The 137,975-nt window shown below is 39.2% G+C and overlaps 5 protein-coding genes across 12 annotated transcripts; 2 read left to right on the plus strand and 3 right to left on the minus strand.

The window, feature by feature from the left end:
• Nucleotides 1–9,604: 9,604 nt before the first annotated feature.
• ppp1r3da (protein phosphatase 1, regulatory subunit 3Da) lies at nucleotides 9,605–14,019 on the minus strand. Of its 4 annotated transcripts, none has more exons than XM_010891803.3 (2): nucleotides 13,945–14,019; nucleotides 9,605–11,635 (listed from the first exon to the last, which is right to left on the minus strand). In XM_010891803.3, the coding sequence occupies exons 1-2, from the start codon at nucleotides 13,980–13,982 to the stop codon at nucleotides 10,702–10,704; spliced, it is 972 nt and encodes a 323-aa protein (XP_010890105.2). In that variant the 5' UTR covers nucleotides 13,983–14,019; the 3' UTR covers nucleotides 9,605–10,701. The 4 variants fall into 4 exon arrangements, with proteins under 4 accessions (XP_010890105.2, XP_019907513.1, XP_019907514.1 ...); XM_020051954.2 differs by lacking the exon at nucleotides 13,945–14,019 and adding an exon at nucleotides 13,520–13,626; XM_020051955.2 differs by lacking the exon at nucleotides 13,945–14,019 and adding an exon at nucleotides 12,946–13,454.
• Nucleotides 13,835–22,943, plus strand: fam217b (family with sequence similarity 217 member B). The gene is made up of 4 exons (XM_010891807.4): nucleotides 13,835–14,133; nucleotides 18,852–18,951; nucleotides 19,388–19,452; nucleotides 19,529–22,943. Exons 1-4 carry the CDS (start codon nucleotides 14,027–14,029, stop codon nucleotides 20,895–20,897), a joined length of 1,641 nt encoding a protein of 546 aa, XP_010890109.2. The 5' UTR covers nucleotides 13,835–14,026; the 3' UTR covers nucleotides 20,898–22,943.
• A 482-nt stretch (nucleotides 22,944–23,425) lies between these two features.
• Nucleotides 23,426–36,547, minus strand: ttll9 (tubulin tyrosine ligase-like family, member 9). 2 transcript variants are annotated; one of them, XM_010891802.4, is made up of 14 exons: nucleotides 36,460–36,547; nucleotides 36,127–36,176; nucleotides 34,928–35,020; nucleotides 34,109–34,220; nucleotides 33,509–33,694; nucleotides 32,511–32,579; nucleotides 31,517–31,607; nucleotides 31,373–31,413; nucleotides 31,079–31,166; nucleotides 30,395–30,453; nucleotides 29,588–29,784; nucleotides 26,875–26,988; nucleotides 25,787–25,908; nucleotides 23,426–23,553 (listed from the first exon to the last, which is right to left on the minus strand). In XM_010891802.4, exons 1-14 carry the CDS (start codon nucleotides 36,487–36,489, stop codon nucleotides 23,483–23,485), a joined length of 1,323 nt encoding a protein of 440 aa, XP_010890104.3. In that variant the 5' UTR covers nucleotides 36,490–36,547; the 3' UTR covers nucleotides 23,426–23,482. The 2 variants fall into 2 exon arrangements, with proteins under 2 accessions (XP_010890104.3, XP_019907512.2); XM_020051953.2 differs by lacking the exon at nucleotides 34,109–34,220 and having other exon boundaries at nucleotides 33,509–33,590.
• A 2,648-nt stretch (nucleotides 36,548–39,195) lies between these two features.
• Nucleotides 39,196–93,424, plus strand: si:dkey-178k16.1 (protein 4.1). 4 transcript variants are annotated; one of them, XM_020051413.2, is made up of 22 exons: nucleotides 39,196–39,437; nucleotides 52,208–52,297; nucleotides 54,045–54,209; nucleotides 60,500–60,604; nucleotides 63,609–63,651; nucleotides 63,744–63,819; nucleotides 65,715–65,933; nucleotides 69,696–69,783; nucleotides 70,271–70,423; nucleotides 72,002–72,099; nucleotides 72,815–72,990; nucleotides 74,797–74,996; nucleotides 77,905–77,943; nucleotides 79,540–79,698; nucleotides 83,800–83,850; nucleotides 84,826–85,191; nucleotides 85,746–86,069; nucleotides 86,665–86,730; nucleotides 86,990–87,079; nucleotides 87,223–87,303; nucleotides 90,976–91,092; nucleotides 91,230–93,424. In XM_020051413.2, the coding sequence occupies exons 2-21, from the start codon at nucleotides 52,226–52,228 to the stop codon at nucleotides 91,090–91,092; spliced, it is 2,688 nt and encodes an 895-aa protein (XP_019906972.2). In that variant the 5' UTR covers nucleotides 39,196–39,437; nucleotides 52,208–52,225; the 3' UTR covers nucleotides 91,230–93,424. The 4 variants fall into 4 exon arrangements, with proteins under 4 accessions (XP_019906972.2, XP_010890100.2, XP_010890101.2 ...); XM_010891798.3 differs by having other exon boundaries at nucleotides 79,543–79,698; XM_010891799.3 differs by lacking the exon at nucleotides 77,905–77,943.
• A 10,763-nt stretch (nucleotides 93,425–104,187) lies between these two features.
• LOC105022979 (neural cell adhesion molecule L1-like protein) lies at nucleotides 104,188–133,245 on the minus strand. Its single transcript, XM_034295839.1, has 30 exons — nucleotides 132,890–133,245; nucleotides 131,600–131,800; nucleotides 130,170–130,278; nucleotides 128,880–129,067; nucleotides 128,626–128,748; nucleotides 127,001–127,171; nucleotides 126,307–126,345; nucleotides 126,006–126,117; nucleotides 125,723–125,904; nucleotides 125,121–125,255; nucleotides 124,761–124,898; nucleotides 123,747–123,858; nucleotides 122,243–122,409; nucleotides 121,815–121,977; nucleotides 121,454–121,578; nucleotides 120,560–120,661; nucleotides 118,251–118,448; nucleotides 117,997–118,067; nucleotides 117,644–117,866; nucleotides 114,886–114,896; nucleotides 114,657–114,740; nucleotides 113,833–114,040; nucleotides 113,446–113,568; nucleotides 112,669–112,848; nucleotides 111,094–111,156; nucleotides 110,601–110,714; nucleotides 110,128–110,289; nucleotides 108,547–108,678; nucleotides 108,242–108,311; nucleotides 104,188–104,841 (listed from the first exon to the last, which is right to left on the minus strand). Exons 2-30 carry the CDS (start codon nucleotides 131,679–131,681, stop codon nucleotides 104,652–104,654), a joined length of 3,777 nt encoding a protein of 1,258 aa, XP_034151730.1. The 5' UTR covers nucleotides 131,682–131,800; nucleotides 132,890–133,245; the 3' UTR covers nucleotides 104,188–104,651.
• Nucleotides 133,246–137,975: the final 4,730 nt, after the last annotated feature.

Raw genomic sequence — 137,975 nt, forward strand, 5'->3', positions numbered from 1 at the left:
TTTGGATACAAATGTTTTAAAATGTTGCCCACCTGTTGTCCTTCCCTCAAGACAGCGGTAAAACGTATGCTGCTGCTGTGGGCACACATTGTTGCATTCACCTAACAGATTGGAGGGGATTATCAATGTTTGATTTGATTTTAAATTCATTGCAGGTCGGTGTAATCTCAAGAAAATGTGTGTCCCTAATCTGGTCATACATTTTGCAAGGGTTTAGAAGTAACTTCATTATGCAGATAAAATGTTTGGTTTGGCGTTTGTTTTGTAATGAATATGCTATTTGGGTAGTTTTCTTCAATGACCATCTAATGTGCTTCATGAATGTAAAATCTGTACCGCCAATGCATAGTAGGCTTTTAGTGTACTACTGAAGTGTTTCAGAAACATGAAACTACCTAATAGGGAGTAGTAAACTTTTACAACTTTTGTTTGGAATAAAAATTGTAGTGTTAATTTAATACATTATATAAAATACAAAGTCATTAATATTTAAATAATTGCATTCATTTCAGCCTCAGCAGGCCAAAAGTTTATTTAATATGAAAATTAATTCATCTCATTTAAGAGGTTGGATGTAGTAGAAAATTGTAATTGAAATTAAAACGGACTACTAGATACTGACATGAGAACATTTTCTAAATTGATTGAACAAAGTCTCAGAGTCTCAGCACATGAGAGAACACCACTCCTCTTTTGAGATGAGATCCTCCAGTCCAGCTATTGCAGCTGCCAGATCACGGTGACACGTCAACCTTTTCCCTCTGGATAAACCTCCTTCATGATCCTATCTGCTATAGCAGACATGGATTTCCTGGCATCACATTCCAAAACGTCAGCCTTAGTGGGTTCGCTCATGTCAGTGATCTCACAATGGGTGGAGTAATATAAAAATTCTACACACCCCTGTTAAAATGCCAGCTTCTTGTGATGTAAAAGAATGAGACAAATATATTTTTAGGGGGGAATAAATTTTTTTAAACTCACAATAACCTGGTTGCATAAGTGTACACACCCTTAAACTAACACTTTTTTGAAGCACCTTTTGATTTTATTACAGCACTCAGTCTTTTTGGGTAGGAGTCTATTAGTATGGCACATCTTGACGTGGCAATATTTGCCCACTCTTCTTTGCAAAAGTTCTCCAAATCTGTCAGATTGCGAGGACATCTCCTGTGCACAGCCCTCTTCAGATCACCCCACAGATGTTCAATTGGATTCAGGTCTGGGATCTGGCTGGGCCATTCCAAAACCTTCATCTTCATCTGGTGAAGCCATGCTTTTGTGGATTTGGATGGGTGCTTTGGGTCATTGTCGTGCTGAAAGGTGAAGGTTTTGTGGCAAAATTGCCTGGTATTTGGAACTGTTCATAATTCCCTCCACCCTGACTAAGGCCCCTGTTCCAGCTGATGAAAACAGTCCCAAAGCATGATGCTGTAACCACCATGCTTCACTGTGGGTATGGCGTTCTTTGGGTGATGTGCCAAAAAGTTCAACCGTGGTTTAATCAGACGATAACACATTTTCTCACATGCTTTTGGGGGGACTTGATGTTTGTTTTTTCAAACTTCAGCCGGGCTTGGATGTTTTTCTTTGTAAGAAAAGGCTTCTGTCATGCCACCCTACCTCAAATGTAGCACACAGCCAGTACTTGCCAGAAATTACTGCAGTTCCTTTAGTGTTGCTGTAGGCACTCTTGGAGGCCTCCCCGACCATTTTTCTTTTCATCTTTTCAATTGGAGGGACGTCCAGTTCTTGGTAATGTCTCCGTTTTGCAATTCTTTTCTCTGCTTGATGATGACTGTCTTCACTCTGTTCTTTGGAAATCATTTTGTAATTATAACTTTGGAAATTATTTTGTACCCTTCTCCTGACTGATGTCTTTCAACAATGAGATCCCTCTGATGCTTTGGAAGCTCTCTGCAGACCATGGCTTTTGCTCTGAGATACAACTAAGAACATTTCAGGAAAATCCTACTAGGACAGCTGAACTTTATTTGTGATTAATCAGTCACTTTAAATGATGGCAAGAGTGTAATGACTACTATTTAACATGAGTTTGAATGTGATTGGTTAATTCTGAACACAGCCACATCCCCAGTTATAAGAGGGTGTGCACACTTATGCAACCAGGTTATTGTAAGGTTTTTATTTTTCCCCCTCAAAGATTTCAGTTTTTTTTCAACTGAATTGTTCACATTATAGGTCACATGTCTTTTACATCACAAAAACCTGGCATTTTCACAGGGACTTTTTATATCCACTGTATCTAACTGATGACATTGATTTGGAAGATATTGTTGAATTCGCTTATGATGCTGACAAAGAGGAAAGTAGCCGCTGTGGGTCTTGCGAGATCAATTGCTCACCACATCCACTGCTCTTATTGTAAATGTCGACCAGCATGATTATTATCACATTCTCTATTTGTGAATATTTTTCTGCTGACATTTGGCTAGATTTAGACAGTTCCTCATTAATGGAAACCAGAATATGGTTGAGTATTTCTTTGGTTTGAGCTGTCTTTGCTTTCGCTTGCCTTTCCATTATAAAGTAACTCCTCATCTTTGTCTTTAGGTTGAGGTAAACTGCCTTCCTAACGGCCCATATCTTCTTCTCAGATACTTCTGAAAAAAAAGCTTATCATACCATTGGAAATTGATCAAACCATTTTAAAAGCAGCTGCCATTCCATGTTTCGAGGAAATTGTAGATTTTTCTGGCGATATTTGTCTGATTGAGAGTAGAGACAGGCTTGATTTGAGAAAAGTTTTGACTGATTCATTCAGTATTTCTTCAATTTTCTTGTTGCCTTCTTCTGAAACTCTTCAAGTGATAGCTTTTGAATAATGGCAGAAGGACTAACAGCGAATCCTTCTAATCCATCCTCCGGACTAGAAGCACATTCAGCATCCAGGAGCTCCACTGAAAATTCACCACCAGATGCCAACATTTTCACTTTGAGTACAGATCTTCCTTTTCATGTTCATCCAACAGACCTTCAAAAACATTCATCACCTTTTCTATTGTAGATGTAATGCAGGGCTCAACATCTAATTGGTCCTCTGGATTTGTGCGATCATCAAAAATCCTCTGGAACATGTTAACCATCTGTTCAGTTGCCTGAGTTGCAGAGGCAACATGGGAGGACTGCTTTAAAATAGTGCATACTGAGTTGAGCTTTTCAACCACTTTTTAAAAACATAAACAGCTCAGGTGGACAAGAAGACATGAACTCATGGTCATACACGTGCTTCCGGACACTAGATAATATTTTCTTCTGACATTCCTTGGTGGACTTTCACTGAGCTCTGGAAACTTTAAACAAACAGCAGTGGATGATTAAATCAGACTGGTAAAATCTTAAAAACATTCAGTACTGCATTGGATGTCACAAAAATGCAGCTGCTAGAATGCTGTAAAATACAGTATATTTACATTTCACTGGAGAAATAATTACTTTCACTCATAACGTGGAGAACATACAGTACCTGGGTGTTCTGGACCTGAAAATATGTGCTCCGCTGCCATTCTTACGTATCTCCTTTTCCAGATACCTGACATCCCTGATGAACTCCATTCTTTTCTGCTGAACGGCAGCAAAGGGTTTTGCACTTCTGGCACTCTTGGGTGAGTCAGTCATCTCCTTTACAGCCTGTCACCCTCAGTATGCGAACCAGGGCAGGGCAGGGCAGCAGGATGTACAGAGTGATCTTAGAAATGGAAGTCCCTATGGTCTTGCACAATTTGACAAGATCGTTCAAGGTAATTTGTATTGAAGAAATGAAAGAGTGTAAGTTTGTTCATGCCGCAGTTATGTAAGGTTTTCTAGATTGTAACCAATAGCTGTCTGTGACTTGATACTACATACAGTTAGGTCTGGAAATATTTGGATAATTTTGGCTCTGTATGCCACCACAATGGATTTGAAATGAAACAACTGAGATGCATTTGAAGTGCAGACTTTCAGCTTTAATTCGATGGGTTGAACAAAAATATAATGAAACGTTTAGGAATTACAACCATTTTCATACACAATCCCCTTATTTTAGGGGCTCAAATGAAAATTGATAAATTAATATAATCATGAATTAAATATGCATAATTAATACACTGTTGAGAATCCTTTGCAAGCAATGCTTGAAGTCTGGAACACATGGACATCACCAAACACTGGATTTCCTCCTTTGTGACGCTTTGCCAGGCCTTTACTGCCACTGTCTTCAGTTATTTTTGTTCATGGGTCATTCTGCCTTAAGTTTCATCTTCAGCTAGTGAAATGCATGCTCGATCGGGTTGAGATCAGGTGACTGACTCAGCCATTGCAGAATATTCCACTTCTTTGCCTTAAAAAACTCCTGGGTTGCTTTCACAGTATGTTTTGGGTCATTGTCCATCTGTAAAGTGAAGCGCCATCCAATCCACTTCGCTGAATTTGTCTGAATCTGAGCAGACAATATATCCCTATCAATCAATCAATCAATCAAATGTATTTATAAAGCACTTTATATCAGCAGATGTCACAAAGTGCTTTTACAAAACACCTGGCCTTAAACCCCAAGGATCAAACAATAGTAGTGTTGAATTTCAGAATTCACATCATCAATAAACACAAGTGACCCAGTGCCACTGGAAGCCATGACTGCCCATGCCATCCCACTGCCTCCACCGTGTTTTACAGATTATGTTGTATACTATTGATCATGAGCCATTCTAAGCCTTCTCCATACCCTTTTCTTCCCATCATTCTGGTACAGATTGATCTTAGTTTCATTTGTCCAAAAAACGCTGTTCCAGAAATGGGCTGGCTTTTTTTGTTTTTTGGCCAAATCTGGCATTTCTATTCTTGAGGCTTATGAATGGTTTGCACCTTGTGGTGAACCCTCCAGATTTGTTCTGTGAAGTCTTCTCTTTATGGTAGACTTGGATAATGATATTCCTACCTCCTGGAGAGTTTTCTTCACTTGGCTGGATGTACTGTAGTGAAGGAGTTTATCTTTACCATGTAAAGGATCCTATGATCATCCACCATTGTTGTCTTCTGTGGATGTCCAGGCCTTTATTGTGCTTCAGAGCTCACCAGTGTGTAATTTCTTTCTCAGAATGTACCCAACTGTTGATTTGGCCACACCTAATGTTCCTGCTATCTCTCTGATGGATTTTTTTTTTTTGCAGCCTGAGGATGACTTGTGTCAGTGTCCAATTATTTCCGGGCCAAACTGTATTAATTAATGAGACTATTTAGTCGATCTACACAGGGTACTTGACTTCCTTACCCCTAGGGTCCTAGTACCCCTGGTTGGTTACTACTCTTTAAATAAGAGATAATCGGTCTGAATTTAAGACTAATACCCCCACAAGGTCAAAATGCAAAGAGAAAACTTACTGGGCTTTTTAATGCTTTACAGAGTGCCTGCCTAGGGATTAAAATAAACATGTTTGACTTATAGATCAGTGTTTACTGCTGCATTGAATTTGAGAAATGTTGTTAGATGCCAAGAAAAATATTTTACATACTCATCAGTGAGATTTCACAGGAATGACTTGAGGATTGGGTAGCAGTAGCCGGTCTCATCATTGTTTCCTGGGCCCAAGGAAGAGAGCCAAGTTTGTTTTTCCAGGTGTTTAATCGCAAATTTCCTGTCTAAAAGTTTATACATGGGTACTAAGGATGAATGTGATTGACATGGGTGTCATAAGGTAGAAGAAAATTGTAAATGCATTTATATTTTCTCTAGCAAGATCCTCCAACGGTCTAATGAAATAGAATGTAACCATTCTTACTTACAGCAATATCTGACAAGTAAATATAGACATGAACATCACAGATACAGAGAACCAATGCTATTAGGCTATATCCCTAAACTGCGTCATGGTCCGTGACCTGCTCGCCTGACTTCTTGGCGCTACTTTTCCTTCTTATGATGGCCTCCAGTTGGTCCTCAACATCCTCCTCCTCCCCCCTCTGTAAATCATCTGTACATTCTGAAGGACATGTCATTAATTATTCCATTAGGTCAATGCCAGATTAGATGTAAAGGACATCATTAGAGATACAGCCACATCAGCACTAAATTGGTGATTTGGATTGACTTTATAGAGAGAATGGCCTGGAACTGTTCGTCAGTCTAGATTTGTTGATAAAAGCTAATGTCCATCTTTACTTTTTTAAATTGTACATTAGTCATTTCGCTTATCCTTTCTTCCTACATAATATTGGGCGCTGAATTTGAAAAACCATGCAGTCGTCTGCATTTAAAAAGTGTTGGGTTCATTTAAGTCAAATTGCAATTGAGGGCAGAATTTGCTGCTATATTTCACTGAAAGTTAGTTCTATGACATGGACCATTATGACATGCTGTTCTGATGACAAAGTGTGGTCCTACTCCTTATTAAGTCCTGAATATTTCTATATTGTTTGGTGGTTCCATTATTTTGTTCACCCCTCAACTTTTCATGTCTGTTGGTTCTCAAAACCGCATAACCCTAACCCTTTGAATAACTTTTGGAGTTTCTCGCATTGTTATAACGTTCCAGAATGGCACACAATGAACCAAATTTAATTCACAATTATCTTAAAAAACCCATAAATGACGACAACTGGCTGGAGGAATTGGTTGGTTCTTTATTTGTTCACAGCTGTCAACACAAGCTTCTGGAAAACTCTGGTGTCATGAGAAAACCCCTTTTCTTTTTTCCAAAGGAGTGGATCATTTTTAATGATGTGGGAGAACACATGGCGAGGGATCATCTAAGCAGAATCTCCAAATCTTTCAGAGTTCATGGTCCACACTTGTGGACCTCTGCCCACCCCACAGATGTGTGGGATTTAAGTTAGTGGACGGTGATGGCCATTGCAAAAGATTGAGATGTGGTCAGTATGTTTGGGTGGAACTGGAGGAATTATTTGGATCATTGTCCTGCTGGAAGATTCCATTTTACCTGCTGGCAGAGACAGATTTGACTGAGTCCATCATACCCATCAATCAATCAATCAAATTTATTTATAAAGCCATTTTTACAACAGCAATTGTCACAAAATGCTTTACAGAGACACCTGGCCTTAAACCCCAAGGAGCAAAACACAGTAGTGTTGAACAGTGGCTAGGAAAAACTCCCTAAGAAGGCCGAATTTTAGGAAGAAACCTAGAGAGGACCCAGGCTCAGAGGGGTGACCAGTCCTCTTCTGGCTGCGCTGGGTGAGATATTAAGAGTCCAATTGGAATAATTAATAAATTTCTCTGGGCTAAATCCAGAGTTTTTGATTTTAGACTAGGTCAAAAGTATGACCAGGTGGACAAGGACAGCAACGGGCCCCCCAAACCAGGTACTCCGCAGGTGTGGACCAGGACCTCATCTCCTCCTAAAATATAAAACTGGAGGAGACTGAGAAAAGTTAGAAGTGCATTCCTCATATCCCCCAGCACAATAATATAGCAGCGTAACACCTTGGAACTGAGACGGGGGGGTCCGGCAACACTGTAGCCCTACCCGGGGGAGGCCCCGGACAAGGCCCAACAGGCAGGAAATCAATCCACCCACATTGCCAGGCATCAACCAAAGGGACACCCACCAACCGCAACCCCCCTGAATGAGGGCCGAGTATTGCCAGCAGCGTACAGCCCAATTGCACAAGTGCACAACAGAGAGTCAACAACAACAGCCAGTGACTCTTCCCCCGAAAGGCATTGGAGGGAGGGCATCCCAGTGGCGACGAGAGCCCATCTGGCAAGACAGCAAGGGTGGACAGTATCAAGCCTACTGGTCACCTTCACGCCCCCAGGCCAGGCTACACCTAATTATAAACCGTGCTGTAGAGATGAGTTTTTAGTAGACACTTGAAAGTTTGCACTGAGTTTGCATTTCTAACCTTAATTGGCAGATCATTCCACATTAGTGGAGCTCTATGAGAAAAGGCCCTGCCGCCAGCTGTTTGTTTAGAAATTCTAGGTACAATTAATACCAGGGCCTTTTGGGAGCCAAACATCCCCACAACATAACATACGCCACACTATATTTCACAATGTGAAGTAGGTATTTTTCTGCATTACCATTTATAATTGACTCTAATCCCCCCTCACGTGTCAGTGCCCAAAAGTCTGTATTTTTGTCTCATCTCACCATAGAAGTTGCAATGAAAATTCTGATGACTTTGCGAAATCCAGGCACTTACTTCAAGTTTTTATTAGAGTAGACTTTCTTCTAGATGTCCAAATGGCCTGTTTTAGTTTGTGGTTCTAACCATTAGGTCCCAAACAATTAGTTTGTTTTGTAACAACAAAACTTCTGAAAAAATACCAATACCAAACTTATCCTGCAATGTTTTTGAAAAAAAACATGACATTACATTTTTGTCAATATAATGCAGTTAGCGAGAAGGCAAACATCATTAATGTTCTTGTCAATACTTCAATGAAAAAACATTGCAGTAAATGAAAAGGTTAAAATACAGAATCAGTCACCTCAATTCAGTCATTGAGAATGAAAAACATAATGGTTTTGATATTTTTTTCAGTGCATTGATATCAGTAAAATGTCACAGCACTGACACTTTCAAAATGCATTGCAGAAAATATAGATCACTGCATAAAAAGGCCTGTTTCAGTTTCGAGAAGTGCTGTAATGATAAGTGAAAAGGTCCTCAGGTATCACCCTGCTTGGTCTTTTCCACATTTTATTGTGTTACAACATCAAAATGGATTTAAATCAAGAGTTTTAGCCACTGAACAACAAAAAAATAGGCAATAAGGTGAAAGTCAAAAAATTAAATCTGCATTTTCTTCCAAGTGAATAACACGGATAACTGATTGCATAAGTATTCACCACTTTGCTATGACATCCCTGAATGAGATGTGTGTCTAAAAGTCACATAATTAGTTGAATGGAGTCTATTGTGTGCAATTAAGATGTTTCATGATTTCGGGTTGAATCCCACATTTGTTTAGTACATTTTCTTACAAAAACTATGTAACGGTAAAAAAGTGGCAAAAAGAAAGCCAAACTTGAAAATAAAATACTAATCTCAGTTCCCCAGAAGGAAAGTGGCGGTATGAAATCCAAGGGCTGCCTATCAAGCTCAATGCGCAAAATTGGTGCTGGTATAGTAGGTAAAAAAAAGTTTTTGTAACAATGTGCACATTTGCTATTTACCCCTTACTTGGCAATTTTCAACATATTGCATGATTTTACTTATGATATCGGAACATACATGTAATACACTGCAAAAAAAAAAAAAAGAAAGAGCACATAAATCACACTTTGGGTCACGATGAATGAAATATATTAAAGATCAAAATCATTACTATACATTGTGTAATTTTTTGAGAACAAAATAATGTAAAAACGGTCAATGGAAACCAAAATCACCAACAGACTACATAAAAATTGTACTATTAAAATCACAGGCTGTTCCAACTTCCAAATTCCACAACAGCAACTCATAATGTGACTCAGTAGTGTGTGTGCCTGTATGCACGCCCAACAACATCTGTGCATGATCCCACAGGAGATGGCAATGGTGTCCCGTGGGATCTCCTCCCAGAACTGGATCAGGGTATCAGTGAGCTCCTGGACAGTCTGTGGCGCTACTTGGCGGTGTCGGATGCACCAATACATAACATCCCAGAGGTAATCAATTGGATTCAGGTCTGGGGAAGGAGAGGGCCAGTCAATGGCATCAATGACTTCGTCATCCAGGAACTGTCTAGACATGAGGCTACACATTGTTCTTCACCAGGAGGAACCCAGGGCCCACTGCACTAGCGTAAGCGCTGATGATGGGTCTGAGGATTTCATCCCGGTTCCTAACAGCAGTCAGAGTACTGTAGGCTAGCCCGTGGAGGTCTGTGCCTCTCCAGACCATCACTGACCCACCGCCAAACCGGTCATGCTGGATGTTGCAGGCAGCAAAATGTTCACCATGGCATCTCCATACTCTTCACGTCTGTGAACCAGCTCTCATTTGTGAAGAGAATGGGGTGCCCAGCGGACCTGCCAATTCTGGCATTCTCTAGCAAATGCCAATGAGCTGCACAATGCTGGACTGTGAGCACAGGTCCCACTAGTTGGGCACTCATGCCACCCTCATGGAGTCTGTTTCTGACAGTTTGGTCACGAACAAGCACACCAGTAGCCTGCTGGAGTTCATTTTGTAGGGCTCTAGCATTGCTCCTCTTGTTCAACCTCGCACAAAGGAGCAGATACCGGTACTGCCCTTCTACAGCCCTGTCCAGCTCTCCTTGTGTAATGGCCGGTGTCCTGGTATCTCCTCCATGCTCGAGACTGCTGGGAGACACAGCAAACTTTCTTGCGACAGTACATACGGATGTGCAATTCTGACAGTGCAACCTGAATTGGCTGCAGGTACCGCCTCATGCTACCAGTAGTGACAAGGACACTTACAAAACGCAAAACTAGAGAAGAATCAGTCAGGAAGGATAAGGAGTAAGCAATTGTCTGTGGCCACCACCTGGAGAACTAGACCAGTGGGCTTCTTAAAGGAGAATAGTTATAGTACATTGCTTTATAAAAAATAAAAAAGCAACACCAGCTGAAACCAATTTAATTATTTAAATAATAAAAATGCTGCAATTTTTATAGTGTAAATACATGTTATATTTGCTTTTAGTGCATCATCATATACTAAAAAAATATACAAATCTCGAGGAGCATCTCTGGCTTTTCTTCACAAGTGCAACCAGTTTGCTCAAATAAAGTGCACCATGCTATCCTCACACTCCTTGGGCACGGTCAGCTTGTAGCTGTGACAGACCAACTTGTAGTTTTGCCCCTCATTGTTATCCCAGTACTCTTTCCCTGACACCTTGTATAGGATGGCAAATTCCAAAGCAGCTCCAGGTTGCAGGAAGGGAGGAACCGGTAGATGAAAACGAAAAGTGTCACAATTGAGATGCTTCTGTGTACTGTCCCAGGACTCGCAGGTGGTGGAAACCCAGGAGGCCACGGTTTCTGAGCTGCTTCTCCAGTCTGTGAAAGAGTAGCGCACACAAACCTCTTTTTCAAAGTGGAGGTTGAGAACCTGAGTAATGCCAATGATGCCCATCTCAAAACACAAAACCCTCTCCAGACAAACCTTCTGCTGGTGGAGGCGGCTGAGAAATTCAGGTCGGTCCCCTGGTTGCTGAGGGAACACCGGCTTCAGATACGGCAATGAGATTTCCAAGTTCTTTCCTCCAGCCATCTCTGCACTCATCAAAAGCTTGAAGGAGACATGTTGTGGCACAAAGGGGTCCTCTCCGGTTTTGAAAACTTTCACATCCTCTAAGTCCAGACCCAGACAGTCTACAAAACGAACCCCGACATTACGAGTGTTCCTTTTCCTCTCTGTTGAGGAGGGCAGAGAGCGCGCACGTCTTCGGATAATGGGCTTGGGCATGGGCTCACAGCAAAGTCCTGGATTGAACTCTAGTACCCTGTGCTGAGAGGCCTTTGGACTGGGTGGGCGGATAGGCACACGCTTCCTTTCAACATCAGCTTTTGATTTAAGTATTTCGTTCAGGTGAATAGTTAGGATTGGTCCAGAGGCATTGCTTGAGGCCTTAGGTAGTTCAGTCTTACTTCGGGGAATTCTCTCCAGTCCAATAGTCCAATCCATGCTTAATATCACAGGTCCTACACACCTTGTAAGAAAAGTTAAGAGTGCATTATGTTTAATCAGTGCAAAACATATTTTAGGATATAGAAAAAGGTTTTCAGTGTCATTTACAAGTAAATAAACCATAATGTCTACCAAATGTTACCCTAATTTGTAAACCTAACCTTAAATTAGGACCAAATGCAGATATAAAAAATTATAATATGAGTTTGTGGTTATATGAGCTAGTTACGATTTATTGTTCCTGCTTGCTTTAGAAAATGGTCAAAGGTACAAAGCAGAGGCAGAAAGAGAGTGAACATGTGCAAATATAGGTTGTCCATCAAATTACATGTATTGGTGTGTATCTCAAAATAATGTGTAATGTGGGAAAAAAAGCTAATGTAGAGCTCTGTGGTTGTATTTTTTGCAAGAAACAAGCGTCCTCCTAAATTAGAAAATCTAGGTGCAAACAAATACATTTAGAAACACAATTAAATTGTTGATGTAGTGTTAATTGTCTTTTGTGTTGACAATTAACCACAACAAGGACAATAACAGACAAGCTGAAGACATAATATTCATGTCTCCTACATGGGTCTCTGTACTTATTATTATTATTTTTTTACATATTCCTTTAAGATATAACTCTCATTTATAATGAAAACAAACCAAGCCAAAAGCATAAAGCATGTAACTAAGTTACAAATGGATACATTCAATATTTTTGAATATTTTGAAGGAGTAAGCAGAGACATGTAAATCAATCAGTCGCTAGCTGTCGTTTTGATACTCTCGAACATGGCCACTGGGACATTATTTGTTGTGAAATGTGATCGTAAATTACTCCGTCGCCTGCAATTGTAGCCTTTTTATGCACTCGAACACAACTGTTTTAAGTCCAAGCAATTCGTCACTAGTTTGATTCATTTGCTAAAATTAGCTCAATAATATTGATTACAAAGCTTTATTACATCGCTAATATTTAACGTAAGATTTCATCTTAAGTTATATATAAAAATATAAAAAATAACACAAATGGTGAGACTAGCTAGTGTCCTTGATAAGAAACCGCGGATTCTAGCAATGGTTTAGATGAAAAGTGTTAACATCGGTGCAGAGACTTAACTTGGACCCGTTGTAACAATTTGCTGATTTTCGAAACTTTAATTCAGATTTGGGTAGGCTACTTCAAGTGAGATTTCAACGAAACTATTTACTTGAACGCGGTTATAGTGCGACTCACTTCCCGAAGGAAAGGAACTGTGGGCGTATCCTCGCGTTGTCAAGAAATTTGGATTATTACCATGTTTGGTTTTTAAAATACAAATATATGGACAAAACACAACAACCTACCTTTTCAGGCTATTACGTGGATATGTTCAAGAAGCCTAGGTTACATACTGTTTAAAGCCGAAGACTGATCCTTACAGCAGTCTAGATCGTAGGTCAGTGCAATCGCATGCGTGATTACGCAGCCAGATTAATTGTCGCAACGTGGATAGATACAGCGCTTACACATATGTTGCGAAGACATACTAGCCTACTTATTTTGCCTATCCCGCATTTTGTCATGCCCAGGACAGGTATAAACTGTTAAAAAAAAATCTAAAACATTATGGGAATCCTACGGGAAATGCAGTGATGTACAAGTTGATTTAAGACAAATGTCTTTACTGGGCCTGAAACAAACATCAACGTTTGTATTGTTGGGATTAAGAAAATAATACGCAAATCATCACAGTTGCAATGACTACAATTCCGATAATGCCCCGCTCTCATTAACACAAAAGGCCGACGTTCAGCATGTTAAAGCAGTAGGCTTAGAGGGTGATGTACAATATAACCAGAACTATGCAAACAGATAGCTTATTGAGGATTAAATCTGCCTATGTTTGCTGTACAGTTGTGATCTAAACTTGGCACCTACCAAACTGAGCCAATCATTTGGGCCAACCTTGAGGTGTATTAATTCCACAAAATAAAAACTTGACGAAACGTAAAAATCGGGAGGGACTTTGAATTGAACTGCCCTCGTTTTGAGCAAACATTTATAACAGGGAACGCATCCTAGCAGTAGGCTAAGGAAACCGGACGTGACAAAGACTGCAGCAGGTAAACAAACATTCGACGTATCTGGTGTTAGGAACAGTAGGAAGAGAGGTTATTTTATCGTTTTTTCTTTGACCGGCGGCTTATAGTAGGAAGACAGTAAATCCTCCAGAAAACTGGATTGTTATTTGAGTATTAGGATTTTTGCTGTATGGGATAGAGCTATTACATCGCCCTAAAATGCGCAGGAAGCACTGCAGCACATTCGATAATATGAACGATTGTAGCCTCAACATAGAGTACCTCATACGAGATTTAGGTTGGCATCTGTAGGACATCATTCTGTGTCACTTGGCTGAAACAGCTGTGCTCAAGCTGGAGGATCATGGGACCAATAATGCAGGAACGTACAACATCCACGACGCTGAAACGCGTGGTTTCCAAAGAGAAGATACGTACGAAAAATTCAGAAAATAACGGACCGGTAATGAGGTACTAACTTTAGAATTCATGCATGCCCTATTGTTTCCTGCGTCTATAGTTCAAATAGATAATGTTTCCTCTCATCTCACTATCCCAAGTCTTTTTTTGTAATAAAAATAAATTAATCGTTATTTGTGTGGTTTTGACTCGACTTGATTTGGTCGTTATTTTTAGGTTCAGACTGTTGCGTGTTATGCGAAAGTGTTTCTTTCCTCCAGACTAAATCGGAACCGGTCATGACGTGTATGTTTGGGCCGGATCCTGTATCGGCTCCTGATTGGCTGTGTAGTAGGGGCGGTGTCAACAGACGTATTGCTTTCACGCAATTAATTATGGCGCAGATAAATAAAACTTACAGCTAGTAATTAGTGCTGTAATTGTCAAACGATTGAAATATTCGTGATTAATCGCAATTTTAGAACGTTCATATTTGGCAGTAAATATACAATAGTCTGTTTTAAATGCAGTTCATTATGTTAAATATATTCTGTGTTATATATATATATATATGTGTGTGTATATATATATATATATATATATATATATATATATATATATATATGAGCAGTGCTTTACATGGAATTAAAAAGTGCAGGAGCTGGCCTTTTCTGAGTCAGTCCACTAGTCAACGGTGTCTGGCCCTTACACTTTGTTCCTCAAATTACCACAATAATAATCTATTTGTAGCCCATCTAATAATAATAATCTATTTGTAGCCCATGTAAATCTAAATGGAATGTTGCTGGTCTTTGATCCCATAGTTCTACCATCTCTTACCATTGTGCTCTTGTTCTATGCATCAAGTACAGTAACTGCTACGTTTGGCAATTCAATATTACACATATTAGCCCCTATATCTGGAGAGCTGCTGGGTGTGTGGGCATTTGATCTGACCCTGAATCATACCTAAGCATTTTAAGGTATTGATTTTGACATTTGATAACATTGATGTTTATGGTAAAATGTGGTTAAAACTAGGCTCAGGTTGTTGCAAACAATAGCTTTCCTGATGGATCATTGGCCACAAAATTATACAAAATGATTTCCAAATTCAATTAATTGGGGATCAAATGCATTAGGTAGAAGACTGGAATAATCTGCAAAAGCATTGGGCAGGCACGGTGGCAAGATGTGTATCTACAACGTTCAGTAAGAAAACTATAATTCACTCTTTTTGAACATCTCCAAATACTGCTCTTTGGCTTATGCAGTAAGACCATGAACTGTCTTTGAAGATGGTAGAAAAGGTTAACTTTAAAACCTGGAACAGAAATGTATCAATGTATACGGCATGTACCACAATAAACAGAGGTGCGTCAATGTTGTGTTTTATTTGTGACAGAAAATGTCACATAGATAACACAATGTAATAAAAAATGTGTTCCTGGGTAGTAAGTGTTTCATTATTGCTTATGCCTAAAAAGTATAGAAAATGCCTATTATTCCCCACAAACTTAGCTTTTGTGACCAGGACGGTGATATTTTGAAATGTACCTATTTTCCAGAACAGTCCAGATAGATTCAGTGCTGAGTAAACTTGAAGTAACTTCTAGAACTTTCTAGTAATATTAATAATAAAAATACATAAGCAATTAGGAAATGACTCTTACTACTCAGGAACAAAAAAGTAGATACAAATTTGTTACACAGCGTTATCGTTATTTCACTAAGTTGCATTAGTTGGGGAGAGGAATATAACCACATGTCACTGCACTTGCTTTAGCTTGAACCTGCTCTTCCTGAGTAAGAGAATTGCATGTTGATAGTTTTTTGCCAGGGTGAATTAGGAAGTGTCAGGTAATCCTGGAGCATGTTCCTATGGCGCATGTCCTCCTAAGATACAACAGAACACCAGGGAAATTTGTGGGAGCATATCTAAGATCTAACCAGATAAGAGCACAAATTACGCCACAGAGATTGACATACCCAAGCCCCTAGGCTATTACAGAGAAGATACCGGAGTCTGAGAAGGGGAGACCACTGTGGCTCCCTCCAACCCAGGTGAGGGCCAGCCAGGGAGGAAATAGCCCCACCCGCCTTACCAAGAGTAACCACAGGCCACAAAAGCAACATCAACAGACCACCAGCTACCCTGAGACAAGGCTGAATACAGCCCACAGAATTCTCTTCCAAAAAATGAGCCAGAGGGGGCACAAAACCAGACATACTGTCATCAGTGATTCAATCCATTGACATTGAATATGACAAAAAGCCTGGCGTGACAAGATGCACCCTCTTTGAACAGCATGGAAGAACACGAATAGGCCGATGACTCAACCCCTGTAATTAGGTCAGTGGCAAAGCATACCAGTGGAGAGAAACCATAAGGAAGCATTTGACAGCCAATAACAGTTGAAAGTGCCTATGTGAGTCAAGTGATCGTCAAATATGATTTGATCTCTACATCCTGAAGTAGTATATTCAGAGCAGTCCATCATCCTTGAGGATTTATTGTGGTGGATTGCACTTCAATGTCTACATTGTATTAAATTGGATCATAAATTCAAAAGGAGTTATTAGCCCATGGAAAAAAATACAACCCTGTATTTTTTATCATTAAAAGATTCAGAGAAATTGGAGAAACCTCTGTACTCAAGGTACAAGGCCAAAAACCAATATTGGATGGCCATGATCTTCGAGCCCACAGTGCATTAAAACAACGATACTGTAGTGAACATCACTGCATGGGCTGAGGAACACTTCTGAAAACCACTGTCTGTAAACACAGTACATCGCAGCATCCACAAATGCAAGTTAAAAATATACCATGCAAAGAAGAAACAAGATATAAACAAGATCCAGGAACGCTGCCACCTTCTCTGGGCCTGAGAGGGACCATCTGGCTTGCTATCAGCGCACAGTACCAAATTCAGCATTCGTGATGGTATGGGGGTGCATTAGTGCACATGGCATGGGTGACTTGCACATCTGTGAAGGCACCATTAAAGCTGAACAATATATACAGGTTTCGGAGCAACATATGCTGCCATCCAAACAACGTCATTTTCAGGGAAGGCCTTGCTTATTTCACCAAGACAATGCCAAACCACATTCTGCATGTATTACAACAGCATGTCTCCGGAGTAAGAGTCTGTGTGCTAAACTGGCCTGCTTGCAGTCCAGGCCTGTCCCTTATTGAAAACATTTGGCACATTATGAAACGAAAAATACGACAAAGAAGACCCGAACTGTTGAGCAACTGCAATCCTGTGTCGAGCAAGAATGGGAAACATTTCACTTTCAAAATTACAGCAGTTGGTCAGGCTTAAAGAGTATTGATAATAGAAGAGGTGATGCAACACCTTGGTAAACATGCCCCTGTCCAAACATGTTGCTGGCATAAATTTAAAAAAGGGCATGTATTTTTATGTCAGTTTCCACATTAGATTTGTTTACATTTTACACAGCATCCCAATGTTTCTGGAAACAGTTGTATATTATAGAACTAAAATATGACATCATTCTGATTAAAATCCTTTTTTACTGGTTAAAATAAATAAAAAAATGCTGCATGAACGTTTAGGATCTAGGCCCTACAGCATACATACTATGAAAATGAATGTCAAAGCAACATGCCACACATAGACTGCCATAATTAAAAAAATTTAACCAGTGGTGCAATCAAGAAGGGAGCTGTGGGGAAAATGTACTGATTAGAAAAAAGCTTTGGCCCCATTTAACCTTGGCAAATGTTATTTTTACATTGACGTCTTCCAGCCGACACTGTACAGTCTGTGCAATTATCCAAGGAAAATAACTCCATGACAGTCACAGCAAGTAAATACAGTGGGGAGAACAAGTATTTGATACACTGCCGATTTTGCAGGTTCTCCCACTTACAAAGCATTATCATAGGTACTCTTCAACTGTGAATAATGGAATCTAATTGTATGATTTTTAAGTAATTAATTTGCATTTTATTGCATGACAAGTATTTGATATATCAGAAAAGCAGAACTTAATATTTGGTACAGAAACCTTTGTTTACAATTACAAAGATCATACGTTTCCTATACTTTTTGACCAGGTTTGCACACACTGCAGCAGGGATTTTGGCCCACTCTTCCAAACAGACCTTCTCCAGATCCTTCAGGTTTCTGGGCTGTCATTGAGCAATACGGACTTTCAGCTCCCTCCAAAGATTTTCTATTGGGTTCAGGTCTGGAGACTGGCTAAGTCACTCCAGGACCTTGAGATGCTTCTTACAGAGCCACTCGTTAGTTACCCTGGCTGTGTGTTTCGGGTCGTTGTCATGCTGGAAGACCCAGCCACGACCCATATTCAATGCTCTTACTGAGGGAAGGAGGTTGTTGGCCAAGAATCGCAAAGGTTTGATTCTTGATGGCAGATGCCAATCATTTATTTTCTTTTTTTTGTATCGCAGGTACAACATCGCATTGGCACAAGGCAATGCAACAAGTGTAGTGAAGCTGAAGTGCATGTTGGGACATCCTCTCTGCCAGTTTAAAGCTTTTGAAAAAGATACAATTTGATCAGAGTAAAAATACATATACTGTGTTGCAATCTTCAGATGTTTTCTCTTTCCTATGTTGAATGAATTGACCCAAAAGTGGTCTTAGTGATATAGGCTAATGCTTACTTCAATGAGAATGTAGTGTATGTGCAGTTGATTTTAATGACTGGAAGGCACGACATTTAAATGTATTTTTTCCTAATGGGTCCTCACTCCACTAAATATTTTTTTTTCTTCACATTTTTTCCAACAGTTCAAAGAAAGCAAACAAAGTTAAGAAGGCAGGAATTCAGCAAAAGAAAATCCTTCCCGGGCCTGGTCAGGACAAGGACAATGTGTCTACACTTCAGAGTGTGAGTGACTGCTGTTGATATCATTGTGCATTGGTCTGTATAGGTGTCTATATGTATCAATTAATAACTTAATTTATCATTTATTAGATTTTCGCTGTCAGTATACACTAAAAAATGACAAAGCGATAACACTTATTTCAGGTTATTTCAGCCAAATGGGACACCAGCAATTGAAGCTTGGGGTCAACTTATTATTTTCCGCACTGTGGAAATGGATTGCTGTACATTTTTGATGAATAAATGATTGCAAAGTATGGACTTTCAGTGTCATTTGAAAATTAGATTACCTTTATCTGTCAAGAGTGTTTAAGGAAAGATGACATATCCTTATGTCCAAATATATATATTTTTAAAATATCATGATTATATATGTGTTTCCTTTGGCCTACGTATTTTTCAAAAGCTTTTTTCAGTGTATGGTATATTTTCTCCACAGGGCATTCATCCAATGGGAAGCAGAATCAAATCTGGAACTGGTCGAAACACTAGCAAACTGGCAAGGTAAATAATAAGAGAAAACCTTTCTTAAAATGACTTAGTCCAGTCAAAGTCCTAACAACAGTTATACTTTCTGCAGCCCTCAAGAAGAAGGAGGCTTGAAGTCTAAATTACACCCACACTCCTCACAGAGACAGGAAGAGAAGCGAGAGGTGCAGCGAATGTCCCGATGTTGCGGTGAGATGGATCAGAACCATGGAGCCCTGGCCCAAAGTCGGAAAGCTCTCTCCCTACCCCTCTCCCCTATACTTGGGCCCCGCCAGGGGCCAATGCGTCTACACACCAGCAGTCAAGTACCCACCCTGGAGTCTCTCAGGCAGTTTGAGCAGAACGAAGATGATGCAGACAGTGCCAGTGACCTGTCGGATTCGGAGAGACTGCCTATACTCCCCTCCCCCTGTACCCCCTGCTCACCCCCCCATCTCAACCTCCGCGCTGAAGTGATCAATTCCAACGACTTCCCGCCAGCCTTCCCAGGACCACACTGGACCACGAGTGACAGCGTCAGCTACAGCTACCCAGACTTCCTGCCTCCTCCGTTTAACACCTGGAGCCTCCGCCAGCTGGCAGTGTTCCTCCACACAGAGGGCAAAGGTGCGCCTCGGCCCAAGCCTGTAGGACCCCTGGAGAAGTACCTGGAGAGACTGCTACAGCTGGAATGGCTCCAGATCCAGACTGTGCAGGAAGAGAGCTGCCGCCCGGCAGGGAGCCGTCCCAGGTCTCTGGGCTTCCCAGCTGCCTCCACCAGCACCGTCAACCCCCCTCGGCCGCACACGGCGCCCACCAGCCGCCTCAGCTCCCCTAAAGACCTGAGGCAGTGTTCGCGGACCTTTCCGTCGACCCCTCATAACAACCCCCCCTCGCTGGGAGCACAGCAGCTTCCTGTCTGCCCCCACTGTCACATCCGCTACCCCCTGTGCAACGGGAGCTGCTCCTCATATGTTTATCAGCGCCACTCGCGTCTGAGTCCTCTGCTAGAGCGCCGAGCCAGGCCCAGTGTTCCTCCAAAGAGGAGCAGCAGCGAGAGTCGGGTGACTTCCTCTGATGGCAGGGCCACAAGCCTCAACGGAGGACAGACCCCACACAGCCCCTCTGCAGGAAGAAGCCACCTCAGACACATGCAGGCGGTGGGCAATATCCGCAAACCTGCCCAGGAGCTTCCCAGTAACAGTAAAAGTCAAGTGGGCGTGAAAAAGGGCCGTGCCAGATATAATTGGGAAGCCGAGAGGGGTAAGGAGTCCTGCGTGGTGGTCAAGGCAGATGTGGGCGTGGAGAAACGCGGCACCTCCACGAGGGCTGAGAAAGACTGTCGGAGAACAGAATCAAGAGGTCAGGCATCGAAAAGTGGGATTAAAAGAACAGCAAAAGAGCCAACCTCTCTTTCCAAGGCAGCATTGTCTGCCAAGGCAAATGAAAAATCAAAGAATGTTCACTTTGTTCCAAAGTGACCATATTTAGTAAGTCGTACAGTAGCTTAAAACTATGCTAGATACATAACATTTATTTTATTTTACAGCTGTCTAAATCTCTAGTCTAGTTAGCAGCCTTTTAAAAGGTCAAGTAAAACAATCATCTCATAAATAAATAAATTCATATAGAATGCATACTTAAAAACATATTAAGCCAACGTTATATTGTAACAATCTTGCACTTTTAACAATTTTGGTTTGGAATATACACGCACACCTTTACATGGGGCTTGTACAATGACATTTGATGTTAGTATATTATGTGGGGTAATTTTCTTTGTTGGGTAATTTTTTCTCATACATATCTTTTTCTTCGAGAGCTAATCTATCTAGGCTTTTAGGCAAACTGAACACCTTGGCTCAAGGCACTTTGCACTGCACAGACATTTTTGTCAGTACAGGTTATTGACAACACATCGGCCTATGTCTTATTACTCATTAGAGCTACAGTCATTGGGCTGATCTTTGAGGATGGAATGTATTTGTTCCTTTTATTCTCTTTTTATTTGATGTTGCTTGCGATGTTTATCATGTGGTTTTGGTGCCTTATTGTTCAGTTTATTAAGAGCTAAATTGGGGTCAGATTCTGACATATAAATGTATATGTGCGGTTTTCCTATGCATGCCAATTTTATGTGCTTCTCATTAATTGGTATGCAGGCTTGCCTTATGCAGGCGTGTAATTGGCTTTAGTGCTTCCCTTGCACGTTCTGAATAAATGTAATTCAATCGCTGGAAAACACTTACTGGCCAACATAATTGTTTTATTCAATAGAGCTTTTAGTACATTTATCTAAAGCCATTCCTTTAAATACAGTGTACCTTTTTAATAAATTGTTTGCTGACAGTCTCGCTTGAATATGAAGACAACTGCTTCTGAATATTAGCAAAGAATGAAAGATAAACCCCTACTGGTGGTCAATACTTCTAGTGGCTTATATTTAAAGACGTAGTCCACGATTTTTGGCCAAAAAGAGACCCCGAAAATTGTGTACTATGTAATTTATGTGCCAGCTTGTGCTCCGTGTCATCTAAACAACTTATTTTGATGGCTAACAGATATATAATACTGATTCTACTTAGTTTATGTACATATTCCATATCTAACCTCAAATGAAAGGTTTAAATAATCACAGAAGTCTACATCTTTAACATAATTGAATTATAATCCTGGCGATGGGATACTTTAGCATCCACAGAGGTGCCATGGCTTGTTGATGGCTTATCTGACCAACAACCACTTCGAACTGTCAGGTCTGCGCAAATGTATTCAAAGTTTCATTTGGTGTAAAGAGCTGGACTAATGAAGCAATTAAGTAATGGTCTGAATACAGTGGATCTGTAGACCTCTCCCTTTTTTGATTTCCACCCCAAGAATAGATGGTTAAACATGGGTCACCTGAAGGTCAGAAAACACCTTCAGAGAAAAGTGCTTTAATGGGGAAGTTTAACTCAGGTCAGAATTGCGCCCTTGTTGAGTAAAGACACACTTTGTGTTATGCACTACTGCATTATATTATTATTATTAACCTCCAGCATTTCAACACATTTTACAGAGAATAATGTTTTATTTCAGAGTAGTTTAATTTAGTCATGAGGCTAAGAGACAAAATTGCAGTTTGAAAGCAAATTTTCAGCAAGTGTATACTCTATACACTATTTAACAATATCTACTCCATATGAAATACAATTTCACTATGTTAATACCAATTTAATATTGTTTCTCAAATTGCTCCATAAAGGGCATTCTTGTTTGAAAACTTTAATTGACCTTGTCTATTAAATATATTTTGCATTGGGCAGAGCTCTTTTTTTGTTCAAGAGAGACAGTGTAATGTTTGCTATGAATGTAAATGTGTATTTTTCAGAGATATATATATATATATATTTATGATATATTGGGTTAATAAGTGTGATTCTCATTTGTTATTGGAATTGTTGTTACAGTTTGAATATTGTTAGTAGAAAAATGATGCAAAAAATGATGAATGTATTTTTATTTTGTTAATTGTGATGTAGTTCAGTTTAATTTCAGATGTAGTCCTTAAGTCATATGTAGTCTTAAGCTGTTACAGGGAAAAAAATAGTTCAAAAAGATCAATTTGTCGCATACTTACGGAACAAACACTCCCATTTGCCTGCAAGTTATTCAGTATGTCTGCATTTGAATGGCTATCGATTTCTTGTACTTTATCTTTATCAATTGATTCGCTGAAATGCTATATACATGTAACAGTGTTGCTGTGTTAAATTGCACTTTATTTATTCAAAGTCAATGTAAAGTATCAAAGCCATAGATCAGGGAGTAGAGTTGTAAACATTCTCACATGCACGCATAAAGATTGCTTGAATGCAGTTGTTTGTAAGACATAGAAATAAATATGTTTTGCATTAATTCAATAAGGGAAATCATTGAGTGATAGTGTGACATCATATTTGAACAGACATGTTGTAGGAAAAAAACATGGAACAATAACATATGGATGGCAACTCGGTGTTGACAAGTATACTGGGTTCACATGTAGGCTGAATTCATGAAATAAAATCCACATTTTGTGTGTGTATCATATCCTCTTCTGGCCTGGAATAGGTTTTAGAAGCTGACAAAGTTGCTTCTTTCTGTCGTTTACACACCCTGTTTTGAAAATAAGTCATTAACACAACCAGATGATAAACTCTTTACAAGGTTAGAAATAAAACACATTCAATTACAAAAAAAGGCAGGTGCAGGATGGTCAAAGATCAAAATATGCTTCCCCTAAGCATAATCTGCCAAGCCCGTCCAATCCTTATCACACTACTTGATCAACCTGGAAGCCCTAGCTGTTACACATGGGCTGAGGTAACACATTAATTGAGTTTGCAGGTGCCCAACCTTAACACAAGGAGTCGCTAGAGTGCAACATGACAAGGCAAACTATTCCAACCCCCCAGGCAGCACAAGTGTCAATTTGTGCCACCCCATGATAGACCCTTGGACTTGAAAGTGTGATAACACCATGTAACACTTTTACTTTTGTGTTCCTGGGTAGTAAGTGTTATTTCCTAATTGCTTATGCCTCAGAAGTATAGAAAATTGCTATTATTCCCCACAAACTTTGCTTTTGTAATCAGGACAGTGATATTTTGAAATGTATATATTTTAATATATATAAAATTATATTTAAAAAATATTTTCCAGAACATTTCAGATAGATTCAGTGCTGAGTAAACTTGGAGTATCTTCTAGAACTTTCCAGTAATATAAATAGTAGTATAAATACAGGATTGCAACAGCATCAGGACCTTGCTGGAAGTAATGAATTATGATGAGTACAGCTGGGAGGTCATACAAGACAGTGTCTTAGTCTTACTAAAACGTTTTAGTTAGAAATTTAGGCTATTATGGTCTAATTAAAATAATTCTAAATTATTTTAGACAAAAAACAACATTAATATCCACGTAGGCCTTACACATTTAGGAGTGTATGCGCAAGTAGACGCTGAGGTGACCCCAGCGAGCATCATGGGAGACCAGCAGTGCAGTAGGCTACTAGACTAACCAGTGCAACACCTTCAGCAGCTAATGCCATACGCCGGTGCTGCCACACTAGCTCAACACAATGAAACAGAGCTACCTGTTTAATCTCCGTAAAAAAGCTGGCATTGATGATGTCAGCGGAGGTGGATTTTTCTCCATCACCCTGCCGTTTGGAAGGGAACTTACAGAGACTTTGGAGTCAAATTAAACAATTACATTATTTAATGATACGCCACGCTGTCTCGACCCTTTAAGATGTCAACTTCCACAGGTAGGCTGTCCCAGAAACGTTTCATGTAAATGTCATTTGGGGTATGCTGTGTAGATTCTTGCTTAGTTATCTATTCTAATCTATTGTAGGCCTATTTTTTATGTGATAAGCCTACGTAAAGAATGATTGCACTTTGATGCTTAAAATAACAACAACAATAAAGAATGTATTGTAGAGATAATTCGATGTGGCACACCAAGTTTTTCAGAGGCACACCCACAATCTTTTTTCTGGCTACACTACTGCTTCAAAATGGTGGCATTCCTGATGGGTCTCCAAGGCAGTTTCCCTGCTGTTTTTGCCTTTGGGACAGCAGGGACACCAAGGCACACAACCACACGTGGGACTGGCCACAGCAGACTGAGTTCTCTGTGGGGAGGAACAATGTCAAGTGGGAGCCACTGGTGGCACCACTCCACATCAAATTGGGCCTTATGAAACAATTTGTCAGAGCTCTAGATAAGAAGTCGGCAGTACCTTCAAGTACCTTCAAGACTTGTTCCCCAAGCTGTCTGAGGCAAAGGTCAAAGCTGGTGTCTTCATTGGACTACAGATAAAGAAAGTCATGCAGTACAATGAACTCCCCAAGAAGCTCACTAGTAAGAAGAAAATGGTTTGGAACAGCTTTGTTAAAGTGGTTTGGGGCTTCCTGGGAAATCACAAGGCTATGTGAAGAAAGGACCAAGGACAGTATAATGAGAACATGATGGAAGACTACATTTGGGGGCTGATTCGTGAAAGTGATTTACAGTATAATCGTAAATCTTAAAAAACGACTCTTCTAAATCTTTTGTAGTCATTTTTGAATTACTTTAGTATAAATACATGTTAATTTGGATTAATATGTTTTTTTTTCTGACTTTATTTGAATGAAAAGACACAGATTCACCCATTTTCTCATTGGAAATAGGTACATTTCAAAAATATCACCGTCCTGGTCACAAAAGCAAAGTTTGTGGGGAATAATAGCCATTTTCTATACTTTTTAGGCATAAGCAATAATGAAACACTTACTACCCAGGAACAAAAAGTAAGTTACATTGTGTAACTGACAGTAACAGTTCATGCCAGACTTACCAAGGTGTGTGTTTGCAGAGAGACAGGAGCTGCCCAGTGTCTCCAGGTCGACATCTCTGTAGACAGGTCCATCGTTCCACATAAGGTCATAGCCACCAACCCTTTTCTCTTTGCCAATCAATCTACAGAGAGCAACAAAAGTAAGTGTGAATATAAAACAATTCAAAAATGAAAGAATATTTGAATTGACATTTTTATGACACTTAAAGGTTAACCATTTATGTCAGGGTGTTGAATACCAATGGTTTGCCAGTGCTTTGATAAGATATTGTGTAAAAAAATGAAGAAGATGAATTTATCTGCAATGTACATGCATACAGCTCCGGAAAGACTGGAGTGGTCTCTTCATTTTTTCCTGAGCTGTATTTCTCTGCTTGGTAGCAAGACATTTTTAAAGACATTTTTTCAAAAAATATATTTCATGGCAACATTCCATGCAAACATTTCAAACATGAACCCTAACCCTTAATCTAGAAATCAGGATATCACTGTACTTGGTCCAAAACATAATCTAAGACCTCTACCTAAACCCATTTATGCATAAGTGCATAGATCATTAAGCTGAAAAAGCACTGAGGACTAACGTTGGATGGTCAGTTATCAAGGTCACATCACATTGACAAGGATGGGGAAAAGTTTTTCAGAAAAGTCCTAACCACCTGTTTAATACATTTGCATACATAAACATACTTACTTCTCCCAATATCTTTTCAGAAAGTTAGTATCTAAGAATATTAGAACTGTTAGATTAATTTGCAGTGTAAACTTGCATAAACAGCCCACTCAAGCCACCACCTTCCAGGGTAGTGGATGCTACTTGTTTTCGAAAGAAACAACATTTTTGTGAGGCTCAAACAAGAAAGCAATAACTGTTTCCAAAATAAATGCGTGGATTTTAGAGTGGATATTACTGTAGAGTAATATAATCCACTCATAATGGTCATGTTTTTATTGACATGTTTGGCTTTTGAGAGAAATGTGTTGCTTGTGGTTATTAAGAAAACAATAACTAATTTGGAAAAAAAACATTTTACGCCAGTAAAGTGAACATAGAAAAATGGCAGAAGTATCCTTGCCCTACTCCTTACCTTCCTTCCATGTCCACAATGTGCAATGTGTCTTCCAGTAGATGACACTTCATCTCGTAGTCCTCCTGGCTGCTGGCAGTGAGAGAGGGAGATGCATTAACCTCTATCAGCCACCTGTGGTGAAACACAAATTCAGAACAGGTAAATGAGACACAATTGTTTGTACCAGTCTTATAACAATAGTTCTGTTTTGTGAAAATTCACCAAAATGTGTACAGATGTAGGTATGGCGGCTGAACATAAATAGGTATGGTTGAAATAAATAACCTAATGGGATGTATTCACTGCATGGTTGCCTAGCAACAGCATGTTGAAACATTTGAACACAGCCCCACCATCCCATATCACCCAAAATGTTGAAACTTCTCACGAAGGCCCTATTCCTCATGGGTAAAACATTTTCCTCTGGGACCCATAAAGTCCACTATCTTGGATTATCCGGCATTTTGTATTTTGTGAAAAGCCTTAAAAAATCTACTCAAGAAATGTTGGTTCGATTGACTTTTGGGTTGGTATGCATATGGTATGAGATCAGATACTTGATCTCCATGACATTAACATGTTTTCTCCAAGTGCAGAAAACGGAATCCTGTACCAATGACACATTATGGATCAATTGCATTGTACTGTCCTGTGTAATGTGCCATTGTATTTTTCTCCAGATTTCCTGTTTCACTGCTTGTTGCTGCATAGGCTGGAACCCACGAATCGCTGCTTGCAGCTATTGTATTTTTGGCTCTGTATTGCTGCACTTTGCATTTTAAATAATACAAGGAAAATGGGGTGTAAGTGAAGATTGTCACCTTTCATTGAACGACATTCTGATTAAAATCAGATGAACAATAAAGAAGTAAACTGGTTAAACAGAAGCTAAATAAAAAGAAATTAGAGCAAGGTTTGTAAATAGTCCCTCCAATTTATGGTACTTTAAGTACTTGGACAGCTGTTTAGTTTTGGGCGGTTTTGTTTGTTTGCATTGTTAGTGTATGCATAAGAGAGCTGACAATGTCTACATTCTAGACTAGGTTTGGAGGCTGCTGCTAGTTTCTGAAATGACAGCATTTGGGTATAATAAACGTCTGTATATTAGACACGGATGAAATTAAATATGTCACTCTTGTCCAGGCCTGGACTCTACACAGACTGATGTGTGGTAGCCAGAGTTACAGTAGGCCTATAGACCATCTCCCCCTGAGTTGCAGACTAACAACCACAACAACTCAGCAGTTGTACATCTTCACATCATCCAATTGTCTCCTACTTCCTCCACTTTGTACTGTATGATGTACTGCAAATGTGTATACACCTCTTAATTTTTTTCCAGTGCTGTATAGTTCATATTAAATAATAAGATCAAATATAATATACACTGATCAGCCATAACATTATTACCACTATCAGGTGAAGGGAATAACTCTGATAATCTCATTATCATGGCACCTGTCAGTGATATATTAGGCAGCAAGTGAACATTGTGTCCTCAAAGTTGATGTGTTAGAAGCAGGAAAAATGGGGAAGCATAAGGATCTGAGCGACTTTGACAAGGGCCAAATTGTAATGGCCAAAAAGACTGGGTCAGAGGATCTCCAAAACTGCAGCACTTGTGGGGTGTTCCTGGTCTGTAGTGGTCAGTACCTATCAAAAGTGGCCAAGGCTCATTGATGCATGTGGGGAGCGAAGGCTGGCCCGTGTGGTCCGATCCAACAGACGAGCTACTGTAGCTCAAATTGCTGAAAAAGTTAATGCTGGTACTGATAGAAAGGTGTCAGAACACACAGTGAATCGCTGTTTGTTGCGTATGGGGCTGTGTAGCTGCAGACCAGTCAGGGTGCCCATGCTGACCCCTGTACTGCCGAAAGCACCTACAATGGGCACGTGAGCATCAGAAATGGACCACGGAGCAATGGAAGAAGGTGGCCTGATCTGAAGAATCACATTTTCTTTTACATCACGTGGATGGCCAGGTGCGTGTGTGTCGCTTACCTGGAGATCACATGGCACCAGGATGCACTATGGGAAGAAGGCAAGCTGGCGAAGGCAGTGTGATGAGACATTTAGGTAATGTTCTGCTGGGAAACCTTGGGTCCTGCTATTAATGTGGATGTTACTTTGACACATACCACCTACCTGAGCATTGTAGCAGACCATGTGCACCCTTTCATGGCAACGGTATTCCCTGATGGCATTGGCCTCTTTTAGCAGCATAATGCGCCCTGCCACAAAGCAAAAATGGTTCAGGAATGGTTTGAGGAACACAACAACAGGTTCTAGGTGTTGACTTGGCCTCCAAATTCCCCAGATCTCAATCCAATTAAGCATCTGTAGGATGTGCTGGACAAACAGGTCCGATCCATGGAGGCCCCACCTCACAACTTGCAGGACTTGCAGTATCTGCAGCTAATGTCTTGGTGCCAGATACTACAGCACATCTTCAGAGGTCTAGTGGAGTCCATGCCTCGACGGGTCAGGGCTGTTTTGGGGGAAAAAGGGACCCTACACAATATTAGGTAGGTGGTCATAATGTTATGGCTTATCAGTGTATAATCCAATTTGTACAATATATTAACAATTTGTTTTGCCTATGAGTGCAACTATAACTTCACTGCAATACAATATCACTAAACTGCAGATTCATAATTCATACTGATTAACGCTTTGTATTACAAATGCAGTCAGTTGGAGGGGAACGAGGAAGGAGGTGTGCGTGTCTCACGGTTTGAGGTCCTGATCCAGTAGGATGTCATAGCCATAGAGCTCAAAGCAGTGTTTGTCGTTGATGATCACTTTTTGCACACTTTGCAGGCTACGGACAAATATGTTGTCAATGTCTTTAAACAGTGCCTCCACAGTCTTTGTGCCATGTCTCGCAGTCAGGTATCTCCGAAGCTGCTGCATCTGCCATTTACAGCCCTACCCATGCAAAGGGGAATAGAGAAACATGCATGGTCAAGTACTTTAGTTTTTTAATTGCATTTAGTAGTAGACTTAAAGAAAACATACAGTCAATGTACACACAGTGGCCACTTTACGGCTGTACCCCATCCTCTTCTAGTTTTGATGTGTTGTGCATTCACAGGTACGCCTATGCACACCAATGCTAAACAGTGGTTATTTGAGTATGTGTGGCCTTTCTGTCAGCTTGAACAGGTCTGGCCATTCTCCTCTGACTTCTCTTTAACAAGATATTTCTGCCCACCGAACTGCTGCTCACTGGGATGTTTTTGTTTATCGTACCAATCTCTGTAAATTCTAGTGACTGTAGTATGTGGAAATCCCACGTCAGCTGTTTCTGATATACTGGAACCACCAGATCTGACACCAACAATCATGCCATGGTCAAGGTTTCTTAGATTTAATGTTTTCCCCATTCTAATGTTTGGGCCAACAACAACTAAACCTGTTGAATATGCCAGCACGCTATATATTTTCAGTTACACCCATATTAATATGCAGGTGTCCCTAATAAAGTGGCCACTGAATGTACTATTAGGATTGTAGGTTTGTAAGGAATTCTACACACCTTTTCTGGGTCATAGTCTGGTGCAGTTTTTTGCACTGCCACATTGGTGAGATGGACATCTTAGGAGAGGCATTAACGAAACATCTTACAATATGAAATAAACATATCAAAATAACTATCTGTTTCTGTTAAATAACTAGCAAGGTGTAATGTTATAATTTCAATACTCCTAATTTATAAGAAGTTTTCATTGATGGCGGTGTTTGGATCCAGTCTGTTTAAACAATGCACAAGCAGATTAGCTACTTAACTGCAATAGTAACGTTAGCTTTCGATTGGGACAACAGGGCTTATTGGCTAGCTTGCATAGTTAATTATCTTTCTTACCAATGTATCTAACGCATTACTTTATTTATTTCCCAAGTAAACATAGTCATTAGATTACTAAATCATTTCTAAAATAATCTGAATGACAGCTGTTTCTGGTATTTGTTTTCAGGCTGGTTCTATAATATTTTATTCAATGCAGTAGTCTCATTTGATGTATAGATGTGTTATTTAATGCATCAAATAGCGTTTCTTAAAATAACAGTATGTGTCATATAAGCTTTTAATTTGTCTGTTCAAATAACAAAAATCGATTATAGTACTGTATGTATGTATCATTGTTTGGCAGCGAAACTGTGCACAGATAAGGGATCCAACACAATAACTCAGCTTACTGGGCTGTGATAAAAAGGATACAATGGTCATCAATGCTGTTGAGAGAGAATCGTGTGCTGGAGAATCGGGCAAAACCATCTCGATATAACCATGTCCTCAATGGGATATACTAGGACAAACACAGAAATAGATTCCAGTTAACAGTGTTCAGTTTATATATTTGACAGTATTGCTTCCTTATCAATTGAAATGCCCTTATAAGTAAAATTCTAAGTATTTTAATCCTCCAGTTTTACCAGTAATAATCTACCAAAATAGTAAGATTTCATGACTTTGATTATTATTCATTTAGTGATTGAGAAGATCTAAACTTACTGATGTAACCAACACATAAACCCTCAAGTCAAATTTTCTCCCTAAGAAAATAATAGTCAGAAAAATGTTATGAGTAAGTCATTTTAATGCAGTAATAATGTACTAATTTATTTAAACAATCTATTATTTAAAACAAATACACACCACTAATAAGATATGGATTTTCAATGTAGCGCTGTGCAACATAGCTCTCGACTTGAGTCTCATCTCTCTGTTCCTCTGAGCGACTCCCATCCTGTAAAATACATATACAAACATAAATCCACACATAAACCGTGAGTGTGTGACTGTCTTTTTTCAAATGTCTTTAACAGATATGTAGTGTTTACATGATTTATCGTAGTCAATTCTACTACTCCAATCTTTATAGCATGTTTTAAATGTCAACAGTCATGACTTGAAAACATTTTTTTCGAAAGGATATCTATCTTTCAAAACATACCTTTCACACCAGAGAAAGTTATACTTACTATAGAAGTGCCTGCAGGCGTCAAACAACACTTCTTCCCAGTTAGTTTACACAGCAGTGTTCAGTGCATTCTAGATATAGTGGCTCTTAAAGGGTTTCACCCCCCTAGGAGTTTTCCACATTATTGTTACAACATTGAACCAAAATGGATTTGAACAGGAGTTATTTTTCCTGTCACAATAAAATGACATACATTTTGTAGACAAATAAAAATGTTACTTGGACTTGTACCCTTTACTGCAATAGTCATTCCAGTTGTTTTAGCTAATTCCAGGGTTGGTTGAGCTTGTCTTTGTGAGAATTCTGAATGCTTGCAATGAAATTCTGCTTTGGTTGAATACTACTAATATTCATCAAAGCAGGGTATCCCAGTAGGAAGTTTGTAGGGAACAGGTCAGTTAGATTCTAGAAAAACTACTGGGCTTTCATAACCACACTCTGAGCATATATTAGTGTTGAGTATATTAGGGTTTCATCAGTTACATAAAAAAATATATAGACAATATAAACTTGACATTTCAGTAGCAGATGAGTCATGGAATTGTCTCTGTCACAAGTAAACACAAGGTGGTTACTGTAGAACTGAATGGAAATACCAAAGCACACTGGGAAAATTTGATTAAAAGGCACGGTTTAGAGGAGGTGTGGCTTACCACATGGCGTTGTTACCTTTTTCCAGTCAGTGATGTCTTTTAGTTTTCGAAATAGGAAAATACCTTTCCCTTGAGATCTTGCAACCTGGACCAAGATTGACAGAGGGAGACTGATTTCAGATTTCAAAATTGGACATTTAAAAGAATGTTTGGTCTCCACACCTTGCTATTATTTTGAACAATGTATTATTTTAAATTGTTTATATAAAAGACATAATGAAGAAATGACATGGACACATGAATTGACAACACAAAACTAGTATTTGGTTGCATAGCCTTGTATAGCCAAGATAACTGGAAATGTACTACACGTGATATACACTCGATTGCCAGTTTAATAGGTTTTACCTTGTACATTTTTACTCTTATTCTTTTACCTTATTTAATCTCTTACAGAAACTAAGTGACACAAAGAGACACCCTACTACATATGTTTGTATTCATTAGGAATGCACCGATATAACCACCAGCAATCGGCATCAACCGGTTACAGGCAAAAAACTAATTAGAATCACTATTGGTAATTACACCGGCCGATGGTGTTAGAAGAATATTGTCTACTGGTATTGTCCAATAATTTTCTCATTGGTGCATCCATAATGGAATTCAAATGAATCCTTGGCTTGCAGCACCTTTCTAATGTTGTGCTCCCAGAGCATAACGCACTGAGTTACCTACAAGTTTTCTATGCTCAAAATACTGTTGCTACTTCAAACAATGTAGTCTTACTGCAAAGTTTATCCAATGGTCCAAAAACTGTCTCTGTTGAGGGATATGGTTCTCTTAATTTTCTAAAAAAAAATAATGAAGTTTACAAAAACGGAATTGGTTCCAAAAACAACGTGTGGAAACACAAAAACTGAATTGGTTCTGCACTTCTGACAATGTAGTAACAATGTGTGGAAACAAACAATAACATGTAACATGTTTGGAAAAGTATTTGAAATTATATCAACATGGAATAAACAATAAATACATTAAAAAAACATCTGCAGTCCTCTCTGGTCCTCTCACCGGTTTCATGATCCAGGTGCTGCCCGGGCTCCGTTTGAACTCTTCCACAAAGAGGTGGTATTCACTGGGCAGTTCAAATGTTCTGGGAAAAAAGTCACATTTTGCCGCTTCAATGCGGCCAGCTTCCCTCTCAAGTGTTTTGCGGTACCTCTTCAGGTTTTTCACCATTAGGTTCTTGCGCGTTAGCTGCATCATCAAGCAAATTAAGATAATGATATAGTAAGACACACAGTAACACCACTGTTGGGACCCTAATCATGCATCATAAAAACCTACATAACAGCCTACATAAAATATAACAAAATCCTCCATATGCAGGTGTTGATTTGTAACTGGTCTGTCAGGGCTGAGACCTGGCACCTGTGGTCCAACAAGAGCCAGGAGGGGCAGAGGACCAGCTTATGCTTACAACTATCTGATGGAAGTTCATACCAAATTTGTACATATGATCGAAACAGATAATAAAGGCTTTATGAATGCATACAGTACATAGCGTGGCCCAGATTTGTACATAAGATAGAAACAGATATAAAGGCTTTATGAATGCATACAGTACATAGTGTGGCCCAGAGAAATTAATCTGTAATTTTACCAACTGACCTCATAATGATTGCGAAAGTGGCTTATCCTCACATGTTCTTCCATATAGGAGTGGTCAAAATTCTCTCTCAGCCATCCAACATCACACCAGTTAAAATCCCATTCTCCATCACTGTGCTCACAGATAAAAAATAAATAAACATCACTCTCTCTGGATACAATAGCCACCAAAACCTAGCCAAACTGCAAAAGACCTATATCACAAATACATTTGAATATCCTTTTTGGTACTGCAACAATTATTTTGATTCAAAATCCAATTTTCCCTAACCACCTTCCTTTAACCCTACATTTAATCCCATACCCAAACCCTAAACCCAATCCTGATTGTAATTTATTTACCCTAAACCTACTCACCTACTCACTACTCACCCCTCAAAGTAGAGTTTTCCTGTTTTTTGTATCCTTGTAAATGATTTTGGTCCTCACCAGACCAGTACAAGTACACAAAAGATACACACACAGACACGTGTTTGTCTTTCTAACCCTAAAACCTAACCCAGAAAGCATGTTTTCAATTCCCTAGCCCTAAACCTTACCCTAACCATAATAACTTCTATGTCTAAACATAACGTAGCCCTAACCATAAATGTTAATGCCTAATTATTGTTTTTGCCCTAAAACTTGAAAGTACATTAGGAACATTTCGATGCAATTTGTGATCCGGGGCGATTCATAAAATATCTGGGGCTATAGCCCAAGACGCCAAGGCCTAATGACACCACTGCCAGAACGTATACACAAAGATGTGGGACACAAACACAGCTTTTTTTTTCAGACAGATTGTGGCTCATTAGGTCATCACATTTCATAACTCACTCTTTGACCTCAATCCAGCCTGGTCTTTGTCGCAAGACATCCTGAATGGTGTTTGTGAGGCCACATTTGTAGCGTACACAGCTCCTTCCCTCTCTGTGGGGTTAGAAAGTGGTTTGTTGGTTTCTTTCTTTGCCAGGCTTTGTCACAAAAGTTACAAAACCTCACAATAGATATCTCCAAAGATTTTATTTAAAAACAATACATTTAATACATCTTCTTAATGTATACAGCTCCGGGGAAAAATTAAGAGACCACTGCACCTTTTTCTTTCCTTTCCAAAAAAGTTGAAAAGGAAGGTTTTGAGTCAGGAACAGAAGGGTTAAAATAAAGAGACCACTGCAAATTGAACACTTCTGTTCGTCACTCAAAACTTTCCTTTTCAAATTTTTTGGAAAGGAAAGAAAAAGGTGCAGTGGTCTCTTAATTTTTTCCCAACAGCACTTTTCCTAATAAACGGCACTAGCTATTAACTAATGAGACAATATGAACTTCCAAGAATTGTATATTACTCTGTGTTGCATTGGGAGTTAATGAGGGTGTAGAAAATATAGTTTTGCTGGATGTAGCACACAGTGCCCCATGATATAACATTAGATTTGGAACATTACAAACTCTCCTGAGTATTTCGTACAATACATTTACTGCGACACTGAATAGTCTTTCCGCAAAAAGTATCTATTGTACATAACAATGGGTGGGGGTGGGGGTTGGATTTATATCCCAACAATAATAACATCAAAATAGGCATTATTCATATTAGAAATCTTTAGCAGCGGCAATTAATGAATAGGATCACAATTTAGCAGCTGTCATTATAATAAGTGAGAAACACTGCATATTGCTACATTTTCTTTGATTTGTAATCCTATTCAATAATCATAAAGCATGATTACATTTCATGAGTTTTTCTGTCATGTCATGTAGTGAAAATTTCATTCAGCATTACAGTCCAATGTAGAATTTGAACAAAAATGATGAATTAGTGTAATTAAAACCCAAAATATTTAACTCTGATATACATTTGCAAAAGTGTGTCGTATAAAACAATGTCTTAAAAGGATACTTTGGGATTTAAAGATTTAGGGTAGTTCCTATTTACCTACAATAAGACACATTAATACATATATTTATTTAGAGGACAATAATGGCTAGTATTGTACTGTAGCTACTAACAACCATACAGAATTTGTATAACTCACCCATCTCTTCTTTTTTGATAACCATAGGGACCCTTGTATCCAACAGAAGTCTAGTAAAACGATGAATGAGTTTAGCTAGCTAGCCATTCACAACCGCTTGAACAAGTAACAGGTTGATAAATTGATTCAAAATAAAACAATAGCTGAACACTCCAGCAGCTCCTACAGTGTAGCAAGCACGCCTAGTACAGTACTGTTTAGCTGAAGCAACCTTATGCCTTGAAGCAATAGTGACCCGAACTAAAGCTTTCAGTGACAGCAATGTAACAGAACACAGTTTTAAATGTGCAAAAGTTGCCTACACGGTATTTTCATTTAATTTAAGCTTCCTACCTTATTCTTTGCCATGTTTCGTGGTAACATTCACTACATATTACCAAGGCTCAGTTAGCTAGTTGTCTTGTAGTTAGGTCAACACGTGTTGTCAAGGCAACCTCATTCCAAAGCTGCGAAATCAAACTTTATTAACAATTCCTCTAATTACAATGAATTTCCCAGGCATGCACGGACACCCGAGAGCACACACAAGCACATACAAATATTGTAACATTCATGTTTATATGCTCCTACAAATACGATAAAAAAGCATTACATAAATATTTCCAGTCTAAAAGGTGATTAAGCAAAATGTGTGACGGTACATTCGCCTGTGGCTGTTCAGTGCTGTGCGCCTTGCCAATAGCCAGGCTGTTATAAAGACTTATCTGTAATGGAGATGGGGCCGTGTTTGCAATAACCGCAAAACATATCCGTGTGTGCGTGCGTGCGCGTTCGCTAAATGTATATTTGTCAACTGAAGGCACACCATATGCGTTTATTTGTACTGTACAAGTGTTGACCCAGTTCCCACAAAGATAATAAACCCGAAAAATCTGTACAGATTCTTTAACAGGTCTTCTCTATAAACATTTTACTTTTCTAGATTAGGGGTTAGGTTTAGGGCAGTAGCGTCGTTAGGCCTGGGTGTTCGGGGCTATAGCTTTTATTGATAAACCCGGATCTCAAATTGACCAAAAAATAAATACAAAATAGTCCCTGATCTATTCATCTATAATTCCGATCACGCATTATGTAAATGTGGCGTCTAAGCCGCTAGCATGTACATCGAAATGTTCCTCATGTACATTCAAAGCCCTGCACATTACATTTTATACACATCTGGTATTTTATACCCCAAAGTTTCAGAGTTGGAAACATTCCTAACATCAAAATGTATTCAAAGGTCGCCCTCTGCTGATGATTTGCAGAATGTGGAATAGTAGAAATAAAAAGAGGGCTGTGATCAGAGCAGAGGACCAACTGGGGGCCACACCAAATACTTCTATGGAAACAGCCCAAATGCTATCCATGCTGGAACTAAAGCGATTACTGCATAAATGATACAGAGAAGAACTCTTTATATTGACAATATATTGACAGAGAAAAAATACACATCAAATACGCTATGTTTTGAATATACATATATTTTTGCTGGTTAAGTTGACTGAAACCATTATGATTTAAGAAGGAAATAGGCTAACGATAGTTGGCACTTTTTAGAAGTGCACTGTAATGGTGCTGAACTGACTATTCAAATTGTTAACACACAGCTTGACATCCATCAATACCACACAAAATGTGCAAACCGTTCTAAATTGAGCCATGACTACGTGAAACCTTTTGACCCTTTAGGCCACCCAAGCTAATCAATATATTTTTTGTCCATCAATCAACACACAATACTCCCTAATGACAAATTGAAAACACATTTGTAAAATAGGCTTTGACTAAGCCACTCAAGGACATTCAAAGACTTGCATCTAAGCCACTCCAGCATTGTCGCTGTGGTGCTTAAGGACGAATCTGCGACCCAGTCTGAAAGTCTGGGCAGTCTGGATGTTGTTTTCTCTCTGTATTTTGCTTGGTTCATCTGTCCCTAAATCCTGACCAGTCCACCAGTCCCTGATGCTAAGAAGCATATTTTTTATGTGAAAATACTGTATGTCTGTAGAATGTTAAACATCCATTTTTTATTCTAAACAGCAGATGTCACTATTGAGTAAATATGTTTTCCAGCGTTTCAAAAAGACTTGACTAAAATGTTTCTATCCAAGGGGTGCATGTTTTTGTTTTTGCCCGAGCACTCACACACCTGATAAAGACCTGATGATAGGCTGATCACTCAAGTGTGTAAGTGGTAGGGCAACATTTAAAACAGGTGTGTGAGTCCTAGGTCAAAAACTAAAAATGTGCACCGTTTTGGGTCCCAAGGACCAGGATTGGGAAACACTCTTGGTGCTTAGGAAAGCATCGTTCTTCCCATAAGGTTTCCGTCTAGACACTTCACCATAATGAGGGAATGATGCAGGAACTGTTGTCCTTCTGGCAGTTCTTCCATCTCTGCAGAGAAACTCTGAAGCTCTGTCAGAGTGACCATTGGGTTCTTGGTTACTTCCCTGAGCAAGGCCCTTCATGTCCAATTACTTATTTTGGGGCTTGAATACTTTCCAAAGGTGCTGTGTATATATGGAAGTTATCACAATGGAGTTAATTGGAAGTCATACTGGTGTGTTTTCTTATGTTTGGGCTGCAGCTTCCAAAATAGTAGCCCAAGATATCAGCAGAACGATATCAGCACAACCACACAATCTCTGCAACCTTTTAAGCAATAATCAAAACTTTTCGGTATAGCCTAATGAAGCCTAAATGTTGCCAATACTTTCAAAATGTAAGTATTACAGTCTAAGAAAATGTTGGCATAGTGATGTAAGTAATCGCTCCATGAAATTGATATATGAAGTAGCCTAGTCAGACCCGTTATTTGAGCACATTTGTTTAGCTTTGACTATAGGTTTTATCGCTGGTAAACGTGGGCTGTTAAACTGACAAGTGACCATTGATTTCTTTGTACAGTTAAAATATTTTAGAGGTTTTAATATGATTTGTTTTTTTCTTCTTGAAACCTTCTCGAAGGCGCGAGTGCCATTTCTTACGCAAACTCATCTTTATTCAGCTGTAGGCTATGTGACCGGTATTGTATATCTCATTAAACCAGAAAAGGCTGAAGTGTAGGCTACATTCATCTATTTAGCCGCGAGCAGAAGACACATCACGCGCGTCGACGGACGGGAGTTCCCTTGTAGACCTATCTTGAAAACGCCCCTCTGTCTTTCCTCTGCACCCCTCACGCCTTCCATTCTCCGGGGCTATCTCCCTTGACGGGAAAATAAGCTGCGGGTTGACGTTGGTGTAGCCTAACGCTTTCGTTGGCCTGTGGACTTCGATGGTCCACATTTGGACTGAAGACTGACAGTTGGACCCAACCGGAGCAGGTAGCCTTTATTTAATTGTTCTATGTTCTCTGTCGGGAATATTGCTGTAAATGGGTGGCACAGGTGTAGCCTGAGCATCACTGGCTACTTTACTAGCCTGTGTAGCGTGTGAGCATTGCATGTTTCCGAATTGTAGCCGACACCGGAATGTACTGTTATCCTCGTCTTTGCTTTAAATTCTCGACACCATACTTGAATACCGCCTGCCTATGTTAATGTCACTGCCTGTGTAGTGGTGGGGTAGAAAGGGTGTTGCCAAACGCTTAATCAGTGCAATATTCTCGGTCCGCTGGTGAATACTATTCCAAATTAACATACTTCTTGATGTACAATCGTTTTTAGGTAGGCTCACGTTCTTTTTGGACCCTTGTATTCAGGTGCAACTGCAAGCGTGCCAATTACACTTTCTGACTAAAAACAGCAGACTATATGTAGGCCCATTGAAATAGGAAATTGACCCATGCAATATGAACCCATATTGTAGCTGTGGTGAGTAGCTTACTTTGCTGGTGTGCGTTTTAAATGAATCAAAATGCTTCCCAACCTCTTGACAGGAGAATGAAGCCGCAGTAGCCTATTGGTGCGGGTGTAATCCCGTCCAACAGCCGGCTCTCCTCTGTCGAACATTAGGCTACTGTATGCGCTTGGAGCGGAGTCAAGCACGCATTGAGGGTGGGTTTGGGAGTTTGGAGTCGAAATGGGGAGAGGTTGTCCGGGGGAGCAATCTGAAAATATGCGTTATATAAACCGTTTTCACTATGAACTTTATATGCCAAACTCAGAATAATTTGGTCTTTCCAATAATTATAATACTTTGATATAATGCACATTTCATACTTTTTTGTTGTGTAGCATTGTAGTCCAATCTTTACAATTTAGGTCTGTGGTCGATTGATAGAAATAATGTATAGAAATGATTATGGAGCTGTACATTCTTTTAAAAACTGCCCTTCTCACAACAACAAAAAATGTGCCCCTCTGTCAAATTACAAAATCCCAATGTGGCCCACAAGCCAAAAGGTTTGCTCACCCCTGTTAAAAATCAAGGCAGAAGAAGGAGAGACCCTCATAGTGAATCCTTACCCCCTAATTTATAAACAGTCCTACACTGTAACCAGGCTCCAGCTTACTTGCCAGCAAATCAAGTCCAAGGACAAGGTTAGTATTGAGGTACTTCTGATGCAAGTTGCTTTGACTGGACAGCTGACTGTAATTACATAATCAACCACCTTGTAAAAACTATTTATGGTAATATATCAACTTAAAAAGAAAATTATTCTATTTATTAGTAAGGCCATCCACACCAAGGAGGGCTATTTAATATATAAATAGCTGTAGACTTTAGTGTGCATATGTATAACATGTTGCCAAACATCCACACTAGAAGTCTATTGAACGTTTATCATTCTACAGTGGATTCACTCAATCAACTGATCAATACATATGACAGCTCGCTGTATAGGCCTACATTAATACCATGACCAAACATAGTTCAGTGCTTTCAAGGTGTATTCAGTGACAACTGCTAATAATAACTTACTCCACTGTGCTGAATGTAGCCTACATGTCATGAAACATTATAAGGCTATAACCTTTGAGTTTAATGCAATTCAACACACATTGTTTAGCCTGCACCTCTTTTACGGCATGCCCTTGCCTTGTTGCTTAACTATAGTGCAAGTGATTCCTATAGGCATAATGGTTTTCAATAACTTTTAGCTTAATATTTTGGCTTGCTAAAAAATATTGGGTAGGGTAATAAAAAAACGTTTCTAACTTAGGCCATTGCTGTCTTGACTGCATAATTACACACCTGGCTTCTCTGCTCCCTTTTAAGGATAACCTATTCCTCTATGATCCAGGAAAAGTTAGATTACAAATGCCATTTGGACACTCTTTTATAAGATTTTTCTTTACTAGTTTATTCAAAGGAGAGATTCCAGCTTACTATTGTTGCCTGTTATACAGGTGCTGGTCATAAAATTAGAATATCATCAAAAAGTCGATTTATTTCAGTAATTCCATTCAAAAAGTGAAACTTGTATATTATATTCATTCATTACACACAGACTGATATATTTCAAATGTTTATTTCTTTTAATTGTGATGATTATAACTAACAACTAATGAAAATCCCAAATTCAGAATCTCAGAAAATTAGAATATTACTTAAGACCAATACAAAAAAAAGATTTTTAGAAATGTTGGCCAACTGAAAAGTACGAGCATGTACAGCACTCAATACTTAGTTGGGGCTCCTTTTGCCTGAATTACTTCAGCAAAGTGGCGTGGCATGGAGTCGATCAGTCTGTGGCACTGCTCAGGTGTTATGAGAGCCCAGGTTGCTCTGATAGTGGCCTTCAGCTCTTCTGCATTGTTGGGTCTGGCGTATCGCATCTTCCTCTTCACAATACTCCATAGATTTTCTATAGGGTTAAGGTCAGGCGAGTTTGCTGGCTAATTAAGAACAGGGATACCATGGTCCTTAAACCAGGTACTGGTAGTTTTGGCACTGTGTGCAGGTGCCAAGTCCTGTTGGTAAATGAAATCTGCATCTCCATAAAGTTGGTCAGCAGCAGGAAGCATGAAGTGCTCTAAAACTTCCTGGTAGATGGCTGCGTTGACCTTGGACCTCAGAAAACACAGTGGACCAACACCAGCAGATGACATGGCACCCCAAACCATCACTGACTGTGGTAACTTTACACTGGACTTCAAGCAACGTGGATTCTGTGCCTCTCCTCTCTTCCTCCAGACTCTGGGACCTTGATTTCCAAAGGAAATGCAAAATGTACTTTCATCAGAGAACATAACTCAGCAGCAGTCCAGTCCTTTTTGTCTTTAGCCCAGGCGAGACGCTTCTGACGCTGTGTCTTGTTCAAGAGTGGCTTGACACAAGGAATGCGACAGCTGAAACCCATGTCTTGCATACGTCTGTGCGTGGTGGTTCTTGAAGCACTGAGTCCAGCTGCAGTCCACTCTTTGTGAATCTCCCCCACATTTTTGAATGGGTTTTGTTTCACAATCCTCTCCAGGGTGCGGTTATCCCTATTGCTTGTACACTTTTTTCTACCACATCTTTTCTTTCCCTTCGCCTCTCTATTAATGTGCTTGGACACAGAGCTCTGTGAACAGCCAGCCTCTTTAGCAATGACCTTTTGTGTCTTGCCCTCCTTGTGCAAGGTGTCAATGGTTGTCTTTTGGACAGCTGTCAAGTCAGCAGTCTTCCCCATGATTGTGTTGCCTACAGAACTAGACTGAGAGACCATTTAAAGGCCTTTGCAGGTGTTTTGGGTTAATTAGCTGATTAGAGTGTGGCACCAGGTGTCTTCAATATTGAACATTTTCACAATATTCAAATTTTCTGAGATACTGAATTTGGGGTTTTCATTAGTTGTTAGTTATAATCATCAAAATTAAAAGAAATAAACACTTGAAATATATCAGTCTGTGTGGAATGAATGTATACATTATACAAGTTTCACTTTTTGAATGTAATTACTGAAATAAATCAACTTTTTGATGATATTCTAATTTTATGACCAGCACCTGTATGTACAGCAGCCAAAAAATAACATGTGAAAGGACATATGTACGTCACAAATGGTGTGATCAAATCGGTGATAATACATTTGAAGGATCCAAACAAGCGAAACTTAGTTTCTGTATGACAATGTTTTAAAATGATAAAATTTCATAGGTGCTCCAATTTAATTTAATTTTATTATTATAGTAAAAAAAAAAATATATATATATATTACCACAAATGTATCTAGTCTACTCCTGTTTCATGCATATCATCCACAATTCAATATCTCATTGGGTGGCTCATTGGGAAGATTTATCTATATGGATTTCACCTATCACATAGGATTAAATGTTTAGACATATAGTGAATAGAACGGAATAGAATGGTACTTGAATGTGGAGCTTATACAACTGTTTATATTGGCATGCCTTCAATCCTACCCAATAGGCAAAAGCCTGATGGACAATGTTTGAAAGTCATGGAACAGTACTTATCCAATGTGGCAGCCACTATCCTTGTCTGAAAACTGCCTGATCACCTATTAATGCTTCTACTCAGACAGTTTAGGCTACTCACTTTTCCCATCAAAATGTTGCTATCACCTCTGGTACACAGGCAGTGCTGCAATATAGTTTTCAAATTTGTCCCACTGGGACAAAAGCTATAGGACATATACTTTTTAAGTTTCCGATTAAGCCCTATAGACTATTCAAGGAAAGAAACAGGCTTGGCCTTGTTAATTGCTGAATCTAAATCAGGCCTACAGCTTAGGCCAAATTAACTCTCTGTGAAAGAAGAGGAGAGTCTGTTGGTGCGATGTTCACTTTGGCCACTGGCCAGTGATGATAACGTTGTTACGCTTGTGTATTGCACATGGCTGCATAGGACGGATAGGATAAAAGGAGCATACAGTAGTGAAAAAGAAGAGGCTAATTAATCCACAACCATTGCAGAAATCACTTGCAAACCACTTGAGCAATGAGGCAAGATAATTACATGCTGTAAAAAAACTGCATTTGCTGGATTCAGGAATTTACAATACTATTCAAATAGTCTTATGGCACCTAAGAAATTGCTTACAGCTATTTATCCACAGGATGTGTTTGTTTGCTAGTCAAAACACTATATAACATAAAATAAATGCATACCAACATTAAACATTAAAAGTATCTAGAATGTCTTGTGTTGTCCAAAAGGCAATGGATACCTTTTGAGATGCCTAGATGAAAGGTCATAAAGAAATGTGAAGAAACTGGGCAAGTTCAACAGTAAAAGCTGTCTGGTACTTAAAAACCTCACCTCCTTAAGGGTGGTACTTAAAGGGATAGTTTGTCCAAAATTCATATTTTTCTGAAATTTCACTTACCAACAGATGTCCCAGAAGGCCCATAGAGTAATTCAAACAATCCTTTATTCAGCTCTATTCCAGTCTGTAATTGGCATTATTAGCATAATCCAAATTCATAAATGGAAACGTTGCACAGGTACATTGCATGCGGAAAACTACTCCAAATACTTCAAACTACATTCAGTAATCTGTCGCGGTAGCATAGATTTTTTAAACTGTAAACTGACGAAACAGCTGAATTCAAACTGGCACTAGCAAACGATTTCCTATAGCCACCATACACAGATTCTGTTCTTTGGCAGTGATGTCATAGAGGTGCAGAGGATCGTGACCCATGTTCACTGCAATTCCAAGTTACCCAGTTCAACCCGTGCAGACAAGACAGATTGTAAGTAATACCTCTGACTGGTATGTTATAATACATTACACATTGCCTCCGGATATTCTGGGCAAGGGTTGGGATTAACGTGTGCACTGTTGCCAAGGTGACTGTCCGAGGTGAATGTCAAAGATGAAATAGGTAACTTGCTTTCTAGCTAGCAAATTCTAACTTTCGTTTACTGTGTATATACTTACCCTTTCCGAATGAACACATGGATTGTTACAATTGTGAACAAAACTGACCGGTAAACAAAACTGACCAGTTTATTTGAAATGAGAATTATATTGTCCTTTATTTTGAGGAATACAACATTGTCATGTTTCTTGAGGTAAACAACACCACTTAGTGTGGAGTGTTTTAGAGTAGTCTTCCGCTTGCAATGCAGCTTTGCTATAGGGATATGTACGGTTTCCATTCATGAATTTGTACGATGCTAATAACACTAATTACTGACTGAGACAGAGCTGAATAATGGATTGTTTTAAAAAATTACACTATGTGCCTGAAAGACCAACTGGGAGTAAGGGGACTGTCACCGAAATATGATTTTTGGAAGAAATATCAGTTTAAAGGTAAATCATGTATCGCAATATCTTGGCCAACAACCTCCTTCCCTCAGTAAGAGCATTGAAGATGGGTCGTGGCTGGGTCTTCCAGCATGACAACGACCCGAAACACACAGCCAGGGCAACTGAGGAGTGGCTCCGTAAGAAGCATCTCAAGGTCCTGGAGTGGCCTAGCCAGTCTCCAGACCTGAACCCAATAGAAAATCTTTTGCATTTTATGTCATGCAATACAATGCTAATGAATACCTTAAAAATCATTCAATGTGATTTTTCTGGATTTTTATTTTAGATTCCGTCACTCACAGTTGAAGAGTACCTATGATTACAGAATTACAGACTTCTAAATGCTTTGTAAGTGGGAAAACCTGCATAATCAGCAATGTATCAGAGACTTGTTTTTTCCACTGCAAATGTTGGAAAGTGTCCTGCCTTCCTGTCTTTTCGTTCTTCAGTATTCTGGCATAAATGGGTGCTCTCACCTTTACTATCAGCTTAGCTCAATGAACGTCACATTTCTCAAAAGGAGGAAGGATGAAATTTACATTTCTAATGTGGCGCTGTACTGGCAAATTCTACTGGATGAGAGGATCATAAATGTATTTCACTGTAACAAACCAATACCAGTTTCACACTACAACATTCCCCAATTGGAGAATGCTGTTCTGTGTTGACCCCTGCAATGTTGCTGCAATCGCTTTGTGCGTTTGGACATTTGGCATATTGTCACTTAAAAAAATCAGTACCCAACTCATATGTTTGTAGTAAAAATATTATTTTCGGGTGTCCAGTTAAAAATATATATACACGAATAAAGGAAAAAAAACATTGATCCATTAATTTGGCAGCAACAGTTAAAACAAACCGATTCATTTTGGTAACAGCCTTCGTCAGCAGTTGGAATATAATAAACATCCACTCATATTCATAAATTGTTTTACATTTTGATAATTTTTGACAATTATTCCACGTTTTTCCATCAGAGCTTCAAAATTAATTATAAACTGAAAGAAAAAATAAGAAAATAATAATACATTCAGTGTAATAACAATAATATTCCAGTGATTATGCACCTGCTGTTTACAGGAAGCTGTACTGTAGTTCTTCATTCAGATTTATAGGTCTTTCTCTTTCCAAAGCATGGATATAATATGCTTCTCTTTGTAAGTTTTCTTTATACACTCCTCTTTTGAGTGGCTATACAACCTCTAAATCCTGAAACCTTAGTTGGCACACATCATGTCCAGTGGAATTTAAGTGTCTGGCTAACATGGACTTCTCGTTTACAAATTCTACTGTTGCTTTTATGCTCAGTAATGTTCGTTTTCAATTCACTCTTAATCTTTCAAATATAATAATAGCTTTATGGGCACTTCCATAAATAGACTACAAACTTTGTTTTAAAGGAAATTCTGCATTTAATTTAATCTATATTATGTTTTTCCTTTCGTTTTATTATTTGTTTTGAAGCTCTGGTGGGAAACAATGGAAAATGTATGTATATTGTTGTCTGAATTAATTTAAACAGCAATTGTAGAGCATTATCAAAATCTGAAGTCCTCTACAGATATGATGTCTATTATTATCAAAATGCTGATGAAACACTTTTGTCAAAGAAAAGCATCAATTTATTGTGACCGGTGCTGGCAATTTAATGGATATTACTGTAAAAGAACATGTTTGTGAGTGTATTTTTTTCTTTATTCAGCATATCCTCATAGGCCAAGCAGTGACATGATTAATCGTCCACAGTTTTGTGACATGAATTGTAGCACTCTAACAGTATCAGTTGTGCTATGGGTCTGTGCCCAACAGTGCTCAGTACCAAAGGCCTGCAGCATGTCTATGCATTTCTCCCCTTAGAAAGGACATCTCACTGCTCCATTAATATTTAATATAATACTATGCCATTCAGCATGCCCTTTTATTTAAAGTAACTTACTGTAATATGTGCATACTGGTTTATGCAGCATCTCTGCAAACAGAATTGTGTCTTTAGAACATACCTGTAATGCTTGTTCATTGTTTCTTACTCCCCTGGGTGACATTGCTGGAATGCCAAATGAGCCATACATTTGGCACTCTCTAATTTGCAACACCCAGCCCTACTACAGTGGGCAGCTCGAGCCAACCTCCACTCAGCATATATTGATGGACTGGCCATAAACCCTATTAGTATAAAAGTTTTGGAGCTTCAATAGTGTTTGGACCAGCATACTAACAAGGTATGGTTTTGTGAGGCAACTCCACACTGACCAACATTGTTTGTACTGTAAGTTGGTTGGGTTCTATAATGTACAATTTAAGGTGCATTCTCTGTTGTGCTCAACAGTTTGCATACCCTTGGAGAATTGGTAATATACAGCTCGGGAAACAATTAAGAGACCACTGACCTTTTTCTTAACTTTCCAAAAAAGTTGAAAAGGAAGGTTTTGAGTGAGGAACAGAAGCGTTAAATTTTCAGTGGTCTCTTAATTTTAACCCTTCTGTTCCTCACTCAAAACCTTCCTTTTCAACTGCTTTGGAAAGGAAAGAACAAGGTGGTCTCTTAATTGTTTCCCGAGCTGTATGTAGCATTTGTAAAGAAAACATGAGTGAGCAGGCAAAACACGTCTTTTATTTCTTATGGTATTCACATTCAACTGTAGTTCATAACAGAATGGCACAATCATAAAACAAAACATGGCAACAAAGAAGAAAATGAACTGACCCTTGTTCAAAAGTCTGCTTACCCTTAGTTCTTAATACTGTGTATTGCCACTTTAGCATCAATGAGATTGGAGATCTCCCCAGAGTGGCTCGATTATATTAAGGTCAGGAGACTGACCTTGGCTTGGTATCAAGAGATCCCCAAATATTCCACTTCAGTGATTGAACAGTACTGACTGGCATTTGCAAGGCTTTGGATATCTTTTTAAATCCTTTTCCATCTTTATAAAGTTCCATTACCTTGTCACACAGGTCTTTTGACAGTTATTTTCTGCTCCCCATGGCTCAGTATCTAGCCTGCTCAGTGCATCCACGTGAGAGCTAACAAACTCATTGACTATTTATACACAGACACCAATTGCAATTTAAAAAGCCACAGGTGTGGGAAATGCACTTTTAATTGTCATTTTAACTTGTGTGTGTCACCTTGTGTGTGCGTAACAAGGTCAAACATTAAAGGGTATGCAAACTTTTGATCAGGACCATTTGGGTGTTTCTGTTATCATTATGATTTAAAAAGGAGCCAAACAACTATGTGATTATAAATGGCTTCATATGATCACTATCCTTAAATAAAAGGCAGTTTTTTGCATGACCAGTCATATTTTCAAAATCAATGCCAAAATTTCACAATTTCTGCCAGAGTATGCAAACTTATGAGCACAACTGTATATCTCAACATTGTCGCTATAATAGCAATTGTAATCGTAGCAGTAGCAGCAACAGGAGCTGTAGTTGCAGCAGCCACTAGCCAATTTGAGGGACTAGAAATTCTCCAGCCTCTGAGGTAGGAACTGTCATCAGGGCAGATCCGACATTTGTGATAAGACATTTAACACAAAGAATAACATTTGTGAGAGGCAGACCAACTGAAAAGATGCTGGATGAGTGCAATCTGTCAAGCATGGTTGAGGCAATGTTGTGGTCTGGGGGTACTTTGGTGGTTGTAAAGTGGGAGATTTTTGTCCACCTGCTGTGTATATGTACGCTACCATTCAAAAGTTTGGGGTCACTTAGAAATGTCCTATTTTTCCATGAAAACATACATGAAATGATTTTGAATTGGAAATATAGCAAAATTAATAGGAAATATTGTAATTGACAAGGTTAGATAAAAATTGTGTCCTTCAAATGCAGCAATTACAGCCTTGCAGACCTTTGACTTTCTAGTTGTCAATTTTCTGAGGTAATCTGAAAAGATTTCACCCCATTGCTTCCTGAAGCACCTCCCACAAGTTAGATTGGCTTGATGGCCATTTTTATGTACCATACAGTCAAACTTCTCCCATAACAGCTCAATAGGGTTGAGATCCGGTGATTGTGCTGGCCACTCCATTATAGACAGAATACAGCTTTTTCCCTAAATAGTTCTTGCATAGTTTGGAGCTGTGCTTTGGGTCATTGTCCTGTTGTAGGAGGAAATTGACTCCAATCAAACGCCGTCCACAGGATATGGTGTGGTGTTTCAAAATAAAGTGATTGCCTTCCTTCTTCAAGATCCCTTTTACCCTGTACAAATCTATACCACCACCAAAGCACCCCCAGACCATCACATTGCCTCCACCATGCTTGACAGATGGCGTCAAGCACTCCTCCAGCATCTTTTGATTTGTTCTGCATCTCATGAATGTGCCTCTTTGTGATCCGTACACCTCAAGCTTAGATTCGTATGACCATGACACTTTTCTCCAATCTTCCTCTGTCCAGTGTCTGTGTTCTTTTGCCCAACTTAATATTTTCTTTTTTATTGTCCAGTCTGAGATATTTATTTTTTAAACTTTGCCTAGAAGGCCAGCATCCCGGAGTCGCCTCTTCACTGTTGATGTTGAGACTGGTGTTTTGCGGGCACTATTTAATTAAGTTGCTTCTTTAATCGGCAGTGCTACCATAATTGCAAAATAGTTTTCTAATGATTAATTAACCTTTTTAAATGATAAACCTGGATTAGCAAACACAACGTGCCGTTGGAACACAGGACTGATGGTTACTGATAATGGGCCTCTGTACACCGACGTATATATTCCATACAGAAATCTGCTGTTTCCACTTATTTTACAGCATTAACATTGTAGTTCTCATCAATTTGATGTTTTACTTAAATTAACAACAATTTTATTTTCTTTTGAAAACCACAACATGACCCCAAACCTTTGAATGGTGGTATACATTGGGGTGTTGGGATGGTATATTTTTCCGGGAAACATTGTTTGCATCCATCTGCTAAATATTAATTATTTCGGACCAGAAGTCACAGTGCTTAAGAAAATGATGCTGGGTTTGCCTATTCATACAGTGGCAGGTGTGTGAAACTGATCTTTATCTGCATCATTAATTGGAAGGGAGAATTTGCAGGAGAATGACCATTAAATTACCAATTAAAACCACATCAGAATATTTTGAATATTATGACGTGTTTGTGGTGAACCATACGCTATTTTCAAGAACAGTCATAAGTTCAACTGAACTTCACACAGAGAAAATATGACCTGTAAAGCAGAGTGATGGGTTTTCTAAAGCAAATCTCCTGTTACAGTCTTATACTAAAATATGAATGAAGTGTAAATTACATTTAAAGAATCGGCAAACACAGGACTTACCACGCTGTCATCGGGCATGTGGGGGATGCTTCTTGAAATCTAAAGTATAATAGATTTCTTAGCAAAGCATGTACCATTCAAACCACTTTGATATACAAACTTTTCCAGATATGAGATATGGAGGTGCGATACACCGTTTTGAATAATAAAAAACAACCCACTATTTGGGAAACACTGTTATAATATAACAAAAACTGTTGTGGAACCAACTGCAATAACATCACTGGGGTATGAGTAGTTAATATAGGTGGACACTTGTATTTCACACATGAAGAAGGATTGTTATACATTATGTACCTGTGAATAAAATTTTTGGCATAATTCTTTCTCCCTGAGACACCCTTGGAGAGTGTGGTTTACAACCATGGGTAAGCCATAACAAACTCTTTACCATGGCCAAATTCCGGGATAACTACGCCACTATAGGGCTGAGTGATTCATTAAAGCAACCTTTCGATTTCTGGCCCACAGCTCTTAATTGGTAGACAACAGCTTAAGCAGAAATTTGGAGTGGCACAATTAATTGTGTAATTACAATTACTGCAATTACAGTATATGCTCCCTTAGATAATAGAGCAACAGCATGTGGCAGATATCTCAGAGAAATTCTTTCTTATCCTTGTTGCTAAATAGCATATCAGATATGTGTAACTGTACTTGCGGGCCGGGAATTATTCTCACAAATGTATCTTTCTATTTCCCGCTAGGGTGAGCCCCCTAAAACAAACCCTTTTCATGCACAGTGCTCCTGTGACAGGCTCTGCTTTTTCAATGAGAGTTAATGCTTTAGATGTAAATAGCCCGTACATTCATGTGAAATAGTAAGTACAGTACACCTCTTAGAAAGTAATTTTCTAAATAAAAAAATTTAAGAAATTGAGTGTTTGGAATTGTCAAAGTCCGCATCCAAATCCTCTAAAAATGCTGTGGGGTGAATGGAAGCAGGCTGTGCATGCAAGAAAGCCTTTGGATATGACACAGTTGAAGCAATATTGTAAAGAACAGTGGGCAAAAATTCCTCCCAGTCAAGATAAAAGATTGATACGCAGTTATAATAAACAGCTATGTGAAGTTGTTTTAGCCAAAGGGGGCAACACCAGCTATTGACGGGGTGTATACAGCTCCGGAAAAATTTAAGGGACCACTGCACCTTTTTCTTTCCTTTCCAAAAAAGTTGAAAAGGAAGATTTTGAGTGAGGAACAGAAGGGTTAAAATTAAGAGACCACTGCAAATTGAACATTGTTCTGTTCCTCACTAAAAAAGTTCATTTTTGAATGTTTTGGAAAGGAAAGAAAACGGTTCGATGGTCTCTTAATCTTTTCCGGAGCTGTATTTTTCTTCGGCACTATGAACATGCATTTCTATTAGTTTTTTATGACTAAATGATTGCAAAGTTTAATCTTTCAGTGTCATCTTTTAAATTGTCTTTATTTGTCAGTAGTGAATATTACATACCCGTATGTCTGAATATGTAAAACTTTTGAGGGTGGTTTACTTACTTTTTCACATGACATTGAAGCAAACATAATAGCCGTGATTTCAAAAGGAAATTAGATGTTGTTGGATGTTAGTTTGGGTGCCAGAAATTGCAACTGAATTATTTCACTTTATATTATATGCTATTTTTGCTTATTGTTTCAGAATTTGCATTCCATAAACATGCCAACAGAAAAAGGATTGCCTATTGAGATAAAGAGTTCCATGGAGGGCGATGTTGGAAGGATCAATCAGGTGGGAGAGCTCCTTGTAATTTTTATTTGTTTTACTTCTCATCAAATGGATTAGTTTTTAACATACAAAACACAATATATCATATAAGGGAGCAAATGTTTGATGATGCTGTCTACATTCATGTTTCTTTTTGTTGCCTTTTCTGTGTACTACATGCACTTTCACGTCCAGTATCTCACAAAAGTGAGTACACCCCTCACATTTCTGTAAATATTTTAGTATACCTTTTCATGTGACAACACTGAAGAAATGACACTTGTATGTAAAGTAATGAGTGTACAGCTTGCATAACAGTGTACATTTTCTGTCCCCTCGAAATAACTCGACACACAGCCATTAATGTCTATACCACCTCATGGCAAATAACTCTCAAAGGATCTGAAAAAATTGTTATTGCTCTACATAAAGATGGCCTAGGCTATAAGAAGATTACCAAGACCCTGAAACTGAGCCAAGACCATACAGCGGTTTAACAGGACAGGTTCCACTCAGAACAGGCCTCGCCAAGTTGAGTGCACATGCTCAGCGTCATATCCAGAGGTTGTCTTTGGGAAATAGACATATGAGTGCTGCCAGCATTGCTGCAGAGGTTGAAGGGGTGGGGGTTCAGCCTGTCAGTGCTCAGACCATACGCCGCACACTGCATCAAATTAGTCTGCATGGCTGTCGTCTCAGAAGGAAGCCTCTTCTAAAGATGATGCACAAGAAAGCCCACAAACAGTTTGCTGAAGAAAAGCAGACTAAGGACATGGCTTACTGGAGCCATGTCCTGTGGTCTGATGAGACCAAGATAAACTTATTTGGTTCAGATGGTGTCAAGTGTGTGTGGCGGCAACCAGGTGAGGAGTACAAAGACAAGTGTGTCTTGCCTGCAGTCAGGCATGGTGGTGGGAGTGTCATGGTCTGGAGCTGCACGAATGCTGATAGCACTGGGGAGCCACAGTTCATTGAGGGAACCATGAATGCCAACATGTACTGTGACATACTGATGCAGAGCAGGATCCCCTCCCTTTGGAGATTGGGCTGCAGGCCAGTATTTCAACATGATAACGACCCCAAAAACACCTCCTAGACAACCACTGCCTTGCTAAAGAAGCTGAGGGTAAAGGTGATAGACTGGCCAAGCATGTCTCCAGACGTAAACCCTATTGAGCATCTGTTGGGCATCCTCAAACGGAAGGTGGAGGAGCGCAAGGTCTCTAATATCCACCAGCTCTGTGATGTTCGTCATGGAGGAGTGGAAGAGGACTCCAGTGGCAACCTGTGAAGCTCTGGTGAACTCCATGCACAAGAGGGTTAAGGCAGTGCTGGAAAATGATTGACATTCTGTGCCCAATTTGGACATTTTCACTTGTACTCACTTTTGTTGCCAGCGGTTTAGGCATTAATGGCTGTGTGTTGTGTTATTTACACTGTTACAATTACACTGTTATACAAGCTGTACACTCGTTACTTTACATTGTAGCAAAGTGTCATTTCTTCAGTGTTGTCACATGAAAAGATAAAATCAAATAGTTACAAAAATGTGAGGGGTGTACTCACTTTTGTGAGATACTGTATTTTTTATGTGATGTCATACATTCCCATTTAGCTGCTACTATGGATTACTCACGTAATCCCTATGTTTGGGAAATGCATTCTCATCTTCACCATAATTTGTAATTAGTACCAGTGATCTGAGACATAACATCTCATTTTGGTTTATGAAATCTTATTTTAAACTGTATCAATTATCAAATCTCTTAAGGATCATGACAGTAGGACATCAGAGGACCATCACGGGGATATCGACAGCCCTGAGAAGACCCCCAGCAAGGCATCAAAATCTCCCCAGAAATCCTCCAAACGCCCCAAAACCATTCCTGTCAAAATCACCCTCCTGGATGGCTCAGAGTATGAAACTGCAGTAGAGGTATTTACATAGGAATTAGATCATTGTAGTTCTTTAGCCAACTTTCTTTTTTTTAAGAGTGTTTTTATTTTCTGAAACAGGATTTGCCATTTATTAAGATACAGACATTTCTGTACATAATGCGTGTTCTGTTATTGCTTTCCCCATGAGCTGCTGCTCAATGCTTATTCACTCTGTGGTTCCACTGTAGCTGGTACACAAGATATAGAACATGATTGATATGTTTGATTCGTTCTGTATGACTTGTTGCAATATGTTTGCTAACATATACATGACACAAATACTCGGTGTAGTAACGTTGTCATGGTTATAAGAGGCAGGACACAAGCGCTGAGGCATGTACATAAACGTCTCTTTAATCAAAAGTCTGACGTGGAACCACACAGCAATGGTGACATTAAACAGTGATTGACAAAAACCACTAGGGCAGGTGGAACTCAAATAGGGACTTAACAAGGGGTTAACAAGGCACAGATGAAAGCAATACACTAAGGAGGCTAAACTGAACACAGAAACAGAAAAACTGGAACAGAACATAGAAATGGAACGACCGGCACGGCACAGGGCGGGACCAGCCTTTACCGATGTCTTTTGACTTCATGTGAACTTTACAGCCAGATCTAGTCACCTTCGTCTATTTTTTGATTAATGTACTTTATTTAGACTCAGCAGTGTTTCCAAAACACAATGATGCATGTGATTTCAATGTACAACCCAAAAATGCTTTGGTATTGATCACTTATGTCAGACAAAAATTGGTATCTATATTTGTATAATTCTTTGCAGACACTGTTATCCAGAGCAACTTACTTTTTTCTGGCACACTATGGGATTTAGGCCATTCGCAAACAACAACTTTCTGAGATAGGAGTTATTTTTATGAGCCATACAATAGCATGTTGTTGCTACAATGAACCACGATCTTTCAACATTAGAGAGGAGAGGGAAAAACGTTGACATTATTGGTAGCCGATTGTCTTGGAACATCATCCAACCCTAAAGTAGGGGTAGTGTTAGCTCACAGACAACATTAACAAGGAAGCACCTCTGCATGCAGAGTCTAGATGCTTTGCTAACATGGCTTGATATGCAAATTAGGTGTAGCCATCAGCCTCAGCTGATCTTTGATTTGTGTTAATCATTAGTTCAGACCAATTTCTTTCTAAGATCCTCCAGGTCTGCGGCGCAGAAGAAATGCCACCCTGCGCAGATCAAAAAACCTCAATATATATAACTAGTGTCCAGCAACACTAGCTTCATCAACAGTTGCTCGTTTGTGGGCATTCAACAGGATTTTGCAGCGTTAGCAGTTGTATTGAGTTATAGCAATCTATCAAGTTTGTATAAAGAAGTTTATGGCAAAATCACTATTTTTAGGTACATATCCTAGTATTTGGCAATAGAAATGCTAAAACAAATGAAAATGCAGGTTATCACTGTTCACTTGCTATTCGCTACACTGACGTATAGTGCTAACGCAAGCAGGAGCGAAGACACAGACTCCCACCATGCTGTCAAATATCGTTATGTATCCCAGGGGCATTCACGTTGGGTAATTGGAATGTCACTATTCGTGGTTATATATTGATCACCCATTGAAATAAACCTGACTTTCTCGACACAGTTTTGAACAGGTGTTGCCAGGTTGACAACAATGTTTATACATTTGCTTGCTAGCACATCAAGAGCAGCTAATGCACCAAAATTCTGTTTTAATTCCCACAAGCGAGCAACTGTTGGTGAAGCTAGTGTCGCTGGATTGACATATCCCTTGTTATCATGAAATACACAATGAAATACGGCATTTAATGTTGAAATATGCCATAAAATTATGAAATACACAGTGACATTATGAAATACACATCATGATGAAAAAAAAGATTAAAAAATACAATGTATTATTATGAAAAATTATACCATTATTTTAAAAGGGGCACACTTTCATAATAATGTGCTTAAAATAATGTTTCTTTAATTAATTATTTTTATATTTAATTATTTCATTTTTACCCCTTTGGTCCTCTATATCACTACTGGGTTGAAGGTTCTCTCGCACTCACTCTATAGCTCATCTAGTGGATGTTTCTCTACTAGGTACAACAATTTTGTCTATAAAATCTTATCTGTAAATCGAGCCGCCCAAGCTGATTTTTACATGTGCACTGTCATTAAAAAAGTCAAATTGTTTGGGAAACATATTTTTAAATACTGACAATGGCCTACTGGCTACTGTCTAAATCTGTAACAAATCCGGATGTGGTGGATGCCAGGAGGATGCAACCTACCGGAATGCATAGTGCCTACTAGGGGTTGACTGATATTAAAATTTTTTGGCGCCAATGCCGTGACCGATTATCAGTGATCAAGGAGACCACTGACCAATATTTGGGGCTGATACACATTTCCAGTAAAAAAATTTACTGTCAAAATTTAAGTAGCACAAAACTTTCTTCGCATGCAATTTAACATGTTTAATTAAAAACTAGAAAACATTTTAAAATTATATTTTGTAGAAAGCATTTCTTGAGAATTGAAATGTTCGAGAGAAAAATAATTACCTAAAAAGCTCCCCAAATCAGGTAAATGTTTCTGTTTACAATCTTTGTCAGGTTTCTTTCCTATAATAATGTATGAATTAAGTAAAACTTTACTGTAACTGTGGTGTAGCCATCTGCAAAGAAAGGGTGTTTCAAAAGAAAGTTAATAGGATCAAAAAACTAAAATATGCTTAAATTATTAGAGCACAAAAGCATTGGAAAGCCTTAAGGTGTGATGCTCAGGTGTTTATATACTTTTGGCCATATAGTGTATATGCAGACATTCAAGTTCCAGATCATGTGCCTGGACACTGTGTAAAAAAAAAATGCTTAGCTAGATATTTATGAAATGGATTTGGACTATTCAAGAATCCTTGAATTAATTAGTGTTTTACAAATGAGAAGCATATTTTTCCCAAACTTGAAAAGGCATGTTTTTGATGTTCTCACCGGTCTGTAGCCAAGCATATCTTTTCTTGATCAATCTACTTACTTCTTGACTGAACACTCCCACTCTCACTCTGTCTGAAACTCACCATTGGCCCATATCTTGATATTGTCTCCCTTCATTGTGTTTCTAAATCTCTAAAACGGATTTCTAGGATTGCGCCAAATGGATTTTAATGCAATCAACCCATAGTAATAGGGTGGCAGACATGTGGATGCAGAAGGGATGTCAGCGGAATCTCATCAATAGCTTGGTTGCTCTTGAAATGTGCGTTGCATTTTCATCATTCAGTAAGAACATCCAGAATGTCTCTGCAGCCACTATGTTATTCACCTCTTCACTCAGCCTGGCTGCTGTAATCTGCCGGACTGGTATTACAGCATTTCATTGATTAAAGACCAGGTTATGTTTAATGGTTCATTCATATTTAATTGATGTGCTATTCATAATTGTGTAAATAAATGACTTCTGTACCACTGCTTGTCTTTAAAATAGTATAACAAAGCCATATGCCCTGTCACTCAAAAGACAAGAGCACAGACAAAAGGGGACCTATTACTTCTGTTTCCATGGTAACAGCTGTACTGTAGGAGACAGTTTTCCCTGGAGATGTGTGTGTGTGTGTGTGTGTGTGTGTGTAGAAAGCATCTGCCAAGGCTGTCTCTGAAACACTGAAACAGGCGGAGTGTCATCTCTAAGCCTTAAATGGGTGAAAACTAGGTGTGGCTCTTTTGTCTCCATTGCATCCCTTAGGGCTTAGTAGTTAATGTAAAATATCTGTCAACATAAAGAAGGGTGGATTTTCAATAGTGTGATTACTATATTTCTTTAATCAATTAATATGTTAGTGATATGAAATATAATGCCGACCAATTGGAGTCAGTTTTTAATTACAAAAAGAATCGTGTTGGATTATGATTTTGCTAATCGTTTTAAACATTCAAAGCAATAAATTAATTGTCAAAATAACAATGTCAAGTGGTGTTGGGGTTGGTTGGGAATGTGGTCCTATAGGATGTTCACAGATCTCTTTTTAGTGACTCTCTTCTCCCCAGCCATTACCTGCGGTGTGCATCTATACTAGTGTTAATGAAATCTGTATCAGTGTAGAAAATGATATAGCCTGGATCCAGTCCCATTTCCTTCAGCAACCAGCGAGCAGAGTAGCTTGTTCAGGAGAGGACTTTGTGATTTTGAGGCCTAAGGCAGAGGTCAGTCTGAGGTCCCCTCACATCCATATTGTAAACCTAGCTAATATGCCTCCACCGTGAAATTTGATAAACACTAAAATCGATATACTGTAGACAGATGAGAAAATATCACCTAAATGAAACTATTCAAGAGTGGTATACTATAATGACAAACATATAGCTGCAGTGCAGTGATAAAGGGGTTTCCTATGACTTATGGCCCTAAGTAGCCAATCACCATCAAAAACCTATTCACCCTCCTTCCCTAGTGACATTTTGCTACTGTCCACATTTGCAACCATCCTGGGGCCATCTACTTGACAAAATGTTGTTAAAGGCAAGGGCTCAGTTGAGGTCCTGCCACGTCTCACATCTCAGAGGTTCTGTATATGTCTGCTTTCCGTTTGTCTGAAATACTCGAAGAGATAAAGGACTATAAGCTTTCTAAACTGTGCTGGAATACCAGAATATGACCACTCTATCTAGGCTGACTTCACCCACTACAAGGCAAGCAAGATTGCCATCAGCTCTGTCCGATGGTGTGACACTTGCTTCCAAAACATGACCCCTCTGACACTGGAAATGCTGACCCTATGTAACCAGTTATTGGATCCTTTGAACAGTACATATTGGTTGAACATCACTATACACAGTACGCACACGACAGAATGGCTATAGACTAAGCCTGGAAAGCTTGACCCTCACTGTCCAATTTAAAAAGTAATTATCACACTTACTTTTAAAAGATTACATCATTTTTAAAACTCTGGGTCAATAAGACAAATGGTTCACAAGTAAACACATTCAGTTAGTTTTAGCAAACATGCTAACACTGGATGGTAAGGATTAATTTCCCTATATTTGAACCATATTTTAAAACAATCATAAACATTGACTTAATCACTTTCAGTATTGTGAAAATATCACTATTTGGGTTCCAGACCATGATACTTTTTAGTACCAAGTTACAAGCCATTTTGAAATCCATTGCTTAGCCTTGATCCAACTGTAGTTAGATGCGTAAGTAAGTCGATGGGCTTTGGGGTTTATGAGGTGTTCATTTTTTTTTTATTGTTTTCCAAAAATTCTAAATGGCAGATGATCCATCATGGTGCACTTTATCTGTTCTTGAAGAGAATGAATTTATCATGACTAAAGAGACTTGTCAACAACAGGCCTATAATATCAGGCAAACACGGCAGAGCAGATAGGCTGTCTGATTATGTTTCATTCTTTTAAGCTGTGCCTATCAATGAGATTCAGCAATCAATAAATTGTATTAATTGTTGTACCTTGCGATCAATTATCCATTATAGTGACATTTTCTTTTCTATGCTGCCTGTAGCATTACCTTTAATTATATTATATTAACAGTTGCTGGTAGTACATTATGTTAATACATCCGTTATGTTAATTGTACTTTAGAATTGTTCCAAGAATTCTCAGACAGGCAACGGGCAGATGGGCAGTATAGGTCAATTATGACAAAAAAATGCTGCCACCTGAACAGTGTCTTACCCATGCTGTGGCCTTCAGCAACCGGCCATCTGTCCCACAGATACTGACTAGAATGTATTTAGCGCATCAGTGGAGTTTAGATCAGTGGATGAGGGGCCCTTCAGCAGAGACATTTTGTTATTTACTGTTATTCTAGTTAGTTATGTCCAGTTCAGTTATGGATCATTTGGCCTGTTTGTCGGTTATAACTATTTCGCATCACATTAACCTCCCTCCTCCACTTTTCAATAAGGTTTGCCATACTGATCTGTAACACACACTGGAAAGGTCTATTTATGAATTCCAGGCTGTCATGGCAAAGTCAAATCTATTTTACCATTCATAACGCGTACAGCTCTGTTCAATAAAGCAGTGTCACAAACTTTTCAGGGGTTAAATAAATAGCATCTATATTTAAAAACTTGCTGTTACTATCTGATTTCTGGGATATTCAGGACACACAAATGGACACATTTTGTCAGTGTGAGTAATGCTCCAGCCTGGAAGAGATTTCAACTGCATAATGATAATATTACTTGACTCACTTTTATCTTTCAACACCAAACAATTTGTGTGCATTTGTATAATCATGTGTTGTTGTGTGTTTTTCTTTTACAGAAATTTGCCCGGGGGCAATCCGTGTTAGACATGGTGTGTGATCATCTAAACCTGCTGGAGAGGGACTACTTTGGCCTGACGTTTTATGACACAGACAACACCAAGGTCAGGACCTTCATTCTCCCTGGCAACTAGAGCCCTACTTACTGCCACTTATTGGCACCTGTATCAGCAGTCATCCTTTTGTGAATCCTGATGATGTTTACATCAACAACCCATTTTCCTGTTATTGAAGCTAGTTGGTTTTTTTCAGAGGGGTGGGAAGTGAAAACAATACCGTTTAAAACCGACAAGGCACAAATGTGCGCTACAAAAAAGTGACAGCAAATTGAAGCAGGGCATCTAGGCTACGAGATGGTGTTTTTTTGCCTGTGACATTCATTTGCTTAGTGAGATAAGATTTTATCTCATGGTGTCTGTGACTGTCCTCCCTGTCTTTCTTACAATGTCAACTATCATGACCAAATCGTTTTGTGCTACAGATTCATCACTACCTCAAATACTCTGAGTAGATTCTCAGGAACACAGAGATTTTAATCTGTTATCTCTGATGCATATTCACTTCAGGGGAGTCATTTGAAGGAGGCGCTAAGCTGAAAAACTGCATGTAGCAAACATTGCATGGATATAGCTAGGCAGTGGGACATTATACACAGATTGCTTGTGTGTGTGTGTGTGTCAGTGTGTGAAACAGAGTGCAAGCATGTTTTCAAGTGTATAGAACATTGTCTAGAGGATGTAGGTTTGCCTCAAAATTGGAAGCATGAAAAGTTTTAATTGCAATGAATTTCAGAGTTTCTGATTCAGTAATGTGTGTTTCTTTTCCTTACATAAAATGCAGCATGTCCTAAAAATTATGCACCATTTTAAGAAAAAGTGTATTGACAGCCCTAAAATTGCAATTATTATGAAATTAATTGACAGCACTAAAATGTTGTGCTAATTAATTGACATCACTAATAATTAGTACTATTTAATTGACTGCACTAATATAAGTAATCTCTAATGAATTAAATACATTTACCCTTTTCGCAAAGTCAGAAGAACTGCTACCGCAATAGTTAGAATATAGTAAGAATATCAACACAACACCATCCTGCACGATTAAATTCTTGTTGTATGCCATGTTACGAGAATTTCTTTTTGAAGGATGACACTGTGTTGTTCGGTGCATTTGACAAATAAACTTTGAAACTTTAATGTATTTTTTTGTGGGTCTTCTGTTATAATATATAGAAAGATAACTTTTAAATGATTTATTGAAATTGGAAGAATCAACAGAGGCAACATTTATATTTAATTTATGCCAGGATATATAGTTACCGAAATGACAAGTCATTGGCATTGACATAGGCCGTTATTGTGTTATTGGGCAATAATTTTTTATCGGTGCATTCCAACTGCAGTCTGACCAACAAAAGGTTATTGCTAGATCTAAAGGATGTGTGTGTGTATATATGGGTATATATGTTGGTGCCAGACGGGCCGGTCTGAGTATTTCACAATCTGCTCAGTTACTGGGATTTTCACGCACAACCATTTCTAGGGTTTACAAAGAATGGTGTCAAAAGGGAAAAACATCCAGTATGTGGCAGTCCTGTGGGCGAAAATGCCTTGTTGATGCTAGAGGTCAGAGGAGAATGGGCCGACTGATTCAAGCTGATAGAAGAGAAACTTTGACTGAAATAACCACTTCTTCTTGTGCCACACTTTGTTGCCTTGGCCGTGTGTTTTGGGTCATTGTCATGCTGGAATACCCATCCACGACCCATTTTCAATGCCCTGGCTGAAGGAAGGAGGTTCTCACCCAAGATTTCACGGTACATGGCCCCGTCCATCATCCCTTTGATGCGGTGAAGTTGTCCTGTCCCCTTAGAAGAAAAACACCCCCAAAGCATAATGTTTCCACGTCCATGTTTGACAGTGGGGATGGTGTTCCTGGGGTAATAGGCAGCATTCCTCCTCCTCCAAACACGGTGAGTTGAGTTGATGCCAAAGAGCTTCATTTTGGTCTCATCTGACCACAACACTTTCACCCAGTTCTTCTATTGATCATTCAAATGTTCCTTGGCAAACTTCAGACGGCCTGTACATATGCTTTCTTGAGCAGGAGGACCTTGCGGGCTCTGCAGGATTTCAGTCCTTCGTGGCGTAATGTGTTACCAATTGTCTTCTTGGTGACTATGGTCTCAGCTGCCTTGAAATCATTGACAAGATCTTGTCCCTGATATCCTTGGACAGCTCTTTGGTCTTGGCCATGGTGGAGAGTTTGGAATCTGATTGATTGATTGCTTCTGTGGACAGGTGTCTTCTATACAGGTCACAAGATGAGATTAGGAGCACTCCCTTTAAAAGTGTGCTCCTAATCTCAGCTCGTTACCTGTATAAAAGACACATGAGAGCCAGAATCAATGTATAAAAATGTTGACATGCGTTTTTCTGGATTTTTTTGTTTTTATTCTGTTTCTCACTGTTCAAATAAACCTACCATTAAAATGATAGACTGATCATTTATTTTTCAGTGGGCAAACGTACAAAATCTGCAGGGGATCAAATGATTTCTTACCTCACTGTACATGTAGACTTTCCCATATGGGACTACAATTTGGTAGCTAATCTGAATATTTAAGGGCTTGTACACTATTCTGTAATATACATCCACACCACATAAAATTAAATAGTTTTCTTTCCAAATGTTTCTCAAATGGGCATATCCAGGGGATAGATAGGCTATACAGATGGGTATTCTGAACCACAACGTGTATAACGTTTACTAGATTGCCAAGCTAGTTAGTTTTCATCTTGATATTTGCTAAGGCTATCTAGTCGTTAACAGATTGATTCTGCTATTTTCCTTGTAGACGCTAGAGGGCTTAACATTTAGTATTACTTGCTTAACATCCTTAATTATCATGTTTTGGGAAGGAAGTGTATTTTATTAATATAGCAATGGATGCATTTTACCCCATTTGAGGAGATTTAGAATTGAAAGTCAGTACAAGAGTTAATTCCTTGACTGGATTTCTAACGGGAATAGCATTTACTTTTCTTAAATGTGTTTTACTTTTGGCATTTACTTTTTTATGGCTTTACATATTGTCTCTTTCAGAATTGGCTGGACCCGTCAAAGGAGATCAAGAAGCAAATCCGAAGTCAGTGTGACACACACACACACACACACGCACACACACACCCAAACACTCACACACACAGTACTAATCGCTTGACTGTCATTCATCCACAGTTGGCTCATGGCATTTTGGCTTTGCTGTCAAATTCTACCCACCGGACCCATCTCAGCTAATCGAAGACATCACCAGGTGTGTTTGGATCATCAATAGCAACAGTTTTTACAATAGAATAGTATAAAATATTTTTAACTACTATTATTAATTCCTCCAGTATCAGTCCCAGAGATCCAAATTTTATTTTTCATTTTTATTTCTCGCTATTTAATTCTTAAGTCTTCTTGCTCTGCCCTTATGTTTAACCTCTAACAGTTTAAACACTTTCTTTGTCTGAACCAGGGCCACAGGTATATGTCAGCTGTCTTTGATCTCAGCCGTTGCATTCATATGTTTTACTGTCAAATGTCAATACAAAATGAGGTTCTCCCAATAAAAACTTGAAAAGATCTTTAAGAAAGTAAAAATAAAAAATGTTTGCTTGTATGAGTATTCAACCCCCATATATTCATATTTGATAAAGCCTCCTTTGCTTTGATAACAGATTGAAGTATTTTGGTATTTACCAGCTTTGCACAGTGTTGGAGGGATTTTGGCACATACATCTTTGCAGATTTGTTCCAGGTTGTTGATGTTCATTGGACAACGCATGTAGATCGCAATTTAAAAATAGTGCCAAAGATTCTCAATGGGATTGATATCTGGACTTTCACTGGGCCACTGTAGGTAATTCTTTTTTTTTTTTCTTGAGCTTTTCTTGCTTTTGCCTTTTGCTCACGATCATTGCCCTGATGAAGGATTAATTTCCTCCAATGCACAGGACTGAAGCATGTTCTTTTGCAGTATTTTCTATCATTTTTTTCACTGGGTGCTTCCACAGCACAGGGGTTGAATACTTATGTAAGCAACATATATACATTTTATTTTTCTTACAAATATTTAACATAAAATCAATGTACCAATGTACCATTTTAAATCTATAATATGAGATGATTGGTCTGTCTTAAAGCACTGGGTATTTTTGGATAATTTTTGGTAATTTTCTTTTCTTTTGGGTATTGTGGGTTGGTAATTTTATTTTCTTTTGGGGAAATTTGGGTTGTTTAAAACAACTTGTTTTGCTTTCTTTTGTGTAATTTATCTACTATAGTTTTGCACTTTACTCTAGTATTGGAGGATTTTTACAGACTGCACTAATACTGTAATTTGTATCTATCCAGTGCCTACCCAGCAACTGACCTTGAAGTCATCACTGATAGTTAGCAACCACAGCTACACAGTTCAAAGCTAGCGTTTGAACCTGCTGGTTAAAAAATACATTTATCTGACAATGAAATACAAAAGATTATAGAATACATGACTGCAAAATATTCCAGACAGTTGCTTAAGGGGTAGATCACGGCCTCTCCAATTAGATAATTTGTTGTAAATAAGAAACAGATTATGGAAGGCTCTCTCACAAGAGAATTAAAAGAGAGGAGACTTGGAAGTGACAGTATTTACAGCATTGTCTCACATGAAGATTGTGTCACTACATACTCGGATCAGAATCAGAAAGAGTTTTATTGCCAAGTTTCACAACAAACTAGGAATTTGTTCTGGTCCGTCAGTGAAGCACTTTGTACAAAAGGAATAAAAACAAATAAGAATAGTGGGCTGAGCATAAAAACTGTAGACTGGGCATTAATAAATTACAAAAAATATACTAAAAACATATTTAAGGTGCAAGATCAGACAGCCCTTTTGCTAAAACCATGTATTTAATGTAAAATATTGTTGGTAGCACCATGCCAGAGATGGACTGGTAATTTTCTATTCTACTCCTATTATGCGGAAGGTGCACAATTGATAAGATGTGGTACATTTAATTGAAAAAGATGCTATTTGACAAATAACCTGTTTTATTAATGTTTTATATATCACGTCAGAAAATAGGAATTTCTTAATGCACAATCTAGGTAGTCCTCACCCTGTTTCTGTCCATTATCATTGGTTTAGTGCCTATAAACACAACTCATTGATCCATGCAGGTACTACCTGTGTCTACAACTGAGGGACGACATGCTCTCCGGGCGTCTGCCCTGCTCCTTCGTGACCCACGCCCTGCTTGGCTCCTACACAGTGCAGGCGGAGCTGGGGGACTATGAGCCAGAGGAACATGGGCCTGACTATGTCAGTGACTTCCGTTTTGCCCCCAACCAGACGAGGGAACTGGAGGAGAGGGTGATGGAGTTACACCGCAACTACAGGTCAGGGCCGGACCGGAGCCATGCTATCATCATTGTAAATAAAAAGCCTCCAGATCAGCATATTCTGCATAGGCCCAAATACACCAACCATTGTAATTTATAGGGATAGAAAAGTTGATTTGTCCCCTAATCAAATGTTTAAGATACGGTTGCATCAATCTGAATCAAATGCATCATGTGTCAGACCAAAGATCGATATAAACATTACATACGGCACTTAGAAAACAGGTTTTGCTTACATAACTTTCTTTCAACCTTCCAAAATTACCGCTCATCATTTGTTGAAAATAGAGCATCCTCTATACATCTCCAGTAAGGACTGCTTAGCATGTAAATGTTTTGACAGTTATTGATCTACAAGTTGTTTTGTAGACCTGCTGAATAATCATATTAACTGTGTGCTATGCACATGCTCAGTGAAACTGTGTTCTATGCACAGTTTTTGTGCTGATCACAAGAACTAGCTTATTCCTTATCTTGATCATATGACTGTGTGGCTTACTCAGCATGCATATTCTTGAAAGTTTATTAGTTAAGTGACAACACTCTTGTTATTGGTTAGGTTATTGTGAAGGTAAAAAAGTTCTGTCCTTGAGAAAGGAAGTCAACCTTAATTGCTTCAAGGTCATTGCTGAACAATCTAATCTATTTTCAGTCTACTTACCTAATAAAATTAGGGTAACAAAAAAATGCTCTTTTGAAGATTGTGTTTTACAAGAATGACAATAGCCTAATACCCTAGAGAAAAAAAATAATCTAGCCATACATGCTGTTCAGAGTTTACATTAGATTTTATTTAGATTTGTCACGTTCACATGAATCAGCAAGGTGTTTTAGAGTTTTTCTTCAAACATTCAGTGGATGTACATACAGTGAGGGATTTTATTTTTGATCCCCTGCTGATTTTGTTTGTTTGACCACTGACAAATAAATGATCAGTCTATAATTTTAATGGTAGGTTTATTTGAACAATGAGAGACAGAATAACAACCAAAAAATACAGAGAAATGCATGTCATTTTTAAAATATTTTTTTATTTATTTTAATTATTGAAATAAGTATTTGATCCCCTCTCAGTCAGAAAGATTTCTGGCTCCCATGTGTCTTTTATACAGGTTACGAGCTGAGATTAGGAGCACACTCTTTAAGGGAGTGTTCCTAATCTCAGCTTGTTATCTGTATAAAAGACACCTGTCGAAAGAAGCAATCAATCAGATTCCAAACTCTCCACCATGGTCAAGACCAAAGAGCTGTCCAAGGATGTCAGGGACAAGATTGTAGACCTACACAAGGCTGGAATGGGCTGCAAGACCATCGCCAAGCACCTTGGTGAGAAGGTGACAACAGTTGGTGTGTTTATTCGCAAATGGAAGAAACACAAAAGCACTGTCAATCTCCATCGGTCTGGGGCTCCATGCAAGATCTAATCTTGTGGAGTTGCAATGATCATGAGAACGGTGAGGAATCAGCCCAGAACTACATGGGAGGACCAAGTCCCTTCCCTTTCTCAGTTCAATTCATTAGTGTTTCAGGGGCGGAGACATCAGTGCGGGACCTCTATAAATAATACAATACTGAAGGAGGAGTGAAGTAGATGAGAAGTGCCAGCAGAGGAGGGAGAAATGTTACTACTGCAGCACACTGAACTGAATCATATTAATTGGTTCTAATCAATCCGAATTGCACCAAATCATTTCAAACTAAAACGTATAGATCCTGTATCATATTGGTGCAGACATATCCTGATATATATCGAGTAGGTGTGCAAGGTTAAGATGCAAATCCCTATTAATAACCTAACAACTGCATTGTAGACACTGTTTTTATTGACAAGTATCAACGTACCGGGAGGCGGGCTGGGACTAGAATTTGGGATCAGCATTTCACTCCGGCCCATTATCTTTCAGTGAACATTACACAAGTTTGTTTTATTTCTCAAGACCTTCACTGTTAGGCATCTGGTACCAAGTGATTACCAATTGGGTAATATTCTCCATATACAGCTCTGGAAAAAAGTAAGAGACCATTCCAAATCTTTCTTAAATCAGCATCTCTATAAGTACGGCAGCCATTCCATTCCAGTTTCTGTTAAATTCCAACACAGGCACACCTCATTTTACTTAATGATGTACTGATTAGGTGATTAACTGAACCAAATCTAATTTAACGAGGAAAAGTATAAAAACCACTGCTGTGGTCATCACTATCCTCTTGCAATAGGACCAGCTGGAAGGTTGTGCAAGTAGTACCTCAAAGGTAATTTGAATAAAAAAATAACTATTCAGCATGACAAATTCTGGCTTTACTGGCAGAGGGATATAGTGAACGTCAGGTTGCTTCCATCCTCAAAATTTAAAAGACGGCGGTTCATAAGAACAAGGTCAAGCAACAGATATTGGGGACAACAAAGCTACAGACTGCCAGAGGGCGAGAACGACTGTTCACTGACCGAAATGACTGTCAACTAATTCGAATGTCACTCAACAACCTTAGGATGACATCAAGTGACCTACAAAAAGAATGGCAAACAGCAGCTGGGGTGAAGTGCAGGCTCCTAGGTGCAGGGCTGAAGTGGTGCAAAGCTAGAAAAAAGCCCTTCATCAATGAGCAGCAAAGAAGAGCCAGGCTGAAGTTTGCAAAAGAGCATAAGGATTGGACCGTAGAGGAATGGAGTAAGGTCATCTTCTCTGATGAGTCACTTTCAGCTTTGCCCAACCCTTGGTCATCTGATGGTTAGACGGAGACCTGGAGAGGCCTACAAGCCACAGTGTCTCACACCCACTGTGAAATTTGGTGTAGGATCAGTGGTGATCTGGGGATGCTTCAGCAAGGCTGGAATCAGGCAGATTTGTCTTTGTGAAGGATGCATGAATCAAGCCAAGTATAAGCTTATCCTGGAAGAACACCTGCTTCCTTCTGCTCTGACAATGTTCCCCAACTCTGAGAATAGTTTTTTCCAGCAGGATAATGTTCAATGCCACACAGCCAGGTCAATCAAGGTGTGGATGGAGGCCCACCAGATCAAGACCCTGTCATGACCAGCCCAATCTCCAGACAGTGTACTTACCAATGTCAGTGGGAGATATAACCTCTGGAATTTGATCAAGAGGAAGATGAGTGGTCACAAGCCATCAAACAAAGCAGAGCTTCTTTGTGCCAGGAGTGGCATAAAGTCACCTAACAGCAATGTGACAGATTGTTGGAGATAAAAAATCTGGGTTATTCCACCAAATTTTTATTTCTGAACTCTTCCTAAGTTAAAACATTAGTATTTTGTTGTTGAAAAATTAATATAAATTTGTTTTCTTTGCATTATTTGAGGTCCGAAAACAATGCATATTTTATTGGTTATTTTGACCAGTTGTTATTTTCTACAAATAAATCCTCTAAATGACAATATTTATATTTGGAATTTGGGAGTAATGTTGTCAGTAGTTTATAAAATAAAATAAAACTGTTCACTTTACTCAAACACATACCTATGAATAGTAAAACCAGAGAAACTGATAATTTTGCAGTGGTCTCTTAATTTTTGCCAGAGCTGTATTATGAAAGTTACACATAACTGACATAGTTTATTTTACCCTCAAACATGCAGTAGCCCTAAACTTGAGTGCCTCAACCACTAATTCCCTTGACAAACTTGTTTACCATAACTCAAACACATAACCAAACCTGAACAAGACAAATTGTTTTCTTAATTGTAAGGGCTATTAGTTGTGTTGTGAGATGTCAAAGTAAAAATTCTGTGTTCTACCTTAGGGGAATGAGTCCAGCAGAGGCAGAAGTGAACTTTCTAGAAAATGCCAAAAAGCTTTCCATGTACGGTGTAGACTTGCATCACGCTAAGGTACAGTATGAGCTAGGAACAGATTTCCAAATTGTGTTTGTTTGTGGTGGGATTTGGTGGCGATGTGTGTACAATTTTAACGATTCTGTTGGGGAGAGTAGGATATTATGGATTTACCATAATAAAGAAATCTGTATTTGGCGTAGACGTTAGGTTTAGGGTAAATGTAACCATTTGGGTTAGAGTAAAAATGTGTATTAAGATTATGGGGTTAGGTTTAGGGAAAAAATCTTTCAATTTAAATCATAGTTTGGGTCCCCGCAAGGATAGCATATGTGTGTGTGTGTGCGCGCATTTCTACATAATGGAAAATGCAATGCACATGATAAAAACGTGATGTGATAGCCTTTTCCAACCTAACTGTAACCCTAGAGATCATATTACATAATTGTATATGTCTGGATTGGATACTTATAATAGTGACACAAACACTTCTTTGCAATCTACAAGCTTCTTTCGCACCTGTTGCACCCTCTGTTCCTGATAGGATTCAGAGGGTATTGACATCATGCTTGGCGTCAGTGCGAATGGACTTCTAATCTACCGTGACCGTTTGAGAATCAACCGCTTTGCCTGGCCGAAGATCCTCAAAATATCCTATAAGAGGAGCAACTTCTACATCAAAATACGCCCTGGGGAGGTAGATGGACCATATTACCTTATATTTTCACATTCATTATGCATGTTGTTAGAGATAGCACTTCACTATATGCTAACTCTGCAAAACAGTCAAGAGTGCCACAAAGCATGAAATATTAAAAAGGTCAACCTTTAGAGGAATCAGTTGTTTTGTGTTTTTACCATAGTTTTTCCAAGTATGGTTGCTGTGACCTGATGTGCCAATTGTCCTTTGCTAGCTTAATGTTAGCCATTATTGAACATTATTCAACTGAATTATACTAAAGGGTCACTTTTTAATGTTATCTGGGGACTCAGCAAGCCGCAGAATAATTGAACATAATGTGTTTCAATGTGGGGTGTTTATTCTGGTGGTGTTATTTGTTACTCCAAAAATTAGGAAGATGTGGCACATTTTGTGCTCTTGGAAATGGCCTTCTGCTACCATGCATTGACTTCAAAGCATGGTGGGTAGCTTATAAGGATATACTTTCATTAGTGACTTTGATTACTTGAAATGTTAATGTCTAATTTGGTTGGCTACGATTTTCAACTGCTAACATGATTATCTATCAAACGCTTTCGTCTGTTTTCTGCTTCTCAGTGTCTATGTACAGCTTATACAGAATGCTAATCTGACCCTGATCTTCATTCAGGGATTGTAGGATTGCTTTATGTAACCAGTTTTCAGTACTGCTGTTTGATGTATGATACAGTACAGTGTCCTCAACTAATATTGGCACCCTTGGTCAAGCAAAATGAGCTGTGAATTTTTTTTATACATTTTTTATCCTCTTGATCTTTAATTCAAAATATTAACAAAAACATTGTTAAACAATTGAAAAAAATTATAACACGTGCTCAAATACATAATAAAAAAAATATATATGCAAAATATGTGTGTGACACAGCTGTAGGCTCCCCTTCCCATTTAAGGGAATACTTTGTTCAACCTCCCTTTGCCAAGAAAACAGCTCTGAGTCTTCTCCTGTAATGCGTAATGAGGTTGGAGAACACATAGCAAGGGAACTGAGACCATTCCTCTGTATAGAATCTCTCAAGATCCTTCAGATTCCGAGATTCACACTTGTGGTCTCTCCTTTTGGGCTCACCCAACACATTTTCTATGGAGTTTACGTCAGGGGCCAGGGATGTTCATGAAAAAACCTTGATTCGGTGGTCAGTGAACCATTTGTGTGTTGATTTTGAGTTGTGCTTTGGAACATCCTGCTGGAAGATTCAACAACGGCCCAGTTTTTGTTCCAGCTTTGGTTATTCCTCTTCACACCTTACCTGGTTATTTGGGCCACTGAAATCTAATAAGATTAGACAAAAACTGATGTTTAGCCAGGAACTGATTTAATTATGACCGTAATTTGCTAGTAGTGTACTTTGGCAGTTCGCAAGCTAAAGTACTCTAGCAATTGGGCCTGAAAATAACATTGTCTTATGACACTCAGCAATTTCTTTGCTTTAAGCAGTGGTTCCACACATACACACACACACACACACACACACAAACACACACGTGTTCATTCACTTCCTCGGTTCACTCCTTTAATCCCCCACTCATCCCCCACTCCTGCCCTCCACCCCCCAGTATGAACAGTTTGAAAGCACCATCGGCTTCAAGCTGCCCAACCACCGGGCTTCCAAACGCCTGTGGAAGGTCTGCATTGAACACCACACCTTCTTCAGGTAGGCAGTTGCCCATCAAGTGACACAGGAAAGTACACGTGCACAGAAACACCCCACTGGACACCCTAAGCATCCCACAGAGCATGCTCCATTGATCAAACAACACTCAATACCTTCCTATGACACAGTTTCATTTTATCAATTTCAAATGTAGTTTCAACTGTTTTGGCACTCTTTATATCTATAGAATCTAGGCATGGTTACCCCAGATCTAAGCCAATAACATGTTTTCTTGACATCAACATTCAAGAAGTGTTAGAGATACTTTAGATGTATACTATTACTAAAATTGGCATTGGGTTGTGTTTACGTATGTTTACGTCTCACAGTAGGTAACATTAAATATGCATTCTGCAATTTTTGCCAATGCTTGTGAAAGTGCCGCAGTCAAACATTTGTGCCCAATGTAACTGAAAAAGGTTTAGAACACTATAATCAAGGAATTCAATCTTATTTTCAAATACACAGAAGGCGATTCTGGCCAAAATGTACAAGTTGAAACACAAATCTTGGGCTCAATTTAAAATGTTTGTTGTGGTATTTCATTTTGAAATGGCAGTATCATATTCGAATCACATCCACAAAACATTTAGAAAACTTCAAGGTCATGAAGGATACACTCTTGGTATGTCTTCTGTTAGCGTGTAATTTAAAATCTTATCATAATCGTGGCAAACTCTTTAAGTCTTCATAGTCAAACAGAGTTTTCCTATAGGTTGGTGTCTCCAGAACCCCCTCCCAAGGGCTTCCTGGTGATTGGCTCCAAATTTCGCTACAGTGGGCGGACCCAGGCCCAGTCTCGTCAGGCCAGTTCACTGATCGACCGCCCAGCTCCACAGTTTGATCGATCAGTTAGCAAGAGGTATCTGCTACCCCGCAGTGTGGATGGAGGTAGGTCCGGACTCACATACAATAATTACTATCACTACTTTGATGGTAGTTACAACCTTGTCTTATCATAGCAACTCCAAATTGGTAGAGTCAAAGATCCAGCAGGAAGTTAAAGCAATTGCTGAAGATTAAACATTGGAAAGCCCTCATCCACACAGTAATTTTGTTGCTTGCTCTTGGAAACCGATGAAGAGAACTTGGTTGGGCCAAATAAAATGAAAACATGTTTTTAACATATATAGAATGGCACTCAGATTAACAAGATGACTGTTGAAATCAGATTTCACTGAAACCTTTGATGTTAATAATAGATTGCTGTTGAAAAATAAACAAAATAAACTTGCCATTATTGTGATTTAGAGATAGTTCTCAATAGAAGTGTTATTTAATAAAAGCTCTAAATCATAGAACCCAAAGCCAGTTAGCTAAATGAGAATCTAAGCAAGGAGTTATAATCAATATCAGAATGGGTGATAAACAGCTATCTGGTTCTATATACCATTAAAACTAAGCGCATTGAGAGGAAATATATACAGTAGATGTACTGTATATGTTCTGTATTTTGGACCCACACATCAATTGTTCTAGTTATTTAGGCTTGGATCTTGTCTCATCTATCAAATGCAGCCAAGTAAGCTTTAGCATGGATGAAGCTGTCTGAAAACAGAGAAGCAGACCTTACCCTTAACAAGACTTTTAAAGTAGAGGGAGACCTGCTGCATCACTTTTATTTTCTGAGAATTATTATTGGAGTCCCAATTGTCTCTTCATTCAAATATGATACAGCCCAGGCTTCCATACTTACCTAAACAAGGTCTGCCACCAGGGACTTTCTTGCAGTCCCCATGCAAGCCTAGAAGATATGCAAGCATATTCACAAGACTATGTAGGGCTATGGCAACAGTGAATTCTGCAAGCAGTACAATTTGATGATATTTTTTATTTTTTTAATACCTCACAGCAAAGCAGGACTCTAAACAGACACATGAACACGGAAAACATAGTGTAACAAATAAGTCCTTATACACACTATAACAGTCACATGTACATGCATACTGTACACTCATAACCTTTCCTTAAGTGTGTTATTTAAATTTTTTGTTATTTCTCTACAGTTACATTTATTCAATTAACATTTTCTCTTAAAGATTTGCTGCTCATGTCAATTGTTTGATGGTGGACATCACATTGATATACATTTAAAGGAAACATTCAAATCTGGACAGCACTGACATGTTTTTGTTAAGTGGCTGTCATCACGGTATCAGCTAATGATGGTCATATAATTACAAAAACACCATCACTTAGAATATAAAATGTACGTTTTATACAACCCACTGTCAGGTAGGTCATGTTGTATTTATAGATGTGCATCAGTAAATTGCAGTGGTTGGTGGAATAGACATAATATTATCTGATTGTACTGAAAATGGACCTGCATTTGTGCTCCGTTTGTGCTGGTTTGTGCCGTAAGAAAATTATCTTGTGCTGCTATCATTTTATAGATTTTAAAGAATATTTTATACTCAGCCCCCCAACATACTCCAAAATCAACGAAAATAGTCTTGTTCATTTGTGCTTCGTTTGTGCCAGTAAATTTAGTCAAAATAGGCTGATAATTACAGATAGCATATTTGAATGACTTCAGCCATGATTTTCTGATGCCAGAATCAAATCAAAACTAATATGAGAAGTATGGATAATCTTGATAAATCATAATTTAGTGCAGAGACAACTTTGACCTCACTTGCCATCATGTTTGTGCCATCCCTTATGCACTCTGTACCTTACCCCCCCCCCACACAGGCTCTGCCCAGGGAGAGTGCACGGACCAGCTGTCCCAGCGCAGCTCCAGTGATCACACCCAGTTCCTGTCCAGGGAAGACCTGGACCAAGAGGGCAGTCTGGATCTAGACCAGGATCAGGAGTACCAAGACCAGGAGTACCAGGATCAGAATGAGGAGAATGATGGTGTTGCCACATTCACCAGGTCCATGGAGCTCAAGGTGCAAGGCAAGGCCATGGTGGCCGTCCCTATACTTCTAGATGATGGCTGGCTTTGTCCTTGAGTACTCCCTGTTGTCAGGGTCACTGACCACAGTTAAAAGGATAGTTTGACAAGTCATGATAAAGAGAAGACACGGAGAGCAGGCCATTTTAGCTAATTAGGACAGTAGATATGAATGCCCCTGATTGTGTGCAAAATCTGTCCTTCCAAGTACAAACCCGATTCCAAAAAGGTTAGGACACTGTACAATTGTGAATAAAAACAGAATGCAATGATGAGGAAGTTACAAATGTCAATATTTTATTCAGAATACAACATAGATGACATATCAAATGTTTAAACTGAGAAAATGTATCACTTTAAGGGGAAAATAAGTTGATTTTACATTACAAGGCATCAACACATCTCAAAAAAGTTCTGGGGGACTGAGGAGACAAGTTGCTCAAGTTTATGAATAGGAATGTTGTCCCATTCTTGTCTAATACAGGCTTCTAGTTGCTCAACAGTCTTAGGTCTTCTTTGTCGCACCTTCCTCTTTATGATGCGCCAAATGTTTTCTATGGGTGAAAGATCTGGACTGCAGCCTGGCCATTTCAGTACCTGGATCCTTCTTCTATGCAGCCATGACATTGTAATTGATGCAGTATGTGGTCTGGCATTGTAATGTTGGAAAATGAAAGAGACGACGTCTGGATGGGAGCATATGTTGTTTTAGAACTTGGATATAACTGTCAGCATTGATGGTGCCTTTCCAGATGTGTAGGCTGCCCATGCCACACGCACTCATGCAACCCCATACCATCAGAGATCCAGGCTTCTGAACTGAGTGCTGATAACAACTTGGGTTGTCCTTGTCCTCTTTAGTCCGGATGACATGGCGTCCCAGTTTTCCAAAATGAACTTCAAATTTTGATTCGTCTGACCACAGAACACTTTTCCACTTTGCCACAGTCCATTTTAGATGATCCTTGTCCCAGAGAAAACGCCTGCGCTTCTGGATCCTGTTTAGATACGGCTTCTTTTTTGACCTATAGAGTTTTAGCCGGCAACGGCGAATGGCACGGTGGATTGTGTTCACCGACAATGTTTTCTGGAAGTATTCCTGAGCCCATGTTGTGATTTCCATTACAGTATCATTCCTGTATGTGATGCAGTGCCGTCTGAGGGCCCGAAGAACCCGGGCATCCAGTATGGTTTTCCGGCCTTGACCCGTACACACAGAGATTGTTCCAGATTCTCTGAATCTTTGGATGATATTATGCACTGCAGATGATGATAACTTCAAACTCTTTGCAATTTTTCTCTGAGAAACTCCTTGGGGGAATTGGTGATCCTCTGCCCATCTTGACTTCTGAGAGACACTGCCACTCTGAGAGGCTCTTTTTATACCCAATCATGTTGCCAACTGACATAATAAGTTGCAAATTGGTCCTCCAGCTGTTCCTTATTTGTACATTTAACTTTTCCGGCCCCTTATTGCTACCTGTCCCAACTTTTTTGGAATGTGTAGCTCTCATGAAATCCAAAATGAGCCAATATTTGGCATGACATTACAAAATGTCTCACTTTCAGCATTCAATATGTTATCTATATTCTATTGTGAATTAAATATAAGTTTATGAGATTTGTAAATTATTCCATTCCTTTTTTACTCCCAATTTGTACAATGTCCCAACTTTTTTGGAATCGGGTTTGTATTTATTTATTTAAACAACAATGTGCATTCTTATTACTGCATACTATATGCAGGAATACATATGCACAGTAATACATATGTACAGGAATACATATGAACAGTAATGCATATGTATAGGACTATATATGTACATTAATACATATTTGCAGGAATATATATGTATAGGAATACATATGCACAGGAATATATATGTAGAGGAATATAAATGCACAGGAATACATATGCACAGGAATACATATGCACAGGAATATATATGTAGAGGAATATATATTTACAGTAATACATATGTACAGTAATACATATGCATAGTAATACATATGCACAGGAATATATATGTAGAGGAATATATATGTACAGTAATACATATGCACAGTAACACATATTTACAGTAATACATATGTACAGTAATACATATGCATGAATATAAAGTCTAGCGTTTTACTGTTAGATCCCCCCTTTTTTTTATTATGGCTGCGTCAGACACCTCTTCCCTTAGTGGTCTGTGGGACAATTCATCAGGATGACAGTTGAAGCACAAGCAACTGTGGAGAACATTAATGAAGTTAAGGTATTGACATGTTAAAGCTAAGTTAATCTACAACATTTAGCTGACTGTCAACTTTCTGAGAAGCACGCACACAACCAGAAACACACAGACCTGATGGCAGAAGCAGAAGTGGAGGGAACTACTGCTGGGGAAACAGAATGGAAGTCCAATCTCATGGCCATGGAGCCACACTATTAATACGATTAGTAACAAAAAAATATATAAAACAAGATCATCAAGATAGTGTTTTTTTATTATATTCCTTACATGATATAATTATAATATAATTATTGAATGCAGAATAACCAATATATAATCGTCCCTTATAGCTTCAGCTCCATCAATGTCTAAATAATGTTTTGAAATTAGTACACAGCCCCTGTAGCGCACACTGAGAAAATCCCATGTGAGCCCTTGACTAACTGAAATCCCTTTCATTTGACTACTTTTCCCATGTACCCTCTCTCCTTACCTTCCTTCCACTCCTCACTAAAGAAAGCTCTGTGCGAAACCTCCTCGGCATATCTAACATGCCCTCTTTCTCTTCACCCTGTTGTTACTCTGCACACTTTGCTCTCCTAAATTCTCTCCTTCATCTTGGTGCTGTGGCTTCCTACCCCTCACTAACCAACCGCTTCTCTTCTCCCCCCTCCTCACGTGTAGGGTGAGGATGCAGGCTCGCCGGTAGACTCAAAGCCTGAGGTACTCTGTCAGTGATCACTTGTGTCTGTCTGTCTGTTTAGCCTGTCTGTCTCTGTGTTTCATTGTTATTTAAATCTCTGTTCAGCCTGTTCCGTCTTGTACCGTCTTGTTACCTAGGCTTTTACTAGGTCTCATTCTTAGAGCTGCTCATTACTGGAACATTCATTGTTTACTTGTTTACTAACTACCAGAATGTTGGTAACTTTCAAGCTTTTTTTAGCAATTGTGTAAGATGAAATCTTAAGCCGGAAGCTAGATCTGGAATCATCCTAAATCGTGGTCCTTTTTCTTTTAAACTAGGGTCAGGTCATTATTTCTCTTCCCCATGGGGAGAGGAAACCCTGTGGTAAGGTAATGGATGCCCATGGAGTGTTATTTAACTGGGCCAACACTTTTCTCAATACAGTTTTCTTTCCCCAAAAGTAGATTATGTAATGAACAGTGGAAAAGTTTTTTTTGGAAGTTCACTTTTTTAGGAGTGCATGAGAAATTTAAGTATATTCATAAGAGAAGCATTATATGCCCTGAAAGTGTTGGTAGAAATGAACACAGAGTCTTTCCTTGCCAGTTGTAGCCTTCCTATTATGCAGCATATCGCTGTACATCTGTGTCCCAATACTAGATTTGTCCATTGCGGATTCAACCTCTGTGTGTGTGTGTGTGTAGTTGCCTGCCTTATTGGCTCACTGCCCTTTTGTCTCTGCATGTGCCCCGCCCCCCACCTCCTCCACCTGGCCTTACTCCACCCAAACTGCCTTGCCCACTTTGCCCACCATAGTCAGACCAGGATCTGGCTACCCCATGCCCCCACCAAAAGGTACTGCTTTCCCTGTTTTCGTGGCAGTGCACGCTCTCTCTGACCTCTCCCCCACCTATATCTCATTGTGCCCATGTCATTCAATAGGTGGTAGATGGGGGGTGTAATACAGCGCCTTCAAGAATTATTGCACCCTTTTGGTCAATGTGGCTACCGTTGTTTATGAGCTTGATCTTATACTCAAAATATTTTGTCAATAACAGGTCACACACCATTGACATACACAAAGCCTATAGTAGACAGTATCCGGCTTTATACACAGTGTTGTCTTCATAGTCAAAGTTCCACATTACGTTTCACTATTTTATAATACAGTTTTACAATAAAGCATTGAAAGTCTTGAAGAAAACATTTCAATCTTCATATTAATTTAAATAACTGTACCAATGATTACATAACATTTGTTTTGACTTGTTTCTCCCTGTCATCTGGAGAATTCTAAATATCTCTTGCATTAATTCAAGGGCGGAATTAAGAAACAAGGCACTTCAGCATTATATTATTCTAGAGTGTAATGGGGTCCATGTCTATGCTGCAATATTCATCTATTCATTGCAGTTTTAGTCTCATTCCATAGCAGAAACAGATTGGATATTTGTTATAGCATTCATTTTATGAGCTCCTTACAGAAATTGAATGTATGTATAATAATAATCAAAAAAGGAATACTGTTTGTTTGACAACCCTTCAAATGTCCATATCAAGTTCCATTTCTGAGGTATCTGAAATGGAAGTGGTGCGTACAGTATTCTAACACCAGCCTGTGATCTCCTATCTAGCAGCAGTTCCTGGACAAGCCTGAGGATGTCCTGCAGAAGCACCAGGCCAGCATCAATGAGCTGAAGAGAGCTCTCAGAGAGCCCAACAGCAAACTGTTACAGAGGGAGAAACGCCTGTCCTCTGCCACGCCCCCCGGAGGCACCCCAGAGAGGAAACAAGTAAGGAGGGGAAGGTTTCAACATTCTAATATAAAATCCTGTTGTACTGTAAACTAATTCTCCAGCCCATTAAACAACCCCATTGGTCCCCCTGTGGGTAAACACTGGGCATGCCCATCCCAAGCACTTATCAGAACAACACAGCCTAGCTCAGACCAAGCCCAGCTACTTCATAATATACTCATTTGAACATTTACGGGTGTGGTTTGCACACTTCATTGAGCGTCTTTTTAGTGTTCTCTTCTTCAAAATATAATGATAGTAGGTATAATGCCAGAAAGATTAAAATCTCACAATTATTTGAAACACTGTATATCTCCATTGTACTCTGTTTTTTCATCTCCTACCTAGAAGTTGTTGGCTTCTTTTGCAAAATTCTGATAATAAAGCAAAGGGGAAAATGGCTCCCTTGTCTGAAAGGACAACATAAGTGTAAAAATATTGCCACAATTGCAACTTAAAAAGGGTCAGATTGCTCTAACCCATCCAGTCTTTTTCGTAATGTAACACACTCATTACTAATGTATTAAAATAGTACAAGAACACTTAATTAATCTGTGTTTATATCAATATATAGGCCTCTTTGGATTCCATATTGGGTAAAAATCAAGATGTTGGTCAAGGAAGCTCAAAAGAGGAACAGAATCAATCCTTTGATACATTTATTTGTATGGTGTCTGAGGATGTGCAAGTTGGAAAAATAAGAGCGATGAAGCCTATAACTTCATCACAGGATTTGGAGAAAACTGAAGCAGTTGGCAATGAATTGATATCCCAAAGACAAGCAACAGTTTTGACTTCGCCTGAACATAATGATTTACACTCCATGGATGATGCTATTCAGCAGACTTTTTTCTTAAAGAACAGTGTTCAAGAGAATGGATTTGATTCACCTGCATCAGATAACCTCTTTTCCAAACCGAGGATTGAACTGAAAAACAAGCAGTTGAAGCAGAGTCTGTATCAGCTCAGCTCATACCATGAGAAAGGAAACAATTGCGATCACCACATCGCTATGGAATCTGTAAACCAGGGTAACCAAAGTCAAAGTCAGTCTGAAAGGAAGAGGGAGATCAGTGAACCTGGAACTTGGGAAACAAAAGGCCTAAAACCAGAGAGGGGAAACAATTCCATCAAAACTGGAAGCACAGCACACTCCAAAATCCCCCGAATAGTTCCTCTCAAACCACAGAGATCAAAGAAGTATTTGAATAAAGTGTGGAACAAATGTGTCATCCAGCCTCAAATGCAAACCCAAGCTGAAGGAGGCATAGCCGGAAAAGCAGATGACTTTCGGGTAATGCAATCATCAGAGGAACCTACAGAAACCAACGAAAGACCAGGTGGTTTTTCTACAGCATGTTCTGACAAAGCGAAAAACAGCGAGATGACAAACACCAGCAGGCACACCAAGGTTGCAAAGCACTGGCAGCCAGATAATGAGTTACACGGGACAGTTGAAAACAAAGATGGAAGAGACAATGGTGGATTGTGTTTATGGACTGACAGTGGAAGGCTTATACATGGAGGATGTCCCGAGGTTTACCCAGATCTTAAAGACAACTCTTCCTTTGGGTCCAAGGTGTCAGCCTCCCATTCATCTCCCCCATCAACCCTACCCCTGAAACCCTACTGGTCCAGGGAGACGGGAGTTCGCAACAGGCAGAAAGCCAACGAATTAAACAGCCATAGCAGGAACTCAAGCCAGGAAGCAACCAAGAAGAAACAAGCGGTAACACCATCTGCCTAACCTGCCTGTCTATCACTGGAAACTAAACCATTGCATGTGCGATCACAACCCGTTTTTATCCACTTGAATATACTCATGTAGAAATCATGCAGCTTTATATGAAAAAACTGCTAAAAGCCTATGTCCCTTCACATTCTCATTGGCCAATAACATTAAGACTTAACACGTTCTTGGCCCAGGAAGCTCTTGGCTCTCGTTCCCTTTTGCAAAGCTAAACATCTGCTTGTCCATTTCTGAAACTGGTGGTGCCTTTAAGTAAGGTTTCCATTGCTTAAGCTTCTGGCTTCTGTTGGTCACCATGTTAATACTTGGTCTCTCCTTTCAACATCATACTCTTACCTCCCTGACTAAAGGTGGTTGCTGTTGCATGGAGTAATATGCCTTGACACAATCTCCTTTCTTTGAAGCCACTAACAGTTAGCAAACAATGCAATTTGGACATTTAGCGAAAATGTTGAAGGTTGGCATCTCTGCAGTAATAACAAATATTATTTGTATTATGACGTGTTATGCACACATTTTTGGCTGCAGATTTTCCAGACATACTTCAGGGCCGGTAATTGTACACTGGACCTCAGTATACAATTACCAGATTGCTGGAAGGTATTGTTATCTAATCTTAACAGTGCATGACATTAGCATCGCACTAGCCTTGGCTTCCAGGCCTTGCTCACATTGTTGTCGAGAGCATGGGAAGTTCATATTGGAAAAGTAGGCATGAGTGGAGTGCTTATTTGCAGTGGCTGCTGGCTGATTGTTTCTGAATGGACACAGTGCCCTCTGTAATTATTGGAAGAGTAAGCATACTCTAGAAGATTGTAATTTTATCAAGCAATTACTATGAGGTTATAGTATAGGTTATCACATTTTATTTTAGGCTATTTGTGTACATATTGGCTTCATCCATAAAAAAGAAAATTGCAGCTTTTATTATACATAGTCCCCCCTTTTCAGGACAACAAAAGCTTACAAACAGATTTTTTCATGTGTCCATAAGACAACTCTGCAATCTCTTTTAGGTACTGACCATCCTGTAATAACGCTAACTAGTGATTTTCACCTTGTAGTGTTGTTTCTGTAGTTTTGCTGGTGAGGTTTTCTGTGGATGTTAGTAGCGGAACCATTCCTTTTTTTTATTATAGTGAGCGTTCTTCGGTCGTGCCTTGTAAATGTCTTCCTTGGCCAGAGCTCACCAGTGCATTTCTTATTTTTAATGATGTTCCAATTGGTTGAATTTGGTAAGATTAAGGTTTCTCTGTGTTTTTGAAATATATTTTCAGATTTTTCATAATGGTTTAATTTTTCTTTTGTTTTTATTGACTTGACAACTCTTTTGTTCTCATGTTGACAGACACCAATATCAGACTCCATAGGGAAACAATACTAGACTTTGGCAGCTCTCTTATGCCTGCACAAATCATGTCACCAAACACCTGATTAAACAGAAAGACCTATCAAATCAATTGTACCAATATTTTGTGTACCCTAAATTAGGTGTGAATATGTATGAAGTGTCATAATTTCTAAATGGTAAAACCAATATGTACACAACAGCGTTAAATTTAAGCAAAAAAAATGATCTACTCTAACCTCATAGTAATTTTTATATTTGACAAAAATAATGCCTATTGTCCCAATAATTATATAGGGCACTGCAGATTATCCTGAGTTAGCTATTTTACAGTGCTAGCATTGCCAGCATACAGCATAAAAATTATGTATATTTTGAGAAATTATTTTGACCATTTAATTTGATGAAATTAAATTACCCCATGTGGGCAAACATGGAAATGTTTGGAATTTGGTTTTGAATCTCCACCTATGTTTAAATTAGTCTATTACAATTGTTAATAGGGGGAAAGGCTTAGATACTCTACCTTCTTTTATGTTCTTTCTGAAAAGACCTTTCACAAGCTTTCATACTGAAGGGGAAGTGACAGCCTGGTAGAGGCTACCATCATACAGTAATTCTATTTAGTGTTAATGTTTATTTTCAATATATCCTATGCTCACTGTTCAAATATAATCATGTGAATTTATGGTGAGTCAGCTTTTCACTGGAATTAGCAGGACTTTATGAAGCCTCTTAGGTTTGGGATTGCAACATGTGCTAGTCTTGGAACAGCTGGCAATGTGTTTAAAAAAATGAGTCTGGAAACCATAAATATGTGATGTCAACATACAGTTTACTACTACATATATACATAAACAGTAACCCAAAATGTAAACAAAGGTGGTATTGCAGTAAACAGTAAATCCCAAGAAAATGTCAAAGCAAACCACTGAATTTTTTTCTTTTCTTTTGAGTGTGTAAGAATGATGATGGTACTGATAAATGCTTGCTTCTACAGGAGACCCCCCCTACACCTGCTATTCATGAGGAATCTTTTGATGAAGCGATGGTGAGTTAAAACCTCTTCAGCTAGCTTCAAACTCTGTAATAGTATCTACTAGCACTGAACCTTTGGAGGTTGGTTCATTTTCAATGACACATTCTATTTACATAAACATTTTAAATTCAAGTTCTTGTATCCACTTTACTAGGTCAGAGAAGATTGTTTTAGTCATTCATTATCCAAACATAAAAAAAGGTTTTTCTTATCGCTTTATTTTAGCTTAAAATGCAAATGAAAAGATATTCTCGTACGGTCATACCCAGATCAATAAAATAAACATCCTACCTTAAAATGTGTGGTCGCTTTGAATGAAAACCTAAAGTAGTTCGCTTTGGTAGGCTGTCGTGTAATTATTTCAGGTAGTGACATTTTCTCTGGCAGCCTTAGACTTTTGCCCAGTACTGTAGTTGACCACTCATGATAATTGCTGTACATTGATTACAACAGTTGGATGACTTTCAGAGTTTCAAGTAGGCCTAATGATGGCTCTCTAAAATAAGCGGCATACATTATTTAGTTGACTTTTTTCACACCAAGAAATTTGCATCTGACCCAAAATACTTACAGCTGTAGCCAAGTAAAACTGGTGTTAGTGATATAACCAATGAATTAAAGGTTTGCAAACAAAATATAATTCCTTTTACACCCCCTATCAATTGCATAGTTGAGACACCTGTCTTACTGATTATTGTCATAGTTATGAGAAGACTACCCTCCTTTTGGCCTCTTCAACAATTGTTATGGTCATCGGAGTACATTCATGTTTTAGTTTAATGCGACTACAACTCTGTAATGTCCAGCAACCCACTTCATTTGTGAATGATTGGTTCTCTCTGTACTAATTTCAGCCCATAATAGAAACAGACTCAAATGGAACTGGTTTGGGTTCAGTTATTTATTTCATAATAAAAAATACTGTAACATTCAGCACTAGGATCTGCTGAACCCAAACAAAACTCTATTCTCCCATCTACCCATCAGAGGGAGCCGTGGGAACGGCGGATTGGCTCTGTGTCGGAGGATGACCAAGACCATGAGACCCTTTACCTGAAGGAAACCCACCTGGGAATTGAGCGCAAGTGTTCCAGCATCACAGTCAGCTCTACGTCTAGCCTGGAGGCCGAGGTGGACTTCACTGTCCTCATGGACCTCCACACAGGCATGGAGGAGTTTTCGAGGGGCATGACGGAGCTGGGCGAGAGGCCTCTGTCACCCGATGTGGGCCTCAGTCTGAGCATCGACCAGTTTCAGCAGCCCATGACCCCCGTTGTCTCAGTTCCTCCAACCGGGGCCAGTAGCAGCCCTCCAGCCAAGCAGCTGTACACCGAGGAGCTCCGTCACCAAGAGGTAAAGCACACTGGCAAAGTTTTTGTTCTAGGTATGCGTTGTCGGTTACCAAATCATATTGTCGACTTACAGTTTCACTGCAGTTGCGTCACTCTGTTGCATGTTAATTCCTTAGTCGTGGCACACTAATTTCATTCCGGGAGTCCCTGCAGATGGAGTTGCAATATGATTCAGCTCCATCTGGTTTTTCAGAGGGATGGTTGGCTTGGGAGTCCTTGTGAAATGAATTTTGGAACACGAAAAAACATGTAAAGAATACTTGTAACTTGTCACTCGACAGGCAAAAAAAGCATTGTAATAAGCGTTGATAGATAAATCTATACATTATTAGCTTGACAAATATACTACCTTTTTACATTAACATCGGACACAGTATTGTTAGTTCCAAATCAGCTGGGTTTTCTGCTGGATTTCTTTCATATGTCAAGGCTTGGATGATGGGAAAGAGCTGGCCCATATATGTTCAGCCATTGTAAAGATCTTTGTTTCACACTGGAACCTTGTAATGATTACCTTTCAGCAATGCAAGGTATTATTATTATTTTTTCCTGAAGCATGGTGTGCCGAGAAAACCAAAGAGGTCAGTGCCTATTGCCAGAGAGCAGTCACAGAGAGAGACTACTTACACATCCCCGATGACAGCGCTGAGCAGAGAGGCTAGTGAAGTTGTCGCCTCTCACGCACTGAGGAAGACTGAGATCAAGGTCGACAGGGACCAGACTGTGAGAGAGACAACGTATGTGGCTCCAATGACAGCGCTGAGCAGAGAGGCCAGTGATGTTGTTGCCAGCCATGCACTGAGGAAGACCAACGTCAGGGTTGAAACACAGCCGAATGGGTCAGAGGTCACCACAACCATTGTGGAGTTCTCAGGTCAGGTAAACAAATATTTTGCCTGGAGATCAGTTACAGTTGATTAAGTAAAGGCCATTGTTCATTAGGTATAAAGATTGGGGGAATATACAGTATAGAGATGCTTAATTAGAATTCAAAACATACAAACCTCAGATTTGTGGTCTACCCTGTCACATGTTAAACCAGCCCATCATAATTACTAAAGTGCAAACTTTGGTAAACTATGTAAATGTTGCTTTTAAATAAAACATTCAGTTACACTATCTGACTGCTAAAAATACAGTTCAAGTGATTAATCTTTTCTATGTGTTTATATTTAAAGTAACTATTAACAATTCAACATAAACATTTTAGTATTTCACAATTTCAAAATTATGGTGTCTTTGGTTTTCACCAATGACTTTGATTTGGTGGATGGTAGAACAACATTCTCCATATACTGTTATCCATCACACTGTTCCATTTGTCAGTACAAGCAAAACATCAGTTTAGAAATGCCGTGCATAAGACATAAATTCAGAATCATGTCCAAAAGCACAGACAGCTTAATGCATAAGCTCCGTTGTTGACATTTGAAAGTGTAAGAATGGGCATCACAGGTTTGAATGTGTTTTTCAGGATCACGGTGTGACCGTAAGCAGTATAGGAGAAACGTCTTATTCAACGACAGAGGGTGTTTCCCCTGTAAGTACATTATTCCCGACCTGTCCCATTTTAACTACAGGACACAGATTGTGAGACTTTTAGGGGCTTACATCCACTTTTAATGTATTTCTTTATTTGTGATTTGGAGAATGTTGAATAAGATGTGATTTGTGAGTATGTCGAACTGTGTAGCTATTGTATGTATGGGTGTGGTCTGTGTAAGGAGTATGTTTGCTCAGTTGTGTATGCGCGTCCTTGTGTGATGTCATTAAGGCTTTTTGGCTGTGTGTCCTGACAGGTGCACATGTCTACTTTGAGGAGAGAGGCATCTGGATCTCCAATACTTGTTGCTGAGAATGTCACCTCTGCAACCACACATGTGACCAAGGTATCAAATATGATGACGTTTAGTACCTTCAGGATAATTGGGTTCCGTTGGTCTTCTAATACTCACCAAACGGCACCATGGCCTTGGCTGTGAAGAGTATTTAATTTGGCAAATGTTACAAAACACATTGTTGCTTGTTCCAGACTGTGAAAGGGGGCTATTCAGAGACCAGAATTGAAAAGAGGATCATAATCACAGGAGATGACGATGTTGACCAGGAGCAGGTGAGCAGACTCTGTACATACATACACAGAATCATGGCTAATAATTTTTTTGCCTGTCACCCCCCCCCCACACACACACACTACATCCCTGGGCTAATGCGCAAGTAAGATTTAACCACTACTCACACAATGAATAAGTTGCCTACCTTTTTAAATAGGCAGGCCAGCAGTGAAATAAACTGTATTCCCAACCCCGTTTCCAAAGTTGGGATGCTGTGTAAAATGCAAATAAAAACAGAATGCAGTGTTGTGCAAATAATTTATCCCTATATTTAATTGAAAATAATACAAACACAACATGTAAAATGTTGAAACTGGGACATGTTATTGTTTTTGGAAAAATACATGTCCATTTTGAATTTGATGCCAACAACACATTTCAAAAAAGTTGGGACAGGGGCATGTTTACCCAGGTGTTGCTTCACTTTTCCTTTTAACAACATTATGTAAGCATTTGGGAACTGAGGAGACCAACTGCTGTAGTTTTGAAATTGATATGTATTCCCATTCTTGCTTGATGTAGGATTTCAGGTTAGGATTACAGCATATGTTGCTCCAAAACCTGCATTAGAATTAATTGTGCCTTCACAGATGTGCAAGTCACCCATGCCATGTGCACTAATGCACCCCCATACCATCACAGATACTGGCTTTTGAACTGTGCGCTGATAAGCCGGATGGCCCCTCTTCTCTTTAGTCCAGAGGATGTGGCGCCCAAAAATAATTTCACATTTTGATTAATCTGACAGGATAGTTTTCCACTTCGCCTCAGTCCGTCTTAAATGAGCTCTGGTTCTTGTTTATATATGGTTCCTTCTTTACATGGTAGAGTTTTAACTTGTATTTGTGGTGCAGCCATGTACAGACAATGGTTTTCTGAAGTGTTCCTGAGCCCATGCAGTGATGTCCATTACAGAATTGTGTCTATTTTTAATGCAGTGCCGTCTGAAGGCCTAAAGATCACAGCCATCTAATATTGTTTTTCAGCCTGGTCCCTTGCATACAGAGATTTCTCTGGATTCTCTGAATCTTTTGATGATATTGTGTACCACAGATGATGAGATCCCCAAACTCTTTGCAATTTAGGTTTGAGAAACATTATTCTTAAATTGTTGACCTATTTGCCAGCAACGTCTTTCACCGAGTGGTGAACCCTTCCCATCCTCTCTTCCGACAGACCCATCCTCTCTGGAATGATCTTTTAATACCCAATCATTTTACTGACATGTTGCCAATTGACCTAATTAGTTCTCATATTGAACCAGGTTTTGCCTTTTAGCATTACACAACTGTGGCCTCTGTCCTTTTTCTGAAACGTGTTGCCAGCATCAAATTCAAAGTGCGCATATATTTTTCAAGAAACAATAAAATGTCTTAGTTTCAACATTTGATATGTTGTTTTTTTGTACTATTTTCTATTGAATATAGCATTCTGTGTTTATTTACATTTTACGCAGCATCCCAACTCTTTTGGAAACAGGGTTGTATATGCATACATACAGTGGGGAGAACAAGTGTTTGATACACGGCAGGTTTTGCAGATTTTCCCACTTACAAAGCATGTAGAGGTCTGTCATCAATCATAGGTACACTTCAACTGTGGGAAACGGAATCTAAAACAAAAATCCAGAAAATCACATTGTATGATTTTTAAATAATTAATTTGCATTTTATTGAATGACATAAGTATTTGATCACCTACCAACCAGTAAGAATTCCAGCTCTCACAGACCTGTTAGTTTTTCTTTAAGAAGCCTTCCTGTTCTCCACTCATTACCTGTATTAACTGCACCTGGTTGAACTCGTTACCTGTATAAAAGACACCTGTCCACAAACTCAATCAAACTGACTCCAAATTCTCCACAATGGCCAAGACCAGAGAGCTGTGTAAGGACATCAGGGATAAAATTGTAGATCTGCACAAGGCTGGGATGGGCTACAGGACAGTAAAGCAAGCAGCTTGGTGAGAAGGCAACAACTTTTGCTGCAATTATTAGAAAATGGAAGAAGTTCAAGATGACAGTCAATCTCCCTCGGTCTGGGGCTCCATGCAAGATCTCTCCTCATGGGACATCAATGATCATGAGGAAGCTGTGGGTTTAGGCCAGAACTACACGGCAGGACCTGGTCAATGACCTGAAGAGAGCTGTGACCACAGTCTCAAAGAAAACCATTAGTAACACACTACGCCGTCATGGATTAAAATCCTGCAGCGCACGCAAGGTCCCCCTGCTCAAGCCAGCGCATATCCAGGCACATCTGAAGTTTGCCAATGACCATCTGGATGACCCAGAGGAGGAATGGGAGAAGGTCATATGGTCTGATGAGACAAAAATTTAGCTTTTTGGTCTAAACTCCACTCGTCATGTTTGGAGGAAGAAGAAGGATGAGTACAACCCCAAGAACACCATCCCAACCGTGAAGCATGGAGGGGGAAACATCATTCTTTGGGAATGCTTTTCTGCAAAGGGGACAGGACGACTACACCGTATTGAGGGGAGGATGGGGCCATGTATCGCGAGATCTTGGCCAACAACCTCCTTCCCTCAGTAAGAGCATTGAAGATGGGTCGTGGCTGGGTCTTCCAGCATGACAACGACCCAAAACACACAGCCAGTGGCTCCGTAAGAAGAATCTCAAGGACCTGGAGTGGCCTAGCCAGTCTCCAGACATGAACCCAATAGAAAATCTTTGGAGGGAGCTGAAAGTCCGTATTGCCCAGCGACAGCCCCGAAACCTGAAGGATCTGGAGATGGTCTGTATGGAGGAGTGGGCCAAATTCCCTGCTGCAGTGTGTGCAAACCTGGTCAAGAACTACAGGAAACGTATGATCTCTGTAATTGCAAACAAAGGTTTCTGTACAAAATATTAAGTTCTGCTTTTCAGATGTATCAAATACTTATGTCATGCAATAAAATGCAAATGAATTACTTCAAATTCATGCAATGTGATTTTCTGGATTTTTGTTTTAGATTCCATCGCTCACAGTTGAAGTGTACCTATGATAAAAATGACAGACTTCTACATGCTTTGTAAGTGGGAAAACCTCCAAAATCGTCAGTGTATAAAATACTTGTTCTCCCACTGTATATATCACCGGTCCAAATTTTGGACATCTACTCATTCAAGATATATCTATGTACACACTGTATACATTCAGCCAATTATAGGATGGATTTAATTCTGGTAATTATAAATATATTATGGGATTTAGCAATTAAAAACCTTTAATTTTATTAAACCTCTAATTTTATGATCGCCCTATAAAGACAGACTGCTTTTCGAAAGAAGAGGTGTTGTATTATGTAACGTTGCTTATAGGAGGCAGGACACAGGTGCAGGGAGAACCGAGGAATCCAAAACAATGACCGACAAGATATAAGAGGGCAGGAGGAACTTAAATAAGGACGGTGATCAGGAATTGCTGAGGGCAATAACAACAAACAGGGGTCCGTAATGAGGGAGACAGCTTTGGATTTCTCTGGGGTGACAATATACCTACAGTAGGTTAGCCAAGGCAAATGCCGTAGCTTTCTTTTTGTACGGGGTATGTTGTATGTTTTGGGGATTATAGGTGGAGACGGGGGGAAAAGTGGTTGCTTAATTGTTTTTGGACCTGGGCCTCTCATCATCGAGTTCTGCAACTATGTCATATCATTTGTTCCTTCTCAGGCTCTTGCTATTGCAATACAGGAAGCCAAGCAACAACATCCAGACATGTTGGTTACCAAGGCAGTAGTTGTCAAAGAAACAGAGTCATCTACTGAGGATCCACACAGGAAATCTTAGGTACCAGAGTCTTGAAAACATCGAAAGATAAGAAGATTCGATTGTGAATCGAATATCCATATGGTCTTTGCATCAGTGTTGGTAGCTTACGTCTGAGGGCCTAGTTTAAACAGTTAACTGTCTCTTCTCTCCTGTAGGCCTGATTCTTGTGAAATGAGCGCCTCCCTCAGGAGCAGACCTATTGGTGCCTGAGCTACCTGAGACTACCGCTCCCTTGTACCACCCTGACCACTGCTAATGGGGCTCCAACACACACGTTCTACTCCAACCTTTTATTTATTAACCTTTCCCCTGGCAAGTGTGGCACAATATGGAATTGTCATAAATAATTTCAGTCTCTGTAATAACTTAACAGATTGAACAAAGAAGTTGTACCAGAATGCCTTGTTCCATTACTGGAAGGTTTCTCAGTCTAGTACACCTGTTGGTACTGGTCTGAAAACATGAGCAAAACAACTGGGTTTTAAAACAACTGTTTTTACTACATAATACAGTTCCTGTCAGAAATCAACATGTCGTAGCAGCTTAGGAGAATTAATGCAGCAGGTTAGGATAGTTAACGTAGCTGGTTACAATAATTAGGTCAACGTTAGAAAAACAGTTAGGGTTACATATGCAGCATACTTTTTTATTGAAAATGTCACATTAAGTTGTATCCTATTCAGAGATTTTGCTTAACTTGCCTTTGTATATTATCCTCCAAGTAAACTAATGGGAAATGTATTCCTGAATGTGGATGCAAATTTCAGGAGCTGTTGTCCTTGAACTGTGGTCATCCCATCATATTCTCTAACGAGTCTCACAAAATATAACGGCTGCCACCACAATCCACAACCATACCCACCTTTGAAAGGCGGGATATGTTTTAGACCACACATGCTTAGTATGAGATGGACTACAATTTGTTGGGAAGTCCTACTAAGTAACTTTGGCAAAACTTTAATGCTCAATGAATTTTACAGCATTGTCCATATGCTCATAATGCACTATGATGACGTAATAATGCAGTATAAGTACCGTTGGTGACACACAAAGACTCCTATAGACTGATATCTCTGTATTCCAATATTCCTAATGCATTATAAGCATTATCATAATGCCTTATAATGTACAGTAATATAGTGCTTATAACTGCTGTTGTCACTTTTTCGTCAAGGATCATACAGCATTATACTGACCCTCATTGTGATATCAATGAGCAGCGCATCATTATTACTGCATCATAATGTTTGTTATGGTGTGTTGTAGCATCCCTAGGAGCCGCCCTGGCACATTTTATTAACATCAGGGCTGTCAGAGTTAATCAGTTAACTCTAGTTAACTCGGTGTATTATCTGTGCACTTTGTTGTTTTATCACAATTCATTATATTCTCTGAAAGTTTTGAAAATACACTAACAACTTCCAAAACAGATTTATATACCTACAGTCTCCAGTCACAGAAAAAACAAAAAATGCTCAATGCATTGGCCTAGTTTTTGTAATGGTTACCAAAGCTTTTATAGCTAAGCAAGATAGACCGAACACACTGTCGTTTCCAATAAGAGGCTAGAGAAGCAGACTGAGCTCATTCTTGCATATATTTGCATGTTTCTGTATGAGAAACTTTAATGTGCACCTGTAAAATATCTCAATTTGCTCATATCTCCTTCTTAACAAAGACATTTTTTGAAACTTTGGCAAAGGGTACAGCCTACAAACTGTAGTCCACTGTGTTCAAAAAATATGAAAGCTTTGGGTTAAGAAATCTGTTAATCACAGTTAATCAAATAGAAGATAGAATGTCAGCCTAGTTCCATCTCACTAAATACTCACAAAATACAAATTCAGGATGTAAATATTCTTGCGATGTTTTTGTATGAAAAATCTTAATTTATTGCTCACTTTTAGTAAATTAAGAATCATCATTAATCTTATCATTTAGGTTTTTTTAATGACAGCATTATTTAATAAAACAGTGAAACAAATAAAAAAATTTAAGAAACTACAAAATCCATTTGGGACAAAATCCTACAATGTATCTATGCAGGAGTGCCAAATTGCCAATTGTAAGAATTTAAGGCAACATCTTTTATGTTATGTAACTTTTTTAATAAAGAACAGTAAGAAAGAATGAGCTTTGTGTTGATTCATCATGAAATGTGCTGACAGATTCAATTTACATAAAGCAAACAATGACTCCTTTATAAATCTACAGTAACAGCTTTTGATGCATTATGTCTATGTAGGCATTTTATCACTTCACTAAACATGATTTAATATAGGCTTATAAGTATGCTAACACACCATAATAAATATTATGATGCAGAACCTTTTTTACATTACATTCTTATTCATTTTAATTCTGTACTATTCCTTTAAAAAAAAGTCACCAGCATTTTGAAGCACTACTGTATGTTGTAGTGATTGTGATCATATTCATAATGCATTAGCAATATTCACATACAGAATTATGAGTGTTTGGAAAATATTAGTCTTTATGTGTGTCATTATTACTCTTCCGTAGTGCATTCTAAGTACATGTATAATACTGTATAGTTAGCAAAACCTCCAGCAACCATTCAGATCCAACTCTGAGGCTTACTGAGGTGTAGATTCAATCCGGACTGTGAAAGATCCAGCTATAGCCAGCTGAAATGGAATTGCAGTGTTCCTGCATTCATAGAGACTGTATGTTAAATGCTGCAGATGCGGAATTTTGGTTGGCAACATTGTTCTGCGATGGCCCTGTCTCAACACAACAACTAGCCAAACCACCTGAGGGAGTCACTACTGCTTGATGAGAAGAAATCCTTGAGGCCTTCCCCTTCCTGGGCGATGCTGGCTTTATTTGTCCATAGGGCCTCCCAGACGCTGTTCAGCTGGCAGCGCAGTCAAGACTCAAACATGGATTGTGGTAGTCAGTTTGGTGCTACTACTACATCTTAGACTGACGCGCTACATGGGTTGCAATGTAATATACAGGCAAATGATGACGAAAAAAGACCATTGATTGCTGTTTTTCCCCGCACAATTTTTTTGAGAACAATTTATGATCACCCCAAATCCCGGAGGAGAAATGTGTCTCTCGACGCGCATCCAATGCCCTATCGGTTCTAACCACTCTGCTTACTCAACCAGGACGTTTAGACAGGAATCCTTACGTGCCGGAAGGAATCCACTCTCTGCCCTTCTACCTCATTCTCACATGCACCCAAGCTGCCACAAGGAGTCTCTAAAGTGCGATGGGGCAAGGTATCTTATTATTCAGTTACTAACCCCTTTAGACCTGGAAGGTGCTGGCCAATTGCACCACCTTTTGCAGGACCCCTGGGCTACAGGATACAAACTCTGGTCTCAGAACTGCCATTTCTTACAAATATCTACAGTTTCTGTCTAATCCAAAGTCCTTTACAGGAAGTAGTGGACAAGTGGATGAGCCCCGAGTGACCGCTCTGTGTCCAGTGTACATCTTCTTCCACGGTCCAGATTGAATCGAGCCCAGAGTGTGAAATGTAGTTTATAATGAGAAAAAAATAACCGATGTAGCCATTAGACTTAGATACAGTAGTTTTCACGTGCATGTGGTGAAAGCAGGAATTTGTGAAGAGGAGAATCTTCCCATCATTTTATACTCGCTAAATCAGCAAAGTCCATAACTGCACTTCTGCACATTTCTTTAACAGAAAGAATACCAGATGTTTGAGAATGTGGTTATGAGAATGTCAGATGGATAGATTGCAGGATTTGGGAAATCTGTTTTGCACCAAAAAGGTCAGTGAATTCTTGGTGGCACTAACTCAACAAGTGCCATAGTAGAGGAGTCACAGCTTACACATAGATGATAACATTGAACTTTTATTCCTGCAAAATAGCTCACCATCGCAAAACAGAAAAGCTCTGTTAGGGACGTTATTGGCCTTTGTCAAGATATGTTGCCTTTTAACCACTACTGGATCATCGTTTTACTTAAATCTTGGCCAATTCTATCTTAAGCCCTTGCAATTGGGTGTTGCTGTTTGAAAAAAGATGGCTTCCTTGTTATGAAAATGAATAGTGTAGACATTTCAATGTCTATGAATGTAGTGGTTACGAACCGTCAATGTATAAAATGTGCCTGTTGTATTTTGTGAAGGTATGCATTCTGAGCATGCTGTTCTAAAAAGAACCCAGGCCATATCCCCCTTCCAACCTTGAGATATAATCACTTTATGCTGTTACACTTTGGCCACTTAGAAAATATTCACATTAGAATCGCTTAATTTCCCAAATGGTTTAAACAAAAGTAGTATTTTAGATGTTTGCATGATAAAGACATGCATTCTAAAATTGATGGTAAGTGATCTTAAAGGAATGTGAAATATATTAGCTGCATTGATAAATGTCCAACATAAGCTTTAATCCATTTTGTAGAGGTCTGACAAAAATCTTTTCAATACAGAATATGGACTCAGTCATGATAAAAGGTTTTGCCAACCCCAAGTCACATTGTGTTGACTCCATTAAATAATCAATTGCAACCCTATCAAGGAGTAATGTAAAGGGTTACCGCTGAACTTGACATTGTACAAATGTAACAACAACTGTCTTTACTTTAGCAGTTGCTAATGATTTTTATGACTGCATTTCCAGAGAGTAATTACTTTGCTTTATGGAAGTTGTATAATGTAATTTATCAGGCCTTTTTCAGTGATCATATTGAGTTAAAAGTACTTATTTATCAACCAAAGTGTTCCAGAAATATTTGGTATCTCAATTCCTCATGTGTATTTTGGTCTAGATATATTTTTAGTGTTTAAGGGATGTCATGGGCTATGGTTAGTACTGTATGAGAAGTGTGGTGTGCTAATGTATGGTAGCAGTGATACTTTTGTAGTGAGCAGATTTGTAACTAAGGTGTTCTTTAATTATGTGCAAGAAAGCCAGCAAAATTGTCACAAATGTGTTATGGTAAGACTTGAATCTGTATGTCCTGTCATTGTATTACTGGGTAGATGCCCACTTACAGTGGATATAAAAAGTCTACACACCCCTGTTAGAATGCCAGGTTCTTGATGTAAAAGAATGAGACAAAGATAAATCATGTCAGAACTTTTTCCACCTTTAATGTGACCTATAACGTGAACAATTCAATTGAAAAACAATGTTTTAGGGGAAAATATAAAAAATAACCTGGTTGCATAAGTGTGCACACCCTTAAACTAATACTTTGTTGAAGCACCTTTTGATTTTATTACAGCACTCTGTCTTTTTGGGTAGGAGTCTATTAGCATGGCACATCTTGACGTGGCAATATTTGCCCACTCTTCTTTGCAGAAGCGTTCCAAATCTGTCAGATTGCGAGGACATCTCCTGTGCACAGGACTCTTCCGATCACCCCACAGATGTTCAATTGGATTCAGTTCTGGGCTCTGGCTGAGCCATTCCCAAACGTCTTCTGGTGAAGCCATGCTTTTGTGGATTTGGATGTGTGCTTTGGGTCGTTGTCGTGCTGAAAGGTGAATTTCCTCTTCAGCTTTCTAACAGACATCTGAAGGTTTTGTGCCAAAATTGCCTGGTATTTGGAACTGTTCATAATTCCCTCCACCCTGACTAAGGCCACGGTTCCAGCTGAAGAAAAATAGCCCCAAAGCATGATGCTGCCACCACCATGCTTCACTGTGGGTATGGTGTTCTTTGGGTGATGTGCAGTGTTGTTTTTGCACAAAACATACCTTTTGGAATTATGGCCAAAAAGTTCAACCTTGGTTTCATTAGACCATAACACATTTTCCCACATGCTTTTGGGGGACTTGATGTTTGTTGGATGTTTTTCTTTGTAAGATGTTTTTCTTTGCCACCCTACCCCATAGCCCATTCATATGAAGAATACAGGAGAATGTTGTCACATATAGCACACAGCCAGTACTTGCCAGAAATTCCTGCAGTTCCTTTAATTTTGCTGTAGGCCTCTTGGAAGCCTCCCTGACCAGTTTCTTCTCATCTTTTCATCAATTTTGGAGGGACGTCCAGTTCTTGGTTATGCCTCTGTTGTGCCATATTTTCTCCACTTGATGACTGTCTTCAGTGTGTTCCATGGTATATCTAATGCTTTGGAAATTATTTTGTGCCCTTCTCCTGACTGATATCTTTCAAAAATGAGATACCTCTGATGCTTTGGAAGCTCTCTGCGAACCGTGGCTTTTGCTCTGAGATGCAACTAAGAAAATGTCAGGAAAATCCTACTAGAACAGCTGAACTTTATTTGTGATTAATCAGATTCACTTTAAATTATGGCAGTTGTGTAATGACTTCTATTTAACATGAGTTTGAATGTGATTGGTTAATTCTGAACACAGCCACATCCCCAGTTATAAGAGGGTGTGGACACTTATGCAACCAGGTTATTGTTAGATTTTTATTTTACATTTTTCCCCCTCGAAGATTTCAGTTTGTTTTTCAAATGAATTGTTCACATTATAGGTCACATTAAAAGTAGAAAAAGTTCTGACATGATTTATCTTTGTCTCATTCTTTCGCATAACAAAAACCTGGTATTTTAACAGGGGTGTGTAGATTTTTTTATATCCACTGTACAAGGCATTCTAAACTACACAGACAGACCTAATGCATTTAGAAAAAGCAACAGTTGTACTAATGGTGCCATGTCAAGTTTTTGACAAATTGGCTTTTGGACACATGTTATCAGGTGTGTGGTGTGTAATTGTTGACTCACCGATTTTGCATTTATGTTCAATATATTTTACAAATGACAGGGGTTAAATCAATGTCGGTGTTAGGGTTGGCCAAACCAATGTCCTCGCCAATCATTCCTTGGGTTATTGGGATTTGATTGGTTTTAATTGAATGGCAGTGTTACTACTATACAATAAAGGGTTTCAGTTAAATCCAGATCAGGGATGGATCTCCTGTTCTCTGGGGCCATCCTGATTAGTGTTACAGTTTTCCCACAGCAGACATACCTGACTCCAATTGTTAACTAGTAATGATCTTTTTAGAAGGTAATTAGTTTAAATGGAAATAAAGTTTGACACCAGCAGCCCCAGAGGACTGGAGTTGCAGTCTGCACTGGGCATCATCAGCTAACCCTATCGAACCATGACATTAGATCAGTGTTTAAAGTGTGCCTGAGCACCCTGGGAACTTAGACAAATAATCAGATCAGCTATTATTAATCAAAGGCAAGGGTGAGACTGTTGCCCTGTGCCAAATCTTATTTGGATGACCTCTTGCTGACCTGTGAACCTTCCCAGAGCCCACGGCTCATTCCTATTGATTTTAGTCCTCCTACTCAGTTCATATCACATTTGCTTTGTGTTACTCTCCACTGCTTGGAGCTGTCTGTGCTGTACAGTGAACTGGCATTTCATCTACATTAATAAACAAAATGAGCAAGATGAGATCCTCTGTTTGCTGTCACTTTTTGGACATTTTCTAGCATCCGTATTCCACCAAATGGCATCATCAGGACCATCTGTACAGTTTTCTTGTTTGTTAGTTAGATTGTTAAGACATCGTTCCACACTGGAACATTTCTGTAATTTGTACATACAGTAACCTCAGTGGCCAGTATAATGTGTACACCTATCTAGTATCGCCAAATACATTCATTCTACAAGAGTCAGAAACCATCCACAGGGATGTCAGTCTGTGCTGACAGTCTGTGTATGATCACATAGTTGCTGCAGATTGCCGTGAACGTCCTGATCTCTCATCCCAAAGACTGAGCAGTATTGGATTGGACTGAACACATTTGCTGTCATGTTCCTGGAAACATTTTGAGACAATATGTGCTTTGTGAGATTATCCTGCTGGAAGAATTCATGGGACAAAGGTTAAACTGTAGCAATGGAGGGATGCACCTGGTCAGCAAATTGTTTAGATATGAAATTGTGAACATCAGCCCGTATTGCTGACACAAGACAGAATGGGTCCATGTGCACACCAAATTGTGACTGCCTTCAACATGACGCAACAAAAACCGGAATTGGTTCAATCAGACTGTGTTTTTCCACACCTCAGTTGTACAGTGTTGGTGATTGTGTGCCCACCACAGAGTGTTTGTTGTTATTACGTGATAGGAGGTGAACATTATGTGTAATTGAGGCCGACACGTTCTATTTCTGATACAGTATAAGCTGTATATATTCTATCTACACACTGAATCAGTCACGATCAGTTTCATTTTGATTCAGTAGACAGACTGACACTTCACTTCCAAATATGTCTCTATCACTTCTAAGGCATGCCAGGCAGTGCTGTATAATACAGGTAGATAAATGGCATTAGGCTGACTAGGCAGATCAGCAATGCAGCAATTTAATGTTACCATGAAAGCAATGTTACCCCTAATTTTAGAGTAAATATATTCAGCAGTACGCTGGCCACCTACACCCGTACAAATTACAGGTTTTCTGTGAAACCCATATTTGTTCAATAAATGGGTAAAACAACCTGTTTCACCATGATTAAACTTCTAATTGGTCCGTCTGTGAAATCTGAAAATTGTGTCAATCATAGCTATATATTCTTGTATATCCGCTAGTAGATATTGTGTGAATACTTTTCTAGAACACATCGGTATGTATATCAAAGAATGTATTTAGTTTACATTTTGTTAATGTACAACAAGTGTCATTAGATGAATACAAATTCTTCAGGAATGTACCACAAAGCAAAGCAGTTGCACATTTTCTTATCTTAGCAACTTGGTGATGCAGCATGACAACCTGAATGTGGTTGGTCGACCATCTGCAATGGAAAGTATTGTACATTCCTCCATTCATTGACCATATAAAATCTCCATAATTTAATCTGTTTCAAACTTTTATAACAACCAAACAAAAAAGCACTTGTGTTGCAACGCAATTTCTGATGGAGACACATTGAGGAAATAATAATACATTTTACAGTTAAGTACCACTTCCTGTACTCACTCAAGTGGAATTGACCCCATTAAAAACAGGACTGAGATAAGTAGATTTTCACAAATAAATGAGTGTTAGAGTCAAGGCTCTCACTGTGCATATGTAGGGCTAAATTTTTATCTAATGTCAATGCAGGTTACTGCAGTTGGTCCATTGTCACATTTGTGTGGTTTATTAGCAACATTAACACAATAAAAAGATTTTGGGACCTAGCAAACCCTGAAATATGTTTTAAGGGTGAAGTACAATGTTCTTAAACCTGGGCAAAATTAATCTGGAGCCTCACAGGTATAATCGCCACAACAGTATTCACAGGACTTGTTTACTTTCAATTTGACTTTTTAAAAAATTTAAAAACATACTTCTAGACACAGTTGTGGTTTTACAAACCATTATGATACTGGTTGATTTGGAAGACACAGAGCTATTTAGAACAGATTAGATGTTTGACTCAAACTTTTTGCCTGACCGTGTAAGCTGAGCCGGCCTAGAAGAGGGGAATGTCTCTTAATGACTCAATCCATCCCCGGCTTGTTAAATAGCATAGTGGTTAGAGACATGGGCTACAGAAGAACAGGTCCCATGTTCGACTCCTGTAGCACAAGATGCCTGATGTTCAGGTCAGGCAAAAATGTTGCTGGCTATAACTTTATGTAGCTAGGTAATAGGAAGCCTAAAATAAAATATTAGTATCACAAAAACCTGGCATTTTAACAGGGGTGTGTAGACTTTTTATATCCACTGTATATCACCTTATATAATTGAATTATGGCTTTTATTTTGAAAAATTAAATCTGAGTTAGCGATGCTAGCATAATATCCTGCTGCTAGATATCACTAGTTTACTGTTATTTTGCGACTATTTCAGGATTTTTTAATTATGTCTTAACATTTCTTCAGGTAGTCAAACACTTCGCTGGCTACATGATTCTCTCGTCCTTTCACTTGACATAAATTGTAGTTATTGTATCAATGCCATTCACGAATGGCAAATAAGCTGTTAAAACGGCCAGTGGCAAAAGTCATACAGTTAATAGATACTATTTGTGGTGGAGGTAAACTTCGTAAGAAATGTTACTCAGTTTAACACAATGGTTAATGGTGTCTAACAAAATATTCAAACTTGACGTGATGTTAATGCATGACAACATTATATAATGTCAATATGTTATACTGACACCTGGCAAATGGCCAGCTCTGTGGGGATGTGGTTAAAGACACAGCCTTTCACGTGGGGGAGCTAGGTTGGAATCTTGAGGGGGCAGCCATGATCAACACTTTCTGTTGTGGGCCTACTGAACTAGCCTTGCCTGGTTTCTTGTTATTACAGTATTTAGTCATGTACACTCACCTAAAGGATTATTAGGAACACCTGTTCAATTTCTCATTAATGCAATTATCTAATCAACCAATCACATGGCAGTTGCTTCAATGCATTTAGGGGTGTGGTCCTGGTCAAGACAATCTCCTGAACTCCAAACTGAATGTCAGAATGGGAAAGAAAGGTGATTTAAGTAATTTTGAGCGTGGCATGGTTGTTGGTGCCAGACTAGCCGGTCTGAGTATTTCACAATCTGCTCAGTTACTGGAATTTTCACGCACAACCATTTCTAGGGTTTTCAAAGAATGGTGTGAAAAGGGAAAAACATCCAGTATGCGGCAGTCCTGTGGGCAAAAATGCCTTGTTGATGCTAGAGGTCAGAGGAGAATGGGCCGACTGATTCAAGCTGATAGAAGAGCAACTTTGACTGAAATAACCACTCGTTACAACCGAGGTATGCAGCAAAGCATTTGTGAAGCCACAACACGCACAACCTTGAGGCGGATGGGCTACAACAGCAGAAGACCCCACCGGGTACCACTCATCTCCACAACAAATAGGAAAAAGAGGCTACAATTTGCACAAGCTCACCAAAATTGGACAGTTTAAGACTGGAAGAATGTTGCCTGGTCTGATGAGTCTCGATTTCTGTTGAGACATTCAGATGGTAGAGTCAGAATTTGGCGTAAACAGAATGAGAACATGGATCCATCATGCCTTGTTACCACTGTGCAGGCTGGTGGTGGTGGTGTAATGGTGTGGGGGATGTTTTCTTGGTACACTTTAGGCCCCTTAGTGCCAATTGGGCATCGTTTAAATGCCACGGCCTACCTAAGCATTGTTTCTGACCATGTCCATCCCTTTATGACCACCATGTACCCATCCTCTGATGGCTACTTCCAGCAGGATAATGCACCATGTCACAAAGCTTGAATCATTTCAAATTGGTTTCTTGAACATGACAATGAGTTCAATGTACTGAAATGGCCCCCACAGTTATCAGATCTCAACCCAATAGAGCATCTTTGGGATGTGGTGGAACGGGAGCTTCGTGCCCTGGATGTGCATCCCACAAATCTCCATCAACTGCAAGATGCTATCCTATCAATATGGGCCAACATTTCTAAAGAATGCTTTCAGCACCTTGTTGAATCAATGCCATGTAGAATTAAGGCAGTTCTGAAGGCGAAAGGGGGTCAAACACAATATTAGTATGATGGTCCTAATAATCCTTTAGGTGAGTGTATATTGATCAGTGAAGGCTGCTTATTGGCTAAATAGTTGGGGCAGTAGTACATGGATGTATAGCTAGTCCATCTTCGTAGGATTTGACGGCAAATCAATTGTCCAATTCTGAGCCGCCTGACTAAAAAAACATAGCGGACAATCTTGGTTCAAAATACATTACCAGAAATAACCACAGACGTCTATGAAATGCTATTGAAAGACAAATAAACTGTCCCTTGACCTAATGATATGTCTGCCTTGCTAGGTAGGTACAAGATTTGAGTAGTCTATAAGCAATTTCTAGTGAATCAGATCAATTGCTGTAGCCCAGGCAAAGTGCTCGGAAACTTTGATTGCGGTCAAGTCGTAGAGGATGCATGGCTAACATGAATATAGCCAGCTGGTTAACATTGGAAAATGTATTTTAAGACATATGGTCAGGCCATTACTAGCTACTTTATCCACTGACGCAAAAGTGAAAATATTTAGCAGAAAATTGGTCAAATGAGAAATATGGAAGTACCTCTTGTGTCATCACCAACAAAAAAATTAAGCGACAAACATTCCTCAAAACTCTGAATGAAATAAATGCGCCACTAAGCGCCACTGCCAGCTCCAAACCATTAACACTGTGCTGTATAAATAATGTGATTAAACCCTTACAATCACATTGGTGCAGCCCTTACCCAAGAGCAAGACATTGCTATGTAATCCAAGCACTGGGCTTTGGGCCTTACCCCCACAGCTACTGCTGACAGAGTAGTAGGTACCCGAAAAAACATTTTGACCTTTAAAACCGACAAATGTACACATGTACCACACTTTAATGGATTTTTAAGATGAAAAACAATGACTTGCAAGTCGCAATTACTCGCAAGTCAGAAAGCGGTTCTGCACCAATGCCTGTTAGAAAATGAAGTTCTCAATAACAATATGAAAAATACAATAACCTGTTTAAAAAAAAAAGGATTCCAAGTTGCTCGCTATAGAGAGCTAATCTAAGTCTTATTTCGCTTTTTTGCATTTTTTGTAGTATATGCTTTAGACAAGGGAGAAATTGGCAGTTTGTCATCCTGGTCTCTCATCCAGGTAAAATGCATATTCACAAAACAAGCCAAGGAGGAAGGCCCGCCTGGCACAAAGCGATTGGCTAGAGCGGGATTGCTGGAACAGAATTGGCCGGAAAGTATCGGCACGCTCCAAAAATTATAAATTGACATTCCACTGCCACTGAACTGTCTGTGTTGCTAAACAACTCTGAGAGGGCCTCCTTAGCTTACACAACATGTTTATAGGGGACAAAACGTTTTTTTTTTTTTTACCTACCCAGTGCAGATTAAACATAATCCATAAATTATAATGAAGCGACCACTGTGACTGACCAAAACTGCTGACTCTAATCAACAAATTAAATACATCCCAAACTTTTCTGTGAATTTGGTGAATATATCCCAGCAAACTGAAATACCAATCATTTCTGTTTTAATTTGAATTGTAGACTGCTTAAAGTCAAAGTAACTGTAATAACCCATTCTACTTACTTGTGCGCTTGCATGTAATGTCTTTGTAGAATGACTGTGAGAAAGGCAGTTTCAAGGAATGCACAAGAAAATAAGCTGACACCATCTAAAATGTAAATTCCACCTACACAAGTCAACCTTTAAACTTATTGTTCCAAAAGATCAGGCTGCTGTGTTGTTTAGCAATAGGAAAAATCACTTTTAAAGTATAGTGCTTCACAAACAGGTGTTTGATAGTGATTTATTTTAAGTATAAAAAACAAGTATTCTTTTGTGGTTATTAGTTTACATGAACATGGTCAGTGATGTCCCCCATCAAATGTACCTGCTCTCCCTCCTAAACAAAACCTACACCAATATGTTATCTGCTGTATACCTTTTTGCTTTATATATTTATGTAATGTATTTATATTGGAACTGCAGAGGGCATATCTTGACAACAAGGATGTAAAAAATAAAATCCATCGCAATGTGGAGGTACAAAACAAATATGCACCATAGGTAATTGTGATTGATTCAGAAAAAATAAATGTCCTTTGCTGCCGCACAGATTCTTGAGTGATTTACAAAGGCAGCATTGATATTTTCATGCAGTCAGCTGTCCATTGGATTCTGCTAAAGAGACTGGTTTTTTGTGGCTAGAGTATTCTCCTATAAACGAACCGTCTTCGTTGAACGATTCTTCTTCGTCCCCATAGTCCACCAAGCTGTCCACACTGTCGCTGTTAGTTCCATCTTCCCAATCCAGGGAATGGCTTTTTAGTGGCTTTTCGTCACTGTCAAACAGGACAAATGCAAGTTTTGGTTACACACGTTCACTGAAACAGTTTTTAAGTTGGCAGATATTTTATATTTTATTTAATCTAAAATACATTGTAGTCACAAAAATAATGACCCTTCATAGTTTGAGATATTACCTAACTATTTTAATCAGAATGTATATACCCATTATTATAATAATATATTATAATCATATTGATCGAAACTCGTTGGTCTATGATGAGCGCAATGTGTTGACTGTGACGATCGGACTGGGTCAAACTCGATACGATCAGCTCTGTATATGGGGAAACATAACTGAGGAGGCACGAACTGGATACCTGAGGGGGCAATACCCCTTTTGCACCCCCGTGGAACAGGGCCTGCAATACCATCATGTATCTTAGCTTTTTACCTTACTATGGTCTAATATATATGTTGGATGTATGTTAAATAATTTTGAACTTACAATTTCCATTTAGTTTAGTTTAACTGTGAGAGGAGATGAATAAGTTATCTTTGAAAATTTGAGACTGAATTTTCAGATGTACTACTGTATTCTACTTTTATTTTCAGAAATGTGATTTTCTATCTGAAAATAACAACTGAATCTAACATTTCATGAACCACGAGAGCAGCAACAACACATCACAGAACAATACCTCTGATTGGATCAGAGCAAAAAAGCAAAGGCCACCACACTACAATCACGTTACTAATAATTAATTACTAATCCATGTATTTTGATGTAAACTGCCCAAATGCAGCTCAATCATGGGGTGTATCATGGGCTATATGCAGTCCCAGACAATCAGCCTGTCAGCCCTGGTAATTCCAGGGGAGCGTGCAGGGGCCCATATTTTATGCCAGTAGAACCTAGAACATTGCCAGCTTGTGTCTCCCAAGAAGAAAAATGGTCACAGAATCCAGATAGGTTATCCATTAACCTCATATTATTGAGCAGGTGCACTAAGGAAAGGGTACATAGGTGAACAATGCGTTCACATTCATTCGTTTCTCAATATTAATGCAATCATGAATAGAGACCTGCGTCAAGGACATACTGCTTGAGTAGTGTTGTGCGCTGTATGAAAATGTGTCAAATGTGTCTCAGATGACATAGAGTTCAAGTCTGGACCATTTATACTGTGAGTGCACCATGCTTGTCTAACTATTTGTTTGCTGGTGAAGCCTGGGCTGCAGTGTTAGCATCCGTGCTGCACAGATGCTAACTCAGTTGAATAATGCAACACAATGTTTAAAGGGCATGTACAAACAGGCAGTCGTGCTTTCTCAGCACTGAGGCTCACATCAATTCAACAGCGCAGTACTTTGATAGGGATTATATGCAAACCAAAATAAAAAAAGATGCTGATTTACAGCTGATAGTCAGCAAAAATGTAATTAATTCACTTGTCTCCCTTGCAACCTCTTGAAAGTCTTGCAGAGGAAAAAAAGAAAGGTAGGTACAGTATTATACGTAGGGCGGAAGGACGGTATGTAAATAGGGAGGTAGAGGTAATGAAGGGAAGGACGGGAGGAATGTAAATAGGGAGGTAGAGGTAATGAAAGGAAGGACGGGAGGTATGTATATAGGGAGGTAGAGGTAATGAAGGGGAAGGACGGGAGGTATGTACATAAGGAGGTAGAGGTAATGAAGGGGAAGGACGGGAGGTATGTACATAGGGAGGTAGAGGTAATGAAGGGAAGGACGGGAGGTATGTATATAGGGAGGTAGAGGTAATGAAGGGGAAGGACGGGAGGTATGTACATAGGGAGGTAGAGGTAATGAAGGGGAAGGACGGGAGGTATGTACATAGGGAGGTAGAGGTAATGAAGGGAAGGACGGGAGGTATGTACATAAGGAGGTAGAGGTAATGAAGGGAAGGAAGGGAGGTATGTACATAGGGAGGTAGAGGTAATGAAGGGAAGGAAGGGAGGTATGTACATAGGGAGGTAGAGGTAATGAAGGGAAGGACGGGAGGTATGTACATAGGGAGGTAGAGGTAATGAAGGGAAGGACGGGAGGTATGTACATAGGGAGGTAGAGGTAATGAAGGGAAGGAAGGGAGGTATGTACATAGGGAGGTAGAGGTAATGAAGGAAGGAAGGGAGGTATGTACATAGGGAGGTAGAGGTAATGAAGGGAAGGACGGGAGGTATGTACATAGGGAGGTAGAGGTAATGAAGGGAAGGACGGGAGGTATGTACATAGGGAGGTAGAGGTAATGAAGGGAAGGACGGGAGGTATGTACATAGGGAGGTAGAGGTAATGAAGGGAAGGACGGAAGGTATGTACATAGGGAGGTAGAGGTAATGAAGGGAAGGAAGGGAGGTATGTACATAGGGAGGTAGAGGTAATGAAGGGAAGGATGGGAGGTATGTACATAGGGAGGTAGAGGTAATGAAGGGAAGGATGGGAGGTATGTACATAGGGAGGTAGAGGTAATGAAGGGAAGGACGGGAGGTATGTACATAGGGAGGTAGAGGTAATGAAGGGAAGGATGGGAGGTATGTACATAGGGAGGTAGAGGTATTGAAGGGAAGGACGGGAGGTATGTACATAGGGAGGTAGAGGTAATGAAGGGAAGGACGGGAGGTATGTACATAGGGAGGTAGAGGTAATGAAGGGAAGGACGGGAGGTATGTACATAGGGAGGTAGAGGTAATGAAGGGAAGGATGGGAGGTATGTACATAGGGAGGTAGAGGTAATGAAGGGAAGGACGGGAGGTATGTTCATAGGGAGGTAGAGGTAATGAAGGGAAGGACGGGAGGTATGTACATAGGGAGGTAGAGGTAATGAAGGGAAGGACGGGAGGTATGTACATAGGGAGGTAGAGGTAATGAAGGGAAGGGAAGGAGATGGGAGATGGGATAAAAAAATCAACAATTTCCTGACTTATTATATTTCTAATTGATTTGTATTTAATTTAAATACAATAATCATTTGTTATATTTTGGACATTATTTGTTTCACTCTCATTTTTGTTTATGTAAAGTTTAATTTTTTTATCCAAATGATATTTTCTTACCCGTCTGTGACCTGATTAATATACAACAAGCTGTGTTTGGGATTTTCATATACCTGCCCACACACTTCCTTCTACACACACCTACACACACCCATCTACAACTTCAAAACATCTACTGTACACATTTACTGTAGTTCCCGCTCTACTGTCACTGTTACCATATTCATTGTAGGTGAACAGCTACCTCCATTTTTTCTTTTACTTACAACTCTGTGCTGATCCAAATAAAGCGCATGCATGTTAAGGTTTTCTTCCAGAACAAGAGAAATGTACAGATTTACTTATACATATACAGTGAAAATGTATAATGCTTTCAGTGACCAATATCCTCTCTTCTAAATTAATACACACCGTTCTTCGGCAAACAGATAGGTAATGTCTCACCTGATTTCAGAGGTGTCATCACTCATGCTCTGGGACTCAACTTCAGGATGTAGATCCTCTCTCTCTTTGACTGTATGTTGAAACTTGTTTTGTTAGTCAGGATTATAAATAGACAGGCATATTTCAACATTTTGGAAATATGAAACGACAGACGAATTGGGAATGTAATCAAGCATTTACATTTTTGTACTAAATAACCCTACACTGCAACACAATGCTTGAAATTATTTTGAAAAAGAAGCTTGCTATAGTAATGTTTAAATGCGTATTTATGTGTAGGTAGCGTGCCAGCTGAGCTGATGTACCTGCGTATTTGCCACTTTGGTTGTGAAACACAAAGCATGCCATGAGCACAGCGACTGTGAGGAGAGCCACAGCGCACATCATCCCAATGATCCAGGGCTGAATGGCCGCCCTCCCGTGAACACTGGACAATTCTAAACCAAAAACAAACACAGGGGTTTAGTTACCCTGTGCCAAAGCCTCCTGAGACCCTGTGTCCGCATATGAAGACACTATGTTTTAAGCTTCCTGCAACATGTGCTTCATTCTGCTTAACTTAAACCTATTGTTCTTATTAGAGGACAGTTGTCTGCACCATGATTAGATATTATACTTATCAGGTCCTACTAATCCCAAATAGCTAAGAGAAATTAAAAAGGCATACGTTATCAAAGCTCAGGTCTTAGGAGGTTAAAGCAGGTATTCCCAAACTTTCTAGGTTCCTGATCCCTTTTGTAATAGCAAATTAATCAGGGACCCATTCTTAATGAGGACAAAATACCAAATATTAAAATCTACTATAACACTGAGAGTAGGCTATATAGCTGGAACATCCGTGTCTTCGGTATTGGGATGATGCATTTAAAAATCAGTTAGCATCAGATGTTTTGGTCTATTTCCTGCAAATTGTAACATTTTGTAGGAAGGAAAGAGAAAAGTTGCAGTTTTCAAGATTGTGTTATGGTCCATTATAAAGAAAAACAGCATTTAGGGGAAAACAATAATTTTCTGTTGAAAATACCAATGGTAAAGAACATACAGCACTGTGCAAAAGTCTTAAAAGCTATTTATCTTGGCATTAAGTGTTTTTTTGCTCAGAAAAAACATAGAATTCAAATCAATTAAAATAAACATGAATAAAATAAATTGCAAGAAGAATCTTGTGTTAACCAAAAAAATATGTTATCCATATTTTGGGAAACGACATTTCGAGAAACTGAGCAAGTTGAAGACAGAAAATGCAATGGATGACCCAAATAGTGTCTGCATCTGATTAAAAGTACTCAAATGTCACTTCCTTGAGGGACTGAAGGAATCTGAGTGAAGTGCTTTCTCAGTATCAGACAGAAACACCTGGCACCAAAGTCAACAATTTGACAGATAATGAACCCAAACACTCTGCAAAGACTGCCACGTCCCAGAGGAGAGGAGGTTTGTATTTGGAACCTTGTGGTTATGGCAAATCCTGCAAGCAGCTTGGAAGAACTTAACACGGGACTACTTGAAACAGTTCCGCCATTTTGCATTAAACAATTTTCTCAAGTAGCCTAAGACTTTAGCACTGTGCTGTACAATGTAGTCTGTACCCCTCAGCCAAAGCGTATTTTATCATTCGTTGTTTGTAGCATTTATTAGACAGATAAAAGTGTTGTAAAGATATCCTACCTAATGGTATAAACAATTTGTAAAAACAAATGTATTTCCCCCTTGGTAACATTGTAAATTGCTTCAATAAAACATACTTAATAAGGAACACATGATAAAAAGATTTCAACACAGATTTTGACAATAATAAATGTTTGTCGGTTTGGAATTCAGTTGTTGTGGGTGGAAATGACAGTTGATGGCTACCAATTGTACCCTAATGGCCTTTTCTCTCTCACCTTTGACCCTGGTTTGTATAACATCTTCGAAAATACTAGCATTATTGTGCTGTGACTTAGCCACTAGACGCACAGTGTACTTCGTCCCAGGATCCAGCCCTTCAATCATGTGGAAACCTTTAGAAGTGTTTACTGCTTCTGAAATCCTCCAGTTACTTTCACCTACAAGAGTTGCACAACTACCATGTGTTATTATACAGGCTAGCAGAACATTATAATGACTATCGTCACACTAAACACTAGTTCTGTGATAACTACTACATAGAGAAGTTTCCTATTAGCAGTACATTGTTTACATTTCCAAGAGTGCATACAAATGCATTGCAAGTATAAATGCATTGTAAGCTACTGAAATGCAATACAGTAGCAGTCAGTTCACACATACATTCAAGCCCTAAACATACGTTTCAAACAGAAACATTACAAATGTGCTATTACAAAGAGGAAGCTGTGGGGATTAGAGAGTAGCTTACGGTTATTCATATAAGAAATATAGAACTCAGATTCCTGTTGTTCATCCTTGGCAGTCCAACTGATTTTTGCAAAGGTGTCACTCACATAGGAGCTTATGTTAAACAGAGCTGTGACTGATAAAGAGAGAAGGAAGAAAGGGGAGGGAAAAGAGAGGCAGGGAAGAGAGGATTAGTGAAGCCAAACAGGATCCCCCAAGTCAAGAATACTGCAGGCCACATGGACCATTCAAAGAGACAATTAGAAAGCAGGGCAGCTAGCATCAATTGTCAGGAACTGGATTTGTTGAACAGGGAGATATCATAAGTCTTATCCTTAGCATGGCTTATTCCAAGTGGCATTTCTGATAGTCCACATGCAATAATATCTACATAGATGAGACTATTTAATGTCTGAAAATTGTATTTTTGTCAAAGACACAGATTGGAAATTCAATCAAAATAGAAAGCAAGGAAAAAAGCAACAACACAGTTGAAGTAAGAGTATGTAGTATACCATAAGAGGAAGGAGTTGCATTTGTAGGAATCAAGCTGGCAGGAAGGAGGGAGCAGTTTTGCCCTGAAATGAAAGAGGTACTTCAGAGTTCAAGATAACCATTGAAATCTACTGTACATATGTACTTCAGAACTAAACTTGTTCAACATTATGTCTCAAAAATTAGCAACTGGCTCTAAATACATCAAATACATTGATTAATGAGAACAAAGGAGACCTGCAGAATTTATTGACTTGTAGGCAGATCAGTTCAAAGAAATTCTCCCTTTGTCAATGAGATGCACACAGGCCTTTCACAATGTTTAAGTCATACACAATTGTAATGTATTTTAACCATCACAAATATCATTATAGGCTTGGTAAAAGTAATATTGAGGAAAATGTTTGGTAGAGGTTGAAACTGATGGTACTGTAACTATATACGGACATATTAGGACATATGAAAAGGCTTATTCATTCACACATCAAAAGAATGTATTATGTGGTTTGAAAAGTATTTGAAACTATTGATTTCTTTCTCAGACAAACTCCAGGCAAAAGCTGAAGGCTACTCAAATGATTACCTTCATGCTAGATTGATCATCGGTCATAAAAAAACAGTGAAAAATGTGTCAGCTTAAGAGGTAAAAAACATGTGCATTTTGTTCAACAATCTGCCAATCTTTGACACAAAATCAACAATTGGAATCTATTTTCAGGTTTTTTGCAATGTGTTCCAAGAAGCTGAGGAAGCAAAGCCATATCAAATTATTGTAGTTGTAGGACGTTTTATGAATAAAAACGCCAAAACAGGAATTTAAGAGATTAGTCCACTCAAACTAACTTTTTTCTGCTTCTTTTATAAAACTGAGGTTAAGTAGGTATTCTTTGAAAGTCAATAAATGGGGTTGTAATAAAAAGAGTGGTTTCTTGAAAATGTTGCTTTACTTTTAAATGGTTTATGCTACAAAATATTATACCACTATTACAGAAAGAGAAGACTCCCAGGAAAACATATGCCCTTACCTAAAAATGTACAAGACCTAGCACTCAGACTAGAGGAATAAAAATAATGTTTTCTACAAAAAAATCATACATAATTATTCTCTGGGGATCTTCATGTTTTTCTGAACTTCCCAATACTTTTACATTTCAGCCACATCCTTTATGTGTATATAATTTATGTGGAGTTATTTTAGATATATCCTTTATAGAGGAAGGTGTATAGAAATGTGGAGGGACTTTGTTATCCTCGCTTCAAGGGGACGATGGATCCACCCATCCGTCCATTATGGTGCCAGGACAGAGTAGGGCTATGAATGGAGCAGAAGCTGCCCTCTCGTAGGGATTGGAGGGCCAAGAGAGGCAGCAGAGGCAGAGAGGCAGCAGAACGACAAGCTTGTCAAGGCAGTTCCACTTGGCGCTCTGTTGTGAAGCACCATTGTCTTGTAGTGGATGAGAGCTTCAACTGGTAGCCCTACCAACAGAGAACCTTCAGGAGCGAGTCGCCGCATGGTGGTTTGGTTGAACAGAGATAGCTTCTGAGAATCCTACTCTTTTACCCATCATCCAGTTCCCTGTGGATTAGCTACTCACTTGCTTCTGTGATGGTGTGACCCTCCTCCACGCGTGGGGGTCCGCAGCCTTCCTTGGTGCAGGCGCTCAGATAGAACATATACCCTCCAATATCTTCCAGGCCTTGAACGAGCCACTGTGTGGTGTCCGCACCGCTGATGTTTACCTCCTGCTTGTTCCCTACCTCCAACGTCTCACTTACTGAAGAAAAAGATAAAGACTTTATTCATCTAGAAAATATAGACATATATGTTCTGCTGTAACCCTTCTGTTTTTGCCAAGTCTATCAATAAAGGGATCTGAGGGGATTATGCAGACTGGAAATGAAATGAATCAAATGTAATAAATTATAATGTTAGGTTTGGGTGCAGCTCAAAAGTGAGTAGTCATCCCCTTTTTGTTAATGCTATATGGAATATCAGACCAGCATCTTATTATGTTTCCTGTAACAACAACTAATTCCCTTGAACCCCAACCAATCTGCAACCTACCAAAAGATTTTGGAGTAAATTAATCGGTTGTGCAATCTATCCAAATGCACAACAATAAACTAGCTCCATGGTATTCAGAAAATACTAGAGCTGTAAAGCACCCTGCCAGAACATTGGAATGGAAGATGGAACAGTTTGACTAGTCAGGAAAGACATTACCATGCAATATTGAAAAGCACTCAGTCCTGCCTGATGACTTTTCTTCAATCTATTTGACTGATTGACAGTGTCTGTCTTCACTCATCCAGGAATAAGCTACTGTGTCAAAATACACATGTAGAATATCAAGGTGATCATGTGCACATACCGGGTTGATACTGCAGGCGATATCCTGTAAGGATGCCATTGGCCTCAAAGGGAGGTCCCCACACCAGTGTGATGGAGTCAGTCTGGGCATTTGATGCTGTCAGAATGGGCACTTCTTCAGGAACTGCCAAGATCATGAAAACAAACAGACATTAAACGTTCAGCCTGTAATGCTTTATAATCTCATTGTACATACAGTCCTCAACTGTAATATGAATAGGCTTCATCTGTCATATTTGAGCACAACACCAGTTATCAGGGCAGATGATTTCACTGCGGGATGGCTACTAGTGAACACAGCTAATTAGTTCAAATCTGCTACACACTTTGCATTGTAGTGTGGCAAGGCTTTGGAGTTATTTTGTCAGTGCACATGTAGAATATTTACCTCCTTCTGGAGTCTGAAAGATGACAGCATCGCTGCTTGGGCCATTTCCCTTCTTGTTGGAAGAACGTTCACAGTCAGTTCTGTATTCCGAGAAGGGCTTCAGGTCAGAGACTATGGCATGGCTCCTGTTCCCTGGGAATGTCAGGGATTGACTCTCCTCAGAAATTCTGTTGGAATGTAGCAGGCTCCGTTTCCTTACCCAGTGCACCTGAGAGAGGGATGGAAATGGAGTAATGGATGTTGTTTTGCATGTCCTAATGCCATCCACACATACTACATGTATTTTGATCGTAAAGCTAAAAAAAAATCATGCTGGTATTTTATTTACTGCAATATAGGCTATTCAATCAATCAGATGTATTTTATAAAACACTTTTCATCAGCAGTTGTCACAAAGGGCATACACAGTTACAAAGGGCTAAAATCCAGAACAAGCAACAAGAAGAAATTGATGCACAGTGGCTAGGATAAATTCCTACTGGAGGTCAGAAAACCTAGAGAGGAGCCGGGCTCCGAGATGTCCTCTTCCGAGCGAATATTATAAAAGTACATTACCTTTTTTGCCACATGATTTTCACAAATGCTGCTAAATCTATTTCTTATCACAATTATCTACTTTCATCCGCTGATACAAACAATCCCATGTTTTCGCATTTCTTTGATGATTTCCAAAGCAAACATTTCTCCTCGTAGCTCAACTTTCGAACTAGTCTTCCTGTGGTATTTTACAGCCTTAAATCATTGTAGATGTGTGTGTTGGTATAGATCAGTATAACATAGCATGTTGTTTTTGTTATCCTGAAAATATTTAAAAAAACACTTACATTGTAGCCCCCCAGATGACCCCTCACTGTGGCCTGGGGCAACCCTGGTCCAGCTGACTCTGAGAACGGTGGTGTTGATGACCTCTACTGCCCACATCCTGTGGGGCGGTTTGTAGGAACTGGACAGGGGAGGCACCAATAAGTAGCAATAGTACACACATCTGTATACACACACGCACAGACACGCATGCAAGCACTCACACACACACACACACACCTACAGACCTACACGCCCGTAAACTACAGGAGAAATACGTATACAAAACAACGTTTGAACGTGGAGTGAACACACTGGTGGGAAGGGGGCAGGGTTTGGAGGTGGGAGGTAGAAGAAACAAAACAGAAATCAATTATGATTTGTGTCTTTATGTGTCAAATCTTCCACTTTGCTCAAACAAAGGTGGGAATTTGAATCATAACCTCTCTGCAAAGGTTCCTGCAAATTCTCTTGCCAGGCTTGTATACAGAAAGTGACTAAACATTTTCTTGATCAGTGACTCTGAGTTTCATGTTTCTGAATTCTGATTTTTTTTTCTCCACTTATCCTGACACCCTTTTTTACCCTTTTAAGGGGTGTTTTTGTATTATAATTGTGAAATTGTGCAATATATAAAAAACATAACATAATTGGAAAATCAATACTAAAGTAGCTCATGTTTAACCAAATAACTTTAAAACTCACCAATTTAAATGGCCACCATCTTCGCTAATTGGACAGAGTTACAGGCTTTTAAAGCCAACACTTGCCCACCTTGTACCTGTCAAAACTAAAATTTAACTTCTTGGCCTTAATGCAAAACATTGTGTTATCCCAAAGAGCTCAACCCCCACTGTGGAGCATAGTGTTCACCTTACCATTTTATGGGGATATTTACAATATAATCCTAATTACTGACAAATGTGCTTCCAGTATTAACACAGGGGTGTGATATTTGAGTTTTATGATACTTAAATTTTTTTAATATAATTTCACAAAAATACCAAAATGTCCCTTAAATTAATGGAGTGCATGGAGTATATAAGTGGAAAGAAATCCTAATTGTGTAAAACTCTGAGGCACTGACAGAAAAAAAGTATGTATAGGCACTGTATGTCTGTTTAACGTAAGACAACTACTTAAAGTACACCTATTGTACAAAAGTACTTGGGTAATATCTGAAAGAAAATTTTCACTTAACCTGATACACTATCCTGAAGACAATGCCAAAAGAAAACTGAAGACAACAATATAACATTATTTGTCAAAAATGACATTAGGTTCAGTAAAGATTCTCATAAGAAAACAGTCACTAGTGCATATCCCAATAAAATACCACAAAGACTTCCAGGTATGGAAAAGGTAAATGTAAGAATGTGAAAATTGAACTGAACTAACCAGGAAAACTTTAAATAGCATCAGTGAATGATCATTGTTATAATAGTGAATAATATTATTGAAAATACAACACATTTTCCATGTACATTTTTGTAATTTACCAGCAACTCTTACACAGATGGACTTATAGTTAGAGCATTCATCTTACAATAACGATAGATTTATGTCTAGTGTGCCTTGTTTTTCTTTTAGGCCTAATAATGTAAAGAACTTTTACTTGCCCCTGTGTATGAAATGTGTGATACCAATAAATGTGTCTTGTCTATATGGGCTCACCACAAAAACAAGTAATACAGAAGTACATCTTGCTCAATTAAGTAACTATCAGCAAAGTCAGTGCTTGAAGGAAGAAATAGTTTTAAAAATGAAAAATACTTTCACCATTAGCGTGCCAGGACAGAAAATAGCTTTGACTGGAATGAGTGAGAGCTGCCTTTTAATAGGTGTGAAACAGCCAAGAGACCAGAAGTGGAGAAACAGAGCTTGGGTAGGGATGGGGAGGTTTGACAATAACATGCCCAATAGGCAAGCATCATGGTCTTGTTGTGGATGTAAGCTTGAAATGTAAGCTAGATAATTCCTTTGGGAAGGATGAACACTAGATGGGTGTCCTTCTGGATAAATTGTAGCACTTTGATGGCACATACTAAAGCCATATCAAAAGTGAGTTGTAGTAGTAATAAAGAGAGCACCAACACCATAATGGGTTTCCTCTAAGGCAGACCCTGGTAGACCAGCACCATAACGGGTTTCCTCTAAGGCAGAACCTGGTAGACCAACACCATAACGGGTTTCCTCTAAGGCAGACCCTGGTAGACCAACACCATAACAGGTTTCCTCTAAGGCAGACCCTGGAAGACTGCACTGGACTGCATGACTACAATTTGACTGTGACTGAGGACTGAGAGTGACACCAAGCAGGGGAGACGAACTGTTAGAGTATTTTAAAACAGTTGGGACATCTAAATGAGTTCCCATTTGTTCAAAACACATCTTTATTTTGGTGGTATAGTTTTCAGACCGCATATGAGTAATGTTTTGAATCTGGTTTCAATGCAAATAAGAAATGTCAATTCTTATTTGCATTGAAAGTACTTTCAGAACTTCATAAAAGATAGGTGGCGCCACTCAATATATTCCAGTATTTGGCAGGTAGCCTTGTTATAAGAAGGCAAATATAAAGGTAGCTGGTTTGATTCCACATCATTACAAAACATCTGCTACTTGGCCCATGAGCAAGGTAATTATCACTAATTGCTTGAGTAAGTTGTTCTGGAAAAGGGTCTCTGCAAAATGATTAAAATGTAATCTAGATTCAGTGGGGAAGTAAATATTATGGCATTAGACTGTTTATGCTTTACTTTGCAGTGATTGAGAAGACGCATCTATTCCGATGAAGTGGCATGTCTTATTGTTTAATGTTATAGAAAACTTGCAACTCATTCCATGCCAACAGGTTTGTGTGCTAATGCACAACATAACCAATGACCCACTATGAGTGCTTAATTTTTTTTTAAACAGTGTGCAGTTCGGATGCTGGAATTGTAAGTGTTGGCCAACAACCACTCAGCCAAAAGCAGAAAATGTGCATGAATTTTATGGAATTACTCACAGTCTTCCCCAGAGTACCCTGTTACAACTTTGGGTTCCGGGCCCCAGCCATGGCTATTGCGACTCTGAATCTTTATCTCATAGGGGACGAACGTGGGGGTGTTCTTGACGACAATGCTGGGTCTTCTGACGAGATGATCTGTCCAGTTGTATTCTAGCCCCACTCTCCTGTAGCTCACTTTGAACTCCAGGCCTGGACCATTGTGCTCCATGGGCAATAGTGGCTGTGACCGAGAACATCACAACAGAAAGTTCCTACAGTATGAATCTACAACATACTATGCTCATACCTAAGACACACAGCATACAGCTGTTGTCTTTAAGGGTAACTACAGATGCTGTAATGAATCTCACCTCCCAACTGATATCTAATTGATGGGGCAGATGACCCTCAATTTTGATGTTTTCCGGATTTTTATCAGGAGCTGTGAGGACATGTGAATTAATAGGCCATATTGTTTTATTTATGTTAAGACAGATTATGTTTCAAACAGCCATGAAATAAATCTTCAAATAACAATGTTCTGGTCATTAAAACCTTCTAAATAAAGTATAAAGTTATATTATTTTGATAAAAGACTTGTAACACGTTACTAAAAAGGTCAAACCTGCAGGAGGGGTTTTGTATCGATCTGTGGGCCTGCTTGGGGGCCCTTTCCCAATGGCGTTAACTGCACACATTCTGAATTGGTAGTTCAGGTTGCCCTGTAATGCCAACTTCACAGTGTTCTGGTTTCCAGGTACTCGCTGGAGTTCTCGCCATGTCCCAGGATTCCACTGGTTCTCCTCATACTCCACAATGAACTCTGTGATCATACAATGTAACCACTTACAAATCATTCATAGACATACGTAATATGTACGGAAAATGTACTTCAAATGTTCAGATTTAAAATCTAACAACTACTATGAGGTAAAAATACAAATGATCAGCTTTCTTTGGGAGAGTATTTGTGTATATATTGGTTTCACCATTTAGAAATTAAAGCACCTTTTAAATAAATATATTGGATCAATATAATGTTGAATCAAGCACTAATGTTTAGTGTGGTCACATATCCATGCAAGCAATAACTGCATGAAGTCTGCGCCATGTCTGTACTGCACATATCCTCAGGTAGTGTTTGTAAGAGCCAAATTCTTAATTAGTAATTGGTTTATTATCATTTAAATTGTGTTAAACACTGTTTAGTCCTTTAATTGTAGATATTTTGGGGTTTCAGTAATTTGAACATACTTTAGAGATAAACAGTATATTATTGGTTATTTTAAAGTATTACTGTGAGCATGTGCCACTGTTCTTAAGGCGCATGTACAACTGTTCTAACTAAATTGACGATTATTGGAAATGTTTCAAAGAAGGAAGGATGCTATGTTAGATTAGGGCTATAAAGTTGTTGACCATAACAGTGTAACTCAACATAACATAACTTTGTAAATGATATAAGATACTTGAATTGACAACTAACGTCTACCATTGGACGTTATTGAGAATTGAAAGCTCCAATAAACACCCTTGGACCATATTTCTGTTTCCAATTGGATTCATGATTACAATGCTAACTAACTCAAGCCAAATAAGCAAGGAATTCAGAAGTGGACAAATGCATAGTTGAATTTGGATACACGGCAAACATCCCATTAACCTACTAGCCGCCTAAGTGGTGTGATATAAGAAAAGCAGCCACGACAGTGTTAGTGGAGGTCTTCTGAACCTAATTTAAATGTAAGGCATGTTCGGTTAGAGATTAGTTTGCCAGTCTTGTCCTTTTTCCCCCCTGAATAATTCCTTAGTTCCAATAGCAGAATTTGGGGTCATTGTCTTGTTGTATTTGGGGTCATTGTCTTGTTGTATTTTGGGTCATTGTCTTGTTGTACTTTGGGTCATTGTCTTCTTGGATTTGGGGTCATTGTCTTGTTGTTTGATGAAGCACTTTCTTTCCAATAAGCCTGGAGGCATTTGCTTGAAAGTAAGCAGACAAGATGTTCCTGTACGCAACATTTAATGTGCTGCTGCAGTCAAGAGTTATAACATCAGTTATGATAAGAAAGCCCAGTTCCAATGGCCTGACACATGCCCTTGCCATAACATCCCTGCACAAACAAGGTGGTGTGCCAGTTTCCTTTTTTCTCTTGTTTCCTCTTGCTGTCCCTCAGGCACGTTAATAGTCTCTTTTAGTTACTTTCTAAGCCAGCCTGTGTTTGAGGCCGATGTTTTGATCCTTAGAGTGAGTCTCTACAGTTTTCCTGGTGATGTTTTCTGTGGATGGTAGTGGTTAACACATCCAGGCCTACCTCATGGAGTGCTCCAGATGGGTCTGACAGGTTTTGTTATAATTACTGTGACCCTTCTTTAGTCATCCACTGTAACGCTTGATTTGGCATTTCAGGCCATTGGTGATTGCTAAGCTCACCAGCAATCTGTTGTTTCTGGTAAGCCAGCTGTTTGGTATTCATCTAGTAGCAGACTCCAAAGACAATCACAAAACTTAGAATCAAGGCAAGACACTGACAGCTCTCTGATGACTGCACAAATTATGTAACAGGACACACCTAACCAGAAACACCTGCCAAGACAATTATTCTATTTTTAGTGCCCTGAAGTAAGGGGACTGTGCAAGTGTTAACATTTATAAATGGTGAAATCGATATTGGAACAAATGCCCTCAAATATAGAATGTATACTCCAACCTCATCGAAGAAACAGAAGAAAACATTCTCCACTGTTCTTATGGAGGACACTGTATGTACATTACATAATGAAATAATGAAATAGTGTGTGTGCATACTGTATATTTCACATTATAGCATTCTATATTGAGTCTGCAGTTTGATCTCTTTCTAGTCTGACAGATGCAGTATACATTTAATAACATCCCTACTCCTTCTGAGTGCTGACTTTGGTAGCCAGGCCTACCAGTAACAGAGCTGTTGTGGGCATCACCAGGTACCCAGGCCAAGCGGACACTCCGGCTCTTTTCTTCAGACAGCTCCAAATATTCAGGTGCATCAGGGACATCTAAAACAACAAAACAGTAACATTGGAGACACCAAGCTGTCACTGTAGGGGAACAATTTGGGTTCCAGGGAGAAAATATGTGGCTATTGGTAGAACAGTTTTGGGTCCCATTTAGATCCCAGGTTGATGCAGGTACACTACACCAAGATAATGACACAATTTCCTAAACTAATACAATTTGAAAGCAACTGGGGAAGGAGGTGTAAGTGAATGAAAGTTCCAGTTGTTGGATATCATTCCTCTGGCAGGATTCCAGTAGAAGACTTTTCAAACCAGGATAATGATGCATGATGTGGCCTGTTAACTGGGTGTTTCCTGACACACTCCATTAGGGAAGAACTAGGTTCTCTAAAAAATGCCTTATCACATATAGCAGGCCAAATATGTCTAGAAATTATATTTCTAAATGGTGAAACCAATAACTACACAAATACACACACAAAAATAAAATCTATAATTTAACCTCGGTGTAATTGTTTTAATTATCTGTGTTTTGCATTCAAGAATCCCCAAGGGGTGATACTAGATGGCTGACACACAATCTATATGTAAATATTTTTACTTTTGGTGTTTCAGGTACTTTTGGTGTTTCAGGTCATGCAAAGGAAACAGTTTTAAAATAAAATAGGAAAATGTGCTGTCCTTATTTGTAGGGGTAGTCTGTCATTCTTTCCAGGTAGGTGCAGCCAATCAGTATGATGCATTCAATAAGCAATGTAGGTGCAAAAGAGACAAAAAAAACTGTGGGACCTACGACAATGACATTGTGAAACTGAACGTGATGCTGCTTACCCAGGACTGTGACACGTGCAGAGGCGGAGTCCTGATCTAGATTGGTTCTGGCGATACATGTGTAAGCTCCCTCATCGCTTCGGTTTACATCGATTATTTGTAGCGTTCCATTAACCAGAGAATATCTAAGGATTCAAGTGCAGTTACATAAACAGAGAGAATCACAACACATTAACTTCCATCAGTGGCAATGCCATAGCTCTCAATAGGACATTTCTTATATGAACATTTCTGTACTGTACTTTCTGTGAGATGAGACACCTTTGTATACTATTGTAATGGTATAGTAATGAATAATTGTATCCAATATGGATAGGATTATTATATTATATCCAGTAATGGTCAAACTTGTGTATCTCACCTGGACTGTTCTGTGAACGCGGTTATCTCATTCTCATCCTTGCTCCAGACTATTTCAAAGTCCTTTCTGAGAGACGTGTCATACTCAGCTTGGCATGGAAGCTGAGCCGTGGTGCCACGTATTATCTGCTGGTCCTGCGGTTGCTCCACTATTTTGGTGGCATCTGAAACACAACAATATTTGCTGGGTGAATAACACACCATGTTGTGCTCTTCTGATGTTCAATTGAGAGAGATTGACAGACACTTTTCAGGGATTTAGGTATTATTCACAAGGGAGAGGTAAGAGAGAAACGGTTGGATAATCCCGTCTTCTCACATGACAGAAGACACATCTCTATTATTTTTCTTAAACCCACTTCATGTTACAATGCGAAATATAAATGAAACAATAAGCCATTCAGCATGCTGTTCAAGTAACTGTAATACCTTTGACATCCAGTGAAGCTTTGATAGATGTTGTCTTATCTGAACTGGTGGCAGAACACACATATTCACCACTGTCTTCTTTCTCTGTCTGATTTATCAGCAGTGATCCATTCTTTAAAAAAGAGAATCGTTCCCCCTTAACTGATTCCACAGTGCCATGCTTTTTCCTAGGAGACAAGAATTTCAGAGTTGTGATTTGATGAGCTGTTTTGGTACAGAACATTAATGTTTTAAAACTGTGATGGATATATAATAATTAAACCCCAAAAAATTATTTTCTTGGAGTGATTAGATATATAAGGAGATAAAAAAGGAAGAGAAAGTGTCAACGAATGTAACATTTCATTTTTCACCTGGTTTGTAAACAACAGGTGACTTAAGCGTGAAATGTGTACTTACAGACCCTTTCCCAATAATCCAGAGTAAACCACAGGAAATACACAAAGAATAACATAACAACTCTGTAAGTGTGTCGGAGTCCTGCTTGGCCATAAAGTAATGGGTGAACAGTGAATACAGAAGGGGCCCCTGTGTGGAGAGTCAGAGGGGCTCTTTAGGAGGAAAAGTATCCAACAGCAAGAGGACGTGTTCAGGTCAACGGTGGCTTGGTGATGGCCAGGGAATTCGGAGTCAAATGCTGAGCTACTGTTGACAAACAGCATTCTCATGTACTGTATGGCATTCCTAGAGGGTAGCATGATGGAGATGGCATACATTTTGATGGTTTGTGTGTGATAGTGGGTCCCTGGTGTTTGATGGTGTTGATTAGATCCATGGCCCGTCTTTCATTACAGACAGGCCAGAAAAGTTTGAACATTTCAGTGAATGAACCTCCAGACTGGTCTATGCATGCTCTGAGGATGAACCCTGGTATTCCATCTGGCCGTGTGGTCTTGTGAATGTTAACCCATTTAGAAGTAATAAATCGGCTATGCAAAGCAAGATCACAGCAGAAGCTCTCATATATGGTTCAGTGTTGTTGGACCCAAAGGTACCATGGAAGGCTTTTAGCTTGTCTGGTAGGTTTGCAATGCTTGGCAGCTCGCAGCTGGGTTTCTTTTTGTAGTCTGAAGTAGTTTTAAGTCCTGCCACATCCAGCGAGCATCTGAGCCGGCATCGTGCTATACTGAAGCTTTGCCAGTTTGAATGCTCGTCAGAGATCACAGCAGGATGTCTCATAAGATTTGTGTCCCTGTCTTTGAAGACAATAGCTCTAGCATTTATTGTGGAAGTCGGTCATATGCTGAAAATATGCAAGTTGCGATGAATCGAACATTGTTCACCGTCAAAGAAATGAACAACATTCACTACATTAAACAGCAAACAAATTGGATGGGTGATAAATCCTCATCCATAGTGAATCAAATCAGCACGCCGAGAAGTTCTTTTAGAAAATGCAAGGCAAATATATTGCGTGCTTTCCATATGAGTCAATGCAGATGTTCCCCAACTCCACTAACAGCAGAGAGAGGGCAGGAAGTAAGAGACTGGTGACTCTACTTACCAGGAAACGTCAGATGGAGGGGAGCTGAAAACTTTGCAGTCCATGACGACTTTCCTCCCTCGCACTACTAAATACCTCTGGTTATCCTTAGTCAGGATCCGAGGGGGGCTATCTGTGTGGGTAGCAGAAATAGAATAACAACTTGAATATTTTACAGTGAAGTGGTAAACCAATGAAGTTTCACTGGACACCTAGGCTGTGGTGCAATCTAATCATTTTTCCCATGAATCCCTTGCCACAGACACTTTCTGTCAGGTGAATCACAGTTGAATAAGGATGCAGTTTGATTGCCATCTTAAGTGGAATCCCAATTCATGAACGCTGCCCTCTCTGTACTAGATTTAGCTCAAGGAGAGGAGCAAACAACTTTGTTCTCTTGCAGGGTTAATATCACCCTCAGTTTGAAACTGATTTGCATTAAATTACCACTCAGATGCCACCATGTAAAACATAGTATAAGGGCTTAGGGTGTCGGACCCAGGGATGTCTATTATTGCAGACCATGCAAGCATGGAAACATCTAGAGAACAAAACATATATTGTCCTACGCGGACCACAGTAAGAACAGAAGATGACATGCTAGGAGGAGGGGCATTGTAATTGTGTTTGTTCTTTGGCCAGCAAAGGTTGCAACTGTACAGCAAACCCACAAGCACGTACATGGAGGACTGCCCCCCTACACGCCAACACTCTCACTAATGTTTAAAGAATCAACATTACACTTTAAATGAAGTTACCTTAATTACGATGCAACTAACACAGCAATGGCATAGTAGTGACATGGTAATAGGATTGTTGTGAAATCAGTTACGGCAGAATTGATGGTCCTTAACAGGTGACTTACAAACCTTAAATTACAAAACATTAGATACGTACAGTGGTGCAAAGTGAGTGTTATTGTAGTGTTACACACGTGTATTAACATTCAGCAAGCACACAAGAAGTGACACACTACTTCTTGTGTAATGCACGGCACGCAAGCTCACACTCAAAATGCAATTGAACAGTACTGACTCATGATCATGACGTTAACATTAGCCAGGATGGTGCCGTGTCTGTTGGAGGCTTCACACTGATATACGGCACTGTCCTCAGGTCTGGCCCTGTGCAACACCAGAGTGTCATCAAACACTTGCCTCTCCAATGAACCATCTGAAAGAACCAGAAAGAAATATATGAAATGCTTTTAAATGCAGAGATTATACAAAACTAAGCAACACCCGGACCAATTTCAGCATAGTTGAAAAACCCAAAACTACGAAGCCTGTGTTTGTATGAACCTATCCTAGTATGTAGTTACGTGAAATTAGTAGAATGAACACTTAACTGGCAAGAACAAAGGTCTCGTTGTTATTTCATGGATCACTCACTTACCGTCTAGAGGCTGTCCATTCCTCCTCCATGAGATAACTGGCTTTGGCTTTCCAGAAGCAGAGCACTTGATGTTCACTTCAGACCCAATAACAGCCAACTGGCCCCTGGGTGGCTCCGGCTGCCATCTTGGTGGATCTTTGAGACGTTGGAAGAGAGTAAACCAGATCTTACAACGCCTGGATACGTATATCAGTGAGCCACATCACATGTTATAGAAATCTGGCACTTGATGACACATGTTGTAGCATTCAACCATTCAGCAGGGACACAACCTATGTCATGGAAACCATAATGCTATTTTAAAGCTCATTGCATCACTCCGCCCTGTCTCCCTCACCAAACAAACCAAAAGAGAACACCAGAGGTCCCAACCCAAGACCTTCTGCTCCAATGAGCACAGAAAAGGATTTAAAATGTAATCAATATTTCTTCAGTTTTGACTTCTTGGTGAGAGCTTTACATTTGTTTCTTAATAATTGAAACCTGGGACAATACAAACTTGTTCTAACAGTAGCCCATAGTGGCAGATTAGTCACATTTAAGATGGGACAACAAACCTTGTGAGAGATTGTAAGCGTAACCTGCCTCATAATTCTACTCACCCTCCACCGTGACGATGAAGTCATGGATCGCATCTCCGATAGAGTTGTTTGCCTTGCATCTGTACTTTCCATTATCCTTTTCTTCAACTTTAGAAATGGTCAAAAGTTTCCCATAATTTTTTATTTCTGCCCGTTTAGGTAGCTCCTCACCCATTTTTTTCCAATTCATCACAGAAGTTGGACTGAGACAACAAAACAGAATTTGTAATGAATTATACACAAAGTATACATACAATGTATAATACTTGTTCTAATAATTGTGAAATTATAGGGTTCTACTTACAATCCCTCTGAAATACACTCAAGCACTAGTTCCTCTCCCTTCACCAGCAATACCTCTGACTGAACACCAGGGGGTGTCAGAAGTCTTGGAATTCTCTGTTGAATGGTGTAGGCTGTCACAGGCAGAAAATGGCAGAAGACATACAGTAAGTCTAGGTAGGCATTTGTCCACACATTCTTTTAGTATCTATGTATATCCAAGCATTTTTACACCCAGTTAAAAATGTATAGATGAATGTGTGCATAAAAACAAGTATTTTACTTTATTGTATTACAAGTCCAGTAATGTTAAAACAACTTACCGTTACTGTCACTTTCATTAAGGTCACCAGCAGGTTTTACTGAAATGTAAACAAAAGTGATGTGAAAACCCACCATGATCCAATGGTCCCAGACATAATGTTCTGATCTGAAGTGAATGCATCTTCTGTTTTTTACCTACACATTTTGTACTTTATATTAAAATACTTGTGAGTAAAACAATTGACTTCCTCAATGTGGTTACAGCATCATAACATACATTTACGGTAATGTAACCCCTGAAGTAAGGACTGATGCCTTACTCACTTTGGGGTACGCAGTCTTATGTAAATACTGACAAAGACAAAGTCAAGCAGCCTGACAATGGACATGGTTTGGAGAGCAAACCCAGCATGGATGCCTTCATCAACTAGTTTTTGCTGGAGATCTTATTACTGGCAGCTAACCAAATGAAAAACAGCAACAGTGGTTTTCTCAAACAACTTCACCGTCAGTACACTTTACTTTATAGTGGGCAGATGAATTGAAGCTGAACCTGGTAATGATACATTTCAGTATTTGTTGGAAAGTTTTTTTACCATTGTATGCAATGAGGAATGAAAAAGATCAGAGAAATAGGGCCGAATGATTAAGATGTTGTGTTAGTGATGGAAAAAAGGGTATTCTTTGCCAGTCCCTGGTATAAAAAGGTTTGAGAACTGTTGACATATTATCTGTTGGGTATTATCGACCTACAGCTTTTGACGACCACCGACATGGCCGTCTTCTGGACAATAGTGCGTATGGCAGAGAAGTAGGCGAAACAGCAATAGTCTGATCGGCTATCCTTCAATAAGGCATTGGAGAAGTAGAGGTTTCCGTCCATTCCCATGGACACCCTCTCATCCTGTTCAATGTGCTGGAGATCTGGAGGAGGAAAAAACTGGTGTTCATTAGGACAACATTTATTTCTTATTTTGACCAGCACTGTTTTAGGCAGTTATTCTTTTGTTGTGGTGTACAATTGCAGATACTAATATTTTACAAAAGCTACTGGAATCTTTGACAAGTTAATGCTGAAATACAAGAAATCCCATAAAGACTGGGGTCATGAATAATGCTGGGCATGCCTCATCATCAGTTATTTCGACTACCATGTTTAGAAGGATGATTGCGGATTTCAACTTTATTGGTAAATACTGTTCAGTTTACTTCATGACATGCAATTACTTCATGATACTTCACCAGATCTCAACCCAATTAAATATTTACAGGATATCATGCAGGAGCACTTGAGACTAGCTGTCAACAAACCAGTAAATCATGGAATTTTTCATTTAAAGAAGGATGTTGCATGCCTCCAATACAGTTCCCTGCGCTTGCAGAATCTATGCCAAGGCACATTGAAGTTGTTCTGAAGGCTTGTGCCGATACAACACACTATTTAAAAAAATATTAACCCTTTACTTTGGCATTTACCATATGGTTGCTTTGTTAAATGAACTGTCCACAGATGACACAATTTCTTAGCTACAGGTTCCTACTCTACAACTGTCCTAAAGTACAATGTTGCACCACAGAATATAAGCAATGTGGGTCTCAATATAGTCATGTATAATCTCCCATCCAAGACTACTGTAACTCCCTCTTTGTAGGACTCATAGGAGATTGCGTTTGTAAACCCCTGCAACTTATCCAGAACACTGACTGCAACTGGTCTGGTTTTCAACCTTCCAAAGTTCTCCCAACCTTACTCCACACTCCTCTATAGCTTCCAGTCTAAGCTTGCATTCACTGCAAGACCATGGTTTGTCTACAGAACTGCAACATGAACTGCCCCTCCCTACCTTCAGGCAATGCTGAAAACCTACATCCCCACCTTAGCTCTTTGTTCTGCCTCCTCTGGTCTCTTAGTCATCCCACCCACACAGAAGGGCAGCTCCCAATTTGCTTGTCCCTTGAACCTCAATGGGGAAAAATATTCTTCCTTCTGAAGCTAGGACAGCAGAGCTTCCCTCTGAAGGTAGGATAGCAGAGCTTCCCTCTTAAGCCAGGACTGCAGAGTTTCATTCTGAAGCTAGGTCAGCAGAGAGCCCATTTTGCAAACACTTTGTAAACCCTACTGTAACCTTTTAGTATCCAAAAAGTTGCTTTGGTTAGATTTCTGGTGTAGAAGGTAACACGTCACATTGACACAAAGCTGTAGATTAATGTTTCTGAAATGTAGATATTAATGGATAATTGAATGCCTACTCCTGACAATCAGAATTAACAATATTACTACAGCACCCCATTTGGTGCACCTTAGTGTAATTATTATAGTACTCTTCAGGTGAGATGGATGGTGCTGTAAAGATTACACTGGTGGTCAATTTCCTTACTGATAGACATCCAGTAGATCTGTCGTGGAGAGATTCCTTGTGGTGGGTTGCATTCCAGAATAATAGGTTGTCCCTCTTCGACAACAATGGGGTCAATCTTCTCTTTGGGGAACTTTGGGACATCTGTAGAATAATTTGGCATGTTTGAAATGTTTTACTACTGGAAACACCTTTAGACGGGATTCAAAATGTAACATTGTCTTGCTGTAAGATTTTAACCTGTGGACTCTTGACAGTTGGAATGACACACTTACTTGACACAATGAGTTTGATTTCCTCTGATACTGCGGTTCCTAACTTGTTTGAAGCGTAGCACTGATACTTTCCCTGGAACTGTGCAAGGGCACTGCTACGAAACTCAAAACTCCCATTGTTTCTCTCTTTCTTGATCCCCAAGTTGAGGAGGGGATCTAATTCCTGGCCATCTTTTGTCCATCGATATCTGTTGGGGCAATACATATTTGTTTTTATTGCAGTTATTCATAAACAAAGGGAGGGATATGGAAGAGGTTGGGATCATACAGGCCAATTTCTGTAGACAACAAAGATTAACACTCTTTGATCAGACTGGTTTTATTCCCAACAAGAACGTATTTTTCAATCTCAGGCATGTAAGTGAACCTCAATCAAGTATCCAACTCATACCTGACTTTGTCAAGTGGAAAAAGAACAGGCTTGTTCCCAAATCCCCTATTGGTCAGAACAAACACCATTCACATGCTAGACCCTCCCATACTTACCTGTGGATTGTGGTTACGAAACAATACTTTTCCCCGCTTAAAACAAACGTTGCTCTCTGATAACAAAAATCCAACTAAAAGAAAGCATAATAACATAAACATAACATAATCATAAGAACCCTCCCAATATGCCAGCTTAAAAAAAATATCCTCATATTCAAAGTGCCGAAGTAAATAGTCAAAACAACAGATATTCTGTCACTGTGCACTATATATTGTATGCTGCAAACATTGGAGTGAACATTTCTATGTACAAAAGATGACAATAATATTATGTGTTTGCTGGTGGACCTGAGGTGAACTTTTGAGAACCATTGCTGTAACCTACACGGTTACTGGTCTTAAATTCCAGGGATCCTCTGAGATGTCCTTGAGATTTGACCTTCATCTAACCCACAATTAATTCTCCTGGGATTCTCAAGGGCTATGAACAGATCACGTAAGCCCCAACAATAACGAATTTCTTACAGTCTCATTTTGGCAAAACATTTGTCTTATCGACTAGATAATGGCTCAGCAAAACTCCTCTATTTACAGAGACAAATGCTGACACTTGAACAGATGTAACAAGATCTGACAACTAGAGAGACTTCCCTTTTGTTCAGCTGGTGGTTGCTGTTCTTTTGTTTTTGAATGTGTGTTTCTTCTTTTCATTTTCTAAGTTTTGTACTTTTAGTTTTTTCTTATTAAGTCCAATAACACATTTTTGAAATGATATGAAACAATAATCTGGTAGTGTGCTGAAACAGTAAGCACAAGAGCAAAAATGTATATCCTAGAACTAATTGTATTCATCTTACTCACACTGGTTGTGGGTTGCCTTTGGCTTCACATCTCATGGAAAAACTGTTGTCCGACGGTAAGGCAATGACAGGACCATGGGTCTGCACTGTTATGGTTGGTGGCTGCTCTTCTGAAGGTTGAAAATATACATTGCATATATGACACATTAGAGGTAAATAAACATGTAAATCTAATCAATAATACCTTGATACAACCATATTCCTTTCATCAAAACATACTTTTTTATATATTGCAGTGCATATATTGCAGTGCAGTAATTACTGTCAGCGTTAATGTAAGGGTATTTTTATCCATATTGGATGGAACATTTAGAAATATCAGCTTGTTTTTCCGGCGAATGTCTCTTACTGAGTGGATGGGTGGGGGTGTGGGTGGGTGGAATGGGTGAGTGACTGGTTAGAAGCGTGGAGTGCTACGTAGGCGCCCGACATTTGATCCTTGCCACAAACAAAACTAATTAGGCATTAGGATTTGTTCAGGATAGACTACAAATTTGCTGGCTACGTTATAGTAAGCCTAAAATAATGTAGCGAAGTAGTTTCAAGATGCGTTTCAACTAATTGGTTGAACAATGCAGAAGTAAACAGACACCACATCTCTACACACATATCACAAAAAACAACACTCGCTGTTTAAATAACGTAGTGGTTAAAGACACAGTCTGCCACATAGGAAACCGCAGATCGAATTCTGCCAAGGGCAACAACATTCATCCCTTTCAATTGCGGGCCGGCAGAACTAGGTTTGCCTGGTTCCTTTTCTTGTTTTTACATTTGAAAGTAGCTAAAGTTTTTGTACAATTGTCTTCACAGCTGTCCTTTATTAAGGAGGTTTGTTCATTTGCATCATTAGTACATGCTCAAGAGAGAACCTCCAATGTCTAGTCTTGATTCTTTGCTGGTGTCTGTCATCACAAGGACCAAAGAAGAGTCAATTCCAGTCATGCAGCCCATTATGATGCAGTTAGCGTAGATGCGTTAGCCACTACCATTCACATAAGACCATCAAATACTGCAAGGTGAAAAACTCTAGTCAGTCTCAAAATGATGGCCTAAACAATAAAAAGAATGCCCTATAACAAATAGAAACTATGACTGCAGTATAGGCCTGGCAAAGCATCACCAGAGAAAATATCCATTGTCTGCTGATTTCTGTTGGTTACTGACTTAAGCAGTCATTGCACATTTCCGATGATGTTATTTCTTCCAATTCATTTTGGCACCAGAAATAGGGGGACTTGGTGCAAAACATGCTGCCATTTCTAAACAGTGCGTCCCATATGGATGATAATACCGACAAACTAATGCTTACAGCATGAACTTTTATACCTTCCTCATTGCATTATTTCAAATCTATAATACGGTTGTTTTGGGTATTGCAGACCCAAAACAATTAAACCCGTGTCGACATAGGTTCACACAGTACGTTACCATCCAAGGGGATATCCAGGCCTCTGACCCCGGAGGCCAAGGCCAAGAGTAGAGCAAGGCCCAAGCACCACATCAACCTCATCGCTCCCACCACCTTTGACAGAAGACTGACCAGTAGAGCAGGTGTCACCAGCTTAGGTGGCACAATATTAGTCCACTAGATCAGCTGATATCTTTCAACACTTGTAAGACAGGAAATACCTAGATGTGCAGGAACACACAGAAAGAAAGAAACTTCCACTGACAAATACATTTGCAACAAGCCTAGGAAAAAATATCTTAAGGACAAAAGATATGGATTATACAATAGTTTAAAGAATGTAACTTGACTGTCACAAGTGGCAATTTGCTGTGCCTGTATAAGCAGGACATGTAAAACATCACATACAACTAATTTAATCAGGTGGAATTAATTAATCATGTGGAATTAGTCCATGAAACTTGGATTAGAACTTGCTCTTTGGTCAAATTACTGTATATGAAAAGAGCTGTTCGTCAATGTGCATATGTAGTTGTTTTGACATTAATCAGAAACATTGGATGGATGCCTGGCCAATTCTAACAGAATGCATAACTGTTTTTTAGTCTTAACATGTGGACTAGGTGGTCAGGTAGTAAGGGATTTGAAACTGTTAAAAAATCTGAATATATCCAATTATATTATGTACATGTATGTCTTCTTTGTTAAAAGAATAATCGCTTATCAAATCATATTAGTGAATTTACCAAATTATTAAAATGGTCAAAAAAGTAGTAGTATTATGCTGCATCATGAAGACATGATTTAGGGAAATACTTGTAGGAATAAGACTTTTTTGGAGGTTAAAGGAAGAACTGTCAATAGATGAAAGGGTTGTTGGACAATGGTGTTCAATACAGAAAGTAAAAAATAAGAAATAATGATCCAAACATTATTTGAGATTATTTGAATTAATTAATGTAATATAATCCATTATCTCAGTATTGAAACACTTTGGGATGTATCTAGCAACGTGTTTAGAACATTTGTGTAGCGGCAGGGGGATATAGTATGACCACGCTGCGCCAGGATATTTAACCCTCAAATCCCCAGGGATTGTGTTTACATGGCCAATAGTTGGCGATGAAATGAGTGGGGGTCCACAACACTGCTAATCCTTACAACACCAACTCAAACATACATTGTAGCGTCCCTTATTCTAATTAGAAATTAAAAAGTACAACTAATCATCTTTAAATTGAAAAAAAACAACAACAACTTTTTTTCGAAAGCACAACAACATACAGTTAAGGGAATAAGAGTATACTTACTGGGATTTTTTAACTGTGTATGCTTTTCAAACAGCAACATACTGATAGTCCATTTTAAAGCCATCTGTGCTATGCATGTTCAGCAACCCCAGACAGGAACAGACTGAGAGCATTCCAGCTCTGCACATCCCACTTTATCTGTCTCTTCACGTTGCTTATTTTTCCGGTAGTGAACGCCTCTTACCCACCCCTCCACTCAGTTTAAGGAGTTATGGGAGATTCACTGAAGTGACATATGTCTGCAAATCCTCTCACTTGGCAAAGAGGCTAAGTCGACTGACAATGACTTGGACAAAGCCACAGCCATAGGGCTATTCACAGAGCATTAAAGAATAAGGGGAGAGGAAGTACAGGCATGCCTCTGTCCATACCCCTCCTCACCCTTCACTAAACATGTGCACAGCCACAAACACATAGACCAGCTCCACTTTAATGAGTTTTAGTAATTAGAGAGGGGAGTGGTGGATAACATCTGCTTTCATATTTTGTTTTGTCCTAGGTGCAATATGCCATTTCTGTTGTCAACACACCATGTGTCCTTTTTACCACAATGATTTTGGCAAAGCGCTAGCTATAGGCCAGATCTGTGTATTTGAAACACCTAGCATAGATGTGTGTAAAAACAAAACCTGATACAATGATTCCCAACATTTTTCCCAGGGCTATGTGATTGATCAATACTCGTTATATTTTTTAGTACATTTTACATTTACATTTGAGTAGTTTAGCTCTTAAGGTCAGCATGTTTACAGCAATGACGGCATTTTCACTGGCAAAATAGTACTGGCAATGTCATCACATTTGATTATCCAGTTATTTTTTACAATGTCTTTTTTATTCTTATGAATCTTTTTATTTAAGGCATTTATTGTATAAGGATTGTTTTGCTGTGCACTATACTATCTGTTCATTTAAAGGTACACTTGGTTGCTGTAAAAATGGGTGAACAAGGATATAAATAAATGTATAATTTTTAGCATTCCAAAACATTTTTTTTTTTTGAAACATGCTTTTTTGAAGTTATGTTGGGATTAAAAAATCATTTTGATACACAATAAAAGAAAGGCCCATTTCAGCATAATTACTTTTTTGGGTATGTCCTAAAACTTTAAATCATATTAAGCATATGTTAACTTAGAACAACTGCAAATTGAGAGAAAAATAAGAGCAAAGATTTAATTAGAATTCCTGTTTGATAACTGGCCAACCATATAAAACCCTGGTGTGACAAACCAAAACAACCATTTTCTTTTGTTAAGATGTATTTTCCCTGTAAACTTGTTTTCTTGCCTATGGGTTTTTTTAAATAATTACTAGGCTATGTATCGACATGTATCTACCTCTACAATGGCACAGCACTACAAATTACCACCCCACTAAATCAGGCCAAACACCCAAAAAAGTGGGTAGCGTGAGACTGAAGGACTTAACTAACTAAAAACTTTATTTAATAAAACTGAATTTACACAACACATGACGAATAAAGAAACAAAGCATCCTTAAAACCTTACATTACCACCACCAATCTGACCTTTGATATGGGGTCAACACTGGTGAATATAGTTCAGAAAGGATTTCGCTAGACATAACAGGGCACATGTCATTCAACATGCTTCACTTTACTCATATATCCACTGAACATTCTACCTGGAATTCTGACAAGCCTTGACAGGCTCTTTCAGCTGCTTTACCACTGGACATAGGCTACATAGGTTTTCACTCATTGTAATTGTAATCACAATCCTATACCAGTACGATTGTTTTATCTTGGCATCTGTAAATTAGTCAATTTAAAGATGGGATACAGGGATCCCTAACAGAGCATCACTGGCTTTCCCAACAGCACTAGCAGAAGTACTAGTCTTTCAGTTTTAAAACAGGACAACAAGAAAAGTCAGAAAAAGACATGGCCTTACCTTTGAGATTGGTGTCACACTTGGTTTGTATTTCTCAAACCTAATGCCTACTTCTTGAATGGCGATGTAAACAGCCGTCATGGATATAATTACAGATTAACTACAGCACTTGGCAACATTCTGGCAGAAAGAGCAAACCTGTACTGCAAGTATTATGTCAGGGCTTGTAAACTGACAGGCACTCACACATGCTTGTCATATAGGGAGAAGCATGCTACAGCTACTCACTTTACGAAGACCATTTAATTGATTCAACAAAAACATTGACTAGAGGCGCTGCAGCACATGGACATTCCTTGTCATATAACATTAGTGTTTTGCACAATACCATTTCCCAAAAAGGTTGAGATGAAAACCGAATGCAGTGATGTGCAAATCATTTAAACCCTATTTTAAATAGAAAATAGTACAAAGATAACATCAAATGTTGAAACTGAGCCATTTTGTTTTTCTTGAAAAATGTATGCCCACTTTTAATTTGTCGCTTGCAACAAGGTAAAACATTTTTTGGGACAGAGGGGACAAAAGACCGGAAAAGTTCAATGTGAAATGCTCCAAAACTAAACATGGTGAGATATCATTATATATCAATATAAATCATCTAAAGATACATATTCGGTTATCTCAAAAGAAAGGTTTACCCTATTTCTTTCTGGGGGTTTTTTCTGAATATATTTTTTGATAAAACAATATTTATTGTTTTGCATGTGTGACAAGGAAATAGGCATTCAGCTGTTAAATCAATTTGCTGCAGGAAGTGGGACATGGACAGTAATAGCTGATTCATACTTCAAAGAAAAGGTTTTTTTTTTGTAAAGGGTATTGTCACGGTTGAGGACAGGCATGAAATGAGGCACAGAACAAGAGAAGGTATTTATTCTTTTATTCCTACAAAACAATAAAACAAAGGTGCGGCATAATCGCAAACTGAAGGCACACGGCACAAACAATGATAGTGTCCCCAATCCCCCAATGTGGGGCAGCTGCCTCTAGTTGGGGACAATCAAAAGAGGAGCACAGAGATGACCACCTCAGTGGTCAAGTCCTGACTGTGGCCCCCAGGCGCATAGAGATGCCTACAGTAGAGGCCCCCAGCCGGACCTGACAGGTATTACCTTGGCTTTTATTTCCACACATTTTCACCTTTTAATTCCACTCATGAATCCAGAATTCTGTTCAACACAATTTAATTATGTTGTAAAATATTAACAATAACACTGATTATATATTACACAGAGCGAGTATGGCGCCTTTAGCAAGCAGATATTGTCAGGACTCAGCCCTCCTGAGCTGTTTGTCTGTCTGTTTGTCTGTCATTACATCTCCCAGAGTACCAGACTCCTGGTTCTCAGCACTCCACGAAGGCACCCGTAATCACCACTGATCCTGAGCACCTGCACCAGTCTACACACCTGGGGGGCTGATTGCCACTCTCCCTATAAATAGGAGAGTTCTGCTTTCAGTCCCTGCCGGATTATTGTACAGCCACGTAATTATTACAGTGTTCTCTACCTAATTAAGCAAGCTATCCGAAATCCCCGTATATCCTGTTTTTGTTATCTTCTGCTCACCGTGTTTTTGTTCCCCGTTCATTTCCAGACTCTTGTTCCGAGACCCGTCCTGTACCTCCCTCCCAACTACCTGGATCACCTATCTGCCTTCCCGTTATCGACCTTCGCCTGGACTGACTCCCCGCTCTGTTGACCGAACCCTGCCTGACCTTCTGACCATTCTTGCCTCCCGGACTTCGTACCATTGCTACCCACTATCCACCCTCCAACAATACATTCATACCCGCCTACGTAATTCTTACGTATCTCCACTATCATCTCAGACTACTACTACAAACATCATCATTGTCCTTTTACCCCGGTGTCTGTATCTGCTTCTGGATCCTACCTCTGTCCTGAGTCCCGGGAGTCGTGACAGATATAATGTTATGCATGAGCAGAATGGCTTGCGATAGAAAGATTATACACTGAGAGAGCAGAGAATTTGACTTAAGTAAAGTTCCCAGTGCTGCACATGCATTAACTAAATTGATCATGCACCCATGAGTAAACCAGGAGTCTTTACAACCCCCTTGTTCAGACTGCATGGAGTTGTATTGTCAGAGCATCAAAACAAAAGGTACAAAGTGGATTCATGAGCAAATTTTTGCATGTAGTTTTATGTAAATAAAGTCAGTGTGATTTTTTTTTATTAGCTTGTTTGTGTTAGCTTTACCTAAGGCTCGCTAGGTAGCTAGAGAACTAAACTGGAAGTTTAAAGCACAAGGTAACTTTAGTCAGTGAAAATCATCCTAGCATACATACACTATACGGCCTAAAATGTGTGGATACCCCAACTCATTAGTGAGTTCAGGTTTTTCAGCCACAACCATTGCTCACAGGTGCATAATATCCATTTATTCTGATTTGATTTCCTTGCTGTTGAATTTGGAAAATATTGTATCTCATCCACAAGTTTTTATTGTATTTGATTATTAGCAGCAAAAACTTCAACCATACTCTTCCTATAATCGGAGATCAGTGTTTCACATTGCTGTGGAGGAATCTTGGCCCACTGAATTGTGGTTTAACTGGTTGTATATGGTCCTGCCACAGCATCTCAATGGGTTTCAAGTCAGGACTTTGACCAGGCCACTTCAAAACCTTAATTTGGTTTATTTTGAGCCATTCTGAAGTGGACTTCCTCCTGTGTTTAGGGTCATTGTCCCGCTGCATAACCCAATTATTCTTAAGCTTCTGTCCACAGACTGTTGACCTGAATAATTCCTTCAGTATTTTCTGGTAGAGAGCAAAATTCATGGTTCTTTCAGTGATGGCAATTATTCAAGGCCTTGAGGCAGCAAAGCACCCCCAAACCATCACACTACCACCACCATGTTTGACTGTTGGAATTATGTTTTTATTGTGAAATGCTGTGTTTGCTTTATGCCAGACATTATGGGACCTGTGTCTTCCAAAAAAGTTCCACTTTTGACTTGTCTGTCCACAGAACATTATCCTAAATGGCTTGGTGGTCATCAAGGGGCTTTTTTGCAAGTGTGTGACAAGCACTTATATTTCTCTTTGTTAGCAATGTTTTGCTCCCTGCAATTCTTCCATGGATTCCATTTTTGCCTAGTGTGTCAGGGCCAGACTGCAGGAATGCCCTCTAGGCATCTC

This window comes from Esox lucius, chromosome 12 (genome assembly GCF_011004845.1).
Source record: "Esox lucius isolate fEsoLuc1 chromosome 12, fEsoLuc1.pri, whole genome shotgun sequence".
In the NCBI taxonomy this organism is placed as follows: Eukaryota; Metazoa; Chordata; class Actinopteri; order Esociformes; family Esocidae; genus Esox; species Esox lucius.

Bases quoted from the DNA above. Each gene is read 5' to 3' on its own strand.
- ppp1r3da (XM_010891803.3), bottom strand. From the start codon at position 13,982: ATGATGTCCTACAGATGCCAACCTAAATCTCGTATGAG. The intron at 11,636-13,944 runs GTACTCTATGTT...TTTTCTTACAAG, and splicing joins CAACCTAAATCTCGTATGAG to GTGTGTAGGACCTGTGATAT.
- fam217b (XM_010891807.4), top strand. From the start codon at position 14,027: ATGGGACCAATAATGCAGGAACGTACAACATCCACGACGCTGAAACGC. The intron at 14,134-18,851 runs GTACTAACTTTA...TTTTTCCAACAG, and splicing joins AATAACGGACCGGTAATGAG to TTCAAAGAAAGCAAACAAAG. The intron at 18,952-19,387 runs GTGAGTGACTGC...TTTTCTCCACAG, and splicing joins ATGTGTCTACACTTCAGAGT to GGCATTCATCCAATGGGAAG.
- ttll9 (XM_010891802.4), bottom strand. From the start codon at position 36,489: ATGTTACCACGAAACATGGCAAAGAATAAG. The intron at 31,167-31,372 runs GTAAGTTTAGAT...TGTTTGTCCTAG, and splicing joins TTTATGTGTTGGTTACATCA to TATATCCCATTGAGGACATG. The intron at 29,785-30,394 runs GTGTGTAGAATT...TTGCATGGGTAG, and splicing joins CAGACTATGACCCAGAAAAG to GGCTGTAAATGGCAGATGCA.
- si:dkey-178k16.1 (XM_020051413.2), top strand. From the start codon at position 52,226: ATGCCAACAGAAAAAGGATTGCCTATTGAGATAAAGAGTTCCATGGAG. The intron at 70,424-72,001 runs GTAGATGGACCA...TCCACCCCCCAG, and splicing joins TCAAAATACGCCCTGGGGAG to TATGAACAGTTTGAAAGCAC. The intron at 87,304-90,975 runs GTGAGCAGACTC...GTTCCTTCTCAG, and splicing joins ACGATGTTGACCAGGAGCAG to GCTCTTGCTATTGCAATACA.
- LOC105022979 (XM_034295839.1), bottom strand. From the start codon at position 131,681: ATGAGGTTGATGTGGTGCTTGGGCCTTGCTCTACTCTTGGCCTTGGCC. The intron at 114,041-114,656 runs GTAAGTGTTTTT...TCCCTCTCTCAG, and splicing joins GTCATCTGGGGGGCTACAAT to GTGCACTGGGTAAGGAAACG. The intron at 110,290-110,600 runs GTAAGCTACTCT...CAACTCTTGTAG, and splicing joins TATTTCTTATATGAATAACC to GTGAAAGTAACTGGAGGATT.